Here is a 144,179-nt window from a genome sequence, read left to right as displayed (position 1 = left end):
AGCGGCTTGGGGAGAACCTTCACCTGGGCCGAGTCAACAGCAACCCGGGCCAACCAGGCATGTCGGTGTCTCTCGCCCAGTCCCTGCAGAACAACTTTGCGCTGCTATCCCTCTTCCAGGACCGCATGAGCTTCTGCCAACATCATGAGAACGAGGTAAACAAAAATCACGATTAATCGAGTAAATTGAATAATTTGCTTACAAAAAAGGTTGAAGCAAAATCTCTGCCACGGTGCTTCGAAGGGTTAATTTTTCCACTCTGACTTGGTCATGTATAGACACACCCGTCGATGCACTCTTAAGCACTTTAGTGAACAAGCGTGAGAAAACAAACGCGCAATAAGCACATTCATACATGAGCTGCCGATGGCCGCAAATCACGTTGAGTCATTCAACATGTAGACTGGCTAATGGGTTAACCAGTCTAAAGCCACCCAACTCTACAATCTCATTTGCTGACATCCATGTCACTTACCAAGCCAGGCATTGCCTTTTAAAGCGACACACCTGCATAGTCACAGATACTACAGTCAATGCAACTCGTGTGTTATTGTGTGTGATAATACAAAATCTATTTTTATTGTATTACTCAATCAGTGGGATAAATGGGAGACTGCCAGATTATAAAAATATGCAACATCTGCAGCATTGGTAGTAGCAGTGTTTCCCAACCTCAGTTCGAAGCACATCCTTTACATTACAAAAATCTACACTAACAAACAAATGTCATAAAAAGTGCCCACACAGGTCAATTATGTACCTTCTGACATTTAGTGGAAGAGCATTTGATTGTTTTACTGGTCACTCTGCTTCGCTGGCATAGATGAACATGTACACTATACATTATTTTGAGTAAAAGATTTGTGCACCAGTACAGGGAAATTGGATAATTTCCCGCGATACACCTGATGATCTCTCATGGCTCAGTGTTTGGAAATCACTGTAGTAAATAATACAATATGGCAGAGAACCATACTTGGGACCATATGGCAAGAAATTCAAAGGGAACTGAGTGGCTCTTTGCCTAGTTCCTCATGGACAAAATGGCTGCATTTACACATGCATGCATGCATAAATACATGCAGTGACTGCCTAATGTGTACCACACCAGGCATTCAGGGCAGAGGGCTGGCCCCCCGAAGTAACAACCCATGCTAAAGTTATTTGTTTGATCACGTGATCTGGATAAAGTTGGCTGCAAAGTAAACTATCTTGGTTGCGCCATATGGTCTGAATGAATAACGTATGACGGGAGAGGGTGTATTTTTGTCTAAGATCTGGTTTGTGTGGAGAAGAAATTTCTTCCTGAATGTAATCTGTGTGCTACAGATAGAAGGCAGCCATCTTGTTTTCTGACTAGCCATTAGTAGGGCTGCAAAATGTTGGGAATTTTTCAAATTGTTCAAAGTTTCAAACTTTCCCTGGGAATAAACCAGGAATTTACTAAATTGAAGGTTGACTCTTAATAGGGAACTTAAATCTAGTTGGAAAATATATTTTAGCATAAACTTGAGTAAAAGAACCAGATTTCATGCAAATACAATAGTACCTTGATTTATGAGTGCCCCGACTTACAGGTTTTTCCAGTTACGAGCCGTCGCCTGATCAGTCTTATTTGTTAATTTTTTGTTGTTGTTGCGAGCCAAAATTTGAGGTGCAGGTAAGCTTTGGATATGCCACCACCCGAATTAAGTGGTTAAAAAAAAGAGCAATTAAAGTACTGCAATGCGTTTGTACGTGGGCATAGAGTGTAGGGCTGCAACTAATGATCATTTAAATAATCGGATAATCTGTCGATTACTTCAGTCAATTGATAAATTGGATTATTTTTTTTTATATTTATCCCTTGATTCAAAAACATACAAATGTATGCTGTACAGTATCTGCCAAATATATATATTTTTTCAAAATTAAAATGCACAAAAACGGGCATTTTTTTTTGTTTAAAACGGACCTGGGCTATCATAACAATAAAATAATAATAAAAAATGTTCAGCATATACAGATATACTCAAAAACATACAATTTCCCTAAAAATGACAAAATTATCGAAATGCACATTAGCTTTCACTCACGCTAAAAATATATTTCCGGGTTTTAAGCGAGTGAGAGATACAGAATTGCCGTCGTGCCAACCCCAAGCCATATAAATACAGTATATAACGGATCAAACTGTGTTTTACAACAATACCATATTTATGATGTAACAGTGGATGAACTAGTGAAACTTGCAGTCATTGTTGATTGTCACGGCTGGTTCAATTCAAATGAATGGGAGTGGATGACGAGCATAAACTCAAGATTCTCCACCCCCCCCTTTTTAATGTTCACCCACGTCCCCTTTCAGATCACGTTCCCTATTAGTGGGCCAACAAACAACGCTTGGTGAATTGTGCTTCACCATAATAGATAGACATCGAATGACACAATGTTGCTATGTTGACTGCTTGGCCGCCCAAAACTTCGAGAAGCTAGCAGACGCCATGATATGGACCAATCGGAGCCAAGCTGTTTTCCATATTTAAATTGGGGAGGATTAGCTGTCCAATCATAGCAGTTTATTTTACGTGTCACGTGTCGTCTCAAATGCCAGAGGGAAAAGACCAATTAGAATAGTTTAAAAGGACATTTGGGGGTTTCCAATCCAAATTATCTTGCAAACATGATCAAAGGACATCAAAGATTATACAAATAAAATAAATTTGATGGAAGTGGACTTTTACCGCTAGCTTTATTTTTTTTCATGGTTTAATAAATGTGATAAAGCACTATATATTGTATGTGCAGCATGAAATGCCTATACAGGCTCGCTGTTCAGGGCTCTGTATAGCCAGTATCTCAATGTGTGGGTGTGATTCGCCAGCTGTCATTTTTTTGCGATGGTCCCGTCCAATCGGGTTAAAGTGCATCGTGCAGTGTATGGTGGGGATTAAGCAGTGCTATCTATTTTGCATGGATGGTTGCTCATGACAAAACAATGTTCATATTTATGATAGAATATGATGTCTCCCTATGAAATTACCCTCAATTCCCATACATTTCCATGAAAAGTTTCCTATTTGAAATATTTCCATTTCCCATGGAAATTTACTGGAAATTTTCCATACCTTTGCTAGCAATATGAACAGAATGCGTATATGTCCTTCATCTGACTTTCTTGACAATAGTGAGGAAACAACCAAGCTCAGTTTCATTATAATCGGTGAAGTCAATTAGCATAATCCGCAGTTTTCAGGGCATTACGGAGACCAATTTAAATCCGCAGCGACCCTCCCCCTGCATTGCCAGTAAATAGCTTGTCTCGGTTTTCCAGTAAGAGCTTCTTTTCCCAGTAAAGCCCCCCCTCACTCGCTGTGGTCCCTGGGGGAGGGAATGACACGAGAAGGTCGGGCTTTTCTCTACCTGTGAGCCGAGTAGCTTTGTGGGTGTGTCACATCAAGGGCTCCGCATCATCTAACACAGTTCACGCCATTCTGATAGTTGTTTTTCCTTTGGAACATGTGTACCTTGTCAAGTTTTCAACAAATCATTCCACCATATAGGGTCCATACATTTCACTATCCTCCTCCTGTTCACCCTGTATATGTTACCCTTGGGTCAAATTCTTGAGAACTTTCATAGCTATGCAGATGGCACACGGTCATATCTAGCAGTGTCTCCAGATGACTACAGTTCAATTGAGGTGTTGTCACTGTGTAAAACAGATAAATAACTGGATGAACCAAAAATGTCTTCAATTAAACCACAAAAAACTGAGATAATTGTTTTAGGCAATAAAGAAAAGAGGATTGCTGTTAGTAAATTACCTAGAGTCACTCTCTTTTAAAAACCAAAGACCACGTCCGAAACCTTGGTGTTTTGATAGATTCCGACCTGACTTTCAACAGTCATATCAAATCAATTACTAAAACTGCCTTCTACAATCTGAAGAACATATTTTCAGAGTGAAGGCTTGCATGTGTCAAGCAGACCAGGAGAAGCTCATCCATGCTTTTATCTCAAGTAGACTTGACTATTGTAATGGTCTTCTGCCTGGACTCCCCAAAATGAGCACTAAACAGCTGCAGCTCATTCAGAATGCTGCAGCTCGGGTTCTGACCAGAACAGAGGTCAGCGCATATAACTCCAATTCTAAAGTCTTTACACTGGTTTCCAGTCAGCTTTAGAATAGATTTTTAAGCTCTGCTACTGGTCTGTAAATCACTAAACGGTTTAGGTCCTGTATACATGAAAGAAATGCTAATGGAATACAAACCCAGTAGGGCTCTGAGATCGACAGACTCAGGTGAAATAGTGGAGCACAGAGTCCAAAGCAAACATGGTGAAGCAGCATTCAGCTATTATGCTGCACACAAATGGAATAAGTTGCCAACAGTAAAGTAAAGCATATTGAGTTACCTTGTGTATGAAATGTGGTATATAAATACATTTGCTTTGCTTTGCTTCGCAAGTTAGCCCACTACACATTTAAGTGGTGATGAACATGGGTCTCTTCGTGGGGAAAACTCCTTCTCTACGTTGTGTGCGTAGAAATACCGAAGCAGAATAATTTCTTGTTATGGCTGTTTTGGTTTTTTTATGGACTATAACAGACTAAAAAGCCTTTCCCTCTGCATGTCCACTGTGCAATTGGCTGCAGTACAGCTACTTATTCAAGGACCAGTCTTGGTTGACACAACATTTATGTGATTATTTGTCCGGTTGACCCCCGTACCAAGAGGAGTGTAAGCTTGGGAATATGTGCACCTTTTCAAGTTTTCAACAAATAATTCCACCATATAGGGTCCATATATTTCACTAGCCTCAAATGCTAAAGGTCTACAGGTCTGTCATTTTTGTTTGGGATACACCAATATCTGTATTGGTGGCGATACTGTACGTCTGTACTCTGACTCATAAAAGCATTCTGTAACTACGACACCCTTTACCAACCGTTCATATATTATACTGTTCTTTCCTGAGCATGCGAAGTGCAGTTTGGCAGATAGCGAACAGTTTTTCAAAGAATCATTGTGCTTCAAGTTGTTTATTGACACACGTTAGTACTTGTACTCGGTCTAAAAAAACTGGCATTTTTGTTATTCTACTTATTGATTAAAACCAATATAGAACTGAAAAGCTAACTAGGGTTATCTTGTCTAATCAAGTGTTACCGCGAGATTGAAATAAAGATGGGCCACGTCTCATCCAGTGCATCAACGGCACAAGCGAGTCCTTGCTTGTGTGTGGAAGATGAAATGGAAAATGGGATTACATCGAAGGAGCGCCCTGGGCTTGCTGCGATGTCGCCCTCCGACACCCAAATCCACGCGGCGTTGGGTCGTAGGAGCGGCTAATGATATGATAATCCTCTGTCAGTCTTTGCTATAGATTAAACGGTCCTCACTGTGACAAAGGGCCTGGCTGTGCTTGTGCATTACCTCCCACAAACTCACTAAATAGTCTTATTAGGTAGCTGTGACTGTATTCTATTGAGTAATAAGTCAGGTTAAATTAATCGGTTAAATGCTCCTGTGTAACTGAAATTGTTTCAGGAAACTTGAGCCTACAAATGCATTTGAGTCAAAGCAAACGGAAGGCCTTGTAGTTTCTATTTTGTCAGTGCTATCCCGCCTTTTGTGTTGCGAGACAATGGTAGTTATGGAGGCAGGCAAGCCCCCTTTAGTCAGCTGTCGCTATTTAGTTTCATCACTCCTAGAAGTGGCCATGCGGGTGTGTGGTGGTGACTCTTTCTTTTCCAATAACCTTTGCCATCTGCACATAGTTATCCTGTGAATAGGACTTTGGTGCGAGTGCACAAATAGTTAGCAGAGTTGGATTATGAAGTTCTGACTTCCAGGCTTCTAACAGGGAACATGTGCCCTGTAATAGACAGCATTGCCCTGTTTCCTGTGCGACGTGAGCGTGTGTGTCCTGGCTTTTGATGTCCACCTGAGCACTTTGGCCCTTATAAATTTAATAGACAGACAGGGCTTTATCACGATCCTGGTAGGTGAACGTCCAGTTCTCTCAGTTTGGACATACAACTGTAAATGACGGGCCCTCATTTGATTGAGATTGTGTTTAGGTGACATGACACATTCTTGTCCAAGTGTATTAAAAATAAGTTGGAGCACTTACAAAGGTGGAGGTAACTTTTGATTGAGATCCTAACAAAATTTGGATATCTTCATTTTCAGCCACACAAAAGGTAAACTAGAACCCCAATTCCAATGAAGTTGGGACGTTGTGTTAAACATAAATAAAAAAAAGAATACAATGATTTGCAAATCATGTTCAACCTATATTTAATTGAATACACTACAAAGACAAGATATTTAATGTTCAAACTGATAAACTTTATTGTTTTTAGCAAATAATCATTAACTTAGAATTTTATGGCTGCAACACATTCCAAAAAAGCTGGGACAGGGTCATGTGTACCACTGTGTTAGATCACCTTTCTTTTAACAACATTCAATAAACGTTTGGGAACTGAGGACACTAATTGTTGAAGCTTTGTAGATGGAATTATTTCCCATTCTTGCTTGATGTACAGCTTCAGCTGTTCAACAGTCCGGGGTCTCCGTTGTCGTATTCTACGTTTCATAATGCGCCACACATTTTCAATGGGAGACAGGTCTGGACTGCAGGCAGGCCAGTCTAGTACCCGCACTCTTTTACTAAAAAGCCACACTGTTGTAACACATGCAGAATGTGGTTTGGCATTGTCTTGCTGAAATAAGCAGGGGCGTCCATCAAAAAGACGTTGCTTGGATGGCAGCATATGTTTCTCCAAAACCTGTATGTACCTTTCAGCATTAATGGTGCCTTCACAGATGTGTAAGTTACCCATGCCATTGGCACTGACACAGCCCCATACCATCACAGATGCTGGCTTTTGAAAGTTGCGTCCATAACAGTCCGGATGGTTCTTTTCCTCTTTGGCCCGGAGGACACGACGTCCACAATTTCCAAAAACAATTTGAAATGTGGACACGTCGGACCAAAGAACACTTTGCATCAGTCCATCTTGGATGAGCTCTGGCCCAGAGAAGCCGGCGGCGTTTCTGGGTGTTGTTGATAAATTGCTGTTGTTTTGCATAGTAGAGTTTTAAGTTGCACTTACGAATGTAGCGCTGAACTGTATTTACTGACATTGGTTTTCTAAAGTGTTCCTGAGCCCATGTGGTGATATCCTTTACACATTGATGTCAGTTTTTGATGCAGTACCGCCTGAGGGATCGAAGTACAGACATGCAAATTTGGATTGCGCCCCTTCAGTGTAGTACCATGTTACGCCACAACATGCGGGGCAGCACTGAGGTCTAGTGGTAGAGATGCAGCGTAATTAAGAGCATAAAGAGTCACAGAAGGTTCCCTACTAAGCTCCGGTCACAGTTAGTTGCTGTTCCCACAGAGCAAACAGAATATATGCCTGTAAATATTGTTGCATGCTCTGATTGTATATGTTGCTGCTCTGTGTGTGTTTACAATAAAAGTTGTTTGAAGATTTATAATTGGGTAACATCTAGCTAATTTCAGTTAGCCCATCTATAGCATTTCACGTAATAGGTTTGAATTAAGCTAACACACTTTTGTTAGACAAAATTATATGCTTCTGTTGAAAATATGGTTGTGTGAACATTACATATTTATTTCATATTCCTTTTTTTTTTGTAAGACTTTTTTTTTTTTCCCCCACTTGCAGGCGGATCTGGAACGTATTCCCTATTATAAACGGGGGTTCACTGTAGTCACAGGAATTATATGACATCAGTCCACCTCAAAAATTGCTTAAAAACATTGGGTGCTACGTTACGTTCTTACAGTTGCTCTAAGTGCTAGAGGACTCTGCATCTTTTTGCACAATTGTCCAAAAAAAAATAATGTACCGGCATTACCAGATAACTAGCAACCCTTTATTACTCAGTGACTGTTTTTTTTTGTCAAGGTCTTTGTCTCAAAAGTGTTCTCTGTCAATTGACTGTCTGTTGTCGTACTAGAGCGGCTCCAATTACCGGAGACAAATTCTTTGTGTTTTTTGGACATACTTGGTAAATAAAGATGATTCTGATACATGACTGCTTGATGTAAAGGTATTTTCTGCTGCTGTCACTTGACCTTTTTAGTCTGACAAGCTGACATGCACCTGCTATGTCCATGTGTTCATAATGTAGCTGCTTTGACTGCATATCCTTTCACCTTTCCATCCCTTTTTCCCCGAATCCACAACACTCTCTTTTCCCTCCTCTATAGTCACAAAGCCAACACCATCGTCTCCCACGTCCCTGTCCATTTCCTATCACGTTTTTTCTCTCTCTCCACTGTACATACTGTAGTACATTGCGCTCAGTCGCGTGCTCACTCGATAAGGAGGCCAGCTGACGGCGGTTTGTTTTCCTTCTCTGCTCAGAGGCCCTTCCAATCGGATCGCCGAATCAGAACCACCGCCCACAACACCGCCATACTCACGCGTCTCGTATCTGGCAGAGTTTCAAAACATCGACAGGCGTGTCTGAATGTGCGTTGCGTTGATGGCAGACGGCCAACATGAGGTTGCCACGAGAGGGCGGCGGGCCCAGCCGGGGAGGGAAGGGGATAGGAAAGAGAAAGAAGGAAGGGAAAACTGTTGGGGGGGACTGAGTGGGGCCCAGCTCGTTTCAACTTTATTAGATAGTACATTGTATACTTCACTATGTTAGGTCATAGACTTCATATTGTACCCTCACAATGGACACAAACAAATTGATCCTACACACACAAAAAAAGACACTAAAGATTACAACCATTATAATTTGATAGCTGCTAATGGAAAATCGCCCTCACCAGAATGACCTTGGTAGGTCTAGTTTGAAGATTACATTTTTTTTTTTTTTCCTGTTCTCATTCTTGGCCTTCAGTGTTCTAAATAATGTACAAATATTGTGGCTGTCCCGATCACATTTACTTGCACCCAAATCCGAGTCACTTGATTTTGAGTGTCTGCCAAATTGCCAATACTGAGTCCAAATCCAATACCTTGGCAATACATTAAGAAAAAAGGGTACACAAACAGTATACACATTTAAAGTATTTATTCATCCACAAATTAAAACTTAATGTCTACCAATCAGGAAGTAGTTATCTGCCGTTACCCATTTTTTTCTTTTCTTGCTAAAGCCAGACATGGTGTCTGCAGGTTCAGTTTAGAACAGGAAGCTCTTAATTGCGTTTGTCTCGAGCTGCCAAATGCATTTGATGTGATGAGCCTGTAGGAATGTAACTTGTGTGCCCATACCTAAATTTTCTTGTCATGTCCCTTTTGACACATCGTTAAATCCCTCTGCCATGTGGAAAAAATAAAATGGTAAAACATTCCAGTTGAAAGATAAAATGGATATGCAAATACTTTTTAGTTCAAGAAGTGTTGGTTTAAATAATTCTGAATGACTTTTGACATTAAATGTTTAGTTTAATTTGATCTAAATAAATGTTTATCTTTGAATTAAATCTCCCAAATTTGTACCCAAAAAACTAAAACATTTTTCTTTGTGCTTTGGATTTTATTGACAAAATTTTTATATCCATTTATTGGACAGCGACAATAGGTCATTTATAATGAGTTTTTTGCAACTCTAAAGTAACAATTCGTTTTTTTTAGTACATTTTCAATTGTTTTCATTTTACATGCTACGAAAAAGAATCCCTCCAAACTTCCACAACACATTTCCAGCTTTGGAAAGGCATCAAATAACCTTTTGGTGCATTTTCTGTGCAGGTCTACAAGAGATTAATATGGAAAGAGTGGGGAAATACCTTTTACACACGGTAAAGCATCTTGCTGTCAGTCAAAAAAAAAATAACATGCTTTAGTTCTTTGTAAGTGGATTTCTTGTTGCGCAGGCCCATTTTTTTTCTGGCAGCGCAGTATGACATTACTAGGCCTGCGTCCCCTCCCCCATTTGTCTTGGAGGGATTTTACTGGCTGCTTGAATTCATGCCCTCTTCCCTAGTTCCCAGTGCCTGCAGGGAGGGAGGGAGCGAGGCGCCATGATTCAATATAGTACCATACATCACATTGGAAAAAATGTAGACTATACATTGTATACACTTGGACAATGGCTCTGGTTTTTCCAGCCTTACACCAGCAACCAAAAAAAGTACTATCTGGCTTTTAAGCAGCGTTATTTAGAATTAAAAGAATTGATTTGATGATTGCAACAAAAATATTTGCAAGACAAAAAATGTATTTGGTGTCACACATTTGCTAATTGAGAGGAAAATTGTTCATTCAAATGGTCCAATTTAGCTTATACTGTATTGATACTAAACTAATAACAGCTTTAAATTGGACAATCAGGAAAAAAAAATTATTAGTATTTTTTTTAATGGAGGCTTAGCCAGTATATATATAAAAAAAAAAAAAAAAGGTAATGCATTATTGAACTCTCGCCTACCCTTTTTCAGAGGTTTACGACAAACAGCGGTCAACAAGATGGGCGTTTCTTAGTGTAAATTGGTAACGTGAGAGATTAATGGGTAAAGAGGGAGAGAGCGTAACATCCGGACTAATGAAATCCTATAACTCACGACCGAGAACCCCCCCAACCCCGTGGCTGAGGCCTGGTGGTGCCGAGAGGGAAATAGCGTGTGGTGGTGGCATGTTGCGTCCAACAGATTCATCCTGTGATTATTAAATTAAACCTTAGGAGAAAATTTACCAGTTGTTATTAATGAATGTTCAAAAAGCAGCAGATAACGACAAAGACTCTCGTGACGACTTGCGGGAATAGGCACCATGTGTCAATAATATTGAGCGGACTTCCAAGAGGTCCGGAGTGTTATGTAATCTGAAAGCTGAAGAAACAAATCTCATTCGGCTTTTGCGTGCAACTCGTAGAGTATTTTTTCCCACCCAATATGCATATGTTAAGCGTTTCCAATCTACTGACATCCAAACAATAGCGTTCTGAGACCTCTGTCAACATTTAGCACCGCAAAATTGATTAGAGATCTACTTTGATGACAGAGGAATTTCATCCAGCTATATGTATTCCTCTGACTCGAAGGGACTAAAAATATAACGAGCCTTAAAAATAGATTTTCTTTTTAAAAAATGTATTAATTTATTTATTTTAGCATTTGTCGGACAAACGTCTGTAGGCTTCGAGAACAGTTCTGAGGTTTTATCTGTTTTTATATTTGAATAGTGGGCTTTATGTGCCCCCAAAGAGGCCTTAGGTTCGCCGCTTATATAAGCATGACATATTGCAACCAGGTTAAATTAGATATAACTAAGATGGACTAAGATATAAGCATTTGTCATGTTGGATTTTCCATGTTCCATCTAAATTGGCATTGTTCCCATTCCTTGTAACGGGGATTAGACATAATGGGACATAAGGAATTTTGTGTAACGCATATATTTTATGAAGTCATTAATGTGTGCATCGTCACCAAAATTACATGGAAACATCCTTGGAAGAATACATATAAAATAGTTTACAAGAGTAATCATGAAAAGCATGTTTTATATTTTCTCAAATTATTATTATTATATTTTTTTTTTAATGCCTAAAAAGCACTGCAACGTAAGCATTTCTATTTCTCCCCGTAAGAAGCGTACTGCCAAAAATGCGTGTGCCGTTGAAGCACCAATACTCAGCTCTCACAGTCCGCCATCATGCAGCCTCTGTTTTGAACCACATCCTGCATTCCTCTATGCATGTCCCCTTTGAATTGAGGAGATGTCAATGGCGTAGGGTGGAAAAGAGAGACTAGGGAAGAGGCGCTTCTTGTGTGATGGAGCAGGGCATAAACTAGGCTTCAGTAGAAAGAAACGACCAAGAAAGGAGAAGGAAGTCTGATAAAGGTGTGTGTGCGTATGAGCGAGCGTGCGTCTCATTAGATTATGCCGCCCCCTGGGGAGAATGGTTGTTATTGATGGATTGATTCTAGGCCCCTCCCCATCCACTCGGTGCTCCTGCTATTGGAGCCCATTGATCTTGCATCTCTTTGGGATATGATGGTCAGCGCATACTTAATTAGTCTTTCATTACAACCAATCAGCGCTCAGAGGTGACGTTTGAAACACAGCTTAGCTTTTGGCAACAAAGGTTAAACGTCCTTCTCTCATGGGACCTGGACACTTTTCTGTCAAACGTGACTTGTGCTACATTGGCTTCTACGCTGGAAAACAATATGAGCAACCTACATCTTAAGAATGGTTATTGATCAAGTTTTGATTGCCTTTAGTCCATCTGTTTTTGTGTTTTACGGAAGGATTTTTGAGCCTTGTAGGTCACTCATGCATATGGATGACTTTTTTTGTCATCTAATCTTTTCTCATTGATCAGGTGTTTTGGCAGGAGGGGGGATGTTAGACTCAAGCAGCTGTATTTGTGTGAATGAATTCTATGAGGAAATTAAGCACATTGTATTATATTGAGTATCTACAAGCTGTTATTTATTTACTGCCGCCAAAAGGAAATTGTTTTGAATCCTCCAATATCATTGAGTATAACATCCACTCTCCATCCGTGCATTTTCTGTAGTGCTTGCCCCCATTCAGGTTGTGGGTGAGCTGGAGCATATCCTATCTGACTTTGGGTTGAGAGACTGGGTACACCCTAAACTGGTTGTGTGGGGCACATGTAGTTAGACAACCATTCACACTCATGAAAAGCAAAAACTGGATTAAAGATGCAATGGAGTGCAAGCAATAAGCAATGCCTAAAAAAGATGTTTAAACAAACATGGCGTCCTTGGGATGTAGCTATTTTCATAACACCAATGTTGACTTGACTTTGTACATTTCCGGACACACAAAAAAATGTTACGATCCACACGTGCTTGTTTTCACAGGTTTTCCTTTTCTTCTGCGAGAGCTGCTCTGTGCCCATCTGCAGGGAGTGCAGCATGAGCCGTCATGTGGGCCACACTTTTGTTTACCTCCAAGATGCAGTGCAGGACTGCAGGTCCGTCACCATCCAGCTGCTGGCTGATGCACAGAAGGGACGACAGGCTGTACAGGTGAGATGGACACCGGTAAATAATGGTGCCCGCATGATGAACAGTATAGTGGAACCTCGTGTTCCGTGATTAAAGGCCTCTTTATACTCCCGCGGTCGCGTGGCCGAGAACGCCCTCATTGCGTCACGTGACCGACGAATTGCCCCGCGCAGGACGTCTGCGTAGCTTGCCGCGCACCCGACAAAATTAGTTGCTGCGCGTCGAACACCGCGGAGATCATCTCTCGTGATTGGTCCGTTTTAGTCACATGCTGTGATGACGTACCAGCATGCCCATTGATTCTACATACCATCTACGTCGCCACCTTCTCGATCGATTTTGCAGCATAATTAAACTTATCATCTGGTCATCTAGGTCCATTTGTTCTGTCGCGGTCGCCATTGTTGTTGCATTGTTCCTTGTTACTGAAAGGAAAGTAAAAACGGCTAGCGGAAATGGCAAAAAAAAAAAATGCAGAGGAAACTCCACCCCGTGGTGTCCTATACCATACCAGCCATAGCGACACCCCCGACTTGGAGGAGAACTGCAGCACACTTTCAAAACAGCGTAGGTGGGTTGCGCTCGAGTATAAAGGCAAACTACGCGTGGGACAGCCGCAGTGACATCAGTGCGGTCGCCGGCCGCGCGAGTATAAAGAAGCCTTAATTCGTTCAAAAATGTCTGACTAACAAAATAGAACAAAATTAACTTTAAAGGTCACTTACCTTTATTGAACACTCTTTAAAATCAGAATCAGCTTTATTGGCCAAGTATGTTATTTGATAGTGTCTGAAAGACGGCAAGTAGGGCAGAGAGAGGAGGAGAGGTTATTGTTTGGGAGGGTAATATACCATTTTCATACCTTGCTACGTTTGTTCTTGAATTCTATGGTGTTTCTCGTCGTCTTTATCAAAGAACTTTCTTTGGCTTACTGAGCAGTCACACTCAATGGATAAAAGCACAGAAAACTTGTGTTTTTAGTCTAAGCTAAAAATATGAAAATGAAATTTTTTTTTGTTAGATGAAAAAAAAAGTGTCACTTTTTTGTTTTTCAATTGCCATTTTAAAATGCAAAAGATCAAATGATACACGGATCAATATCGCCTAAACTATGAGCTTTCACACAGTGACACGATATCCTTCAATCAGATGATTATATGTTGACAATGTCTGCTCCACTTTCTGGTGTGATGTGGTCACTACTTGCCTGGATGCTTTCAACACAACAGAGAAGGAGAAGTGAGTGTTAAATTCAACACAGGTGTTGCAGAATCCTCTTACATGCTGTTACAGTTCTAATACTAGTTCAGAAGCCAGAAAATGGCCGGGTCAACTTTGGCCACCCCCCCCTATTCTGTGCCGGTGCTATTTACACACACCAGTAACACAGAAAAGGACGCTTTTACAGGCAGTTTAAAAGGGGCTTCCATAGTAAGGCATGCAGGTTCTATTTTGAATTTGAACACCTATCTTACCAAATATGGATCTCTGCCCAATAAGGAGATAACGGACAAGGCGTCAAGGGAGAATTGTCTTTTCAAACTAATTTAAGCCGCTGTGCTAACCTCTTCTGCCGGCACTAAATGAAACGACATAAATGACATTCGACAAAATTGTCAAACCACCCAAATCCAAACTCATTCATCTCTTGCAAAGAGCGTGTAGAACCCTTCTGTCAGGGCTGACGCAAGCATCCATTTGAACTATGATTCCCAACTGCTGTGCAGTTGGGACATTAGTGTGTCGTGAGAGATCGAGTATCCAATTTCAATTAACTGGGCCGAAAACCATTTGCTACAAATAATGTATCTTTGTTCATATATCTGTGCCAGTGATGTATAGTGACAAGCATAACAGTTAAATGCTATTCCACGTAATGGCAAGAAGGCACAATGAACCTGTGTATCCATCATTATTATAAGTATATTCTTAAGAACATTTTTATGCCTTGGCTCAAAGGTGGGGAAACCCTATAGTGACCAGTTCCCTGGATTTTTCCGCTCGGGTTCGAGCTGTCCAGCTGGTTCTGAAAGGGGGCGGTCACACAGGCTGAGGTCCGGCGGGGGCAGGGATGAAGGTCAAAAGGGGAGGGGGCGTAGAGAGGCGAATGGGGGAGGGGAGGTGAGGTATTTAAAGGATTTGAGAGAGAGGGAAAATCCTGTCCTCTTTGAAAGAAGTGCAGCACTTCGCCCACCTCTTGTTCACATGCCCCCTAGTGCACCCCTATACTTAACACTCACGCCTCACAGACACTTAGTGCCTCTCTTCATTTAGCTAATTATGGAATTGAGGGGGTAGGGCTGCCCTTTTTCCACATTACTCTTAGAGAAATATACTGGCGCAGAAACATATTCAAATGTTGCAAATGAGCTGGTTTATTTTGATGCCACGACTATTCTCAGTCAGTATATAAGGTGTGTCATGCATTATACATTCCAAATGAGAGAAGAATAATACTTCCCTGACAACAGACCTTTGTGAACACTTGACCAATCCTAATTTGGATCAGGCCCTCTTTGATACTCACCTCTTTAACGTCTTAATTGTGTCCTTAATGTGTATTCATTGCTACTGAGAAATTCAGGAAAGCTGTCATAAAATGTATCCACCATATAACAATGTCATGAAAAAAATCATTTTGTGAAATCCTAATAAATAAACAAGCGCCAGTGAGAGAACATAACCTCCTTGGCAGGGGTAATAAAAAGCATTATGAGGCTGTTACTATCTTACTTTATAAATGCTACCTTCTCGGTTTTGAAACCTCGATTAGGCAACTTTCTGTTGATTCAAGTTTTGGAAAGTCCTAAAATCATAAAATTCACATCCAGAGAGTAAGCACTAAATGATGTCATTCTTTCAATATTTATATTGTATACAGTTACATCTCAGTACATTTCAGTAGGTCATTTAAAAAAAGTGGATCTCGTATTATAGAGATTGATTAAACAGGAAAAGACTTTCCATGAGATCAATTCTTAACCAATTTCTGTTTTAAAAATCATTTTGATTGTCTTATAATTGCAATTTTCTGAGATGGTGAATTTTGGACTGTTGTTGGCTGTAGACTGCATATTTAAAAAAAAAAAAAAACTATTTCACACTGTCTAGTAAATCTATATAATGAGTTTGACTTTTTGAATTGAACTAGTACTGAAATAAGCTTACATTTATTGAAATGCACCCATAATAAATACTTTGTTTTCCAACTGACCTCTTTAGACAATGTTGTTCAGGTCATGGAGACATCTTTTAAACGAAAATATTTTTATTGTCTCTGTCTGTCATTTTAAAGGATGCAAAAGGTGATCCGTAAAAAATTTCAGCATTCCAACAGATAAAAGTGCTCTTTAAGTCAACTTCCTTATCAGTCGGTCCTCTTAGAACACATACTTATGACCTTGGTAGGACATGGTGGAAACATGAAATGCTATCTAAGGTCATGTTACAAGCAAGCACACACTATTTCCTCTGCAAACCCCGTGCCCCACCTCTCGCTATCTCAGTGTGACCTACATCTGTGTGACTTGCTCATGCATGCACGGCTACGGGTTCACCAAATCAATTCCAAAACCTCAGCACAACGCAGATCGTCTGTTCGTCAAACGTCAGAGTGCCCGCCACGTGGAGCAGTCTTTGAAAGTGAAACCAGGTCCCAGCGAGCCCACACTTGACCAGTGGGAGTTTTTTTTTTTCTTTCCCCTCTAAGAGTCCCAAGGTCTCAAGCTAGCAGCTGAGTTTCAAGAAAAGCTAGCCGACCATCTGGCAATATGTTGCTGTGTGGTTACTTAGTGTTTGCATGTCCATTCTGTCGAAGGTCACCACAGGAGTAAATGCTGACGCCAGATAATATGTAAACACACACACACACACACACACATACACACTTCTCCCCTGAGGTAGGAAATTTCCGCCCACTCCACCCCCATTATCTTCCCTGACCCCTGACCCTGGTCTTGTGACTCGCCCAGTTGGTCTAAGCTCTGTCCCTCTGCGTTCTGATTGGTCACGTTGACCCTCTTTGTATAGCAAGCTGTGCTCTGCTGGGGATACGTGGAAAGGAGTGAAAAAGAGCCCATAAAGATGGGAAGCCAGGGCACCTAAAAGTAGACAAAATAGAAAAAATATAGTTTTGCGTTTGTGGAGAATACTTAAGGCGTTGTACAGACATCCCACTTTTTAACATCTTAACCATTTAAAAAAAAAAAAATGTGATAGACTGCATACATGGCAGAAAAAGAATTGGCATGCGTCTGATCACTGCTTATAGTGTTTGGGTCAATATCACTATAAAGTGCCTTTGGCGTCCTCATCAGAATCAGTCACCATGAGAATATAGCAAAATAAACTGAGGTCTTATTATACGCGACCAAACATTTGCACACACAAAATAAGTCTCTAAAAATGTGTGTCCTTTATTTTATACCTTTTTTTCCCCCATAATATATATTCCATTTTCATAGTCTTACCAAACATTTTGCAGGTGTCCCTAAAAGCCGAAATGGTTTCTTAAAAAATTAGACATATAGCCTCTGACCGGACTTCAGCAAAAAAGTATTTAGTAGTCCATTCTATATTAAACACTCACTGTCGACTTTTCTGTGGCCCACTCATGGTTGAAGAAGGATTCAGAGCGACAGCAGAGTAAAAAAAAAAAAAGAACAGCCAAAGTCAATTCAATGTATCACTGTACCTACTGCGCTACTTAGTGGAACCACAGGGCATTACAGGACAACCTGGTGGAACTACTCGGCATTACAGGACAAGGTCAAATGAATGCAGTCATGATTTTGATATGATTTGGGCGATTCTGTACCAATCTTTGGCAGTCCGGATTGAAATGATCAACGGCCGGATGTGGCCCGCGGGCTGTCGTTTGCCCACCCCTGTGCTAGACTGAGTAAATATTGAACAGACCATTCGGGGAATATGATCAAATTTGGCCTGATTGTCAGTGTTTGTATTTACCCCGCCTGCATAACTGGAAAATGGGAATGTGGCACACATGACAATAGTGGCTATCGCTGGATTTCTCTCTTTCTGTTGCCCCTTCAGGAAGACTAATTTAGTTGTCCCTTTAGATGGCCACCTCAAATGGCCCAGCAAAGAAGACAAAAAGACCCCACTGCTGGTCTTTGTTCCAGCAGGGCTTGCAGTGTGAAGGGGAGTGTGGTATGTGTCCTAAGACGGGGTTTGTAGATGATGACCTGTAAGGTTTAGCTGACCTTTGAGCCCTGCGGCCGATATCACAAAGGCAGCCTTATCCTACCCCCCCTTTGTCCCTGTGAGGTCTGCCTCACCCTCTGACCTCCCACAAAACGCCAAAGGAGCAGGCATATAAATATTGGCCCAAATTGTGTGTTGTGAATTTGAAAGAAATATGAGCATTATCAAGTTTCTCCTTATTTGCTCCTAATAGTTGGACACTTTCTCCTTTACGCCTTCTCCGAAGCTGCAATAATGTCATTGCGGCTCTTATTTTTAACTGTAAAGTCATTTTAATTATTTTAAATGATTATCTTATTTAAGCGACGATCTTCATAGCAAGAGGGCGTTAATCTGTGTGGAAGGGCTAACAATTAATCGATTAATCATTTTCAGTTAATTCAACTTCATTTATCAGCCTGCATTTTTAAATCTTTTTTGAATCTTCTGTATTTCAAAGCGCTTCCTCACTGACATGCAATGCTTGCACTAACAACAAGGCTGTGAACAGAGCGGCGCTAGTTTTCAAAAGTGCTGTCAGTAGTGACAAACTGGTGACTTTGTCGCTATCTTAAGCACTTTTTTTTGACCCCTCGAACAACTACTTTTCAAAAAACCCGTCCAGCGACTTAAATTCCTGCCAAGAAATTTACCATGAGCAGAGTCATTTTCACGTTGTTTTTTTATGACCTGAAAGGAGCTTGGCGGAAGGCAAGCACAGTCAATCGCACCGAATGTTTCCAAAGACATGGTGCCCATTTATACATGGCAAAAAGCAGTGATTTATCAACGTTATAAACCTTTGATCTGAGGAATGTGCTTCCAAGCCGCAAATAGTTTGCCGAGTTGACCTGCCTCACCTTTACTCTCTACATGAGAAAAGATCCTGAGAGAGCTTGAGGAGGTGCGGTGTAACTCTTCATCTTGTACTCATTTTATTGTTAAAATGTTTGTTCCATTTATTAAATAAAATATTTGAGTAAGGATTGTGTTTAGATGGCTGTTTTGACAAGATATTTAATTTTATTTTTGCAAGAAATACCCATTTTCACATAATCTTTAAAGAAAAAAATATTCAGTTAGATTCGGTGGGAGTTGATGCAAGTTAATGCTTAGGAGCAACAAAATGTTTTCAAGCTTTTTGGAATCAGGAGAAATAAAGCGGATCCCAGAAGGGAAAAAAAACATAGCAAAAGCTGTTTTAAGTCATAATTGTATAAGAGAAGGGGAAAAAAGCAATTCAAATTGGAAATAAAAGGTTTTTTTGGTGGGGGCGGGGGTTAGCGATCATTTTCTATTCTTGGCCCGTGTTTTCCAATTGTGAAAAGTATTCGGGCAGATATTTGTACATTCATTCGCCAAGAGTCCTTTCTTTTAAAACTTCCTTATTCCATGCCTCCTGTTTGCAGGGGTCATCTTTAGCCAGTGTGAGCAATAACACGGACCAGGCAAACCTCCCGCTGTGGAGTCACAGCTTATCAATGCTACTTTTGTTTCAGCACATCCAGGGCATGCAGGTTTTATTCCTTATATAAGTTCGGTCACATCACTGTGTGTTGTTTTCCCCTCCAGCTGAGCATGGAGAAGGTCCAGGCCATGGCGGAGCAGGTGGAGATTAAGGCTAAGGTGGTGCAGACCGAAGTGAAGGCCCTGGTCCTCAGACACAAGAAAGCGCTGGAGGAGAGAGAGTGTGAACTACTGTGGAAGGTAAACCTCTTCCTGTTATTATTATTAGTATTATTTTCGAATTGCCGAATCAATGTTAGCTAATTTAATATAGGATACCACTGCTAGTAAGAACATGCCCCCGCAAGTGGTGAAGGAAAGACACAGCTGACGGTACAGTATCAATTGCTTTATTGAACAAACGGTAACAAAAGAAGTAACATTCAGACACGAGTTTTTGTGGCTGCAACTGATGCCCAGTCACTCAACACATAGTGGCTAACGGTTCGCCAGTTAACAGCTAGTCGCTAACCTAAGCTAAAAACAGCCAACTTTCCACTCTCGCTCGCCTTCTCCCTCGTCACTCACCAGGCCAGGCCCTGACACACTCTCAAAATCACAGATACTACTGTGTAGAATATGAATATGGCAACCCCAAATGGACAAAAACTCCAGCACCTCACATGTACATTTATTGTATTATGTTTTGGTATAGTTGTTCAATAAGGCTAAATGAATTTTTATCCCATTAATCAATGGGATAATTATTAGAATACTCAATTGTAAAAATATAGCTACAGCCATGTCAAGCTTCTTGTCTTTTTAAATTTTATTTTAATTTAATTTATTTATTTTTTAGGGAAGTGAGAAAAAAAGGTTAATGTAAAGAAGCGCCCACTCTCACTGTCATTATTTATCAGTCAATATTTTCTATGCACCCCCAGTACCCTAATAAATATGACTTTTCATCCCTGGCTCTACAAGGTAAAGTTATGGCCACCGTTCTGTCAGTTGTCCACGTCGTCATAAACACTGGTATTTTAAAAAATATATGTTTTTCTTTGCAAAACTTGTTAATGAGTTGCCATGTGTGTAAATGTACTGGGAGTATTTGCTTCATATGTGTTTGTGTGGTCTTAAGTAAATAAGAACATCCATCCATCCATTTTCTGAACCGCTTATCTTCACTAGGGTCACGGGTTATTCCCCCAATTTACTTTTGTTGTTGCCTTTTCTGGTATGTACTTCCTTTAGATTCGTGGTTGGCTTTAAAGTTGGGGTCTACAGTGACACCTTTGGATTTAGCTTGTTGTGGACAAAAACGTTGTGGAAAGACTATTGGTGCAGAGAGTTTTGGTTACTGTGGAAAACGGAGCCTTTGCTAGTGTAGTGGTTCACAAAGCTGACATGGGAATCTGTTCAACTCTCTTAACAATTGTTCTGGTCAGGTGGAAGAGGGTCCAGGCCTTGCAGTGACCAGGAATAAAATATATGAAATGCATATACGGAATGGGAATTCTTCTTTTACTCCAGTATACTTGTGGACATTGGCTCGATATTGCAAGTATTGTAAAAATGACCCGTGCCTCACCTGCTTACAGCCTCCTCCACAGCGTTTGTGGGTCAGTCCCTATTCAATCTTCCCTACACAATTTACAGCCTGCCAGACAAAGTCATTAGACACGAACAATAATAACCCTTGTAGCACCTTTTCTTTCACTCTTTTTCCTTCTCAACAATAGTGAATCTACAGTCTGACTGACTACACATCTTGAGATGCATCGTAGATTTCTATACCGTCTTGTAACCGTTGTGTTTATGAGAGCAGTTGTCAGTAAGATTTGCGATGCCCTGTCCTTTTTCTGTCTGCTTACGAAACATTGAGGAATGCCGGTGAGAGCGGCCGTAATACCAGTCGGGCCAGACGAAGGCTGCGTGGAAAGTAGGAGGGTATAGATGGGTGTCATACAACATATGATTTATGGTTTTGAGTTGCTTCATTTCATAATACAATTTAGTAATGTAAAACATACCATACTTACATGTATTGCCATTCTTAAATGTTTAATGCAATTACTAATTGATTTGGATTTCTCTTTATCTGTCCATCTATTGATGTGTGGTGGTGTCAAATTAGCCTGAAAATATTGTTCTAAGAAGACCAGCTCATAATAAAAATAATAATCCAATCCTTATTCTTATGCATTCTGTCAATTCAGACCGATTAAGGTTGTCTACCGCAGTGCTGGTGCAGATTTGAATCCCAGCTAGAGCACATGGATGTATTTATGGTTTTCAATGTGGCTGTAAATGTCACTTTAATTCAATTGAATCCTTTAGCCATGAGAAAGATGTCAGGCTGTGCTGTGCTGCGGTAAATTCTAAAATTTTCTACTAGGAGTGTCGACTCGGAGGAATGCCATAGAGCGTAGTATGCGCTTGAAACCTGAGAAGTCTGCAGGAGAACTCTGCTGATCTTTTCAAGATGAGAGCCTTTGCTTTTTTTTTTTTTTATTATTGAATGTCCATTCTAAGAAAGACCAAAATGGGATGTTTGATTTTGGACTTCAAACTGCAAATCAGAACAAGAGCCCTACACAACATAAGCTCCTTTTCCTCCTTTATTGGTCACATGCCATCAGAATCATTTTTTTTCTCCTGCTCCATGCATAACATAGGTCAACAATTGTCTGTGACCTGGTTTAAGTTTGACATCAATGTGAATCGGTGCAAGGCTGTTTTCTATATTTCAATTGGGGAAGATGAGCGATCCAGTCAGCGCAAAGCTTATTTACATCTCTCATATGAATGAGAAATCTGGCCATCTCAACTGCCAGGCATAAAAAGACTAGAATAGCTTGAAAAAGGACTTTGTGGGCATTTTCAACCCAAATTATCTTGCAACCCCAATAAAAGGACATTAAAGATCATCAAAAAAAAAAAATAATAATAAAAAAAAACATATATATATATATATATATATATATATATATATATATATATATATATATATATATATATCTGATGGCATAGGACCTTTAAGAATTGGCTGTGTTAATCAATGCCAGCTTGTTTTTATGGTCAATTTACCTATGAGTGATTCATTGATAAAAATGGCTAACCAAGTAATAGTGATTTTTGTCTGCTTCATCAGCATGCTTTCTGACCTCATAGTCTCCCTGCCAGTACAAAAGCTCACAAGATGAGCATGAATCACTCAAAATGAGCACGTTGGCTCAGCGGGGGCTTCCTGCTAGTATGATGATGGCCGGCATTGTCCGGGAAAATGGTATAGTTAATTGGCATTGTGTTTCCTCACTGCAGAACTGTAAGACTCATCACCAACGTGACTCGTGATGCATATTATGTGGGAGTGACAGCCGGGAGTTGTGCTTTCATGCAGGTTTTTTTTCCACTAAGAATCATCGTCAAGGTCCTTTTCTTATCTATGCATCTACTGGACTTGGCGGTGTGTGGATGCTGCTCTTCAGGGTATCCATCAGCAAGGCCAACAAGAGGCTTTGTCTTCATGGATTATAAAGTGTAAATCTACTCTCACATGTGTAAATTGCACTTTACTCAAGCCAAGATTCAACAAAGAACCTTCTTTTGCAGCTTGAGTAGGTAGGGACTGGAAAGACTCACTTACTATTCAAGGCGGTCATCCTATTGTGTTCAACTCTGTTTTTTGGGTGACGCTAAATCAGAGACCAATCCCTGCCTCACCACCTTCAACACTGGCCATTTCTTTTCTTGCTGACTACTAGAACTCGTATTGTTGTCTCCCTGTAAAATTGAATCTTTCATTTACAGCACGGTAGGAATGCTGTTTGCTAGCCAAGCAACCTTTTTGTTGCCATACAAGCTCACTGTGGCACCCCATCATGCAAAAAGTGCATCACAATTAATCACAAAAATGTTAATGTCTCAATTTCACTTGAAAGTTGTTGACATTTAATGAAAGTCCAATAGGCTTTTGGACCATTCATGCTGTTAAAACCAATTCTGCATATTGCTGCCATCCAGTGGATGCATGAAGCGGTGTTTCCCAACCTTTTTTTCCACCAAGGCACATATTGTAAATGAGAAAAATCTCATGGCACACGACCAAAGAAATGTCACCAAAATTTTATAATTTAATCCGTATGAATTTTTGGCCTCTTTAGTTGAACACACATTTTGCTGTTTTTTTTATCAAACATGAACATTTAATCTAAATATCCCTGCCAAGGGAAAAATGTTAACCCTTTATTAGACAAGAGACAGGGCAAGCACTTTGAGAATAATGACATACAATTTAAACACTTGCATGCAAGAAGACAGTTCAAATACAACCTGATGTCTGCTCTGTCTCTCTATTTCTCCTTGGGCGAGTCATGTATACACATGAACAGGCAGTTATGCAATTTGCACAGAAATCTTGATTTGTCTCACAACAAAGTGATAATACAATATCAGAGAGAGGAACAAGGTCTACTTTCTTATCCTTGCACTAAAACAAAGGATTACCGGTATACTGTATGAGGTTATGATTAACATAGAATACATTTTATAAATGCAAACTGCCCAAAGCATATATTTTAACTTTGAAACTCCTCTTGATACTACTTGATGACCAACCTTCTCTTCACAAAGTGTACTCTCTGTTCACTTAAACAATCCCCCTCCTCTTAACCCCTTGCAGTTGGAGAAGATCCGACAGGTGAAGGCCAAGTCGCTGTACCTGCAGGTAGAGAAACTGCACCAGAGTCTGACCAAGTTGGACAGCACCATCGCTGCCGTCAGCCAGGTGCTGGACGAAGGCCGCCACATTGATGTGCTGCTGGCGCGTGAGCGAATGTTCACCCAACTCCATGAACTCAAAGCACTCAGGAGCCTGATGCAACCACAGGAGGATGACCGTTTCATGTTCACTCCTCCAGACCAGGTACGATCGTATACAGTAAACCCCTGCTATTTGTGGGGATAGGGACTTGAGCCCTGTCCCAAAAAAAAACTGGAGTAACTGACCCACCCTCCAAAATTTTTTAGAATTGCCTTCATGAATTGTTTAAACTGTAAATATACCACCAACTATGATGCCAAAACCATTAAAATAATTAAAAATTCTTCTTACAACATTACACATAAAAATAGATGGCTTACAGATGATTTGAGTAGGGGAAACATGCAATGAAAGTGCAAGGACGCTGGCATGTATATCACCTTTGCAACCTGTAAAAATAGCAATTGTCAAGCAATAAGCTTTTTTAGCTTGCATTTTTTTTATTAGCCACTCAGCAGAGCAACAACATACATGTGGTGAAGACTTGTAACTTCTGCTCACAACCCAGGTTAAACCTTAGTAGCTCCTCCCTGACATACAAACATCTCATGCCAGGATAAGACTTTTCGGAGATTTTAGCCCCGATATTGACCCTCCATATTTTGTCGGGAACGAAGAAACTTCTTATAGTGTGACGTCATCCACGAAGATTGATTTGGCTCTATGACGCAAAAATGAAACATCTAGTAATTTTTTTTGGGGGGGGGGCGTGTATATAGTGTAGTGTGACATGAACGACAACCCAAACGACAAATTTTTTATTTATTTTTTTGGGGAGCGGGTTCAGGGCATTTCAAATCATTTTAATAAGGACAATTTATTTTATGAGTAAAATGAGTTACAAGCTTGGTCATGGCACGGATTAACTAAACAGTACCCCTTTGTCACCAATTGCTGCTTTCTCACTAACCGGTGCTTTGGCTCCTTCTTGTAACAGCTTACCATATTATTATACATACCTGACGGGTATGCAAATGCTTAGATTTACAATCTATTTTTGTTTGTTCTCACAGGCTCTATACATAGCCATCCAGTCCATGGGCCTGATCAGTAGTGGAGCTTTTGCCCCAGTCACCAAAGCGCATGGTGATGGTCTTAACAGTGCGCTTCGTGGCAAGCATGCAGCATTTACTGTGATTGGATACGACCATGACGGCGAGCCCCGTCTATCCGGCGGGGACTTGGTAACCGCAATTGTCATGTCTGTCGCTGACGCCAATCTGTCCGCCGCGGAAGTGACCGACCACCAGAATGGCTCGTACACAGTCGGCTATGTGGCCAAATGTGAGGGAGAGCACCTGGTGTCAGTGTTGGTGTGCAACCAGCACATCCAGGGCAGCCCCTTCAAGGTGTTTGTGAAATCAGGCCGCAGCTACGGCTCCCTGGGTTCCCAAGTGTCGTCGTTCGGCGGCGAAGGCGAAGGCGATGGTCAGCTGTGTCGCCCCTGGGGGATCAGCGTGGACAAGGAGGGATTTGTGGTGGTGGCGGACCGCAGCAACAACCGCATACAGGTAAAAAGCCTTTACTTGCTGCATTTGTGAACACATTATAGCCTACATGCACAGTTCCATCTTAACATTCTACATTTGATCAAAAAAACATCAGGAATGAAGTGATGATCCGAGAGAAAGAATCCTGCTTGAGTACAGAAATATTTTAAATCCTACATTCTTTATTTTAATCATTCTCTGTGGTCTTTCGAATAACCTGAACCTGAAAAAAGTGAAAATACGCACTTAGGGCAGCCGCACACAGAGCAATGCGGGCGAACAGGACTGAACTGTCGTGGAGCGTGCAGGGTTCTTCCACCAGTTTTCAAGTACATGAGTGGTTTCCTGTCAGAATCAATATTTTCTATGGCTTTCTGCAAAATACTCCCATTAATTTCAAATGCAAGTTGTCAGTACACACACAAAATCTATTTTTCTTGGTAAATTAAGTTGTTGCAAAAATGAGGCCACACCAGTGAAAATCTAGCAAAGCTAAATGTTAAATTGAATTTGAATTCCCAAGAACCAAATGTTAGTGTAATAATGAACATCTAATCAAAATCATTAAAATTGTTCTTGTGTTCACTGAGAGGGATAAAAATAGCTTCAAGCGAGTGTATGTAGCAGTTAGTCTCTCTTATAGATGTTTTGTTGGAGTGTGCCCTCCCACATAATACAGCCAACAATTATTGGACAGTCTCTTGATTATTGTGGTAAAACTGAACTTGATCATTTGAGCTTTCACCATGTAGAACAAGTGTATACTGTTGAAAATAGTTCCACTTGATGAAAAATATGTAATCAATCAATTTAATGACACGCTTTCCTTGATATCTCCAGATATTCAAGCCCTGTGGCGTATTCCACAGCAAGTTTGGCTCTTTGGGGTCTCGGCCCGGTCAGTTTGATCGCCCGGCCGGTGTTGCCTGCGACAGTCAGAGACGAATCATTGTGGCCGATAAGGACAATCACCGTGTGCAGGTACCAAATTCTGCTTGAAAGAACCTCTGCGACATTCCAAACACACACGCTGACGAATGTGCAAATATTAGTGGTCACAAGTTCAGAAGCATGTCGCTAAACTCACTCTGACACATGTAAAAACAAAGCTCCTCATGCTGTTCGCTCCTCTCCAAATAAACAGGTCGTGCCCTGACACATTTACTTTGCTTGACAGGTGTTTACTTTTGAGGGCCAGTTCCTACTGAAGTTTGGGGAAAAGGGCACCAAGAATGGGCAGTTTAACTATCCCTGGGATGTGGCTGTCAACTCTGAGGGTAAGATCTTGGTTTCTGACACCAGGAACCACCGTGTGCAGCTATTTTCCCCTGACGGCTCCTTCCTCAACAAGTACGGCTTTGAGGGGGCTCTGTGGAAACACTTTGACTCCCCCAGAGGTGTGGCCTTCAACCACGAGGACCACCTAGTGGTGACCGACTTCAACAACCACCGTCTCCTGGTCATCCGGCCCGACTGCCAGTCTGCCCGGTTCCTGGGCTCCGAGGGCATCGGTAACGGTCAGTTCCTGAGGCCCCAAGGTGTGGCCGTGGACCAGGAGAACCGCATTATCGTGGCAGACTCCCGCAACCACCGCGTGCAAGTGTTTGAGCCCAACGGAAACTTCTTATGCAAATTTGGAACCCAGGGGAGTGGCTTTGGACAGATGGATCGCCCCTCCGGGGTGGCCGTGACGCCGGACGGAGTCATTGTCGTCGTCGACTTCGGGAATAATCGTATCCTCAAATTCTAGAAACAGCATTCTCTCCTTCTATTTGGCATTTGATGTTTTTTTTGTTTGTTTGTTTTTTCCAACAAAGGAAATAGAGGCGAGAGAATGAATCAGAAAACTGACACAATGGGAGGAGAGCTCAGAGGATTGGGAGCACGTTGATGAGAAGGGAACTCAAACCTAAATATATTTTTTCCCACTTACACATTTTCAATCCAATAAATGCGGTATGTATTTCAAAAAGGACCTCTACAAATAGATAATCAGTAGCAAAAAAAAAGAGCAAATTTTCCCTTCCTCATAGTCAGCTGCTCTATTCTTTCTGGAAGCTCTTCTCGAGTATCCATCTCAGGGAATTTCTCACTTTTCTTGAAACCTCGTACTGTCTGCTCCACACCTACCTCATTTAGCTCTTTATGAATGTACTCATTGTCACTGAGCAGAGGTTTATTAGTCCGTGAAGTTTTACAAAGAAGAAAAGCGCCTACCTCTATACTTTTATTTAAGAGACAAAAAAAAGAGAGAATAGACTCTTCAGTCGATTTATTTGCACAGGAGTAATAGAATTTGTGCTGTGCATTTTAAAAAAATATGAGTTAAGTGAACCTCCTGAATGTTGTTGCTGAGACAATACTCAGACCGCTGTAGAGGCTGCATGATTCATTCTCACTAGAATGCAGTGCAAGGAAAGGAATTTTGAGTACAGTAGTGTCTTCATAATTTCCTTTATCTTATTTTTATTTTATTTGCTAAGGCATTGACCCCTCATAACTATGCTTGAATTTGTCTAATCATTATGGCCCAACTAGAATGTGGAGAGAAAATGCCACAATATAATACATAGCTCAGGTAATAGTTCGGCTGATTTGAAATGATCAGTACTTTTCAGGCTTCTTTTTAGCATCACTCTTACCCATGTTCAGTATAACAGATCGGGCCTGTAATTGATATTGTAAAATGTGTTTCGTCCTTTTCCGTGAGGCCCCAAAATACAATATCATGTTAGACTGGATTTGTGTATCCTATAAAGATCCAGTCAGCTGTATGACCAACTAGGATGAAAAGATTAGTATGGAAGGATCACTTGCTCTCCTCCAAAAGGGAGGACCCACAAAGATGTGTGGGTGGAGAAACTTTCCAAGATCAGGATCTATTAGTGATCTTAACGTGAGATTTAATCATAGTTGAATGATACCTTTTTCCCTGAGGCAGTGTGTGACAAAAGCCTCATAACTAGACACAGTCCAGACGATGAAAATATCAAGTAGACTCAAGACTTATTAATACAGTGAACCCCCACGAGTCACAGGGGCTCTGCTGCGAATAGCAAAAAATTGTCAAAAAGTGTGTGACATCCTCCTAAAAGGGTTTGTAATTGCCTATAAATGCCAAAAGATGGTGGCAAAGCACTAGTCTTGTCTAAAGCTCCTAAACTCACTTCAACATATTTTGCAGTCAGCATCCGCACTATTTGCATTCCTTGGCACCTTGCGAATGCCGACCGTGAATATGCGGGGGTTCACTGTACAATCCTTTGGATGCGAGCTATGGTCAAAAACCACCCTCTTCCAATCCAACAGAAGGGCGTGACCACAAAAGATTGCTCCGATTTGTTAACGCTCGGTCTGAGGAGGCTTCTCCAGACCTAAGAGCTAGTAGACCAATCCTCTAAAGATGGAGGTCTATAGACCAACTTATAGAGTCAACCAAAGTTAGAATATCTGTACAGTGGCCAATTAAAAAACTGGCATTTTAAAAAGATTTAAAAAGTTACGTTCTTCAATAATCATTGTTGCTGGCAAAAGTTACTGGCATAACTCGTGGAGTTTGGTAGCACTGCCCGCTGACACTGCACGAGTACTTTGACATCCCGTGTGAATCCTATATCTAGCCACATAGAAAACCAAAGAGAATCCTTCCTTCCCCTTTTTAACTCCAGTTATCCAATGTAGAACAAACCGTAGCACCCCAAATATACCCTTGTAAGCAAATCCATGAAATCTTTGCGGTGAAAACATCGTGGGGTGTTGGATCCTTACCCTTATTTCAATCTGTGCCCCACTTGAACGCACTCGACAATTCATGTTCTGTTTTAGTGGCTTCCTTGTTCTAGCGAAAGCCGTGGAAAGATTCACTGACAGGCTCTCTTCTCTGAGGAGAGGACCTGTCCGCACATGATCCGGACCCACATCCCCTATGGGATATTTTCTTTCAACCTCAGTGTTTGTTTACCTCGTGGACCGCAACACCTCAACTCAGTTTGTAGCTACTGCTCACGTTCATTTACCTCAAATGTATGGTTTCCATTTGAATACCTCATTTTTACGTTTAATGTTTTCATTTGTTAGCATACCTCATCAGATGCGTATACATCGCTAATATACCTCATTTTTTGACTGGTGTGTTGCAGTACAGTGCACGTCTCATAGCTCTAGGACCAAAGATCGTGGCACTGTTAAACTCGTGTTGTGGTCATGTGTCTCCATCTCGCAACTTCGAGCAGTTTTTTTTCGCTTGGTTGACTTTGCTGTAGGATTAGTTGCCTTTTTTTTTTTTTTCTTTTCTTTTTTTATATAAAGAATCACCAACCAAACCAAAAATTTCCGTCGATAGCATAGTGCCAAAAGGATCTCTGTTAAGTTCTGTGCCAAGGACCACGCAGTTGTTGATGACAAAACGTCACTGGACCACGATATCGGAGATATAAATGTTGACCCGGGGAAGCCGAGGCTAAATCCTGCGGCTCTCTGATGGGATGCACTTAAGAGGGCTGGGCCCTGATTCTCTTTTACCTCACGACGATGACGATGAACTCGCAGATTTCCACTTGTACTTTTGTTACCGCGTGCAAGGAAGGGGTGAGGGAGGGAGCAAGCGTTTAAAAACTTCACTCGTCGCACAAGAATTACCTCAACTTTCAGCACAACTTACCAATGTTTATGCACAGGTCAGGACTTGTCTTGATTTTGGTGCTAACGATTATTAACATCATTAAAGGAAAGGTTTCTTAATTAGCACATGGAGGAACAACACCAACAGTCAGTTTGTTTTTGCGTTTTCAGTATTAGTATGTTCATCCACCACGTCTGCATCCTTTTTTTTTTGGAAACAAAGATTGCCGACTTCTATCTTTAAGATCCTTTGGTCTTCACTCTTTAAGAGGGAAAAAAAAAATATTTTAAACCTTTTATTTAGTTTCTCATTTTGTTGCATGCTTTAAAAAAATCCTTACCATACTGAAGTCTTATTTTTTTTGGATGGGTGTTGGGGAAAAAACGGGCAGGGAGCTGACTTTTTGGGAGATGGATCGTATACCAAGAAATTTACCCAAAGACGTGCGAGTGCGCTAGAATAGGATTGACCTTTGCGATTGTATTTGGTGTTCTCTTGAGAGGCTCCGCAGAGCACAACCTGTTCAGTCAGCCATGCCTCAATTCCTAACCAACATTAGAGGCAAATAGCAACTTGAGGCCTCTCGAGGGCTTCTTTTGCGTGCCTCCATCGCTTTACTTGCGGAAGTTCTTAAAACTTTCCACACTGCATTGATTGATTCGCCCACACCTGGGCAGCCTTCCGGGGTCCCCTCTGTCACTGTCCAGCAGTCGACTTCCTCTTTTTGACAATCCAGGAAGTGATGTGATGGCTGCCGATCATGTGACTGGTTGACTGCACTCTTGCATGCGTGTCCCGCCGTCTAATTTATGGCCTCTCGTGGCTTTCAAGTGAGAGGAAAAAAAGTAAAGCTGCACCGGGTGATGTGTGCGAGGTCATAGACCTCCTTTTTAAGTGATTGTATGCTCGAACATAAAGACAAAAAATATGGTTGGTGAACATTTAGAAAGGAAAAAAATATATATCTCAGGTAGTTCTCAGCAGTCCTGTCCTGCTGATGTCTCATTGAAATGTGTCCCGTAGAAATAAAGTAGACAACCCATGCCCCTTCTTTTTCCCTTTTCCCCCGTTTTGGACCTTAGTGCTAGTCTGATTCTTTTGTGTGTCCATTTAAATATTAAAACAAAAATCTCAATCTAAAAAAAAATGGCTTTTGATTAACTTCCCCTGATTAATTTTTGTTTCTTTTACAACAACAAAAATACAAATACCACACACCACCCATGCCCATTGGCCCTTTTAGAATGTATTTTGTGAAGAAAAGGGTTCAATGGCGTCCGGTTGATGCTCGCTCCCTACAACCCGCTGCTGGACCCCCCGCACAAGTCCACATTTCTCGCCACCACGCACCCACATCAGCAATATTTCTAGCATCGTGTGGCGTAAGCCAGTGTCAACATCTGTGCGGATGGGGCTGGGGTGGCGTGCCCTTCTTTCATCCAATCGGTGTTGGTCCGGCAGCGTGGAAGGAGTGGCTGTTGTAGTTTGTGCATCTGTTGTCAAAGCAGACCTCCACTGAATGTAACCCTCACAGTCCAGGAGGCAGCGCGAGTAGACGTGGCCTGCTGAGTTTAGATGAGTGCTGCTGGCGCTTCCTCCTCAGGGCCTTTGTGTGTTTGTTTGTGTGTGTTTGCCTGTCCCTGTTGAACACACATTGTGCTGAGTGGAAGTGCAGATGTCAGGTCTTCAGTCTAAATAAGCCAAAGGAGACTATAATATTTTTGGGCACCTGCTGCTCGCGCTGTACTCTTTGGACTTTAAACGTTTCCTATGCAGTTCTTTGTTGTTGGTTTTTTGTTTACACTTAAATAAAGTTGTTTCTTTGACTTCAACATGCGTGATTGCTGTTATTTCACATCCTGGACCAGTGGAACCTCCAAAACAATCTGGGGCACTGATAGATTTACTGTAAGTTCTTGTCAATATCACCGTAAGGTGCCTTTGAAACTTTGAAACAAAAAAAGTAGATTTTCCATTGAAGTGCGTATTTATTTTATGAAGTCGAAGCAAAAATTAGTATGCAAAGAATAAGTTGCACTCCTCCAAAAGGGATGGGCCACAAATCGGTGTGTGTGGGGGAGGGGGGCAATTTTATTTGATCAGGTATTAGTGATCCTAACATAGAGATTGAAACATAAGAAAACTTTGATTAAACTCTAAATTGTATCAGCTTCCGTAAATTAACTTGTCTGCATGTTCTCAATACATGTGGAGAAGTGTAATGATGTAAATGGTGTTTGCCAGCAGAATTGACTCAGACTTACTGTAATAACTGACTTAAATTTTGGCCTTTTTCACTTTAATTACATAAACATCCATCTTTCCGTCCGGTTTTCTAGATTACTGACTTACATAGTACTGTTTTCCGGTCATTCGAAGAGCACATACACAAAACCATTTACACACATTTGCACTAAGGATGACTAGTCTTCATTGAACCAAACATTGCAGGTTTTTGGGGTGTGGAAGGAAGTCAGAGTACCCGGAAAAAAGCCACAAGAACGGGAAGAACATGATAACACTACAGAGTACATTCAATTGAAACTCACTGAGATTGTGTGTGTTGAAGACAGCTCTTGTATGTGCTGTACATGATTTCGTTTTATGGCGCAAATGGTGAATCTGCAACAGAACAGTGGCCTATCGTTATCCTATAATCGTAATAATCGTGCGAATTGATGCCATAATTAAATATAAATGAATGTTCCCAATTGGTTTAATCGATTGTGATTTTTTTTAATCACTTCAATAGATATAGATGGTGATGTATTAACTGCTTGCAGTTGTGGGAAGTAACCAAGTACTTCCCACAAAATACTTTGTTACTGTACTGAAGTAGATTTTTCAGGTATCAGTATTTTTCTGATGACATTTTACTTTTCCTTCCTACATTTGAAACCAGATATCTGTACTTCCCTAACTGTGGCCTTAAGAGAATTTTATGATGATGTCGTCTCCAAGAATGATTGTCTAATCTAAAAAAAAACAAGTGCGTTCATGTTAATTTCCCCATTTTTGCGCCTCATTTCACAACACAGTGTGGCATGATTTATTTATTTATTTTTTTAATTCTCAGTATAAGCACTATGTAGGTCCATCCCAGGTGATCAAAATGGGTAATAGAAACTACTTTTGTGTTTAGGTGCATTTCAGAGTGAGTACTTTTTTCTTTTAAGGACAGTGCTGTAAAAAAGCAGTAATTTTACCAGTCTTAGATTAGTATCTCTACTACTTAAGTTCAGAGTATGAGTATTTTTTGTCACCTCCGACTGCTTGTGTTCTTGACATCACTGCCTGTCAGTTATCACAATTAACCCCCCCCCCCCCCCAAAAAAGAAAGACAATTATACTGTACTTCCCCGCCACCACAGCTGGATGTCAGCATTACCACATTGACCAATGGAACTAAATGTCTTGACACGATCGTAGCAAAATGTGTGGTCCAACACTCCATCCAGCAGAGGTGGCAAGGAGATTGTGCGTGCGCGCGCGTGTGTGTGTGTACACTAAATGGATGTGTCTAAGTGTACACAGCTCTCAGAGGAACTAATTAGCAGGAGCACACTGGCTGCAAAAGGTGCTGAGGGGAGCGGGATTGCATTTTTGTACGCCTCCTCCACTTAATTGTTTTGCTCAGACCACAACAGGAAGTTCTGATCTCAGAGGTGAATGCCACCACGTAAAGATGCCTTCCTTATACCCGAATTCTCTGGTCTGGATTTATTTTGTTTTGTGTGTGGGTGTGATTTTGGCATATTGGCCTCTTAGTTGGGAGAACGTGATCGCTTCCCTGTTTCTGGCGGAGAGTCATTCCTCTGAGGTGAGGCAGATGGAGGAAATGGAGAGGCACATTGATTGCTTCCGTCATGAATTTCAAACTCTTTAAAGACTTTTCAAGTAGACATTGACTAATTTACAGTCGCATTTACCCTCCCAAGTTTTCATCCGTGACATCAATACTAGTATACTGTGTGCTTTTCTTTCCTCAACGCTTATTTGGTGGCTGAAAAAAAGCCTCTTGATTGGTTACTGTTGCGTCACTGGCCACCACAATGTTAGCTACACCTGCACAATTAAACAAAAAAGCTATACCCTACCAGCCTCCACCCCCCCTAATTCTTGTTTATTTATATAGCCCTTAATTACAAAAGAGTTTCGAAGAGAGGAGAAGTGGCAACAAAACAGGCCAAAATCCAGATGTTAGGTGGTGAAGCAGGGTGAGAGACTAGTTGCATACTAGGTGTAGCTTAACCAAATGCGAGTGGCAAAATACAACTAGTATCGAGATTCAGACATTGACAACTAACGATGTGTCTGTAGACTTGCTGGGTCATGCTTTTTTACACCGAGACAGGCGCTCCTCATCATGGCTATAAGTTGTGACGAGAGTTTGCACGATATAGCGGAAGTGTGTGGGGGGCCAAAGGGGTGGACGCGTGTCAAGATGCTATCACATTATAACTCCACAGATGAGTTGGATCCTCAGATGGCTCTTCTATTCAGGGGGTGTCATGGCAACCGCGCTGTGTAGGAGGGAGATGGCTTCACCAATAACATCTCTCGTATCTTCACAGTGGCCCGTTAACCTCCAGCGTCGTCTCGGCTGACCGGCAGCTCCACCTCGTCACGACGCATCAATCTGTTCGATGGGCATACGCGTACTGTAGTTCAACTCGCGAACCCGTGTAACCCGGCAGTGGATTGATTAAAAGCGACAGATGCATGATGGGTAGGATGGGACCTACGTAGGTGCTCGTTGACCTCTGCTCTGCTCTCGCAAATTGGCCGTCCGTGCGTTCTGAGCGTCCACCCGGCAGTGGAAGACGACCTACACAACATTCACTAAACGGATCTTTTGTGCATTCATGCGTGGCAAAGACACAAACAGGAAGTAGGGGATGAAAAAAAGTTTGGCGGTGAAATCGAAGAAATTTTTTTTGGTCACTTCCAATACAGTGAACCCCCGCATATTTGCGTTTAGGCATTAGCAAAAATCTCTTTGCTGTTTTTCGTTGAGGGGGAGGCTATTCTTCTCTTTTCGCACCTTCTGGTGGCATCTTGGTGCCAAGGAAACTATATAAAGTGAGTTGAGGAGCTTCATTGTAAGTAGTCATCTGCTGCCATCTTGTGGCATCGATAGGGAATTACAAGCCTTTTTAGGGGTTGTCAATTACTCAGTTTTTCACTATTCGCGACAGGGTACGGTCCCTATCCCCACGAATACTAGTAGTGTTCATTCGATTAGCTTTTCAGTCGCATCAAAATTCATACTTTTTTAATAACAAAAAAAGACTATGAAGACAACCTTTGAGGCCCAAACACAAGCACAATTTCAAACAACCCAAGGAAGCAAAACTATCCATCCATCCATCCATTTTCTGAGCCGCTTCTCCTCACTAGGGTCGCGGGCGTGCTCGAGCCTATCCCAGCTATCATCGGGCAGGAGGCTGGGTACACCCTGAAGTGGTTGCTAGCCAATCGCAGGGCACACATAAACAAACGGCCATTCGCACTCACATTCACACCTACGGGCAATTTTAGAGTTGTCAATTAACCTACCATGCATGTTTTTGGGATGTGGGAGGAAACCGTGTGTGTGCTCAGAGAAAACCCACGCAGGCACGGGGAGAACATGCAAACTCCACACAGGCGAGGCCGGGGATTGAACCCCGGTCCTCAGAACTGTGAGGCAGACGCTCTAACCAGTCGGTCACCGTGCCGCCGGAAGCAAAACTAAATTAATAAAATAATTTTAAAACAAAGGCACAATTTAATCACAACAATCAAACTAATCTAACCAAAAATTCCAACATTTTTACTTAAAAAAACAAAACAAAAAAAAACAAAGTCTCGAGGTTTTGTGTTTGAGTTTACGTGTTCTTCCCGTGCTTGCGTGGGTTTTCCCTGGCTTCCTCTAACATTCCAAAAACGTCCGTAGTAAGATAATTGGGGATTCTAAATTGTCCATAGCTGTGAGTGTTTTTTATGTCTACATCTGCACTGTGATTGGCTGGCGACTAGTCGAACGTGTGCCCCGCCTCCCGCCCACAGTCAGCTGGGGATAGTCTCAAGCTCACCGGTGACCCTAATGAGCACAAGCGCTATAAAACAAATTGATGACTAGATTTACATTTAGTGCTATTTGTTTTCTTACAACAATAGTTGCAAACCCGGAGATGTAATTTTTTTTCTGCATGTTGTCTTTTTTTCATAATTTATACAGCCAATTTGCCGTGTCGAAAAAGTCGCCACGCTGTCGAAATGATAATTTGCTCATGTCTGTTCGTCTCCAATGGAAACGGGCAGAGGGACTCGGACTCTTCTTAACATATTTCCCATATGGTTGCAGTGTGGAAAAAGGTCAGCGCACAAACAAATAAAAGATTACTTCTTGTGTTCCTAGCAGCTTTTACCGCCCACTCACGATATAATTTTGTGTTTGAACAAACGTGTGACGACAGCAGAGTACGCGCTGCTATTTTCTTATTATTTCTCAGGTGTCGCTCAATGAGACCCCAAAGATACATTCACTTGTTCCTACAGCTTCATTGAGTCACATCCATTAGTACAAGTTATCAAGACGCATACAGCACATTCCCCTTCAAAAGTATTGGGACAGTGAGGCCAATTCCTTCATTCCCCCCCCCCGGCAGACTGAAAATGGGTTAATATATGATTGGATACCTGTCAGCAAGAATTTTTTCTATTCTTAGTTTGAGAGGAAACTCCCACTGTGAGTGTCAGAACTTCTGTTGTATCTACCAAACTTCTGCTTGTTGTGAAATAAGTTGCGTTAGCTGTCATAGTAACTACATTTTTTTTTGCAAATTAAAGCAAAAAACAAACCATCAAAAAAAAAAAAAAAAAGATGGCTCCTATCTTGGAGGAGCTCCTCAAGGGCAAGAAGCAGAATTTTCTTGTCAAGCCAATCTCCAGTCTTAAAACCAATAGAGTATGCATTTTAGCTACCCAGGAGGAGACTAAGGGGAGTAACCACCCTAAAAAAAACCCAGGTCTGAACCACTTTAATCTACTTTGAATCTAAATCACCGAAACATTTGCTTTCGTTACAAATAATCCTATCTTGTTAATTTGTGAGCCATCATTATGTTTTGCTGGCATGGAGAGCCGCTGTCAATGATTGTCGAGCCGTGTGTGTGCACAACATTTCAAACGCGGTCTAATAATGAGATAAAGCCCGCTTGTCCCGCTGGGATAATGATTCCTTCAATATCAATTAAATACAGCAAACAGGCGCCGTCGGCCTTAAAGATCATTCATCGATTTAAGTGACAAGCGGCCACTTAGTCATTCGAAGTGAAACCCATGTCTTAGTCAGTCAGGTGCAGAAAACAGCAGTCATTTTAATGAATGGATGTCCATATGTGTTATGTATGCATTCAATGTCATCTGTCATCTGGTTAGGTGTATAGAACTTCAAATCTACAAAAATCAAGTATCAAACAAACTAATAAAATGTCAATAATGATGTGTTACTTATTTCCATGAGTCTGTCTATGGTGTTTCCTAATTGTATATATTGGCATTAAGGTCGCGAAATTACAGTTTCTTTCATAATTGAAAGGATTGGAAATGCCATTAATCCATTCCAGCCACTCATAAAATGCCAACAAAATTATTATTATTATTATTATTTTTTTTAAATAAAAAGCACTCTACAGTATTGTACCTTTTTATAAAAACATGCAGTAATTAAATAAAATGTCAAGATTTCAACAGCTTCTGCATCAAGTTTTCATTGTGCAGCTTCTTGTGGTGTGGGTGTCTTGATCACGAGGGAGCAGTGTATTACATGCATACATACGTATATACTCAAAGATGGCATTCACAACTGCTCAATAAGGTGCAGTACATTTTTTTTTAATTTTTTTTTTTTACAGAGGATAAAGAATATATGCCTGTGAGTATTATGTCTCTCTATGTGGTGCTGCATTGTTGTGTTCAAATATCTGTTGCTTAAGGTCTTATAACACTATGACTGATGTTAGTTTTCTTAGCACATCTATTGTGTTTTGTATTGTGTGTTAGCATTAAGCTGGCTGAGATTCCTAAGAAAAAAAAGTTGTTTTAAAATTTTGCCTGCGTCTCAACAAAAACAATTGTCAGTGCAACAGTTTGTATAGAAAAACTTGCAAGTCGAGGTACCACTCTTTAAAATGTTTTGATCCATTTTAGTGTGTTTTATTATGTTTAAAGCTTTTGGGAGTGGTAAAACTATATACATTATATGGTCTCTATATTGCGGGCAGGTCTGGATCGTATCCCCGCGATAAACGTGGGTTCACTGTATACGGATGCCTAGTGGCAACACCAATGAAAATGTTGAAAATGTCCACGACTGACTCCGTGATAGCCCCCTCCAAGTTCCGGTGTGAGGGGCCATCAAATATTGAGGCGGCCCGCATTCGAAACGCACAAAAGCCGACAGTGGTCCGCTGTCGTCTGATCCTTCTGGTAACTGACGGTCTCGAAGGAGGCTAGACGGAAGGCGCTTGACACTTAATGCCTGTTCGCTGTTGCTTCTCAACTCATTCGAACAGCTTTAATGTCTCCGGCGGCTACTTCGGCATCCCAAACGGAGGCGCGTTGATGCCCGTTCAAGACGTTTCACATCACTCCGTGTACCCGCCGTGCGTGTTTCCCGCATCCAATTTCTGCGCTCCGAAAACACCATCAGGCCTGCGCAGTGTGCAGAAGTAATAACATCTGCTCTCATTCCTGACGTGTCTCTCTGGTCTCCCTTCATTTCCTCTCCCTTTCTTCCCAGCGTCTTCATCTGCGCCTCTGTTGAAATACGTCGGGAATAAAATGCATAATGAAGACCAGAGAGACGTCCCGAGGCCGCCATAAATAGAGAGTGAGTGGCAGCAAGACCTCTGTTATCATGATGAATATTTTACTTGAAGAATTTTCAGACAAAGGCGACACGCTTGATGTTGGGTTCAGAAGTGAGTAACGTACTCGACAGTGTATTTTTCTACAGCGAGTTCTCAGCAATGCAAGTGTGGCGGAATGATTACTCGCAGCTTCAAATGGGCCCCGTGAAGTCCCTCACAGAACTAATCGTGAATTCATCACCTCTGTGCACAACATGATTGTGGTACTTGCATACTGATCATCGGGCCTAATTTGACCATTTTCCTCTCATCCGATACACATGCAATTAAGAATATAGCCCCAATAAATTGCATTATGACAGCAACACAACATAAACTTGGCATTTCAATATAGACTGCCCATGGTGTCAGCAGCAAAATGATAAACACATTCTACCCATTCTAAAGTACATTAAGTGTGAATACTAATTTAAACCCAGGCAGAAGTAATAGAACAGTTTTTTAAAAAAGTGCATGCTGGCAACTATAAAGATAATTTATTCAGTTTTCCCCCATTCTGAGGGACATTGTTTAAAAACAACATAAAAACCCAGATGGTAGTAATAATATAGAATAGACCAGTGATTTCTAACCTTTATGGAGCTAAGGCACATTTTTTTGCAATTGAAAAATCTCACGGCACACCAACAAACAAACATTTCACAAAAAGTGGATACATTAATGACCACCTGTCTACGCAGTTCTGTGGAGTATGTCTTTATATTTTGGGGTATAATCCTACAAACGGTATATTTCCTACTATGTCAAAATGGCTGCTGTGTGAAAAATCTCTTTAAAGCAACAAACGTAGTTGCGGTCTAATGCTGTACTGTATATTAAAAATACATCAATGCTAGTTGTGTCAGCAACTAACTAAGTAATAAATGATATAGTTTATCATTGATCAAGCTTTCACCATTCTTGCTGTACATAACATGCAATAGTAATAAATATTAACAAAAAAAAAAGGTAAAGTTGCCACTTTCTGGAAGTTAGAAAAGGAATAATTATAAATAATAATGTTTGTAAAAACAGAGCCTTTGATGCAACACTTGTATGTCATTAGATTGTGCATGTGTACATAATTGTGTTGTCTCCATGCATTCATGCCTATTTTTGGTTCTCCTCTTGACGTCATCTCCTGTGTTTTGATTCTCCTTCTCATACCACTTACCAGGTTGGAGTACCAAAAGCATGACTGGAGAAAATAGTAGCAATAATCATCATTTGCTCATCAAATAGCGGACAAAGTGCGTCATTCCTTTGAATCCTGTAGCATGAGTCTTATTTAGAAGATATAACCGTAGCGGGACGCCGTTGCACAGCTGATGTCACCGCGGACAAAACTAATCAGACTTGTGCATTCCGCATTTTGGAAGATTTAGAATTTCAGAGCGAGACAGACCAGACGTCCTTAAAGACTTTTAATATGGGAACAGGTGCTCGGGAGACACACACACTCCACAGGCTCCATCTGCTTAGCCAGACACAAATAAAACATTTTCATCAGAATTCTGACACACACACACAGGCAGAGTGCGCATACTGAATGTGTGTGTGGTTGTCACAGCAGCGTGGATAACCTTTCTGTCATCCCTGACAGGCTCGTTTACTTTTCCAACCAAGCTATTTGCTTGTTTGAAGGCGAGGGCCATTCGATCGGTTTCTGATTGTCCATTTATTCATGAGCATGATTGCGCCAAAACTAATTGGCACATTCGAAGAGGATGCACCCGTTGCATTTTGTTTTGCCAATCATAATAAATCCAAAGCCGTAATGGGTGGGGGAACGGTTCAATTATGACGGTAGAGTCCAATCCATTTTAGGTCAGTCTCTGTGAACCTGCTAGCTTAGCAATACATGGACAAAGAAACATACCATCCATCCATCCATCCAATAACTAACTTATTACTGCAGCTCACTGAGCAGTTGTGACCGTCTTCTTCGCCGGCATCGGGCGGATTCCTTGCATCTCCAAAACCGCTGCTTCAGGAAAACAAACCCCAAAAAAAGTAATTTGTTGAGCCGTTAACACGGCATCGTCAAAGAGAGAAAGACATTTTCAACATTTTAGATTCGTCAGTAATTTATAAAAATAAGAGCCACATTGTGACTGACCAACAGTATCGATTTGTGGACAAATATACATTTGGAGGTGGGAGGTTTTCATCAGATGCCAGTGATATGAATGTATTATAAATAAAGTATCTACGTTTTTATCCGGCTGCTGGTCTGTCTACACTGAACAAAAATATGAATGTTTCTTTTTGCTCCCACTTTTCAAAAGCTGAATCCAAAGATCTAAGACTACTACTACATACCTAAAATGTCTATTTGTGTCAAATATTGTTCCCAAATCTGTCTGAATCGGTGTTAGTGAACACTTCTGCTTTGCCGAGATAATTCAACCCACTCAAAGGCATTTCAAGATGCTGATTAGACGGCATGGCCACAATAAAAGGTCACTCTAAAATGTGCTGTTTAACTGTTTGAAGTGTTTGCTGGTCTGTCATTTGCCCCACGCAGTGCAACACATCTATCCGTCTTTCTGTCCATCCGCCTGTCCGCCCGTTTATCTGTCTAACCACTACACAAGAATGAATGATCGAAAACCTTTCCAAAGGCTGCTCTACTCATTTATGCTGAGCACTGTACTTATGTATTCATGACTGCCGTACCGCACTGAAAAGCATCCATCAACGGAGGCGGGTGGGATTTGGCAGGCTGTCATTGCAATTCAGCCAATCACACCCTAGATGGAGATTTTCCTCCCAAAAACAAATCTGTGCCACGTGATAGATGGGTGCCTCGATATGCTAATGAATTGATTTCACTTGGTGTAGCCCAGCAGAATATCAGGGCCATTGGTTGTTGGTGGAGACTTCTCGGCCACACACAAACACACACATTGCTCTCTTCTAACCGAGCCAAACGGCTGCCAAACCTCACTCAAGCCTAATGAATTATCCCGCGGCACACAGGGAGAGAGAGTGGCATTCAAAAATCATTAAACGGCCTGCTGTGGCTGAGCTTTCAACAAGTGTTTATGCAATGAGACGAGCAGATGACTGACGCTAATTCGCGTGGCCACGTAGGTGTGAGACGCTTTTAAAGCGCTTATTCAAATGAGGCTAAACAGACCAGCGGTGATGTTACATCACAGTCTCAGCCTGCCATCAGACCGTCACTTGGCTTTAATTATACAGTACCATACACGCACACGCACACACACACACACACACACACACACATGCACGCTATGCTTTGGTCGACAGGCGAGGTATACCCGCGACTGGACACCAATCAATTGCAGGGCTCATAGACAAACAACAATTCACACTCCCATTAATACAAATGGACAATTAAGAGTTCAATTAACTTTTTTGAACACGTACAATCCACAAACAAGCGTCCGTTGGGATTCGAACTGTGGGGCAGATGGGCTAACTTTTATTTCTCACCCCCCCAAAACAAAATGGTTTTTCTGTTGAATTGAACTACTTTGGGTTGCCTACTTTTTCAGTGGTTAGCACGTTCCGAAACCGTTCCGAAATTCGGGTTTTGGATCTCTGTTCGGGCCTTCCAGCTTCCAGTTTTCGTCTTGTCCCTCCTCCCAGGTTTCTTCCGACATCCATGTTAGCTTGATTGAAGACTGTAAATTGTCCATAGGTACAAATCCAATCTACTCATCTGTACCAAAATGTAATGTTTTTTTTCTTTCAACTGTCACACCACTGTTTCAAAGTCTAGTGTAAAAGTCTAAAGCGTCTTCGCGTAGAGTTGCTAAACTTTGTTGGTGGCCTGTTGCTGCTGTAACGGATTATTAAGTGCATATCCTCTTTTATTTCGTAAAAGTCGATCAGGAGTAACCGATGCTTAAAATAGATTAAAGGTTGTGTCTAGGCATCTTTCATAAGCATTTTCACGATACAAACAACCTTTCCTCCACGTACTTCAGGGTCAGCTCTGTTGGAAATGAAAGGAAAAGTTCCCGAGCAAAAAAACTGAATCCGAAGAGACCCGTGCTGTTTAATATTATATTCCTGCTGCAACACGATTGCTAGCGGTTTGCTCGTCTGCCTCACAACCCAAATGAGGACAAGCGCTATAGAAAATGGATGGATGGATGAATTCTTGCCTGTGTTTTCTCATTCACTTCTTGGAATTGAATCTCCATGTGTTGATTTAATGTCATTTCAGGCCTACTGTGACTTTAAAAAAAAAAAAAAAAAAGAAGCTGTGTCAACCTTTGCAGACAGAAAATGACCCAACAAAGTCGTCCCTCATATTGCGCTGGGAGAGGAGCACATGCACATTCTCACCACAGTTTCATTTATAATTTAGCGCTGAGACCACATACAGTATAGAAGCTACAGTGGGGTGGAACAATCACTATCTGAGCCTGTGAGTGCGTGCATCCAAAACCTACACACACATCCTAAGAAGAGTGGTGAAAGTCACTGCACTTCTCATAAGACCCAATACACATTTTTTTTGTTTTTGTATGTGCTTAGCAGACAACGATTTGGTGAATTGTCTTGACCGTTGTGTTTCCGCAAGTCCTTCTGGCCGTCCCCCTTCATCAAAAAGCCTTTTAATTGGGAGGCACAGCCATCTAATGAAGCCTCATCAGCCTAATTGGATGCAAAAGATATTCACACGCACACACTCACATGTCTGAGAGCTGCTGACTCCATTCGCAAAACACACACACACACACTCACCGGCCACAATATTAGGTACACAAACGTTTTTTGTGAATGTCCGCTTATCCTCACATGGGTCGCGGGACTTAAAGATAATAATGATATTAATTCCAGCCTCAGGGCATCTACGGTATTTACTTTCCATATTCCAAAGCCCCCACTTTTCCCAGAATTACACAATTCTTCCCCCCCCCCCCCAAAAAACATTATACATCCACTCATGTATTTTATCATGTTATTATATGTTTTTAATGATGTACAATGCTGTATGTACAGTGCTATTTATTTTTCTTATTAAAAAACAACTTTTTTATGGTGAGCTGGAATATTTCAATGGGGAATATTGGGAGAGCGGGGGAAAAATGGATGGATGGATATAATGTATACACACTTCTTTGTTCATCCCAACACCTCTCTGCTCCCATGTCCACTATATTTTCTTTATGTGTATTTAATCCCGTGAGACAATAATGTGGCTGCACAACATAGTAAATATTATATTGGGGCAATATGAAAGTGGGAAAAGGCAGAACAAGAACGGTGATAGTAAAAAGCCTTGAATAGCACACATATCTGGAGATATATTAGTATTATATGTAATAGTTTATACAGTATGATAGTTAATACTTGTAAATGTCAGGAGAAGTTTACTAGAACAGCTGAACTTTATTCGGGGTTCATCAGAGGCACTTTAAATGATGGCAGGTGTGTGCAGACTCACATTTAACGTGAGTTTGAATGTCAATACTTAATTCTGAACACAGCCATATCCCCAGAGTGTGCCCCCTTTTGCAACCACATTATTTTAGTTATTTTTACATCCCTCCGTAAAAATGTGTTTTTCTGAATTGAGTTGTAGAGGTCAGAGGTTACATTCATGATGAAAAGGTTTGGAAATGATTTACCTTGGTGTCATTTTTGTTTTGTATCACAAATACCTGACATTTGAACAGACTTAAGCATGACTCCCACGTTTTTCCATTTACTGTATAGTCATCCAGCAACCCAGGTAACATTCTTTGAAACACAAACAACAGAATTTGTACCAATTATATGTATGTTAATGACTAGTTGCTTTATTTTCTCCGGGGGTGCTCCTGATTGTGTCACCGATCAGGGAATCTCTCTCTGCCATCGGGAAACGAAAAACGATCTGATGTTGTAGGATATCTGTTCAAAGTGCAATCAGACGCCGGGAGGCCCCTTGTGGAGAGCTGACCCGCTGAAAGCTGCTGAGGCGATGACTTAATTAAGGCTAGTCGATAGTATTGACCCCCGGTAGGAGCTCCGGTTTCTAGTACGGCTAAGATTTTGGGCTTAATTACGAAAGTGATAGCTCGTCTCCTCAACAAAATAAACCCTTCACTCTAGAAGGAAGATGCAGGTATTCAGACCTCGGGACCTGGAGGCGCACATCCCAACCAAGCTTTTGCCGGGTACTATTTCCTGCCGGTTGCTTAACAGCTGAGGCTAGACGGCTGAAAATGATGGCGCATTACAGTCTAAAGTGGATACTCCACAATCTCCACTCTGCTGCAGCGGCCCTTAATGTCCTCTCTGATTAAATTTGCTCAAGGAGACCCTCGTTTTGCCCATTGTTGTTGTTTGTTAGTGTCGCTAGTTCCGAATGATGCATACAATGGCGGCGTGGGTTTCGCAGTTTCTTTGTGATTTGTGTGGACTTTTCCATTAAATGTCCCCCCACAGAGTTTCACAGTGTTTCTTTACCTGTACATTCCTATACCATTAAAAAAATAATAATAATTTCAATAATCCATAACCACCGAAGCTTTGCGACATCCTTGACGAAATCTTAAACAAGACCGTGACTAAATTGCACATGCGTAAATGACTGTGGTGGTATCCTCATAACATTTTCCGCTTCATCTTCACTCTAGTGCGGTGATGCCCGTGCTTACCGTCTTGGAGAAGATGAAGCAAAAAGGAAGGATTCATCTACGGGATTTCAATCTGTTTAAAGGACACTGTGTCATCCGTTTGTATTATTCCTATACATGCAGCAGTTTTGTCACACACATGAATGGAAATGACAAAGTTTTGTGTGTGTGTGTGTGTTAGGCCCCCGTCCTCCTCCTGTCTTTTAAAGGCACTTGTGAGTGTATTCAATAGACTGGAGACCTCACAGCGCCATCACTATGGCTGTACCTCTCCATCATGTTGGCGTTCATCATTTCAAGTGTGTCTGCGTGTGCACACTTTTTGTAAGTACAAAAGTATAGGTACTATTTGCCTGTGGGCGTGTTGGCTTGCCGTCCCGGGTTCATCACTTGAGGATGCTGCCACTCCTTTGATTGAGTGGGAGGAGTATACTTAAAATTTAATTATTCTCTAGACAAATACAGTAGAGACAAAAGTATGTTCAAATTTGCAGTTCATTCTTAACGTGTTCGATGGGGTTTGGGTCAGGGTTCTGTGCAAGTTCCTCCACACTAGGGGTTGAATGACATCGATGCTAGTTTTGTTAGCCTGTCTGGACATGTTTTGCATTGTGTTAGCATTAAGTTAGCAGACTTTCACAAAGTTAATGTGTTTTGCTAAATATGTTTAACTTCTATCTTCAACTGGGAGTGGCAATTAACAGTTTGAATTGTTCACTGCTGCTTGTTGTAAAGTTCGCTGCCACCGTAGCTTGCGCTCATGACATGTTTTGCCATATTCTCACAATATTGCATTTTCTCCTCATAATCTTTCATATTTTTTCTCATAATAAAATTTTTTTTTCTCTCATATTTCAACTTTATTCTCATTATATTGCATTATATTTCTCACCCTGTAGTTTTAGTGTCAAGAGCGAGTCATAGTGACCATACCGTGAAACATCAAAATAAATGATCTGCACTTTATCCAGATTCTCACCAAAACGATGCCCTCAAATTTTTGCAAAAATATTAGTTTTTATATTTCGCATGTCCTACTATATTTAAATGAAATGATTATTTTTTGCCGTGTGAAATCATTGAGATATAAACACAGTGTGCCTGTAGCCCCTTTATAATCCACTTATAGATATTCTTCATATAGCTCGCTAACAGATGGGCGTGCTGCATGCAATGTTCGAAGTGACGTTCACGCTGAGCCCGGCACACACGCACAAACACACACACCCGTCTTCCAATAGATTGAAACCTTATGCTCAAACGGTCCTGTGAGATGCCATTGCTGTGACAAATACTTTAATAGATGTTTGCATTATTTAGTATGTTTACTCACACTCTCTATTAAAGCTGTAGAAAATCGCCTTAGCCAGGGGTCTCTGGACGTTTCTCTTTATGAGTACGGTTTGTGTGAGGGTTTTCTCTCTCGAGCCAATTAGTTAAATGCTAAATAGAAAGAGAGGGCAACAGCTGTTTGATAGGTTGCTCCGAGGACACGCAAGCCAATATACTGTACACTCATTGGTCATAACATTAGGTACACCAAGATTCAGATTCTATACTGTGCATCTATCCATTTTCCATAACATATATTGCTTCCTCAATTAGGGTCGCAAGTGAGCTGGTGCCTATCCCAGCTGATTTGAGATTTAAAAAAAAAAAAAGTACGCATGATTTCTATTAATTAAAAAGATCTTATTTCACGTTATTTAAAAAAAAGTCCTACTATACATGATGCCATTTTTCAAACAAAATATTTCTTTGCATACATTATGTCCTGTTTTAAAAAAAAAAAAGTCTTACACATCATGCCTCTTTGTTAAAACGTTCTTATGGTACATCATGTTTTGTAAAAATGTATTACTACAGTAGTCATCAAAGGTCAAAGGTTTTTTCATTCGTCATTTTTTAGTACAAGTACAAAAGAAACGAAATAGTGTACTCTTAGGTTAAAAGCAGTGTAAAATCAGAGCATTAAGAATAAGAAATAAAGTACAATAATATTGATAAAAACAGCAGCATATACATCATCTAGGATGCACCATTATGTCAATGAAAAAGGGGGTCTTATGATATACTTGTCTTTTGAAAAATACATTTCTTGGAATACATTTTTTTTAAAAGTCCTGGTATACATCATGTCTATTAAAAAAGGGCTTAGTGTACATCATGTTGTATATTTAAAAAAAAGTCTTATTCATCATTTACATAATGCACCTCAACCAAGGATGCATTATCATGTCATTTGTAAAATTTAAAACATTTAAATTTCTGACGGAGAAAACAAAAACAAGCACGGCGAGAAAAAGCAAACTCAACACAGGAAGGCCAGAGCCGAGAATCAAACCCTGAACCTCAGAACTGTGAGGCAGACGTGCTACCCACTTTAGCAATGGGCACCGAAAGTGAGATCTAACTCAAAAGATAATGCTTAGTTTGGATTGGCATTATCAAAATTGAGATTGTGGCTGTATGTATCATTACGAGAGTTGTTTCTAATATTTTGACCCTTTAAGGTAACGCTAAAGAGCACATTATTGGAAAGTAAAGCCTCTCAATGCATCACATATGCATTGGATTGTGCAGGCGTACCTAATAAAGTGTCTGGCGAGTGCATAAACCCAATAAAAAGGGCAGACCTCCCACAGCACACGGTTAATGAATTCCATTCCCAACAAGCGTGGCCTCACCTCCCACACCGGATGCAACGTTACAGCCCGTTTACAAGCAGCCATGAATGTTCCGAATGTGGAAGTTGAGAAGGAAAACAACAAACAAAAAACGGATGAATGGAAGTTCTCGGGCACTTCCTGTGCAATCGTCGGAGTGCTGATGATGAAAAAGACTGTACAATTCCGGTTGGGCGACTCTAATAGCGACTTGCGCTGTGTAACAGTGGCTGATCACGACCTCATACGTGAATGCTCTCGCAGGCGTGAGTCATCTCGACAGCTCCCTGAACTTAACTGCAATCCTCTTGTTTGATTTTATAGTTGAACTCTCATGAGATGCACCAATTAGCGCAAGAACAAGATTTTGATGTAGATGTATGCATTGTTGGGGACAAGAGAGGCTTATAAGAACCAAAAGATTGGATTTTTTTTTCTCTCAATTTGTTGAAAAGTATCAACAAAAAAAACTCAATACATGCTTTTCATTAGACAGAAAAGTCAATTTTGTCAGTTAAAAACACAACATGGGGAACAGGGGTTTCATCATCAAAGAAAAGTCATTTTTGATAAAAAGAATAGTTAGCTTCGGGAACACAGTACATGCTTTTTATTAAACAAAAAGTAGTATATGTTTTGTCCATCCATCCGTCCATTTTTCCGTACCGCTTATCCTCACGCGGGTCGCGGGCGTGCTGGAGCCTATCCCAGCTGACTCCGGCCGAGAGGCGGGGTACGCCCTGAAATGGTCGCCATCCAAGTAATCGCAGGGCACATATAAACAAAGAACCGAAATAAATCCCAACATTTGGCGGTACAGTACATTCATTTTATTGGCCGGCGAGAAAAGCTCACAGACAGAAAAGCAATGACGCATCAATACAGTCATAACTTCCCATCAAAGCTTTTATTGAATCAGTCCAGTAGCTTTGTTGTGATGTCATGCTTTATACCGCTCACAACCGCTAATCTAGGGATTTCGATATCATATGCTGGAATAAATTAGCAAGTGTTAATTCGTTTATCAGCATCGGCTCTAATTTTTTGACTGAGGTCACGACATTTTTCTCACTGCGAGCGGCTTTCTGTGCGACCTTTGGGTCGTGGGGCTGATTGACGTTGAGGGCCTCGTGGCACCATTTTGAATGAAACCAGCGAGCAAACGTGAGAGACTTCCAATGAGAGAGCGCGCTATCTCGGCGAGAAACCGCCAGCTAATTCCCGTCAACAGGTTGTTTGCTTTGTTCATAAAAACATTAAGTGGCTACAGTTGATCAATAGCCATCGACTGGAGGCCCAAAGATTCGCAGCGTGATCGATGGGCCCGGTTAATCCCGCATGGCCGGCTAGAGACATTGCGGGGGGAGACATGGCCGGAACGTCTGCTGGAGCAGAGTCGCCTGTTAGGTCAATACAAATACTTTGTTGCTCTAGATTGAACAGGTATCTTTTTTTTGTCTTTTACATTTTACTCCCTACATTTAAAAACATGTCGGTACTTTCTGATCCTTACTTTGTCAAACTAGGCGAGAACATTTTTGTCGGCTCGTCACACGTTGGTTTGATAACACAAAAGTCGCGCCAACGCAAGCTAGCTAGCACTCGGGGTAAAAAAACAAAAAAACAAAAAACAAAAACAAAAAATTATATGTAATGTGATTTTTTTCCCTTCTTCTTCTCAGCAAGAGCATTATGTGCTTACTACACTTTTGTTGTTGGTGTGCCAAGTTATCAAAACGGTGTTGCACAAAAAGACGGTGCCTTGACTTAAGAATGGGTTTTTCAAAATACTTTAGCCATCACTTGACATACATTTGCCTTGATTTGCAACCAGTGACTTGCGCTTCAGACCCTTCACTGCTTCCAGTGAAGTGCAAAAATGGAGCAATTAAAGTGCAACCTCTTAGTGGAATCTCAGTCCACTAACAAATCAGTTCCCAAAGTTTTTTTTCGGGCAAATTATAGCCTGGGTCCACGAACTATGCTTCCTGGCATTCATGTGAAACGCTCACTCGTGCTTTCGCTCACACGCCGTAAACGTTATTCGTTTTTCACCTTGTGTATTTTGGGAATATTGAACGTTTTTATATTTATGTTTTACAATACACTGCTGTTTTCTTTATTAAACCCATGACAAAAAAATGGTGGTTTTTATGGGTGGTTTGAACAGATTAATGGCATTGCCATTCATTTCAATGGGGAGATTTGATTTGAGCTACAGTACTAGGGATTTGAGTTGTGAGTGTGGTCATGGAACAAAATAAATTTTGTAAGTCAAGACACCATGAATCAGTACTTTACACAAGTATCTATACTTTTACTGAATTACAGTGTGTCAGTACATTTGCCACTCCTGACATATTCACACTTGACATGAACACACATACGCACAACACAACAGCTAATTGGGGGAAGAAATAGAGAAAAGTTATGCATTTGATGCAGATGATTAATTTTACAGCACAATGACATGTTCTCTCTCTCAAATACAGCCATATTAGTCTTTGCGCAAACACACACATACACACGGTTCAGCCTGTGACCACACACACACACACACACACACACACACACACACACCGGCAGAGAGTATAAAAGGGGCATCCTTCCCACTCATCGGAGAAGTGCTCTCCTAACGCTCACACACTCCCTTGAACCAACCAAACCTCTTTTGTCAAGGTAGGAAAAACACGTTATTTTATTTAATAGTTTTATATATATATATTATTTCGAATATATGTACATTATTTTAAAAAATATTTCTTATTTTTATGTTGTTATTTTTTTAATGTTATTGTCTTTGCCAGCAGAGAGTGTATGTCTGGACGCGTGAAGGAAAGCAAAAATGTTCATACTCGATTAAATGAGATCATGTTTTAATTAGATTAATTTGCATTTGACTACTAAATGCATGCTCATCATGCTTGTCGTGTGTTCTGAACTTGCCCATTTGTGTGCGTGTGCGTGTGTTCCAGATGCCTGCAGGGCTGAGTGTGTGTGTGTTTCTGGTGGTCCTGTGTTCAAGCTCTACAGGGCTCGCCCTCTCCGCCCATCTCGGGGACGAGGACCAGCGTCCCCGCTCTGAAGAAGGTACTACACAACCCCCTCTTCGTCAATGTCGACCGCCGTGATGTGACATCTGCCTCCGTGTGTGTGTGCGTGCGTGTGTGTGTGTGTGTGTGTGCGCGTGTATGTGTGCGCGTGCGTACGTGTGCGCACACAGCCCACCTGCAAGCCGACACCCACACTTTGGGGGAGTCCCATCTCCGATACAGTCGGTCTGCACCCCAACTCAAAGCGCTCCCCGTGTCCCAGGAAGATGGCGATTCGCAGGCCAACCTCGGCGAGCTACTGGCCAGACTGCTTTCCTCCAGGAAAGGTGGGTGTCCTCCTTCGGGTGGGGGGCAACATGTGGCATGTGTCGTTCATTACTGGAGACAAGTGCTCTTCCCTTGATACCACCCCCCTCATCCCCACCCTGCACCACCACATCAGTCTCACTAATTACTGGCCCCATGAAGTCCAGAGCAGCTTTGTAAAACAAATTAGTGGCTCTGGAAAGCTTTTGTGGTTCCAAAGTGCGTTTATTAGTCTTCCGGCCTCTCCGCAACACACTAGTATATTTATATATATTTCCCACACTCATTCTTGATGAAAATTCATGTAGTTTTATTTTTTGATGCATCGCAACAAAAAAAGAACGAGCACTCGATGCCCTTGTATAGCCGCTGACGTTTGGTTTTGATGCTGTTCTGATGTCTTGGCAAAGGGTGTGGGGGAAATTGATGGGCTTTGACACGCTGTCAAGGCTGCCAGATAGCAAGAGAGAATGTGTCCTCATACATCAGGGCCAAATGAAGGCTTCTTACTGAAAAGACTGCGGGATGAAAGGTGTTATTACTGATTTATAACAATGTAACAACACCATTTAGTTTGTTATACTGTAGATGTGCAATAGTGAGGCCTTGTATGGAGAGCTATCTATTTTGCATGGATGTCTGCTTATGAAACAAACGAAAATGTATATATTCATGCTTGAATAAGATACCTAACCATTAAATTATCCTCAATTCCCAAGATTCCCATGGAAAGTTTCCAATTTGGAATATTTCCAAAATTCTCCATCTTAAACTCCCACGGATGGTTACAAGAAACTTTATGGAAATTTACAGAAAACCTTCCACACACACATTTTATATTATTTTACTGTACTATTGTGATCAACTCTGAGAAGAAAACTTCATTTTGACAAAGAAGAGCATAACATGTCAAAGGTGAAATTGTTATGCATCTCCTTAGGCTCTGTCGCAGTGTGTGTGTGTATATATATATATATATATATGTGCGTGTGTGTGTGTGCGCGCACGCGGGTATTTGCACGGAGTCCTGTTCCTTGCTGTTCGCTTTGCATGTTTTCGATGTGGGAGGTGTCGTTGTCGAGCCTTCTGCAGCCAATCTTCTCAGCACACCAGGGAACTTGAAAGGTTGTACTTTGTGTGTGTATGTGTGTGTTGCGTAGGAGGATGTGGGTGGGGTGAAAGCGGAGCATTTCCACATGCAGAAATGCTGCTTGACTTCAATCTGGATAAAAATAAATAAACTTTTTGTCGGTTGCTCACAGGCCGCAGTATTAAGTACACCTTGGTTATGATTTCCAAGACGACAGCCGTCGACAGGTTTCGAATTTGGGATTGTTGTTGTATAGAGCAGAGTTTTCCAACCTTTATCGAGCCAAGGCACGCATTTTAAAAATGTCACAAAAATTACGTAGCTTCTAGTGGAAGAGCATTTAATTGTTCTGCCTGTCAATATACATCACTGGCATAGATAGATGAACAAAGATACATTTCTTGTAGTTAATAAATAATGTTCTCACCAGTTTACTGAAATTAGATCACTTCCCAAAGCACACTCGTTGGGATTTACTTCTATGAAGTGCAGTGCAGCTATTGCAAGGTGTTCCTAATATTTTGGTTATGGGAGGGATGCAGTGCACGTCTAGAACCACAATAATAAATGTTTTTGCTTCCCAATCAAAAATAACCTCTACACCCCCTCCTCGGAACATTTCAACACACGATATGCATATATGTAATAATAATAAAAACTTTTATTGATCCAGGTAAGGCAAAAATAAACCAAAACAGGTGCAGCAATCATTTACAGTATCCCTCACTAACTTTAAATGAAAATATTGGGATGAATGAAGTAAGTTTTATTATTTGTTGCACAGACGTTCGGGGCTAGAAAACTGAAAGTAGTGCGGACTTTGGGAACAAAGAGGTTAACAAAACTGCTGGAATGGAGAGTGAGGGTGGTGGTATGCATGGTGAGCAGGGAGCAACGGTAGGGTGGGGGTCTGGACTATTTTTGTCTAAACAAAGCGAATCACCACACTTCGAAAGAGTGAATAGATGAGTTTTTCAGCGAAGAATACAGTAGAGGATACGTTCTTGAAAAAAAAAACCAATCTGCGAATATAGGTGAATTTGCATATGGAACGCTTGACTTGTTTGATCGTTGCGTCTGATTTGAATAACCCTGATAGGGAAAGGGGTGTAGCGAATGTCGTGGCTGGTTTGTGGACAGTCAGTTAACGATGACAGAGAGCAGCAAAAAGCATCAATCAGCGATAGGGATTCAAGTTTCACCAATGACATTACCATGATCGATGCCAAGGGCTTGCGGGTGCATTAGTGCACTGCGATGAACTTCACTATCGCATGATTAAAAACGACTTTAAAAGGAATGTTCTCACGATTTCCAACAATCTGAATTGTCGCTATAACACCCATTTATGACATCTAGCAGGTTCCGTGCGCCGGAACTCGTCAGCCGACAGCAGAGGCGCAGGCCCGAGCGGCGCCAACCACCGGATAGCGGACAGGGACTACATGGGCTGGATGGATTTCGGACGGCGCAGCGCCGAGGAGTACGAGTACCCCTCGTAGAACGGAACCGCTCCACCGTCGGCCGGCCCCTCCACACACACAATACGTCTATATGATGAGATTGTACATTTGTTTGTAATGTACTGTTAAATGCAATATACATATGCCAAACCTTTGCCTCTCTGTCATCGATTTGTTGGTTTATCGTATGGAAATGTGGTGTCAGGGTACATTGAGACATGCTAGACTGAATACATATTTAAAAAATATATATATATATATATATATATATATATATATATATATATATATATATATGATGGCTGGTTTCTCAGTCTTTCAAGCCAACTTTTTGAGGCAGACGGCGACATTTTTTTCCCCCCCTCATTTCTAATTGTCATGTGGGCTTCTGTTGGGACTTTTGAACAAGCATCGTCCTCAATTCTTGTACTGTACTGTAATTTGGTGTATTATAAGTAATAACTGCGAATCATCTATACAAAAATAAAACTAAATATTACCATATTACTTGACTGGTTGTATGTTTGTGTGTGTGTTAACCAATAAATAAAGTACAGTACTACATAACAATACAGGCGCAATACAGATTGTGTTTTTTTGTAAACTCTCCTTTACCACTTTGCTTCAATAGAGGAAAATAACAAACTACTGTAAATAATGACTCAAAATGCACTGCACATAAAAAGAGTAATAAAAATTGTACCTAAATGTTTAAACTTCATTGTATTGTACTTAAACGTTAAATACAACTGAACTGTACTTAATTGTACTTCACTAGATTTAAAAAAAAAAAAAAAAAAGTTGACTACTGTAACATTAGGCACAGTTTGAACATTTAATGCAGTGATTGTTACTGGTACAGCAAATGTGGGCCATTGATTGCAAAGGAGATTTGTCAAAGTACACACACAAAAATGTATTTAAAACATTTTTTTTTGAGGGGAGCAAATTCCTAATGTTGCAGAAATTTACCACACAGCAAGTCTGGCACAGCTAAAGTGAGTCATCAAAATACAGAAAATTGTTCTTGTGTTCGCTGTGTGTGTACTCGAGTCTCCAAATGTCATTTCTATTTCAGTGCAAAATATAAAAACACACAGTCTTCCTCCAAATCCACATCGGAGGAGTCCTTCATGAATCATCCTTCTCCACAACAAAATGTCGCCTCACAGGAAGAGGAAGTGAGGACCACTGAAGGTGTTTTCCTGCAGCAGTGTCACAAAATCAAGTATGCACAAAAAGATCTCTGTGGATCCCGAGTATAATCATGCCACGCACGAGCGCGGGCAGGGCAATAACGATGCCGACAGAAAGGTCAAGGAGGAAAGTCTGCGAACGCGTCGTTTTGGGGGCTGCAGCTTTCTTGGGAATATCTTCAAAGGGACAGCGGGATCATTAGGAGCAATCATGCCTGCGCTTCATTTTGAAAGTCGCTTTTTAAACTTGCATTATTTGGACATGTTCAATGCGCTAATGAAGATGAAACAAAGCACTCTGACAACCGCTGCAGTGCTGCGAAGGTCTGATTGGAGCTAAAAGTCAGCGTGGTGGTGAATTGTGATGAAGGTGCCTACTATGCTGCTTGTGTTCCCGTGTTAACAGACAGATCTGTCCGTGTCTGTGTGTGTGTATGTGTGTGTGTGTGTGTGTGTGTGGCGTGAGCATAGGGGGATCGATGAACAAAGCAGGCCCAGTGAATTATTCAGAGAAGTGGCTGGTGATGCCTTTGGGGAAGGAGAGGGTTTCCTTGTGTGTGTGTGTGAGTGTGTGCGTGCGCGTGCATGTGTGTGTGTGCATGCGTGTGTGTCAGTTTGGCATTCAAATGAGCAGAAGGCCGAGTTGTGACAATCTGAAGGGGCCGCGCAGGACTCAAGTCAAACTTTGTGTTTCAAAAGGTGATACAACTTCACACGAATGTGGAGTGCTTTCGTCGCTCAAGTATGTATGTGTTGCGCACGTGTGTGTGTGTGTGTGTGTGTGTGTGTGTGTGTGTGTGTGTGTGTGTGTGCCCGTGATGTAAAGAAGGTGATAGGGCGAGGGTCACGTGTGTTAATGCTCGATTTGACCATGTATCGCTGTTGCTATGTTTGCTAATGGTCGCGCCAGCACACTCATGAAAGAAACATGAGTGTCTATTGGCCTACTGTATAATGAATATTGTACTGTATATGGACTCATGTGTTTTATATCATACCCTGCATATTATTTCCATACATAACTTAAATCGCTCCAGTAATCTTCTTTTTTTTTTTCACAGAGCGGAGAGAATATATGCCCGTGAGTATCGGCAGATGCTCTGTTTGTATGTGTTGCTGCTCCACGTGTGTTAAAGTAGTGGTTATTTGAAGTTATTTAATCACTCTAATAGCTATGCTAATTTTTGTTAGCCCATTTATGGCACTTTGCATTCTATATGAGCATTAAGCTTTCGTTATACTATACAATGTTGATTGTTTTTGATTGAACTGTGAGTGCGAGAGTGAGAACAGGCACCAAGGGAGTATTTTTTAAAGAGTTTGTTTTAATGAGTTTTTAAGTGTTTATGTTTAATGTGCGAACATAGTTTTCTGGGGTTAAATGTTTTTTAATTTATGGTTAAATAAGCCAGTGGTTGCTTCACGCGAGTGCCTACCACACGGGGTGAAACGCGACATCCAAAAGGGAAGCAGAGCTACATTTTGTTGGATGCGCATATTAGCAGTAGCTAAGAGCGTTAGCTTATGATAAGTGGCAATTACTTGATCACTCTGTGAAATTGTGGCGATTGGGGGGATATTAGGGGGTATTAAGTCTCGATCCTTGGGGTATTTTGATGAAAGCGTGTCACGGACATGTTATTACTGTGGATAGGTACCCTTCAGTTGTCATGCAAAATGTACTTTGGCAGCGCCTTTTGCAAGTGCAAATCCACAGCTGATTTGTTGGCAGGCTGAGCAACACCGTTAGACTCTGGCTAAGAAAAAAGGAGACCTGGTTGAAATGATTATCTGACATGCACACTCAATATCGCTTCCCCCACGAGTTGGCCATTCACGTTCTAGAAAGTAATACAACTGACAAAGACACAAGCTGGAAGTGAAACAAGTCAATTAAGCGGGTGCGGAACACTAACATAACTGTGTTGTCCGAGCACGACACAATAAGTGTCCTGGCTGGCCCGCTAATATAATCAAACCCTTAAAGCAGATGATCGAGGGTTGCCGTGGCAATGCCAGAAATGTATTGTTTTGCAATGTGAATATAAAGCTTGTTATTTAGGGTTATTTTCTTACATATTGAGCTTAAACTGTTTTTTGTAAAATCATACCAAACCCCCCCCCCCCCCCCCCCCCCCCCCCCAATTAGGCACTGTGTTGTTTTTATTTGGTAACATTTGATAGTTTGACCCCACTACTTGTAATTAATCTCTTTGACCGATATTTTGGTTCTTGTAGATTATCAATTTGTCAAGCTGCCTCCATTATATGAGGGCAGGCAAGCACGAGAGACCTGTGATGGCGTATGATGGAAGACATGACGTAGACATGTCGCGTTACTCATGAGCGCCACCTGCTGGGAGAAGACGTGTAAATATTTACTTGGTATTGCAAGATGCCCAAAAAGTACAGCGAGCCATTGATACGCAGTCTAAGGTCCATGTACTAGTATGCATGCACTTTGTCTTCACTAGTAAGACAACTCAGGACACTAGTGGAATGACTGATGCGCAGTAGTAGAACGACTGAGACTTACTAGTATTGTTTTTTTTCCATTACTCTGACCATTCTGCACACTAGTGGGATAACTTTGGCATACTAGTCGGACAACTGCATGTTATTAGTGGGGCAAAATTACCGGTGGGCATTGTGGTGCTACTAGTAAGGTCCAGGAGGATATTAGTGCATGACACATGCCTACTATTTGGCCCTAATAGTGTTTTAGTGCAGCACAGTAGTTTAATTGCACACTAGTAGGCCAAAAGTGGCACTAGTAGTGGAAAAATATTCATGGTAAGACACAATCCTTCTGCTACGGTGTTGAATTGTCTTACTACGTAGAGAGGGCAAAGAGAATACTAGTACAAGTACAGTATATGTATGTATGATATCAAGGATATATAAACAAATTAAAAAAAATGCTCAAATAGCTATTGGGTAAAACAAGTGTTGAAAATCACAACATGAGTTAGACTTTTTATTGCAAAACCTCTGATTGCATAATACCCCCTAATGCCTAACCGTGTGAGGTTATCCACAATACAAAGGTGTTATGAGCGACATTTCAGTGATAATATAGAAAGGGCGACCAGCGCGACCGCCAATCCATCCATCACGCGAGAAACATCAATCATCAGATGTCAAATGGAAGACTTGGGCTTCCTTCCTGGCACCCGCAAGTTCCACTTTGCAGGCCTCGGCATCCATCCACCAGCACGGACGGAAGCGTCATCAACTTCCCGCTGTGACGGCCAATTAGGGAAGCATACAACCCCCCAACCCCCCCCCCCCCCCCCCAAAAATCAATTGTCAGAGAGGGGCCAGTGAGTCTGACCATTTGTACTCAAATATCAATGACCTCGTGGGAATGCCACACCATATGAAGCACTGAGAGATTATATACTGGATATATACGTTAGATTAGAAAATCACTTTTAATGACACATTAGCCTTGCTTGAAAAGGGCCAGGTCAACCAAATTAGCAAAAACAAATAATGTAAATACTGGTGCATCGCAAATGAATTAAAATATAATGGAAAAGTTCATTTATTACAGTTGCCCAATTAGAAAGGTGAAACTCATATAGATCCATTAAACGCATGCTTGTAGTCTAATTTCTTGAGATTTGAAATTTTAGGTTTTTGTTAGCTGTAAATTCTAAACATTTTTCAAGTTTGTAAAAAAAAAAAAAAAATTCTGAAATATTTCACTATACGTTTACACGTGTTTCAGTTTTTGAATTGAACTACGTAAATAAATATCCATCATGTTCAAATGTATAGCGCTGCACCGGTGTTTCCAGTGTATATGCCTTTAATATAAGGGATAAAGAGCGAATATTACCATTTAAGTAATTCCACTTATTCTTATTTTCGTTAGAGGGGTATAGTAAAAAAACTGTCAACATGGAACCATTAACCATTAAGTAAAAAAAAAAAAAATCAATCAATATATTACTATTTAAGTCAAAAGTAATTCCATTCACTCTTATTGTACTGAAACGGAGGCAGCAAACATAAAAAACAACAACAAGAACTGGTCAACATCGAACAAACCATTAGTGTGGGTGAGGTACTTCAGGGGCCACATCATTAGGTACACCTGCACAATCACTTTACAATAACAACATAATAATGCCTTTTTAAAGGTATTCATTGAACAATAGCTTTCATTGTATATATTACTTTATTCTATTTTAGCCCAAGCATATATTGCTGCAGAATTTTTGATCGAGTTGTTGTGCAGGTATTCCTAATGTTGTGGCCGATATACAGCATTTACGGTTGATGAACTCTTGCCATATTAGTTTGCTGATACAGTGTTTCCCGCATATTCGTCATTTGCAAATTCATATTTTTGCAGATTTTTGGGGGAACCTATCCTCCAATTTTTGCTGACAATGTCACCTATTGGATGAAGGCCAAAGCCATGTCAAATATTAAAAGTACTGCTTTGGCGCCTCCTTGTGGCATCTTATTGCCAAGGAACTATGTCGAAGTGAGTCGAGGAGTTTCATTAACAGTGAGTCTTGTGGCCTCTAGCAGCAATTCTAAACTTTTTTCAGGGGTTGTCAGTTACTGACGAATTTTAGCAATGTGCGGCAGGGCTTGGTCTCGATCCACCGCGAACACCAGAGAAACACTTCCGTCATGCTTATTTACTCCCTTGCTATATTAGTTTTCTTATTATCAGTCATTTCATAGAAGCGGCTATAAAATGGCTTTGACTTTGATGGCCACCGGCGACCATGTGACTGGCCAGCAGCCAGTCCTCGATCCTGATTGGCTCCTCGTACAAGACTACTCCGGAGGACCTGGAGCTTTCATGGCCATGCTGGCTGGATAACTCCTGTTCCGTCGTATCCCGTCCGGCCCGAAGGGGGAGCCCGATCTGCGCAGCCCACCCAGAGGCCCCCCCAGGATGGGGCCGGGGCTCGCCGCTCTGGCGCCGGCAACCCCGAGCCGCTTCACCTTGTCCAGCAGGTTGAGGTTGTGCACGGTCACGCTCACGTCAGTCTGGCTCTCGCAGTCGCGCCCCCTCTGGCGGCCCCTCACGCCCCCCGTCACTTCCTTCAGAATGGAACGTGCCGGCTTGGAGGCCAGGAAGTTGTCGTACGAGGGGCTCTTGAAGTCAAAGCCCGTGGAGGCTGCTATGGCCGAAGCCCCCTGTCCCGTGGGGGAGTTCGGAGGGGTGGAGGGCCGCAACGGGTCGGGGTCGGGGGGTCTGTTGGGAGTAATGGAGGTGCTGAATAAAAGCCCCTCGTTGGCCTGACTGGCATCCAGCCCCTGACTCTGGTGGTACATGGCTGCAGAGATCCCTCTCTCCTGAAGGAGGCGCACTAGGCCCAGGCAGGTGCTGGTGGTGCGTGTGGCATCTCTGCGGACCAACAGAACAAGCAAGTCATCTTAATACTGATAATCGGGCCCCCCCTTCTGGACAGAGTGAGCAAAGGACTGATTGTCTCTGAAAGTGTCCTGTGGTGTGGGGAGCGTTAAGCCGAGTCCACACAAACCGTTAATCGGGCCTAATTTGAGCAGTTTCCCTCTCTTCAGATCAAAGTCCGCAAAGGCCTAATGATCAGATGTCTCTAAAAGATTACACTGAATGATAATCCTGTGGTGTGGGGTGTGTTAAGTCAGACTGAATTTGAGAATTTCCTCCCCTTCCGATCAAAGTCAGCAAAGGCCAGATTGTCTCGGAAAGATTATCCTGACCGACTGTCCGATGGTGTGTTAATCGTTGTGCACACATACTGATACTGATAATCAGGCCAAATTTCAGCATTTTTTCACACTTGTTCTATCAAAGTCAGCGAAGGCCTGATTGTCTCGGAAAGATTACCCTGCACAATTGGTCTGTGGTTTGTTACGCAGGGTACGAGCATACCGATAATCGGTCCGAATTTAAGCCTTCTTCCTCTCTTGTGATCGAAGTCGGCAAAGGCCTGATGGCTCAGTAAGAATGTCTCTGCAAGATTAGAATGTAGTGTGTGATGTGTTAAGCGGAGTACACACAGATCAGATCACAAAAAAGACGCCCTTCTGATCAGGTCTTGCCTGAGATTTGTTGACGACTCGGAGGGCCTCAGACTGAGCCTGCGCGGCGTGCACGGTGTTGCAGCGGGCGTGCCCATCAGCGAGCTGGTCATCACGCAGGACGACGACGAGGGGATGGCGTTCAGACTGTCGAAGCAAGCGGCGGTCATGAAATTCCAGGATTGCAGCTTGAATGACGTCGTCTTATTTCAGAAAGGTGAGTTCTCTATGTTAGTGTTGTGGCTGACCTGGGCGTGACCCGCGTCTGCTCGTCGGTCGGATGCAGGATGCGGCAGGTGGTGAAGGTGTAGGTGGAGCTTGTATGGGCCATGCATTTACCTGGATAATATGCAGCTGCACACAAAATGAACTGTCATTAAAAAACAAAACAAAAAACAGCCACAATAGAATGTGTAGACGGTTCACGCATTTGTTTTTCTTTTTTGCCTTACCCAGTGCATCAGTATTGCTGAGATGCGGCGATGGGGACGGTGAGGACGGAGAAGGTGGAGCCAAGCGTGGCGAGGGCTGCGCCAGGCCGGAGGAGGCGCAGGGCACAGCTGGGCAGGGCGAAGATGAGGAGGTGGAAAGATTCTGGAAGTACTGCTCTCCTGTTTCGTCCTCCTCGAAGCTGCCCCACGAATACACCTGCGGGTGACACAAATTCAGGTACAATTCACACGAATGTGCCAAACCATTGTTCGATTTGACATGGGTCTGTGTAGAAATTAAAGTCAGCACCACAGGAAGAGCTGTAAATTACTCTTAATAACAGCTGTGACAAGCTCAACAACAAACGGGTCAGTTCACTTCAAAGTCCAGATAAAGAGAAGTTAACTTCAAGGTAGAGATAAAGCCTCTTTGAAGATCGAGAAGGGGGTCGGGGCCACGTCCTGCAATGTTTAGTTATCCATAGGTAGCAGGATGAAGAACTCACACTTTGTTGTCATTGTAATTCGTAACCCACAGATAGCAGGAGGCGGAAACTCAACCCTTTGTTAGGGCAAAACACCAAACCCCACGTCTGGTGGGCAGACGGCTGAGGGAGATCAGGGGCAGACACTTCATGTTTACAAAATACCATTTTAGGGTACACTTGTGTAGCGCCTTTCTACCTTCAAGGTACAGAACTCAAAATACGTTGACAATGTCCTCATTCAGCTGCTGCTGCATCAGGAGCAACTAACTGGGAGTTCAGTATCTTTCTCGAGGACACTTTGACATCGTCACAGCGGCTCAGGATTGAATCCACAAACTTCGCTTTGGGACACGTGTAAGAGATGGGCTACATCTAATTGCGTAGTTCCCTTTTTTTTTTTTTTTTACTGTATATTTTGCAGACACCTGTAAGTCAGCTAGCAGATCTAAAAAAATGACATACTTCAATTTAATCCTGTTAAAGTTTTCAATTGCACATGTGGCTTTTATCTCGGTTTGGAAAAGAGCTCTTTACATGTAAATTGCAGATAAGTGACATTGTGGATGTCCATAATACAAAGACAAAATGATGAATCTGTTTGTAATGCCAGCTCCCATTTAGAACGCATTAACGAGCATGCGTGTATTGAACTGCACACTTGGATATACAGACCTGTTCAAGCTCTAGTTCAAGGGGTCGGTATCCTTTGGAAACGACCCCCGGCCTGGCGTCCAGAATCACCCCGAGGTGCGGCTGGGCTAATTGCTGCCAGTGATGCAAGGTGGCCGAGCCTACGGCGGAAAGACACGTGGTATGATCGCTGCGTACTACACCCAACCGATGGTGCCCGTGACGAGTTGGGACGAGATGAACGTGAACAAAATACATTAAGATGACAAAAAGCAGAAGAAGAAATGAAATGTGAATGACAAAAAAAAGTGTTTTATTGGTCAGACACAGTGAAATAAAGGAAGGAACTTAGTACACAATGTGGACAGAATGAACAGAAAACAGGTGAGTAGAAACGAAAACAAAAGCAAAATGAATTATGAGCATGAAAACATGGGTACTCCCTGGCCACAACATTAGGCACACTGACAAAGTGTAATGAGATCCAATAACAGGGCTGTAATGCTTTTAAAAATGTTTGCGATTATGATTCCATCACAGTCTGGTTTCGTGCTGCTACAAAAAAGGACAAACTCCGACTGCAACGGACAATCAAAACTGCTGAAAGGATTGTCGGTACCCCCCTACCCACCATTGAGGACTTGCACGCTGCCAGAACTAAGACAAGGGCGTGCAAAATCCTCACCAGCTCTTCCAGCTCCTTCCCTCAGGTAGGCGCTACCGATCAATGCAAACTAGAACTAGTAGACATTCCAACAGCTTCTTCCCTCTTGCGATCAACTTCTTAAACACCTAACCTATAATTCCATTACAACAAGCTGGCAATTTTTTTGACTTGAGTTCGTTGTCACATTTCTGTGGGGCCAATTATGTATTAATCGTGCACTCACTGTAGTTGTCTCGCCATGCTGCACTATTTGCATATACTGGCCACTCATGCCAGAGTAGCATCTGCTCCATTTGCACACCGATTGAGGAGTATCTGTAACATTTGCACAACCAACATTGTCCCAGATTATCGCACTACTCGTCACTTTAAACCGCATACACTCCGTGAAGTCTCAGCGCCCCTTGCACAATGGTCATTGCACCGGACTATTGCAATATTAGTCATTCGAACTGCTCAAAGTGCTAGAGGACTCTGCATCTTTTTGCACAATTGTTTTTTGTCAATGTCTTTATGTCTCCAAAGTGTTCTGTAAATTGACTGTCTGTTGTACTAGAGCGGCTCCAACTACCGGAGACAAATTCCTTGTGTGTTTTGGACATACTTGGCAAATAAAGATGATTCTGATTCTGATTTAGTTTGGAGAGGTGCAGAGCTTGACAGCATCACACTGAGAACTGCTTTGGCCCTCCAAAAACCTTGTTTAAAAGTGTACAAATAAATAAATACTTGTCTAATAATTACACTATTATCCTGGCATCGCCAGGAAATTATTACTAAATAGTACCAAGAAAATGTAAAAATGTTAATTTATCTGTTTAAATTTTTTTTTTTAAATCAACCTCGCTCATTAGACACTCAAAATATTAGAAACACATCTCTGCATGATGGAGTTCATCTCTACAACCACAATGATAACAATATTATAAAATTAATACCTTTTCAAAAAAGCCACATTTTTACAGTAGTATTGGGACTTATTGGGGTCACGCAGGTCTATTTTATATTGTAGTCAGTTAGACTGTAGAAGGCATCTTAAAGGTAAAACAATACGAATCATTACTAATCATCAATAAATTAACAGTGAACTCTCATTACAATATTAATTTGATAGAACAAGTTCACAGCCAGTGGCGCTTTTCTGGTATGAAACCGCACATATTGCACCGTTTCTTTTTTGTTGTTGTTGATTTTTTTGGTCGTCGTCGGGTTAATTTACATGCTCAATCTCTGCACGTTTCATATCCAAATGAAAATGTATTTCTGTGCAAAATCTGGAGCACGCCTCGAATATTTTGAGATGGGGGGAGGGGCAAAGGGGTCTCGCGCACGGCCCCATTCAAGCTAGGACCGCCACTGTTTACAGCCATGCTCTAGGCTGAGTGTCCCTGCAGAAAGTGTGAGGGGAAGCGAAGGCGCCCGACTTGTGATGGTGCATGAGAGACCAGAAAGAGCTGAAGAGCATGAGCGAAGGAGGCGTGGCCTTTCCCTCGCTCGCCGCCTTCCTCTTCCTGCTCCCGGCCTTGTCCCTGGCCCACCTCCTCCCCCTCTCCCTCTCGAGCCCAGCCCCGGTCTTCCTCAGCCACCTCCCCCCCCCCCCCGCTCGCTCTATCGCCCTCAAGCGTCTGCCCGGGCCTCCCCTCCCTCCTCCTCCTGCTCTCTCGCTCCTTTCTTGCCCCGCCCTCACCTTCCAGCGGCTTGACAATCTGCAGTTTGTCGGGCAGGTAGGGCCCCCTAGAGGCCCACAGGTGGAGGTTGCCTAGCGACATGATGCTTTCCGAGGGGGTCAAGACGCTCCCCTGGCACGCGGCGTCGGGGAGGCCGCCTCCTCGTCGCCGCTCCCGCTGCTCCTCAAAGAAGCGCCGCTCGCTCAGGTTATTCTGCCGGCGCAGGGACAAGCGGCGGAGGGCCAGACGCAAATCTTCAGCTCCGCTCGCCTTCTCTCGGCACTCGGCGCTCCTAAAGAGTTACAGAATACATCCAGGAAAAGCCACGGGAACACTTTTTTGTGCTGACAAAAATGTAAATTTCAGACACGCATCGATCAACTTAAGCAAAAAAAAAAAGATATTCATACCGTAAAACAAAGAAAACAAATTTCCCTCTGCCGTGTAGAAATGACTGGTCGAAGCAGTCTGTTAAATTACCAATAGCGTTGGTTCTCAAAACCTTTAAGTACCACCTGTGTTCATAATATATGAGGCAGAGGTTGCCTAAAAAGGCATAAAAATAATATGCTAAATTAATATACTAAATTCACTGCATCATTATGCATAATTTTAAAATTAACACCTAAATATAGGAAAATAAAAATCTTTAAATAACGACTCAATTAAAATGTGTTGCACATAAAATGTAATGACAATGACCACAAATGTATTTAACAGTTAAATACAACTGAACAACACTTACTGTACCGGCTGAAAAAAAGTTTAAGCCACTGTAACATTAGGCCAAGTTTGAACATTTAACTTTCATGTACCAGTAGAGGGAGTGGCATTGTGCAAACAAACTGGAATTGAAAGGGTTCAAAAATTTACAATGAATGGATTTTTGTGATGTGTGATTCAAAAAAAAAAACATATAGTGAAAGAAGCAAAAAAACTGAAAGGATGAGTAAAATTGAACAAGGTCGTTGGTTTCTGATCTATCTCCTCTCCAAATCATCGAAAACGGGCTTACCCACAATAATCTCTCGAGAGTTAAACAAAAGTTTGAATTCATCAACTTCCCCTCAATATTCCATCCTCACCTCTCCTGATTGGACGCCGTCTCCATGAGGATGCTCTGGGCGCGGTTGTCGAGCGTGACGCCGTCCCCGCCCAGGTCGCCTCCGCACAGACTCGAGTGAGGGCTGGTGAGCCCGCTGGACATGGGCGACGTGCGGGAGGACAAGGACTGGTTGGAGCCCGGGATGTGGGCGCCGGTCGGGGTCAGAGAGCGCTGACGCACCGTCTGGTTCACGTTCTTGACTGTCTCGAAAACACGCTTGCGATGGACCCTATGACGACGAGTAAGCATGCAAAATTGTGATTTGAATATGAATGCAACTGGTGCAGATGGAAAACATTTATTGGAGAGCAGCTTTGTTATGAATGAATTATGTATGAGCAAGTACACAACAGGAACACCTGCACAGTCTAATAGAATTGTATAATATTGCATAATTTGGACTGGCTTATTATATTATTATACATCTCGCGAGATACCATCTTTCCTGAAATAATAGCCTCTGCTCTAGTAGGCTCCCTGCGTCAATGAATCACCCACTCGAATAAATATAAAACGCCTCACTTCAAATACAGCAGTCGGCTGTAATCACTTTAGTATGACATCTCTGAATATAAAATGAAATCATATTTCATCCCTACTTTTGTTGCTCGCACTCGGGCTCGTCCAGACTTAGCTCCTTCCGCATTGTTCCCTCAATCTCTGCAGCCAGGGAATCCTGTCAAAAACACCACAGAATGGGTAATTATTAATCATTGGAATACACACGTGCACATATTGTATATACACGCACGGTTCCGGAACCCTCACCATCGGGAACAAGCCGAGTGGATGGAAGCGTCTGGGTGTTCCCACGGCATAGTTTCTGTTCCTCAGGTTCTTTAGCTCCTCCTGGGCCTCGTGCAGCATTTCGATGCACTCCGAGTACTTCTCTTCCAGCTCTCGCAGCTGTTGGAAACGTTGCCTACTAAAGTCACGCTTGACTCTAAGGTGCCGTATAATAGGCCAAACCTTTCACACACCCCAAAAAAAAATCTCATGGGAAAAAAAAACTAAACAAACGAATAAAAAGGTTTTTTTTCCTGTGTGTGAGGGTTTTTATCTTTAGTAAGAGGGGTTTTGGTGAAGAAGAAAAAATGAGTGTGAGGAAGATTTTCTTTTTGAGTGTGAGAGATTTTTGGTGTGTGCTAAAAGAAATTTTGGTATGTGTGGAAGGTTTTATAGTGTGAGTGATACTTTTGTTGGTGTTATGTGAGAGTTTTTTGGGAGAGTTTTTGGTGAGTTGAAGAGTTTTTTGTTGTGTGAGTTTCTTTTTGGTCTGAGAGTGAATTTTTGGTAAGTGTGATTGTGCATGCGAGAATTTTCGAGTGTAATTTTTGTTGTTGTGTGTAATATGTTCTTGCTCTATGTGACTTTTTTAGTGATGGGAGATTTGTGTGGTTTTTTTTTTAGCTATACGTCACCTCATATTTGACAGTTCAAACCCAACACTCTGTTGTCACGACAACCCGAGACTCACCTCTGCAGTGAGCTGTCTTTGTGCATCTTTGGCCGCGATCAGATGCTGAGAGAGCTCCTCGTTCTCCACGGCAAACTGCACGCACACATACAGTTTGGGATGCGCATGGGAAGCAATGGCGGGTTCTACAATGGCGTGTTTTATTTGCACTACTCACAGACTTGGCTTTCTTTTGCAAGTCGACAATTTGGGAGAGGAGGTGCGTAATCTCCTCTTGCTGTCTGGAGGCATCGTCGGTCTTGCGAGCGAGTTCCTCCGCTATGGTCGAAATCTGCAGACTGGACAACCCTGCAATCGTATTCAAGTTTTTTTGGAGCAACGACAACAAAAACGTAAACGAGCGGGCCGCCAAGTGGAGGACACCTACTGAGTTCCTTCACACAGTCACTGACGAGCTGTTGCTCCTTCTCCTCGTACGTCTCCGTCTCAGACTTGAGGTGGCTCGCCTGCACATGGCCACAAAAGGTGCTGCGATGACGTCACCCTCTCAACAGTATTTACAAGGCTTCCCATCGTATTCATTTTAGTGCTCACATCCACTGTATTTAAATGTTAGCTGGGGATTTCTATTTGTTGTGATGTTGAGTGTTGCTGTTGAATCTGCCATCCATCCCATTTTCTATACCACTTATCCTGTTCAGGGTCTTTTATTTGGCACTTCCGCTCATATTCAAAGTTAGCTGATAGAAGTGTTTCTCCTTGTGTTTAAGGGCAGGCTAACCTCTGAGCGGAGCGACACGTTCTCGTCTTCCAGCTCCTTCAGCTTCCTCTGCAGGGTGTCGCTCAGGAAACCTCCCGCGGCAGCTTCCACTCGACTCTTTTTCCCCCTTTGAGCACAAAAGCAAAAGTTCAGCCCCACAACTCATGTCTGTACACACTACAAGTTTAACCTGTTTTGATTTAAAGTGTTCCCTCACATGTTAGCAGATTTTTTTAAGGGAACCTACCCTGGATTATTCGCTGAAAAAAAAAAATCTAATTTTTTTTGTCGTTAGACCAAGCCCTGTCTGATAGAACACTTTTGATTTGGCGCCCTCTGGTGGCAACTTGATTCCCACAAAGTGAGGGGAGGAACTTCATTTGCAGTAGTCATCTTAACCAGTTTAAACAATGATACGTCTTGTTTGCATATTTTCCCAATCCCACGAATATCACATTCCAGTCTATTCTTAGTTCATGAATTTGTCGATGAGCTCCATGTTACAGTGTTAACTGTTGACTTTTCAAATAGACACATGTCGGATCAATACTCAGATCTATTCTTCCCAAGCGCACAGCCCTTATGGCGTTATGGCGAGAACGCGCCGTATTGCCTACGACCCAAAGTCGCGATCGAACTGACCTTTGAAAAAGGCAGTTGGCAGTTTTTGTTTCACTCGTATTTGTATGTGTAATATGTGTGGCTTCTTTGTTTTTTCTTCACAGCAACAGCTTTACTTGTGCACTCAATAGACTGAATTTTACAGTTTTGTTATACACAAGCCAATTGTGAACATTAATGGATGATCAGAGGTAATGCGGAGGATTAAAAATGCTGACGTCGGGGATCCAGCGGACTCCTCCTCGCTCTCCTCGGCCGCGTTGGTGTAAAACTGCAACAGCTCGTCCTTCAGGTTCAACTCATGGTGCAGCTGCGCCACCTGCGAAACCACACCCCACACATTGACGTGAATCCCTCCCATGCCGCACACAAAAATAATAAGTCAGCGTGTGTGTGGACCTCTTCAGTGATTTGTCCCACTTGCTCCTCCAGATAGTCATTGTGCTCGGTCAGAACTCGATTCTTCTTCAGGAGAGACTGACCGATCCTGGCAGCCAACTCCAGATCTCTCTCTTTCTATCACACACACACAAGAAGCTAAAGTTAGAAACCTTTTTGATATTCTCATAGTATTCACAACACAAACAATTGGATATTAATAGCGCTTCTGCTTGAGGCCAAAAATAACATTTTCCTAGGCTATCACACAAAAAAAAAAACTTTTTTTGTCTAAGTGAGAATCAAAAACTGTGTGTGAGAGGTTTTTGGTGAGTGTGAGATTTTTTATTTTTTATTTTTTTGCATGTGAGAGTTCTTTGTCCCGTGTGAGAGGACCGTTTTATTTTCGGCCCACTCGGCACCTCATTCGTCTGAGCTCACCTCCTCCAGAAGACGTGTGATGGCGTCAATGTCACTGAAGGTCTTGGTCATCTGGCCCACTCTGTCTGCGCAGAGCACTGTGGGAAGAGAGAAGAGGAAGAGGAGCTTAGCGAGGAAGCACACGGCGTCAGTGACTTTATGCAATCTCGGCAGTTTTCCAGAATATTCCTCTCAGAGGTCGCGGCCAGGTCAAGTTTGTCCGAGGCTTCCATCACCGACGACGACGACAATGTTGTTGATGTTTTCCTTGGCGCACAAGCCGCGGGCACTAGCGTTTATTGACTTTGCCCAATCGATGATCAACTCTCCGCAACATTACAATCACTGCCACTCGCAACGCACTTAGTTCAATTGCCGTGTCGTTTTGGAGGATAGAGATGAGCAACGGCACTCAAGATATTTTGTTTCTCATTAATGCAGGGCAATCAGTTATGAGATATTGTATGTGCGGGTCAAACCAAAACCCAATTCACACGAGAAAGTTTTGTCCATGACTGCCTTTCATGACATGTATGACATTTATGCAGACGAGTAGGGCAACTTTGGCATATTAGTCGGCAACTACATTTTAAAGCAAAATTACAACTACTATGTAGTAACTTGCAGTGGGCAATCGCATTCTGGAAGGCCAAAAGTGGTACTAGAAGTGGAAAAACTTAGACTGTTTTTTTACTATTGTGCCCAATTCCACTAGTGCGTTGAACTGCCTTACTAGTGAGGACAAAGCGCGTACTAGTATGTAGATCTTAAGATGGGTCTCAAGGATTTCGAATAAATGCTCAAACTGCTTTCTTTCCATACTTAAAAAAATGAGGACAGTACATAAGTACATTAGTAATCTATATAAGTTTCAATATGTAGATGAAGCCGCGCTGACTTACAGAAGTATTTGAGCGTCTCTTCTATCTGCTCAGTGGTCAGGTCCAGCGGGGCGTCGGGCGCCAGCAGGGGCGTGTGCAGCCAGTCATCGTGGTCGTACCCGTAGACGGTGTCGGCCCGCAGGCGGTAAACCGGCAGCTGCTCCTCCAGGAGGCTGATGATCTCGAACTCCGGTAGATCGGTACTGTTGCACACATCTAAACACACACAATACATTTAAAAAATACAATATTTACAAGTGTGGTTAGCGTAAATGACGCCCCGCCAAAAAGGATTTGTAATTTCTTAGAAATGCCACGAAATGGCAGCAAATGACTACTTTTCTCTAAATGAAGCTTCTTGACTCACTTCAACACAGCCAAACTGTTATTGCGAATGCGTGATATTTTCAGCGAAAAACAGGGGGATAGGTTCCCCAAAAATCAAATTTGCGAATGGCGACCCGCGAATATGCTGTTCACTGTGTTAGAGTACAACATGCAGGCGTACCTGTGATGGTCTCTGCGTCCTTGTAGTCCGACAGCCCCTGGCACGCGTCAGGCTGACTGGACTCGCCCTCCCCTACATACTGCTCTTCATCACCGCGAGCCCCGTCAGGGTCAGGATCCGGGTCCGGGTCCGGGGCGGGTGTCTGCGAGGGGGCCGGGGAGGCCAGCTTGGCTTACCTGTCACTGGCGGAGGGAAGCGGCGGCCATGGACCTCAAGGGCTGACGAACAGAACAACAAAACACACACACCGGATTGAACGAGAACAACAATTTGAATCATTTCAATGTGTCGTAAAGCCAAAGTCTACAGCCATCAATGCACCTCCAGTTTTAACTTGAGTGCTGCTGACTCAACAGTGTGCTGCCTGCCAGATGCATGCTTTAAATCATGCAAAACATCAGCACTGCAGAGCTACAGAGAAGAAACACAATGAAACGAAACTATACAGTATATTATCCTGTTAATGGGAGATCGAAGCACTTTGCATTTAGCATGACCATAGTGTATAGAAAATAGCGTACAGAAAAAAGAGGCCACAGTAACAGCATGTTAGTGGGCTATCATTGTAAAGCGTGAAGGTGGGTAAAGTTTTGACTTTTAAAACGGACAATGGGTCAGGTGATTTGTAGACAAGGTTTAAAAAAAATAAAAATAAATAAAAAATTCCAAAAAAAGTCAAAATGTGTATGTACAATTGTATTTTGTTGGTTAATTTTTTAGTTCACTTTAATAATCACAATTTTATTATTATTTTTATAATTCTATTAATTAGTTATTTGGCCAATTATTTAAGTAAAAAATACAATGAATCAACTAACCACACTAACCACCAGTTATATATATATATATATATATATATATATCACATGTATATAACCACGTTACTACTGAGGTAGAACTGTTCACTAGGTGACAAATGCGTGCTACCTGAACGACCAGTGACACTCTAAAATTCCCCGAGTTAACATCTAGCACTTCACGAGTAGTACAAGTAGGGTGCAGATGTCTACTAGTGCAGTTTTGCCTCACTAGTAACATGCCAGTCAGTCGCAGGGCACATATAGACACGAGTTGTCCTACTAGTATGGAGTAATGTTAAACAGTAGTGGAAATACAGTATCATTACAGTTGTTGTAGTTGTTGTACTAGTATGCTGAATTGTCTTAGAGAAGATACTAGTACGTGGATGTTAAGATGGATATCGTGGATATCGAATAAACGGTTTTCCAAATTAGGCCAGGGGTTCATTCATGTGGTTGTGTTATTTGTGGGTGTGGCTTCATTCCCATCGCCTGGTGACGTCACGGATGCGGGTCTCACATATAATAGACAGTAGGGTCCTTAGTAGGAAAGACAATAAACCGCTGCATCACCTGAAAAATGCATTTGAAATGGGGAAAGCTACTTCGACTCACCGGTGGCGGAAAGGCTGTCACAATGGTCTGTGGCTGGCTGGATGATGCTCGCCGTCGCACAGTGTTCACAGGCCGGGGTGGAGCGCGGAGGTGATATCCGCCACCGTGGGGCCACTCCCGGGAACCGGACCGCTCTGTAAACGGTCAAGGTCGCGTTCGGGAGCTTTCCAAAGTCGCGACTGGCCCGGTCCACTCGTCTCCTCCCGGAGCCATCGCTCGTTTCTGTCAGTCGGACACTTCGGCGTCAAGGCAACGCAAGCGATGCAACGAAAACACTTCCGGTTAAGGCTTTCAAACTAAAAGAAATGCCAATGGGCAGATTGAACGTCAAGGCGGTGTATTTCAAAATAAAAACCACCTTCCTCACCAAAAACCAAGAAGGCCCCAGCAGCCTGCATCAACGACAGCACGACAATAGGAAGAGGATCAGTATATGTGCTCCCTTCGATGGAATGGATGGAGGAAAGTGAAAGATCCACTGTTAAATAACGAACGCATGTTAGTTCACAGGCACTTTTGGGTTATGATCAGGCATGTATACCCCTTTGGGTGTTCATTTTCAAGGCATTGTCTTCCTGTGGCAAAAGAAATGATACGAGGCACTGCATCTCATTAGATTGTGCAGGTTGGAACTTTGTACAAATACCATACTGCAGTGGTGGCTCTCAAACATTAGACACCAAGGACCATCTTTATAAAAAAAAAAAAAAAAAAAAAAAAAAAAAAAAGTGCTCATCAAAAACATGATTGAGGTTTTAGTCCTAAAAAGTGTATTCCATATTATTATAAGCCCCTCTAACATTACACAGTTTGAACAGGAACACTGTGTCACTACTCTGAGAATCATGCATTACTGGAAAGTTTTTCAATACAGTAAATTAGAGTTAAATTGATTTAAAAACATGTCTTGAAGCCTTAACCTCCGAAAAAAAAAAAAAGTCAGCACAGTTCAGATTTTTTATTTAAAACACAAAGTATAGAAGGACAGACAAAACCACAGCAAAAGAAACAAGGAATATCTTTGGTTCTTTTGCGTGTTCAATGAATCTGTTGTGTGAGACAAGGAAGGGAATTACATTACTTCCCAGTGCTAGAGCATCATTAGCATTTAAATTCATGTCTAAACAAGAAAAGAAAATCATAATTCCTACATTTTGAACTTTTCAACATGATGTAACAATCAAAGCCCGCCAGCGATGAATATCATTCTGGTGTGATGAAGGAACAGTACATTCTATAAGTGCTTTCCACTTCAGACTGCCACAGAACCAAAGCAAGGAAGCGTGTGTTGCATAGCGGTCCCCCAACACAAACGCACACGGCAAAATATACCGAGGACATTCATATTACTGGCTAATATTACATAACATCTTTTTAGAATTCCATCAAGTCGTGCTCACAATATTACATGTTATTGGCTCTTTATGCATTAATAAAGTGTGTGTCGAAGGGGGAATGTGAAACCGGTTAGTACAACATGAATTTAAATACACACTGAGGGTGAGGACGATGGTTACAAAATTCTGGACATTTTTCATGTTGGAAACTTTTCATGGGTATTAATAAAAAATAAACCAGGAATTTAAATTAAAGGTTGGGTTGTAAGAGGGACTACTAAAGGTAGGGAAAACATATTTTAGCATGATCCTGACTAGATTTCATGCAAGTATAGGTACATAGGAGTAATAATTAACTTTTTCCTTCTGCAACTAAAGGATTCCTCAATAAAATATTTTAAATTTGTTGTACTAACAAACGAATCTGTTGAAATATGCTTTTTAACAGCAATATTTAGCATGGAGGTCTGCTTATGACAAAAGGTCTATATTTATGCTTGAATATGATATTTTCCATTAAATTCAAATTAATTCCCATGGAAAGCTTCCAATTTGGAATACATCCCAAATACCCATTCTTAAATTAAAAAAAAGGAAATTTTACAGAAATTTCCCCACCCCTTAACAAACATAATGAGAACTGCTCATTTCAACTTGTCAGGTGTTTCCAAAATGCCGATTTGATGCGAGACTTAAAAAACAAATTGTAGTTTGATTTGTGACAGGTGAGAGATGGTCATGTTGTGGTTCTGAGTGATGATCATCATTCCTGCGTGGGGGTGGGCCGAGCCACCTCCACTCGGGTGTCCGTACTCAGTTCCACGTCACAGGCTGGGCTACGGGTGCTGGACTCGGTGAGGGCGTGGCCGATTTTGCCAGCGGCGGCGTTTGAGCCGGCTTCCGGCAAAGAGTCCGTGGGTGTCGGGGAGGGGCATTCGCAGTCGGATGTGGGCGGCGCGGGGGTGCCGCTGAGCTTTTGTACCTTCTTGTTGAGCTCGTTACGTTCCACTTTGAGGGCGCGCCGCAGCTTCTCCAGCCGCTGGACTTTACCTTGAAGGGCCTCAAAGTCGCGGTCTTGTACGGATTTCTGTACATAAAAACAAATGCACCTGGGTCATGTGATTGAAAGTCCCAACACACTAAAGTCCAGTTTCCATGTTATTTTTTGTCTTTCAACATTTAGTTAGGTAATTTTTCAAACTTTAATATGGAAACATTGGAATTGAATAATTAGTGCTACTATACTAGTGCATTTTAATTTTGGTCATGATGGTGGTACTTGGTATAAAAACACAAGGGCGTCCCAGTTTGAGTGTACAGTGTCCCCCCCTCATATTTATGACTTAAAAGATTCACATATTTGCAGAGGTAGGATAGGCAATTATAAATTATGTGCGGCTTTTCGCAGAAGGGCTCGCTCCTTCTCCTTTTATTATACAGTGGGACATTTGTGTCAGTGGCACTGTTTTACCTCCTCAGCCATCTCCAGAAGAGCCTTGTTGCTGCTCTCCCACCTGGAACGATACATGGCCGTCTCCTTCTCCAGCTTCTTGATCTTTTTAGTCATCTGATCAAATCAAAAGGAAACGGCGTCTGTCAGCGGCAAAGCTAAACACGACTTCGCCCTCGTGGTGACACCGCGGCTACCTCACCTTCTCCATCTCCTGTTTGAACGTAGCGAAGACCTCGTTGCTTTTGGACAAGGTGGTCTGGAACTCCTCGAACTTCTCTGTGTACAGTGAAAGCTACGAAAGCACAACACGGGTTTTAGAAGTCAAAATAAAGAGAGCGCTATGTCATAACGAAGCTGGAGGAGAGGATTATGGGAAACCTGCTGTTTGAGGTGGCCTTCCTGCTGCTTCATCAACTCGCACATCCGCTGAGACTCGAGCGCCTCTTGTAGGAGCTGATGAAGAGAAGAGAGTTGGGTGCTTTGGCTGACGCGACCGGTGGATGTTTGCGACAAAATGCGTGTGATTATTTACAAAATGTTTCTCTGTGTTGTGGCGTTCCTCCGACTCGTTGAGCAGTTCCTGCGCCTGGTGTAGTTTGGTGTTCACCAGCTGCTGCTGCAGGTCCTTGTGCTTCACCACTTTGTCTATATGCTGTTTGAGTAAGAACTAATTTAGCCAAGTGACACACCTTCTATTAATACTAAAAGGTGGCGACGCACCTCCTCTCGTAATTTGTACTGCTCGTGGAGCTTCTTGAGCTTCTCGGCCAGCTCCGTGTTTTCCTGGTGCAGGCTGGCGTTCATTTCGTTGTGCTGCTCCATTTGAACCTGGATGTCGTGGAGCGTCACCTGAAAATGCGAAGTCACCTCTTTTCTTTTCTCCTCCTCGAGACGGGTCCTCTGTATCCCTTCCTCCTGTGGAGAAAACAGGACATCCAAAATGGATGACACATGAAATCAAGCTTGAAGTTTATTAAAAAAAAAAAAAAAAAAAAAAAAAAAAAAAAAAAACAGACAAAAAAAAGCTACAGACAAAAAAAGTCACAAGAAAGTTCCCCCCCCCCCCCCCCCAAGTTGCACAACTGTATAAAACATACTTAGTATGGTGCTAAGTTACTAACTTATACTTGTTGTAGTATTAGTAAATATATTTATGCAAACAAAAAAAAATCTTACAACAAAAGTCACAATAATTATTTCGTATACATGTAAATATTCTGAGAATAATATATTTTCTTTATAATAAGATAATGGAATATTTAATTATAGAAGACGAAAATTGCAACGTTACAAGAATAAAATCCTAATATTCTGGGGGAATTTCATTTTTTAGGAAAAGTAATATTACAAGAAGAAAGCTGCAAAAAATGTTGTAATATCAATATTGTAAGCGCAAAATACAACAGACCGCAGACTGTTGAGCAACTGAATTTGTACATTGAGCAAGAAGAGGAAAGATTTCCACCTACAAAGCTTTAACAATTAGTGTCCACACTTCCCAAACGCTTATTGAGTGTTGTTAAAAGGAAAGGTGATGTAACACAGGGGTAAACATGCCCATCCAAGCTTTTTTGGAACATGTTGCAGGCATCAAATTCAAAGTGAAATTTGCAATGCATAAACTTTGTTTGTCAGTTTGAACATTAAATATTTTGTCTTTGTGGTGTATTCCATTGAATATACACTCCAAGGATTTGAAAATCATTGTGTTCTGTTTTAATTTACATTTTACATAACTTCATTGGAATTGGTAAATAAAGCCAGATTATTACAAAAATAATATTTACATTTTAAAGAATAAAATTAATGTTCTCCAAATAAAGCTGTGTTGTTTCTAAAAATATTTTACAAGAATAAAGTAAAACAAATTTAAAGTCATAATAACAGCTGAAAGTCAAAATTACATTGTTGGGGACCTTCAATTACAGTCTCTCTTATTAATCTAATGATTTTATTTTATACAAATGTCAATATGCAAATACATACTGGACTGAATATCAAGTGCATGCAAAAGCAGCAGGTGGTGCTATAACGCCTAACTGCCTTTTAAACCAATTGCAACCTAAGAGAAAGAAATTTGTTGATTAGGCTGTTCTCTGTGTGTCTTCAGTGCACCTTGAGTGTGCGGTTGTGCCGCTGCAGCTCCCTGCAGAGGCTCTCCAGCTTGCCGCGCGCCAAGATGGCCTTGCTGTGTTCGTTCCTCAGGTTGTCCTTCTCCTGCACCAGCTGAGTCTGCTTCTTCTGCAGCGCCCGCATCTGCTTCTGCCTGTTCCGATGCTCCTCCAGCTGTCAGACGCACACAGACGTCATTTCGGAAACCGAATCGTCGGCTCTTCGTGAACAAGACCAGCGAGAAGAAAGCTCTCACCAGTTCGGCGTACTTCTTGCAGAGGCCAGTTAGCTTCTCCTCGGGTGTGCTTAATGTGTTGAGAGTCTGCATGAGGAGGGTGATTTCTTTGCCTGCATGAAGCACAAAAAAAAGAGAACTGACACATTCATACATTTGCTCCTCACCAGTAGTGGGAAGTAATGAAGTACAAATAAGAGACCAACCGATTAATCGGCAAAAAAAATCATTTTTACCCAAGTACATTTCAAAAAATGTTTCTTGTTGTATTAGCAGCAAGAGAACGCCTCCTTACCCAGACCCTTTACTTTCTTCTTATCCTGCGTCTTCTTCTTTTCCTTGTCTACACCACTGGCGCCCCCCTTGACTTTGCCCGCCACGGCCCCTTCGTGCTCTTTGTCGTCAGCGAGCCCGTTGAGCTCGAGTCTTTGCGACTGGCCGTTGGCGAGGGTGCCGGAATCGTCCGAAAGGCTCTCTCTGCAGTAGATGCTGAGGATGTCCTCCAGCTGGCGACTCAGCTCGTTGGCCTTGTCGCACCGAGACTGAGCTGCTGCATCTGAAGAGGTAGAAATGCTGGTTAAAAAAAATGTATACATAATTTGGTTTAACATTTTGGATGATTAGATATATCAAAGTTTGTCTTTTGTTTCATGTCAGTTTTACACTAAACTTCAACTGCGAGTTACATAAACAGCTTGAGGCAAGCACACTTCTTATTTGAAGAACTATGTGAGTGAGTACTATTCTTTTCATTTTCTAAAACTGTCTGCCATTTCTAAAGGCACTAAGGAAAACTTTAAACTTTGTTTTAATAAGTTTAAGTGTTTTAATAAGTTGAAATGTGCTTAAAGTGTGTGCGAGAGGTAATACTCCATAAAAAACAAAAAAAAACATCTCATTCCCAGGGTTTCACTGCACATCAGAATGTTACCATCATTCGGCGCCTCATCATTTTGAGGTGGCGTGTCCGCCTGCGGCGTTTCGGACTCTTTGGGGCTGCTGCTGCTGTCCACGTCCTCCTTCGGAACCACAGGGGACTCCGTTCCGTCCGCTGTAGTGGGCACATCCTCGTTTTCCTGGGTGACCGACTCCTCTGTGTCTTGCTTCTTCATCTCAGATTTATTTTCTATTTTTGTTTTATTTAAAAAATGAATCGGATGATCTGTAAAGGCACAAACTTGTAATTTAAAAAAACAAAAAACTGTACAAGGTTGTTTACTGAGCAAACACTCTCATAGATACCCTGTTTACTTTCGACTCATGAGTTTGTCATTAGCTGTAAACTATCACTATCCCTCTGCTCCATTCACAATGAGAAACATTTAAACAGCTGTACGTTCTGTAGCTGCATACAAACATGCTGTTGGTTTCCACTAATAGCAGAACAAACATCCAATTTAATGAACGAATAGGCACTAATGGCTATGATACAAACTGGTAAAACAACACTGAAGCGATTGTGGTTTACATTCAAGGCTATTTACTTTGAAACTTTCACTGTTAAAATAATTAAAATAAAAAGGTAGCTCTCCCGCAGTGAGTGGACACACAAACCTCGATTGTCCCTTACGTTGCTTTTGAACTTAGTATATTACTCTGCAATGAATTACAAACATAAAATCAATTTACCTTCGCTTTTTCTTGTACTTCGCCACTCACAAGACAGTACAAGCTAACACTCGGTCAGCAAAATTAACTCGAGACGCAGTACGTTAGCTCATTAAAAAAAATAGACAGGACAAGTGAAAAATGTACATTCCAAAAGTAAGAGCATTGAAATGATATCCGACCTTTGAAGACAATAACACACTGCTTTCTGTAGACTCAATGAGAGCAATGCTAGCAGGCTGACTGATGCAGTGAGCCAAAAGATGTACACTTCCGGTTCGAACTTCGACTTCTTCTTCGTTTGTTTCAATGATGGTTGTTAATATGTTTGTCGCTATCTTCAGGGGACATGACGTATTACCGCTACATTGAGGTAGGCTATCGCTAGCGTAGATATAATAAAACATAGATGCCGCATTCTGCGCTGAAGAGTATGTAAACGCCGCTGCCATACTGGATGCGGCAAAGCGATCACTGAGGTCAAAGACAGATTTCGCTGAATAAAATAAACCCTGTCACTGTGGTAGGATTATCCTCTTTGATTGTTTTTAATGTTCATTGTTCAATCGGAAAAAAAGACCGATGTCGCGGGTCTGTACCAGTGGAAGTTACATTTTGCCACATCCAATAAGGCGGCGACGTAGACGTACGAGGCAGTGGTAAAGGTGGCATTCGACAGGATGCCCATGGATGTGCCTGACGGCATACATGCATCCAAAACTAACGCAAAAATACTTCTCAAACACGATTTATTTTGGAATTAAATGCACATGAATAATAATACTACTTAGTTTAATGTCAATAATCTCCGCTACACCGAAGTTAACTTGTTCTCGTTAGGTGACTTGCATGACTTGCCATTTCAGTTTAATAAAAATAAATAAATTAATTAATTAATTAAAAAGAAAAAGTAACATTATGTTCTGGCGTCCGTGTAGACATGCATAAAGCGTTTTACTGAAATAACATTTATGATATTTTAAAGGCATATTTGGTGGCTACTGGCTGGCTAAGAAGGGTCCTGAATCACATGGGTCAGGACGAAGCTCCACAAGCTTCAGGGATTCAACATAGCGTAAGCCTAGCATAGCGGATCAGCAGTTAAACGTGCGCTATTGTCGCATGCCACCTTGGTTTGTGTCCTCTGAGCACGCTGCTTCGTATACTTTCCTCTAGAGTTTCACCCTTCTCCAGAATGGGGAAAAGAAGCAGACAGAGGCAGAAAAACCAACCTGCTGGCAGAGACCACAGAGACAACGCAGTAAGAGTCACTCTTCTGCTTAGAACTCTTGCAAAAATGTGTGAAACTGGTCTTTGTAGTTCCGGACTCTTTATTTAACTAGCTGTTATGTTGTTTATACTGCAGCATACCAGTAACAATTGTGAAAGCAAAAACAGTTGTTAACTTGAGTCCGATAAGGGCTCATTTTATTTGCTTGTTGACTCCAGGCTAAACCTTTGTGGTTCATCAAAATGGCTCAACACGTCCGACAAACGGAAGCATAACACGGTCTGTGTTGCAGGGTTGGGGTGCTGGTTATGCTGACATTGTGAAAGAGAATAAGCTGTTTGAGCATTACTACAAGGAACAAGGCTTGGTTCCAGAGGGAGAGTTTGAACAGTTTATGGATGCAATGAGGGAACCGCTTCCAGCCACCATCCGCATCACTGGCTATAAAAGGTAAGACGGTTCCAACATACAGTGAACAATTTGCGGGGGCTCGGTACCGAGCCCTGCCTTTTGTTGCAACGAGATGTCGGCAAGGCAATGGCTAAATGAAGCCATTTCCCCTCACTTCATCATAAAAAATTGCTATAGCTGGGGTACGAATGATGAACAGCGGGGTAACATTGCACAGTGGTACATTGACTTGCTGTTTATTGACCGTTTCAAACAGTCAAACACACAAATACAAAATGAAAGCACTTGCAAGGAGCATGGCAAAGGCTCTAATGCTGAAATGACCTCGTAATTGGCCGACTGGAGCTGAGGTCAGACCTCCGGACGTCGTTCACCAAGCCATGCTCTTTAAAAACACATCAGCATACGAATATTACTCTGTGTGTGAATTTCAGGTTAATTATGCTCTATAAAACCAGTTTATTTCTTTATTTCTAATGTTCTCCATGGCAACACACACCTGCCCCTCTCTTACTGGTTGCAGCCACGCCAAGGAAATCCTCCACTGCCTGAAGGAAAAGTACTTTAAGGATATTCAGGAGTTGGAGATCGACGGTCAGAAGATTGAGGCGCCGCAGCCTCTCAGCTGGTAATCTTCGTCCTGAGATGAGTGCGAGCACATTTACGAGAAACACTCATTCCGCCTACTTTTCCCAGGTATCCCGACGAGCAAGCCTGGCACACCAACATGAGTCGTAAAATAATTCGGAAGTCTCCCCTGCTGGAGAAGTTCCACCAGTTCCTCGTCAGCGAGACAGAGTCGGTGAGTCAATGCAAACAGAAAATACACAATAAACTTTGAGCCATAAATGGTGGCTTGATGGGATGAAAGTGAGGAAGACTATACATCGGACTCTAAATTCTGTGGAATTTAATGATCTTGTTTCATGTGTTGACCTTTTTGTAGGGTAACATCAGCCGCCAGGAAGCCGTCAGTATGATCCCTCCTCTTCTCCTGAAGATTGAGCCCCATCACAAAGTAACGGAGAGCCAAATTTGTCACTCACTTGACTCATGTTGTAAAGTACAGGGGCATGTAAAAAATGTGAATATTGTGGAAAAAATAATTTTAGTGGTTTAATGAAAAAAAGTAATAGGGTTAGGGTCATATTTTCCGATTCACGACACGCAGTAAAATAGTTCAATTTAATTATGTATCATTCTGATGATTATAGTTTACAGCTAACAAAAAAACCTGAAAATTAGAAAATCACATAATGTTTAAGCTTGTAGAGAGAGTTAATTTCTTGAGATGCATCTGTATATTTGTGCCTTGGAATGCAACATGGCAGCAGACCTTTAACACAGATGTGTGTTTTGTGAAGATTTTGGACATGTGTGCAGCTCCTGGCTCCAAGACAGCGCAGCTGATTGAGATGCTTCATTCTGACATGGAAGTGCCGTTTCCAGGTAAGAAACAAAACATTTCCACTTTCCCCTCGCAAATAAACTTGTCTGAATAATTATATATACAGTGGTGCGTGGGAGCAGTTTTTTGAGCCGTCACTCGAGTGACTTAAATTATTTCCCCCCCCATTTATTTATTTTTGGTCTTGAGTGACGAGCATGAACGCCAGAAGGAGCAGCACAATGTCAATGGACATTGAAGCATCAAATCATAATGCACAAACTCGTCACATTGTATTTAATTATTACTACATGTTTTTACCATACTGTAGAGTGCTCTTTTTTCCTCCCAACAAACGCATGAAAACATTTTTTGACTCTTTTTTTGTTTTTTTGTTTTTGTTTTGTTTTTTTGGAAGCCAGAACGGATGAATTGCATTTCTATCATTTTAATGGGGGAAACAATGTGTTGATACGGGTGTTTTTAGTAGGCGCCGACTAATTAATCGGTCGGGCGATACTAGCCCTTTTCAAATCGACAAAAATCGTGTGATGTTTTTGCTGACTACCCCCCCCCCCTCAGATTAAAACATTATAACATAAAACAAAGATAATGACATAAAAACAAACAAAAACAATTTGCAAAAATAGGCCTAAAAAAAAAAGAGATTTTTTGTTAATTTCTCTCTATTGTAAAGGACAAAGTCTTGTAAAAGAGTCAAATTTCTTTGTTGTTGAAAGTGTTAAGTGACCAAAAAAGAAGTTTCTTATATATATATATATATATATATATATATATATATATTAGATGAATTGGGCGATTAATCAGGTATATGAATTTTACTCTGCCGAATATCGGCTCCATATCGGTCTGACCCTAGTTTTGGGTTACGAGCGTGGTCACGGAACAAATTCCACTGTGCTCCACGTTCCAGAGGGCTTCGTCATCGCCAACGACGTGGACAACAAACGCTGCTACCTGCTGGTTCACCAGGCCAAGCGTCTCAACAGCCCCTGCATCATGGTGGCCAACCACGACGCGTCCTGCATCCCTATGCTGCAGATCCAAGGTTCGGACGGCAAGAAGGACATCCTCTTCTACGACCGCATCTTGTGCGACGTGCCCTGCAGGTCAGAAGAAACTTGCCTTGTGCAGCTTCTTGTCCAAATATTGAAGGACATTGAGAATTTGGCTCGGCTGTGGTGCGGCGTGTCGACAGAATTTCTCCACATTTTAATGGAGTTTGCTTCATTGTTGTCTCATGTCTGTGTGTGTGTGTGTGTGTGTGACCTCTGCTCTGTGTTTACACAGCGGGGACGGCACCATGAGGAAGAACATAGACGTGTGGAAGAAGTGGACGACCAGCAACAGCCTGCATCTTCATGGGTGAGCGGAGGCAGCGATTATGTACTTAGGCAGCCTCTTGAGTAGTTGAGCACTTTTTTTTTTTTTTGCGGTAAATCAAGAAGCTTTTAATGGCAGGGCAATGGAGAGTGCTCTTGTGGTGCTAATTATAAAAGTTGGCAGTATTACAGCGTATGCGTGTGCGCTTCCACTCACCAGCCTCCAGATGCGTATTGCCGTGCGTGGTGTCGAACAGCTGGCCGTGGGCGGCACGATGGTCTACTCCACCTGTTCCCTCAACCCCATTGAGGACGAAGCTGTCATTGCGGCGCTGCTGGAGAAAAGCGAAGGTATCAAACACACGAAGACGACATTTGCTTTTTAGGAGACATATAATGCGCTTATTTTACAATTCAAAGCAATTCACAAGTGTCTTAATACTTTCATCAAAATACCCCCAAGGATCAAGCAAGTTTTTAAGCAAGTTACAATTTTCAGGTATATAAATAAAAAGCTTACAAAGTGAGACCTTACTTTATTGCTGGTCCCTTTCACATTATAAGGAGCACTGGAGCTGGTCGACTGCTCTGCTGACCTGCCGGGCTTGAAGTGGATGCCCGGGGTCACTTCCTGGAAGGTACTACAACAACAGCAGCAGTAAAAGACATCAATTTAATAACTTTGATTGGATGCCAAATGTTCGCATAAAGTGCTGAGAACAATTATCCTATCTGTCCAGCTGATGACTAAAGAGGGCAAGTGGTACGCTGACTGGTCAGAGGTTCCGAGCAGTCGCCACACGCAAATCAGACCCACCATGTTCGCGCCAGCAGATGTGGAGAGGCTGGCTGGCATGCATCTGGAGAGATGGTATGGACACACATTCACACAAATGTCAGCTGTCTTCTACAGAGCTTGTCCTCATTAGAGTCGCGGGTGAGCTGGAGCCTATTCTAGCTGGCTTTGGGGAAGAGACAGTTGTACGTGCGCCCTTGGACTGTGCCCTATGATGGGCTGGCAACCAGTCCAGGGTGTACAAAGTCAGGTCACCCACAACCCTAATGAGAATAAGCTGTATAGGAAACGGGTGGATGGCAAATTTCAAAGTCTCATATACAGCACATATCTGCACTATCATGCGATTGAGGGATGACGTCACAGTCAGGCTACAATGGAACGTTCTGGCCTGCAGATGGCGCTGTTTCCACATGGTTCAGTTTATAAAATGCTGGGGAATAGGCTTCACAAACCTACTGTTGTTGGCAAAAAACTAGGGGAGCTTTATGTGTGTATTAGATCACTGTTTGTCAACCTTTATTGAGCCAAAGCGCATATTTTACATTAGAGAAATGTCACAGCACATCACCTAAAAAAAAAAAAAAAAAAAAAAAAGTCACAAATAATTATATACACTGAAATAATTCACTCTCAATTCACTCATAAATTTACTTTTTCAGTGTGAAATCTGGTCATCTCTAGTTGAAGACTAAGCATTTATTTGTTCTGCCTGTCACTATACGTCACTGGCATAGGTGATGAATTATAATTTTCGGAGCAATAAAGTGAAGTTTGGTAGTTTCCCGCAGCACAGCTGATAGTCTAGCAGTTGCTGGGACTCACTGGACAAGATTCTGTAGGGTGTTTCTGATTTTAAGGTTGTCTTTTCTTGTCAGTATGAGGATTCTGCCACATCACCAGAACACAGGAGGTTTCTTTGTGGCTGTGCTAATGAAGAAAGCGCCGATGCCTTGGAACAGAAGATATCCCAAGGTACTTTCTCATGAACAATCACGGATGATGAGCCTGTCAGACTTGCTAGCAGAGAGAAAACTGAGGAGGACTCCCACAAGTCCCGCACACATTTCCCTCACCTGTTCAGTTGTCCTCATCGCAGCTGGTAACAAATCACATTTACTTGTCCCGCTCGCCTCCAGCTAAGGAAAGAGGCCTCGTCGGGCTCCGAAGCCCAAACACAAAGCTCTCATGTGGCCCCAGCGGAGACTCCCTCCCTTCCTGAGGGAGAGGAGATGGAGGAAGGAGACGCCGAGAGCAAAGTAGACGGGGAGGAGGCCCAGGCGGGAGCACCCAAAGGAGCTCCTCTGAGTGACAAACAAGATGGCGTGTGTGGGTGAGTCAGACTGCTGAAGAAAAATAAGAAAGAACAGGCTAACAAATCAGAATACATTTGACTTTTTTGTGCTTCAGCCCTCCACCATCAAAGAAGTTGAAGCTATTTGGATACAAGGAAGATCCCTTTGTGTTCCTCAGTGACGATGACCCCGTCTTCACCACCATACAGTGAGTCCTCCTACACGTTTATCATTTGATTCAGACAATTATCATGAGGATATTGTTGGCCCAAGTCAAAAATTGACATACTATGCATTCATGGAAAAATGAACATTATGTAAGGGTTAGCGATGTCATTTACTGTCCTCTAGATCCTTCTACGACTTGTCACCAAACTTCCCCAAGATGAACGTGCTGACCAGAACCCACGAGGGCAAGAAGAGACACTTGTACATGGTGTCCAAAGAGTTGCGCAACGTCATGCTCAACAACAGTGAGCGCATGAAGGTGCGGGACGTGCCTGTTCAGTCGCATTTCAAATCAAAAGTCATTTGTTTCTGGCTGTGCATCTCCATTTTGTTTCTCCAATCCCAAATCCCGCTGCGCCCTCCACCCTGTGGCGCCGCCATGTGTAGTGCTGCTACTCTTGAGTGTTTTTGACTCCTTTTCCCTTCTCGTCACTCTTAATATTTCCCCTCAGCATTATCATTTCAAAGTTGAGACTGCCTAAATTGGAAGTCTTGTACCCTTGTCTGTCATGTTGGCTGGCATTTATCTTAATATTAGATGACGATATGATGTTTTAATATACAGGGTACCCCACATTTTTTACATTTTGTTGTCTATTAACAGCCAATTCTCACTCGAATTTTAAGTTTTAAGATGTGTAAAAACTAACTTTAAACTGAAGTTTAAATGACACATGCATTTTTCCCAAGTGTCTTAACATGCTTTTGTCAAAATGCACCAAGGATAAAAATAAATAAAAAAAATTACAGTATCGTGAACTAATGCATATTTGTGGTTTGCCATTCCGCGTAGTTGCAGATTTCATATAAAGGCATTGCTCTGGCACCATCTTGTGGCCATTTTGGAGACAAGGAACTATGTTGAAGTGAGTTCTGGTGCTTAATTTAGACAAAAATAATGCTTTGCCACCATCTTTGACTAAATGTATTTTTTGTTTAATGTAGTTAGATGTCACAATTTCAAATGATTTTATTTTTATTTTTGAAATTTCCCCAACCTGTATTTGCCAGCTTGGTTTCTGGCATTTGCAAACCACAAACTGAGGCCTCCCACTCCTTCTGGGACACAAGAGAATCGGTTCCACTTTATATGCACAGCCTTGAGCGAGCGAGAGAGAAAAGAAGAACATGACACTAATTTTATCGTCCAAACCTGCCTAATATAGTCCTCATTTACTGTGGAATCCCTGATTATGATTCAGGAGAGGTACTACTGATGTTAAAACTAGTAGCTGACTACAAACACTGACTACTGTACTCTTTTTTCCCCTGCCTCCCTTCTAGGTCATAAATACAGGTGTGAAAGTGTGGTCTCGCAACAGTGACGGAGAAGAGTTTGGTTGTGCCTTTAGACTGGCTCAAGAGGTGATTAAAACAGTCATTAAATAGAAACAGTTTCCACTAGCTCCAAAGTGTTTCTTTTCATTGTGTCTTAGAAGATTCTCTGACTGTAATGAGCAATCGTATGCAAAAAAAACCAAAAAAACAACAAAAATAGGATTAAGAACTTAATTGCGTGAGCGTATAGTTGGGTAAGCATGTCCCCTCTCCACCTCGTCAGGGTATCTACACCCTGCAGCCGTATATTCGCTCCAGAATCATCACAGTGAGCGTGGAGGACATCAAGGTGCTGCTGACACAGGAAAACCCATTCCTCAGCAAACTGGAGGACGACGCCCACGCTCAAGCCAAAAAAATACGTACGTTATAAAGTAGAAATCATCATGCTTCATAAATGGATTTTGGGTTCACTTTGATCTAAATGTGACCTTTTTCCTTTTTAGTTATGGGAAGCATTGTGTTGAAGTACATTCCCAACCCCAAGTAAGTGTCTTTCACTTGGTAAAATTAATATATGACACTTTATCGCAGGGGTATATGTTCCACATCCACCCACAATATGTGAAAATCTGCAATATAGAGAGATTGTATAAAAGCATGTTTTAATACTTTTACCCCTCCCAAATGCTTTAAACACAGGGGTGCAAAGGATGAACCGCGATATAGCGGGGGTTCTCGGTATTGTTGCTTTAGAGCACTAGTGTCAGTTTCTGTGTGTTTTACCTTCCGTTTGCCAGTAAGCCAGCGGAGCCTCAGTGTTCCATCCAACTGTGCGGCTGGAGAGGAAAGACGTCCATCCGAGCCTTCGTCCCCCGCAACGAGAGGTACCACTACCTCCGCATGCTGGGCGTGGAAGTCTTCCGGGACAAGCAGGGCGCGGGCCGGAAGCCAACAGACGAGGAGGCCAAAGGGAAGCAAGAGGAGGGGGCGGAGGAGGAGGAGAGGGAGCTGGACTTGGAGAACGGGAGTGAAAACACATCATCAGAAGCGAAGATGGATGATGACAATAAAGGGACTAGTGGCTGAGAGTAGAAGAAGAGGACTTGGTTAAAGTGCATTGAAGCTGTAAGTGCAGGCCTCTGAAGACCACATTGTGTGTGTGAGAGGAAGAGGAGGAGCTTATTCTTCACCACACAGAAGGAAACCCTCTCAGAGAAAGACAGCTTGGATAGAATTATTTTTTTTGGGGGGGGGGATTCCCTCCAAGGAAGATGACTTTTTTTTTAAAAAATAGTTAATTTAATGGTCTGTCTTTCTCTTTATGCTTTAATAATGGTATTACACCTGCCTTTCTTTCTGTTTTGCATTTTTAAAGAGTTTTATATTAAGTCTTATCTCATTTTGTACACCTGTATGAGCAGAATTGAAGCTGAATAAAGGTGTGAAAGATTATTGGTCACATGTCAAATTATTACAAGATAATGGTCTTTTTTTTTTTTTACATACTGTTTTTGAGAATGTGTTTTCAAATTTAAGAATTTCTTTTATTTAAGAATTTCATATATAACGGGTAATTTTTTTTTACATACTGTGTTTTTACTGAGAATGTCCTTGTTTTAAAAATGTAAATATTTGTATTTATTGTACTTAACGTTAGATAAAATAGTGTACTGTATATGACAACGGGTCCTTATTTCATGGTAAACTTTTTTTTCCCCTTACTGCATTTTTAATATGAATAAGTCCTTGTCAGAGATGTTTTTTTTTTTTTTGTCACGTGTACAAATGGTAGCTAAAATAGTGTGAATGCCATTTTTTTTAATTCATACGTTATATTAATATGTACTTGTGTTAGAAAAGTGAAATGATTTAATTAATTTTTTATTTTACATTTTTTCAGGTTACTTACAGTATGTTAGACAAAAAAAAGCAAATATAAATAACACCAGTTCCTTGTGACAGATATTGCAATAAACTACAATAAAACTTTTAGATAACCTAACATTTAAAAACATTTCATGAATACAAATGATTGAACTTTACCCATACTCTTATTACAGTAATTTAGCTGACCCCTGTGACTGACTAGAAACCAGTCCAATGTGTACACCTGTCAGATGGTACAGGCTACAGCTCACTTGGACCATAAACAAAATATACAGTACAAGATAGATCGACGGTGGTAAAAAAATTAAAAGTATTTTAACAGAATGTGACCAATTCGAGGGTCATACATTCATGTAGAATGTTCAAAAGTCATGTATATCGAAGACAGCGGTACAATATGGCAACTAATGGATGGATGGACATGTTTATTGCCCAGTGGAGCTACCATGACAACAGCTGTTATGACAACAAGGACTCTCACCTCTCTGCTGCAGAAGGCAGGAAACTGGACACGAGCACCTCACAGCATCCTGCACATGATGAGGGGTGGAGGGGAAAAAAACCTGGAGATGGAACTCTAAAACATGACAAAGTGAAGACAAAGTCAGCAAGGATGAATGAGGACATTAAAAACATTTTTTCACCCCAAGTAGAGAAGAGCTTACTGAAAAATGATTAAAGTCTCAGGAGAATGAAGAGAGATGATTTGATGGAGGAACCTGTGTGGGATGAGAAAATGGAATTGGACAGGTAGAAAAAGGTTTGTACAAGCACTGATACAATTGAATGTGTGCGTGACTGAAGCTGCTTCTGAATACATACAGTAAACTACAGTATATCTTCATTCTGCCTTATTACATCACTGTTTGTCTACCCAAATCAGCTTTTACAGGGACACATAATGGGCAAAAGTATAGAGACACATCACTTAATCCATGACCTAATCAATTGGGTGTCGCACTACACCCCTTAAGTTCCCTCCTGAATCTTCAATTTCATGCTTCCAACTTTGTGGGAACAGTTTGGTGAAGGCCTCTCTCTGTTCCCCAATGCACAAAGCAATTAAGGCCACTAGAAGACGCTCATCAAACACTTTTGGAAAATTGGAAAAGAGCTCCAGTAATAGTTGTCGTTGCCACAGAGCACAGAGAATATTTTCCTGTGAGTACTGTTGTATGCACTGTTTGCATGTGTTGCTGCTCCATGTGTGTTAAAGTAGCAGTTGTTTAAAGGGCTTATAATGACCGTAACATCGATGGCAGGGGTCACCAACATAGTGCCCGTGGGCAACAGGTAGCCCCCATGGTCCGCATGAGTAGCCCCCGCGCCAGTTCTAGAAAAACAGCTTACCGGTGATGGGACATTAGTATTTCCTAGGAATGTTGTAGAAGTGATCATTTGAAAATGTAAATCATTAACATGATGAGTGTCTTTACATAGATTAATATACATCCATTTTTTTTGGTACCACTTATTGTCACTAGGGTCACGGCATTAATTATCATTACTAATAATAATCTATAATTAAAGCAAATTTTAGCAGATCCGTGTTATTTCATAAGTGTTTAACAAACTTGTAGGCCTACACATTAATCAGTCAGAAGTAGCACCCAGTTTCAAAAACGTTGGTGACCCCTTATGCCAATTTCCATTAGCCTGTTTATAGCCTTCCGCATTATATGTTAGTATTAAGCTAGTGGACTTTCTTTAGACCGACTTATATGGTTTGGTAGCACATTTCATTCATACAACACGGGCCATGTTAACCAATAGAATTGCAGTATTTGCACAATTGAGGCCTTCGATAGGGAAACGGTCGCAGCTCTCAGTCTTTTATACCCACTTGCTTCGAGAAGAGTTCACCCTGAGTGGAATAAAAGCGATGACATCATCAGAACCCGTTATGGAGTGCACTTGAAGCAGCAGCATGATACATGTTGTCCCTTTTTCAGCCATTTTATTCTTCGTCCTTCCCCTGGAGTGGTCGCCACTGATGTGAGACGCTTGCATGCGCTGTTCGCACTCGCTGCCTTTCTAAGCCTCGTCCACATGCATATATGTTTGGGCTTATATAATCGGCGGTTATGCAACGCTACACTGACGGAGCAAGGCAAATTCACACAAACACACATACACAGTGGCTGGAGAATCTTGTGTTTGGATTAAAGCAATCGCCGCACACACACTGCAAGGCCTGTACAATCTGTTGCTTAAATCTCTGGCTACGGCTGCTGGCTTTATCTGATAATTGCGCAAAGCCTGTTCTCATCCTTTGCAAAATAAAACAATGCCAAAGACGAAGTCCGTCAATACAAACGCACGCATCCCACTCCCACCCCCCAACCCCCCAACCCCCCCGCCCCGGCCTTTATCTCTGCGTTATATTCAGTGACGCTGCAGCTTTTACACCATCTAATCCTCATCCTCTTTCTGCGACTTAAGCTAAACGTGCGTTTGTGCAGACCGCCTCATAGCGTTGTCTTCTCGGACGACGACCGGGCTTTAGCGCCACATTCATCTCGAGCGTGTTACACAAAAGAGGAGATGAACGAACACCCACCCGGATCCGTTAGGCCTCGAGAGGCGCACTTCAGTGCTCTTCGCGCTTATTGAGCCGGCTGAACACAAAACTAAACACAATTATGGAACAATATCAGCAACCTACTGGCGTCTCCATGCTTTAATGTCAATGCTACTACACTATACGGTGTGTGTTTTTTTTTCTCTTACATTACTTACTGTAATGCCCTTGCATGTGGGAGAGGAGAGGGCTCCCATGTTGCTTAAAAAAAAAAAAAAACAGGCAACGGGCCACAAATGGCCCCCAGGCTGCAGTTTGAACACCCCTGGTTTGCTCTGGCAGATTTAAATAAGAATAAAAAGCAGCAAATGTTGCAGTATAAAGTGATGACAGATTTCAGGGTCATTGCTTCCAATGTGTACCAACTTGTTGCCCTGTCAGCTTGACTGATGGCTTACTTGCTCCAAAGATGTTATTTTGTTCAGCGGTACTCACAGAAAGAGGAAAAGAGCGAGGGAACAACGGGACAGCACTTGAGAATGACAGTTTGGGGTTACTGTGACCCCCTAACAGGAGTGCCACGTCATTAAGGACTCATCGTGATCTTTTTTGAGCAAATCACAAGAGTAAAATCTAGCTGTCCATTTCCTATAGCGTTTGTCCTCATTAGGGTCGCAGATGAGCTGGAGCCAGGATTTGAACCCAAATCCTCCAGACTGTATGTGAGGCAGACATGTTAACCACAACCTCACCGTGCTACCTTGGTATGTTATTTTGACTCATACTCGACTAGTCAGTAGACGGGTCTTGGTCACAACCCAATGTGAGAAAACGAAGGAAATGACAAACTGGCCGCATCAATAATCGGGTCAGAATCTCGATTTCACGGCTCATGCGAATGCCGTGACATGATAATGCATCACGTTGTTGACATGACAGCTGCCTTGGCTGCCATCTGCCACCGACTGTTCTGTTATCTATCATCGTTGCATCCCAGAATGGCACATGTGCTATTTTCCCATGAAGAGTTCAGAGCTTGTCTAATGTAAGCGTGGGCTGATGTGATGGCCGTTTGTAGCATAACCAAGCTGTGCAGTTTGATTTGATGACAGAATAAAGGGTTACGTGCTTGATTCCTCTAGCTTGCATGGAGATGCCACTCACAATCATTTAATATCACAAAATTACAACAAAAACATATTTTTGTCCAGGCCAGTTCCATTATTTTTTTTATTTTTATATTTCTGGTTGAACTACAAAAGCAATGGCTGATTTGCACAAGTTAATTTAAAGCACATTTTCAATTACTCAGTCACGTTGAAGTTACTTTAGTGACCATTGTGGGATTTTCTTTCTTTAAGGAAAGGATACTAATATTTTTTGTCCGTATGTGTTCATTTTGAAGCGTATCCTCGAAAAGGCAGGCATGGCAGGCTGAAGAACAGAAAATTCTAGACCTGTCAACATTCCACTAAATCGCACCGAGCTGAAATGTTTTGAAACTTGAAATTTCTGGGGCAAGTCAGCGCGCCCGAAGCAACATTCACTCCCTTTTTTGCTGCGCCTTGTGGCTCTTAGTGTTGGAGACAAGACCTAAAATGCAACAAATGGGTGGAAATGACATGCTGCAAATGGACTTGAAAGCCAGTGCTAGTCACGTCCAGATTCTATTATATTTAAATCACAGACAGTGATTTAAATCAGGGGTGGTCAAACCTTTGTGCTCAAGGGCCACATTTGAGTTTTCGTAGATGAGGTAAACATTTACATGTAAAATATGTAACATTGTTTATTTAAGGATGTCATCTGTGGTTTAGTGGAACAATCCCCTGACTTCGGTACAGGCCGTGCTAGTTTAGTCCCCACTCAGTGACGGTGTGAATGTGAGTGTGAATGGTTGTCGGGTTCTGCATACACAGCAGTCATTTGAAACAGTATTCCATGTCTTCATCACATCTCGGCTGGATGACTGTAATGCCCTTTACTTTGGAGTCAGCCAGTCCTCCCTCAAACATCTCCAGTTGGTTCAAAATGCTGCTGTTTGCCTCTTAATGGGAACACGTAAGAGGGAGCATAAAACTCCTATTCTGGCCTCCATCCACTGGCTGCCTGTGTACTTTGGAGTTCATTTTAAGATTCTGATTTTTGTTTTCAAAATGTCTAAATTTCCTTGCCCCGCATTAGCTCTCTTTGCTGTCACATCCCTACACTCCACTTCCTGGTCGGCGGAAACTCCTTTCCAAACAAATTTGGACATAAATTTGGTATTGGTCAGTCCCCTCGTGGGTCTGTTATCTTTATACTTTAGTAACCAATTTAAAGTGTTCAAATTAGCTTGAGACCAAATGTATTAATTCTCTTGAACGCTTGAACTTGAGATAAATGAATGAAAATGAATAAGTACATTTCAATTAATCAATTTTAGGGATATAAATGGCAAAATTAATGTAAGAAAATACAAAAGCAAAACAGACAGCAAACAACCTTCTGTGGGACAGCTGGCATAAAGGAGGCTTATGGGGGGAAAAGTTCACTCAAAAGTGATGGCTGTTGGGTTGCAGAGGCGGAACCTTTTGAGTATCCTGCAGAGGTGAGGGACAAGAGATGGATTAGCTTGATGAGCAGTGAGCGTTGGCAAGGAGGTAAGATGGTGGGTGTGGGCGGGGGTCTAGTGGCGGACACAAGGCTGTATTTAGTGCATGCCTGCAGGTGTTGCCTAGTAACAGACGCAGAGCGAGCAAAGAGAAGATGAAGAACATCCTTCGCTTTTGCTTGTTTTCCCTCTCTCTTATTTTTCCCTACCCCACCCCCAAAAATGCCAACTCACGCAAACCCCCCAACAAAGGGACTCTGCATGCCTCAACCTCCTACTCACACTTGGTACAAGCGGCGCTCCTCATTAGCAGTCAGCATGGACACTCTGCTCCGTGCAGTCAGGAAGGAGACGAGGAAAGGAGGGCAAAGACAGGAGGAGCCAGCGGTGGAGTCAAAGTCGACATCCGGCGATGTTGTTGCCATAGCATTTGTTACTCTGTAACACGTTCTCCCTATTGAATCTTTAAACGACGCTCTACATACTCGTGTGTGGGATGGCTCAATAAATCAGCTTAACATGATGTTGTAGCTCACATGCAATCACGACGATTGCCCGCAATTGATCAAGGTGAGATGGAGGGGACTCTGTGGGCTTGGAGTTATTGGTCTTCAACGCAGCCACTTGCAACCAGTGACCAAATGGACCAGAAAGAGGATGAATCATGATTGAATGCATACTGTTTGGGTTAAACTTGACATTTAACAGCAATGGAAAAAAATACCCTCAATCTCATTCTTTCACCCTGAAATTTGTTGACTTTTTCCCTTAAAGGGATCCAAAATATGCATGGTCACGCATGCATGCGGGTCTTGGCGGGCGTGGGGGCACGGCGACATAAAGGTCGTGCTTTGCATTTTAACGGCTCAACCTCTGCTTACAGACGTCTTCGGTGGGTTTCTCCTTCTCTGTTCCATTCCATACATAAATACGACATCATTTTGTAGTCCAATTACGTAGCTGAGCTGCGCATATTGAACATTTGTGAAGCTTTGTGAAATCCAGCCCATTCATTTATTCATTTTCTCCACCACTTCTTCCTTATTAGAGTTGCACTACTCTATACAACCCCTACCTGCAACTAGGGGTTGTATAGACTAGTCAACTACTACTCCACAATTACCATTTTGAGTTTGATGTTGACTAATCACTAATTACGTGTTTTTGAATTAAGCGGCGGAGCCACTTGTAACAACATGAGTATGCTTAGACTCAAATTGTCTTCTATTTCTGAATGTACGACTTTGGTTAACACATTCACTGCCATTGACGGCTTTAGAAGTCAAATATCCATGTTAACTGGGAAGGGCGGCAGTGATTAAGTGAATGCGAACCCGAGAAGGGGAAAAAAGCCAAGCTCCATCAGGATTTTCAACCATTTTTTCAGCCCCCACTATCAAGGTGGAAGGAGTGTTAGGATTTATTTCACTGCACACAAAGAGGTGTGTGGTTATTTGCAAACACCTCAAATTCTCACATTGCAACCCCCTGCTGTGGTGAGCCCAGAACGAGAACAGGTTTCCCCGTTTGGCCAAGTTGTGCAAATGCTACCTGGCTCATGTCAAATCTTTTGGAGCACCCTTTATTTCCACAGCCTCTCTACACACAGATCATTTCCAACTCATGTACCCCGTACAACAACTCATTGATCCTCAGATAAACAATACATTGATGTCAGCGCTTACATTGACAGATGCTCCATTCGTGAAGAGCTAGGCTGCCACAGGGGAACGCACCGGAGGTGGCTAAAAATAAATTTTCCCACATGCACTGCGCCATATAAAATATTTATAGTGAGCTTTAGTCTGCTAAGAGTGGCATCGATGCTGAAGCTCCAAGCAGGGGAGGGCGGAACGACTGCCAAAGCTGACTGTTGCCCCCATCCCGCCAGAGCTTACATAAGAGCTAACTGCCGCTTGACACACACTTGTGCGCTCGATCTGCTGTGAACACACAGTCACATGAATGGCACGAGGGCTCAGTGCTGTCCACTCATCTCATTTAGATAAATGCACCCTCCAAAAAACACCAGTGTGGGCAATTTAATAGGAGACTACTATCACAGCATTTACAGTACTGATTCAGTGGTGGAAATAATTAATAGTATGACCCACTGCTGAATTTGAAAGTTTGCTCACGTACAAAGAAATGAACTATTTCATATGGTCTATTGATGTATTCATTATAGTAATAGGCAGAATATCAGTCGAAAATTCATCAAAAACAGTGTAAAAATTGTAAAATGTGCATTTTATTAAGTGAAATAAGTCCAGTATTTGATCCCCTACAAGTCAACATTTTGACTCCCACAGGTTGGCTGGTGCCCATTGACCAGACGTGCCCCCAAAAAGATTTAATAGTGCCTGTAAATGCCACAAGATGGCGGCAAGCACTACTTTTGTCCGAATTAAACCCCCTCAACTCACTTTAACATAGTTTCCTGGTACTCAGGTGTCACAAGATGGCACAAAAGCACTACTTTTGTCTACGTGAAGCTCCTCAAGTCACTCCTACATTGTCCCTTGGCAAATAACAGATAGGATCCAAAAAATCTCAACTAGTCCTGTGTATAAAGCACACCTGTTCTCTGAATCAATTTCTTGCCTTCCCAACTCGATAGAATTGACCATGGGCGAGACTAAAAAGCTGTCAAAAGATGTCAGGGACAAGATTGTAGACCTGCACAAGGCTGGAATGGCTTACATAACCATCAGCAAAAGGAAGGTGACAGTTATTCCAATGTGGAAGACACGCAAAATGACCATCGAATGCCCTCGGTCTGGAGCTAGCACACATTTGTGGAACCAAATCAACGTATAATTGCTTCACTTTTTGCAAATGCATTCATTAGACCACACGTACACGCACACGATGTCTGTCTCGCGCCATACATGGTAATGTAAGGCAGGGAAAACACATTCATTATTGAACATTTCCAAGTAAACGGAGCCACAGCTGCATTATGCATGCTACCCTATAGAATCAAATCACATCTGCCTCACAGTGGAGCTGCTTCCAAGCCTACTCTGTGTTTGATATATGGCGCAGCTAATGCTTTAGGGTGAGGTGGGTTGTTATTGTATATCATACTTGAGCTGATCATAAAAGAAGATCTATGTAACGCAGGCTGTCAAAAATGTAACGTGTGCGCCTGTGACCGTCTCCTTAGCATGCTTCCAAATCTCCTCCCGTGTGTTTGACAGAGCAAATAGGACACGCACAAATCACATCTTATCTAATGACATCAATATGATTCCGATGGAGATGAGCCAATCCTATAATCTTTAAGCTTTGGGATTTATGTCAATGTCACTTCCTGCCCGTTTTAAATGCTGCCAGCTGACCGAAATGTTAACTGATGAATCCCACGAGCTGAGGCATAAAATAATAACCGATTATAGTGAGGTCAGAAGACTTTTTTTCCCCCCCACAACCCTCACATCACAACACACATCCGCGCACATTTAAATTGGCCTCTGCAATGAGCCCAACATGGAAACGTTACCCACATCAGGGGAGACCAACACCATATTTTCAGTGTCATCTTCTCCTTGCAGTAAAACCTTCACTGGTTTCATAGAATTGACCAACTAAATAAAAATAGATTGGTGCCTTGACATATGAGTTGAATTTGTTCCATGAGCACACCTGTAACTCAACACAAATCTCAAATCATCTTTCCCCATTGAAATGAACGGAAATAACATTAATTTGCTCCAGCCAAGAAAACTAGCACTGTATAATATTGACACAAATGTACAGTAGTGACACAATCAAACACAATGTACAGAATTAAACAGTTTTTGCCCCTTTTGTTTTGCTGCAGTTGAATGGACACTGTTATCCTTCTACTGTGCGTACCTTGGCCACCTGGGGGCAGTATAATACGGGCATACGGCTATACATGGAGACGGTCACAACTCCTCAATGAGCCACAGTAATATGAGACGTTTTTCACAGAGGATAAAGAATATATGTCTGAGAGAATTATATCATTTTCTACATGTGTTACTTTACCGATTGTGTTCAAATATCCATGGCTTGAAGTAATATAATGCGATGCTATTCGGTAGCCGGTGCATGGCATTTTGCATTAAGCTAAAGGGACTACAGTATATTAATGCAAAACTATATGGTTGTTTAAATACAATACACAACATATAACTCTCTTAGTTTTCTGTTTAGTTTGACGTAAACTTCAAATGGGAGTGGCAACGAACAACGGGACCGTTCTTTTTTGAAGAATTGTTCACTATCTGGCAAACTGCAGCTTGAGTTGCGTTCATATGAACATGAGCATAAAATCGGTATGACAGCTTATTGACTATACGGAAATAATTTCAACTGGTTTCTGAAATGGTGTGTATTGCTTTTACAAGAAAGATCCTCTGTGGTTGTATTTTTAGTCTGAAATCAAATCAAACACGTCTCATTTTGCCTGACCTTAACCTAACCCTTTATGGCCGGAATATTATCTCTGAATGTAATACAGAATGTTTGGCTATTCATCAAGACTCCTGTGCATGAGCGTACTGTATTGACTAATGAGAATATTATTCAGCTTTTCCACGCTCCGGTATCCACGCTGAGTTTTCAGCATGCCCTCATCAATATTTTGCTCGCTGAGTCGGATCCATAGTATGAATTCCTTATGCTGCTCAGGTTCTCCTGCACTAATGAGCAGTGGGAAGCATCAGCTACACAAAAACAAAAGCGCTCAGGGTGGGGATTAGTTGGGATTCATTTGTAACGATGGTGGTGTGTTAAGGTGTGTGCGTGTGTGTCGATTGCTTCTCGGTAATTTGTGCACCCCAGCAGAATTGCAGTGTAACTTGCTGAGCGCATGATGACGGGGACAAAATGTGTTTTATGGGCACTTTTGGAAACCTTTGCAAGAGAAAAACGATGGTGTATGCGCCTAATATGCAATACCTATAGTGGACATACATTATGACGACTGTATTTGCTTTACTCCGCACGGTCAAAATAGGTCATTTAAGATCATCTGAATGCAATGAAAGCTGAAAATGCTGAAAAGTCACACAAAGCAAACTTTAAAGAAAATATGATACATGGCATTTAGTAACACACTGGATCAATACGTCAGGTATAGCAGTTATGTTTGTATTTTTTACAGAACAAAAATATAAATTAAACTTTTGTTTTTACTCCCATTTTTCATGAGCTTTACTCAAAGATGTAAGAAGTTTTTTCCTATCGCCACAAAAGGCCCATTTTCTCTTAAATGTTGTTGACAAATATGTCGAAATGTGTGAGCACTTCTCCTTTGCCGAGATAATCCATCCACCTCACAGGTGTGGCTTATCAAGATGCTGATTAGACAGCATACTCATTGTGTCTTGGCTGCACACAATAAAAAGCCATCATAAAACATTCAGTTTTACTGTACTAAGAGCAGAAAAGCAGTCAGTATCAAGGCACACCTTGAGACAAGCACATGCCACACCTGTGAGGATGAATCATCTCGGGAAAGGAGAAGTGCTCACTGTCACAGATTTAGACACATTCGTGAATAATATTGAAACGAAATAGGCCTTTTGTGTAAATAGAAAAAAAAAATGAAAAATGGGAGTAAAGTGCTGCATTTATATTTTTGTTCACTCATATTTTATTTTGCTGGATGTCCTCCACTGTTGTGCTTTGGTATAACCTTCCTATTTTGTTCAATTTGTTTTCAGTTAGACTGTTACACTGCTACACTGAAAACTGCGAAAAGGCCAAAGACGCTGAATCCGCAGCTAAAAGTAACCTTTCAAATCTGCTTGAATGCTGTTTAAGTGTCTATTCTCAGTGTGTATGAATGTGCCAGCAGGTTATAAACAGAGCGCCGAAGCGGAGGACAAACAATTCAAAAGTTTTGTGTTGAAAGTAGGACAATACAGCAGCCAGACAGAGGACACTGCAGCCTGAAAATAGGATTTCACAACGTATGCCGGCTCAGTTTTACGCAGATTAAAAACAAAAGTCACAATGCAATCACTTTGAATATGCTGTGAATTTTATTGCACATTCTTGTTTGGTCTTGCAAACGAACCTTTTCCCACTTTTTCGACCAAACAATCAAGTCAGGAGAATGGAATTGTCCAGAGTAGCTGATCTCGGGTCAGATGTGCACATGCCCAAATGACAAATGAGATGTGAAGCACTGGGAGATCAAGACTGATCCTACAACTGTGATTTGAGGGAGGGAAAATTCTATCCACATTTTAGTTTTAACTGCATGAAGCCAAATGACTGCAGGACCGAACGGGAAGGTGTGACTTTATGGGAGGTGTTGCGACTTTGTTTTGGGTCGTGATGGGATTTTCTTCCAAGGGAAAAGTCCCTTTAAGGTGTTGAGGCTTTGCAACTTTGTCCTTCAGCCCTCCAAATGAACACAAATATCATTCTAGCTAAGATTCCCCCCCCCCCCCCCTTGTTTTCTTGTGACAATACCTGCACCATGCTTCAAATCTTCATTTTTGGCAAACAACAAATAAATTAAAACACATTCATAGAAGACAATATGACATTTGAGGACGTGTAAAAAGAAAAGCACATACAGTACAGAAACCCCTCTTCGCCCTCCAAAACCAAAAAACAAGAGAAGCATTTGCATTTTTGTTCATCTCTGCAGTTTTTCCTCACTTTTCTTAAAAAAACAAAGAAAATATACACTAGGTAGCTACCAATCACAGTTGACATGCAAATATAATACAAGATAACCAGCTGTTAGTGTCTGCTAACTACCTAAATCTATCACAAAATGATTGGCTTCAAAGCAGCAAACACTCAATTTGGAGAGATTTTGTGGTATAATATGAATTCAATTTACAGTATTTCTGTACTGGTGAGCCATGAGAGGACTATACAATCAACCCGGAAATGAAACTTTAGTCATGTTATGTCTTTTGTTATGCTAGAAACACACTTTTTCTCCCACACATGCGCACCCACACGCATCCTCCAACCTCACTTCTCCGTCTGCCCTTCCTCTCCTAAAACAAACACAGCGGGGGGTAACGCAACGGGAACCGAAATGCCAGCGGGTGGAGGAGGGGGGCCGAGCGGGAGGTTTGACATCCTCCATCCTTTCGCTCTCAACCGCCCGTCTCTCTTTAATGACGCTTGGCGGAAATGTCAGCCCAATTAGCAGCTTTGCCGATGACATTTAACTGGCACATAGCAGAATGTAACGCGCGCGCGGAAGCCGAGCTGACAGGACGGACACATTTCAAATGCCTGAGTGGCGTCATCACGTACGCGATGTGGACTGAAGTATTGGGACTGAAGCAACATTGTGGACGATTTTACACAGATTGATTTCTGTACATTCTTACATACGTATAGTTAGCGTAATAGCATAATTCTAAGTCATTTTTAGTACTAAGGACTGATTAGACTGTTGAGAGTTGGTGTTTAGGAGGGAATCGTTCCCAATTGATGACAGTCAGGCGAGTGTACCTTCACACTGCAGTGGAACCAACTCTAAACATCCTTCCGTTTGCACATCCTGTCCTTTCCTAATACTACAGTCCAAAAATGTCCGTCTTGCAGAAAATCTTTTCGGAAGCAATTCCATATTTGTAATTTTCCTCTCCAGGTGTTCCAACATTGCCTCCTAGTCGTCTATGTTTTTTTTTATTCCTGTGCGTCCATTAAGTTGCCAATGCAGGTTTCCCCCATCTTGCAGCTCGCTGACATTTCCAAGAAGCACCCCCGCCCTATGTCCCTTTCTCTCGGCCTGCCCCCTTCCTAATACCCGCCGATGTCTCTCTCTGCGCAATCATGTGGTGCTCTGGAGCGTACATTCATTGCAATGGCGAACTCCCGCCTGCTGCGGTCAAGCCACGCAGGTACAGTAGATGTGCGCCTGAGTGTGTTCATAGCACAGCGGATTTCCTGCTAGACTTTGGTTGTTTTGTATGGATCACACAGACACACATATTCCCTTAAAACAGTAACACTTTAGGCCTTAGTGTCATTCACAGTTCATATTTTCTGTTTTAAAGGGCTCTGTCCCTTTCACGCATACACACAAAATGAGGCCCAACCATCTTAAATCACAAGGACCGAAGTGGTCTCATCAACACACACCGAGAGAGATGATTATCATTCTATGTATCATACAAAGTCTCTGCATAATGCAACACGTGACTTTTTTTCCCGTCCATTAGAAATCAAAATCCATCTACACAACAGTGAGCTCTGAATTTAGCCACAAAAGACAAGAAAGACGGTGGGCGAGACAGCTTGGAGAGAGGAGATACAGGGAGAGCGAGAGAGAGAGAGAGAGCACAGCTCCATGTACATTACAATCTTCGCGTTGCTTCCAAGTGTGGGCAACCGAACAGTCGACAGAAAAAAAAGAGAGGAAATGAAGGAGTGAGCGAGCGTAGAAGCAGGCACGCTGCCCATCTATTAAACATTAACAGCTTCATTTATATGCAAATGAGCCCACAGCCGTACGCAGACGACGAAGACTAATGGCGAAAGGAAAAGGAGGGGGGGGGGGGGGGGGGGGGAGGGCTCGAGGAGAGAGCGACAGGAGCAGGGATGAGTCTGCTTCATTCAGCTTCACAAGTCCACACTTTGTCCAATTGCACGTGCATGAGAAGAAAAAAACAAAAACAAAAAACTATTAAGGAAACAAATGCATCCCCAAATGCACACACACTTCCCACTCAGGCTTTTGCCAAAATGGGGAAGGAATTTCCCTGGGCGAGAGTGACGGCAAGTCACGTCCTGTAGAAGTGATGATGATGATGGTGGTGGTGGTGATGATGGTGGTGATCACTTGTCTGCATATTAAAAACAAATCCCCCAATTAACACACACACACACACACACACAAAGAAAGCTACAGCAAAAGGTGAGTGTGACAGATTGTTGAGTTAGCGTGCTGTGTCATTTTGTGCGTGGAGGTCAGGGGTCGGCGCTCAGCCGTCCGACACGGGCGGAGACACCCAGCCGTACTTCTCGTGGGTCTTCACCAACGACTTGAAGGTGGCCTCGGCTTCTTTACGGCTGAAGGCCTTCTTGGACTTGCCTGCTTTCCGACATATGCGCCCCTGCAAGAGGAAATGAATCATAATTATTCAAAAATCTCTATCAGTTGAAAAAAGACAAATGATATGAATGATGAAAGTGGAGTGGTCATTTGAATCTGGAGGAAAATCAAGCATCACAATTAATCGTTCCCCACTGAAATGAATGGAAAAGCCATTACCGCGTTTCAGTCCCACATTGTGCTCCTTTTAGTTCATTATAATACAGACACAAACAAAGACGAGTTTCACAACTGTAAGACATTTTAGCAATATTAGACATTTTTCACAGAGGATAAAGAACATACTGCCTGTGAGTATTGTTATGTTGTCTTGTGTCTTATGTGTTGCTGCACCGCTGCTTAAAGTGTTATAACACACTAACATCAATGCCATGAGCCAGTTTATGGCGTTTTGCACTGCGTGTTAGCAGTTATGTTGTTGTTTTAAATACAAAATGTGCAATAGTTTTTATTTTGTTTAGTTTGAAACTTAAACTGGGAGTGGCAATCAACAGCTAGAAGGCTTTTTTTAAATTGTTCACTATTTGCCAAACTGCTGCTTGTTGACTTGAGTTCACTGCCACCATCTAGCATTCGTATCAATAAATACCATTAATCAGTTTAAGATGCGCCCCCAAAAACTCATTTTGTTGTCGCTGCTCATCCTCATTAGATCGCGGACGAGCTGGTGTCTTATCGCAGCTGACTTCAGGGCGAAAGGCGGGGTACACCCGGGACTGGTCGCCAGTCAATCGTAGGGCATATATGGACAAATAAGTAGTCACACTAACATATACAACTTAAGACAATTTAGAGACGCCAGTTATCCTATGAAACGTTTTTGGAATGTGTGTGGAAGTCACAGTACCTGCAGAAAATCCACGCAAGCATGGAGAGAACATGCAAACTCCAAACAGGCTGGCCCGAGTCGAGGTTCGAACCCCAAACCTCATGAGGAAGTTGGAGAATCATCAACTCGTTTAAAAAAAAGTCATTATTAAACAGGGTCCACGTTGATCCAAACCAATTTGCAATTTCCAAATGAAACCCGTATTCTGTACAGAATTCAATCAGCGGATTACTTGGACCCAGTGGTATAAAATAATTGTGCACTACGTCAAATTTTTCTTTTTTTTTTTCCCCCATTCAGTTTCAATCACTGCAGCTACTCACTGAAACTGAGTAACAGAAGAGGCGTATGCAAGTAGAGCGTAGACAACGTTTCAGTGCAATGATACACAAGACAATAGTGCTTCGGTAAATTGCGACAACTAATCTTTTTTGCTTGACCTTGTCAGGATGTTGTTGAGTCTTTGTCACCTCGGAAAACCATTATCAATGACACAATGTTCTTGAAAAGGTGATAAGGTAGGTTGAACAACAATTTGAAACATGTCAAATGGCGATAGCAGAGAAAAGCAGTGCAAAGAGTTCTTGTGTGGGAGCCAGGATGAATGTAAAATAGAAACAGTGTATGTCAGAGATGAAGCTAGTCACTTGAGTTCATGGATTATTTAATTAATAAAAAAGGCATCATCACACAGTGTTGGCTAAACTGCATGGGCATTGTAAATCTGCCCAATGGTCACCCGGCATGCGGACAGGATGATTTATGGCTGTGTTGTGGGTTTTCTACTGCACAGTTTGTTTTATAACACTGCACCACTTCCCTCAGCTGCTTTCTTGGCTGGCGGCTTTCTGCTCAAACTAATCAAACAATGTTTCTAGGACCAGCCTTTCTGCATGCTGCACTGCAGTTCAGATAAATACTTGGACAGTATTGCTCGCATTATTATTATTATTATTATGCAAATGCTGTCTGTGCCTTAATCCTTCTCTCATATTGTGAGTTACATTAGAAATACACAGCACGAATGAGGCATTATGGTGTCACTTTACAGCATGAATAGTTTCAACACGTCTGGTAGCAGTTCATCAAGAAATGCTGTGGTTAATGGGCTGTGTACAAATACATCTGTGTGTGCTCTATTGTCTACTAGGGTGTACGCCGATTAAACTGGGCTAAGGTCGAGGAGCACATTTATTGAGTTGATTAGAAAACGACGTATGCTTCATAAGGAATTAGGATTGCAAAATTCAATTCATGTTATGGGAATGAACAGGAAATTATGGGTTTTTGCACAAATGGATGCGGCTGAATTGCATGTTAGCCGTCACAGCAAACTGTTGTTGGAGATCAGAGCATCATCTCATTATTCTTATTGGAACAACCACTGAAAGTGTCCAACTCATCCTCGTGAATAGCTCAAGTTTTGGAATCATTGTCCATTATCATTAATGGGGGTCACCAACCCTTTTGAAATTGCAAGCTACTTCTTGGCGACTGATTGATGGCAATGGCGAACGGTTTGCTAGGTTCCAAAGCTGTTTGATAGTGCTGAGGTCAGGGCTCTCGAGTTCTTCCACTCCAAACCCATCCAACCATGCCTATATTGACGTTGCTTAATCCACTAGGGACACAGGAAAAAAAAGCCTTCTCAAATCTGCTCCCAGAATATTGAAATCAGAGACTGGTCCAAATGGTAAGATTACAAAAAAAGATTCAGTGAGCACTGAATACCATATGCGTAATATGATAGATTTACAGTTAGGGCTGGGCGAACATTCATATTATGGTATAAATTAATTCCGCTTACGGTAACTATATCCTGTCTGGAGCTGGGAAAACAGGGAGGACAGGTGACTGTTCGACATAGACGCACGTACGGCTGGAAACTCCTCCAGCTACAGTAAGTGGTCGGATGTGCTTGAAGCCATTTTCCCACTGAGGAAGATGCCATAACGTAATCAAAACGCGTTATCGCGATTGTTCAGTAGAATCCAAATCTATATCGTCAAGCAAATTTGTACTGTCTGCCGCATGTACGGTACATACAAAGCACCCCTAGTTACACTTTCCAATTCAATCCTTGTATAAAACACGGGCCTCATTTCAGCAGCAAACTTGACACACTTTCTCCCTTGCAATTGCTATCCTGCCATTTGTCCTCATTTTTCGCAAATTATTGTGAAATCAATCGCTTGCAACCAATGCCCATTGCTTTTTTTTGTTTTTTTTAAACTGTGCATTGTGAGAGGACAATGACACGCCTTAATAGGCCTGTTATGTCATAATGTCACAGACGTGTTGGCTTGCTCGGCTCCGGAGGCAGGGATCACATACGATCTAATTAGCGATGCATACCTTACACACCACATACGGTTGCTCTCGCCACCTCAAAATGGCGCCTGTTGACTTGCTGATGTGCCTCATTATTGCTGGCTATTGTTAAAGACTTTGCTGCCATGGCGATGCAGCGGCAAGGAACATTATTGAACGAGGCGGCTTTTTCTTTTTTTTTTTTCTTCCCTCTTCCCCCCGACACGAGGCCTCTGGTCTGTCGTTGGTGGGTTCTCTTATTTGCGAGCATGTGAGAGGGCTGGTGAATGTATCAACCTTACAAAAAAGTCTGTGACCTGAGGCTGAAACGCGGAAATTGCGCATTCATTTGTGGAATCACACTCTCGGACACAAAAAAATAAAATAAAAAATGTTCGCCAGTGTTGTTAGATGGACAGAAAGTAAGAAAGGGAGAGTTGGTTTAATGAGTGAGTGCCCGGGGCCTACGCAGTCCCATGTCAGTGTTTATCTATTTGAGCAAAGTGCTTGCTTGCGGAGGGGGACACGCTCGCGCAGAGTGGCTGTTGGCTAATTGTATGAATGGGAATCAGTCAATGGATGGAACAGGACAGGCAATGGCGAGGCCCCGTTGCAAGTTGGGAATCGGCGCTAGGGGACCGGAGGCGGTGTGTTGCATAATGTAGACATGTGCTTCAAGAGGTCAGGATGAACAAACAAGAGATCAATTGTGGTCTCATCAGATCACTGAGCCCCTCTGGGACTGATAGTTGGGGTTATCAGAGGATAAAATCATGCTTCAAAAAAAGTTACCACTCAACTTGCTGTTAGGAGTCATAACCAGAATGAAATTTTGTGACCATAGAGCGCTGAAAGCACTTACACCCCACAGTAAGCACTAATGGGACGGTTCATTAAACTAACATGTTACTGATGATGTCACCATGCTTGACTGGGATGTCTGGGAGAAAAACAAAAAACTGAAAAATGAGTAGACTGGAAAACAAAAGTGAAACAGTTGACTGGCCACTGGATATTGAACACGATAAGAATTAAAAGGCCAGCATACTGTATATGTAAAGGTCAGACAAACAGTGTTGCAATGTTTGCGGTGAAAATGAGATAATGACTGTTCTACAGGGCAGCGCATCGACTACGTGGTTAGCATGCCTGCCTCACAGTTCTGATGTTTGGGGTTCCAATCTCGGCGTTGGCCTTCCTGTGTGGCGTTTGCATGTTCTCCACGTGACTGCATGGGTTCTCTCCGGATAGCACGGCTTCTGCCGCCATTTGAAAAACATGCATGTAAAATCAATTGAAGAGTGCCCTTTAAACTGTCCAGAAGTGTGAATGTTTCCCCCCTGCTATTGGCTGGGATAGGCTCCAGCTCACCCATAGAAAATGGATGGAAGGGCTGTTGTGCACAAATTATGCACAGCTTTTTTTTCTTTTACACCATCTTTTGTTTTCCTTATTTAAATCGTGCGCTTTTAAAAAATGTGTTTACCAGCTCATGCATCAATTTCCTTCACATGACTAATAAAGTATGTCTCGCTATCATTTGAAGCTCAGTTTTACTGAAATAGTTTTTCCACTTTGTTTGGGGGCGAAGATTTAGAACCATAAACTGATCTGTCCGCGGTGCAAATAGACTACAGAGGAGACTATCTTACAACACCAACTAGACGACATATCAATTATCCCAGTTGTCTCATTAGATGAACCTAATTGTTTCATTTTCCATGAACCACAGTGAACCAGTCACAGAAGACAAATAACATGGTCAGGATGCATTTTATGTTTCTTTTAAATGTGCATTTGATATCTAATACAGCTCAAGCAGCTGAAAAGCAAAATTGATGAGTAGAAATACAAATGTCTCATAGTAACAAGTCATGTCCTTAGTGTGTGCCTGTCTGGCTTCCTACTCCTGTCAACTTTCTCTGTCCTTTCTCTGCTCGGTGAGGCAGTGGAGCCTCCTTCTGCGGGAAACACAAATGACCGTACCCACCCAATATTTGACTACTTATATACAGAGGTAAATAATTCATTTAGCTTTTTGTTGTTTTATAATAAACCGCAGAGAACATTTACGTGTCTCCTACTAATGGCATTGGAAGAGAAAGCAAAGAGAAAGAAAAGACTCAAACCTATGACCTACATACTATATACATTCAGTGTGTGTGTCTTGTGTGCGTGTCTCACTGTTGACTTTCATCGCACCACATAAAACCCCCTTCCCCTAAAAATAGAGCTTCTTCACAAGGAACATCAAGGTCATCCGCCAAGGATGCATACACACGTGTGTATTTAGGATTTACATGGCTTCGAGTGCGTGAGCGATGATCTGCTTGGGAAAATGCAGTGCATGCAAACTCTGGAGGTGGAAGACACACACGCACGCACGCACACACACACACACACACACACACACACACACACACACACACACACACACACACACACACACACGAAGACACGTCCTGCACATCCACGTTAATCAATACTGTTTCCATTAGACACAAGGAGACACTGCAGCACATTTAGTGAGCGGTGCAGTCTTCAATCTGCCAACCGGGAGGCCGCGCGCGCGCGCACACACACACACACACACACACACATGCGCACACACAGAAACGATTTGTCTCATCTCAAATAGGAGACGCTTCATAAACTAAACAAAAAAGCATGACAATATGGGGTTACATAGAGGATAATCTGGTGTTCTGGGGGCAATATCTATCACGCTGTTGAAATCAGGGTCTCGTTGAGCAAGAGAAAGCAGATTCCGCCATATTTTTAACGAAAGTTCTCCAGGTTATAACGTGGAGTGCATTTGAGGATGCAGCCATTTCCGTCGGAAGCGCGGAGATGCCGCACGACACCGAGGGGGGGCTGCGATTTGAGGGGATTACATAATCTAGTTGATCTAAATCACACAGGTCTGCAATCGTGGCATCCCGCCGCCTGCTTTTCTATCCAGTGGTGTTCTAATTATTATTATTACTTGGTAAATATGTGAAGGGGGGAAAAAGACACACATCACGCGCCTGCGTGACTTTCACTGGACGGCGATGCGGCTCTTTGTTACCAGAGGATGCTGACTGATGAAAGGCAATCAAACAGGGACTGCAGAGAGGCACTGAGGGAGGGAGCTTGCCGTAAAAAAAACTTCCCTCAATCTTCTATAGCGCTTGTCCTCATTAAGAGCTGCAGCCTATCGCCACCTGCATTTGGGCAAAGGACGGGGTACACCCTGAACTGGTCGCCAGCCAATCGCAGGGCACAGAACAACACATCCAATCACTCACATTCACATCTATGGACAACTTAAGAGTCTTCAATTAACAGAACATGGATGTTTTGGGAATGTGGGAGGAAGTCACAGAGAAAACCTACAACTTCATAACTGTGAGGAAGACTCGTCGGGCCCCCTGCTGACTCCTTTTCAAACCGTTTAATAGTTTTCAGTTTCATTCATTTGTGTCAGAAAATCAATATTGTGCTAGTGTCCATTAAAAAGCACATACCAGAGTCTTTGGATCCAAAAATTAACTAAAATGAAAGTGGTGCCTTGAGATACAAGTGGAATTTGTCAGATCGCAAATCATCTTTTTGAACGGAAATGCTATTAATCTATTCCAGAACCCCCCACCGAATAAAACCCCCACCAAAAATCATTTGCACTTGTTTTTTAAGAAAAATTACACTCTTGTCCGTCCTTGTTCTTCTGAGGGGTTAATTGGTAGTTTGCAAACCATCTCATTGGTGCATTACTGCCACCAACTGATGTTGTCCTTCCACTGCAAGGGCACCAGGACCCCAATCTGAATTGATGGTGGTAGTGTTATTATATTATAAAGCTACAACATATAAAAACACTATAGGAGTGTTATATAATAGTGTTGGTGGCCGGATTTCGTGAAGCTTGCTGCCGCCATCCAACAGCGGGTGCTTGGAGTGCACTTGTATCTCAAATATTTGCTCTCATCTCAAGACAAGAAAAAAACCCTCGTAAATCAAGGCACTCGTATCGCAAGGTTACCACTGTTATGCCGTTTATTGGACCATATTTGTCCACGCGGGAGGAACCCACGAAGAGAATCCACGCTAGCACAGGTGAACGTGAGATTTGTGCCGCCATAGAGAAACATAACTATTAATAAGATGAGAAGAGAGCATATGAGTGAGCTGGAATGCATCGAAATTGCTCCAATGTGTGTAAAAAGCCACCTCGGCAGCAACAGAGATATCATCTCACCTGTCCTTTTACGAGGCTGGCCGCAAACTGCCTCATGACGGCCTCCACCGTGTAGGCGCTGGACCACCCCCGGGGGGTCAGCAGCTCCATGCAAATGGCGCCGCCGTCCAACACGTAGCCGTTCTCCAAGCGGGGCGTCAGCACCCGCATGAAGGGCGGCGAGAAGGGGAAGTTGTCGGGGAAGGTGACGTTGAGCAGGATGAACTCGGTGCTGGTCTCCTTCATGTCCTGCCACAGCGCCGAGTCCTTGTCCACCTGGTGCAGCTTGACGTTCCAGTCGAACAGGTTGTCCTCCACCAGCTCCACCGTGATGAAGTTGTCCCCTAACCTCCGGATCTCCTGCAGCTCCTTCATCAGCCTGCGCGTCCGCACTTGGGTGCAGTGATGCCGGTGAGGGGCGAGCGCAGGTACGGAGGAGGCTCCGGTGCTTTTATTCCCGCCTCCTCCGGTTTGCTGTTGTTGCTGCTGCTGCTGCTGCTGTTGTTTTTCCTTGGCCTCCTTGCCCGGCTTCTCCTTGTCCTTGCCCTGCTGGTCCAGCTTCCTGGCCTTAATCTCCGGGGTGCTGAGGATGTTGGTGTCGTTGGCCGTCTGACAGTGTTTGTTGTTTTTCTGGTTTCCTTTGGTGCCCTTTAAAGAGCCTTGGTGGTGTTTGGGGTCCTCGGTGTCACGGTCGTGCAGGCGGATCAGACCGATTTTCCGCAGTAGAGTGGCCATAATTTAGTTTACGGATCTGGTTTTGATTTCTCCACCGATCCCCCCCTGCAGAGGGTCGAGATTGCACCCTTTCCCCCCACGCCGGTAAGGATGTGGACTACTGAGTTCACCTTGCTTGCACCACTCTCAGCTCTCTCTGCCTTCACTGCAGCCGTCGGGGGTGAACACAGCCCACGATCCTGCGCTTTTTTTCCTCTCAGTGCATCATCACCGCACGGCGTGACTACACATAGAAATCGGGAAACAATTAGCAGATGACAGCAATTCAACCCCCTCCCTCCCCCCCTCCACAATAACATTGTAAAAACGCAGTTGGGACGACGGGAAATTCAATGCGTTTAAAAAGATGCACGCTCGACGTCATTACATCGAAATGTATTGCATTCAATGAATAACAAAACGGTCACAAAAGCCGACAGTGACATACACGATAATGCAATAAAAGCAGATGAGGTCACAAATCTAACACCTGCATTATGAAGACGAGTGTCCCCCTTTTCACGTTCCCTTGCCAATAAACAATATCAAACCATGAACTCGCTTACCCAATGCGTAAAATCCAGAGTGTCTTCTGCTGACAGCGTACAAATAAAAATAAAAAGACAATCCGGCAGATCCGCGAGACTTTCACCGAGCCGAGCTGCAGGAAAGCGCTTCGTGCGTGCCTTCGTGCGTGTGCGCGCGCAGCCGCTGCAGCTCGAGTAATGTAGAGGAGGACGAGCGAGCACACTCACTTCAACGCTCAGCAGCCCACATGCCCCTCACCCTGCAAACGCACGCCTTTCAAAGTAAAGCTCGTGACGTGCGGTGTCGAGATGTGTGTGTGTGTGTGCAGCAACTCCAAACCAATCATTTAGAGAAAATGAATAAATAAATAAATAAAATAATACAACATAGCGAAAACCGAAACATCAAAATATGCATAACGTGGTAGGTGTCACTGCAAGTGTGGTGCTATGCAACAATGTTCGCTCGCGAGGTCATGTAATGACATCATCCACAAGAAAAGCATAACATTTTAACATTTCAAACAGCACAGGATGTCTTATTCGTGTGTTATAATGTTTATATTACGTATAATGCAACGACTCGTCATCAACGCTGTGACGACTTGTGTCGTTGCTCCGATGGACGCTTTTATGGCGAAGGCGGGGCTGGTGTCATTTCCTGTTCATTTGCGGGTTGAAGAATTGCGAGATTACTCTTATGTATCTAAATATCTGATGTAAACTGCTATTCATTTATTACACAAATGCGTATTTTCCCACACATAATACATTATTTTCATTTTTTAAATTCAGTGGTTAAGTGGTGGCTCTTTCCTGGTCAGGTCTTTAGTTTCTGTTAATTGAATACATTAAGAATTGAAGAAGATTTTTGGAAATTTTTAGGAATATATTAAATTAATATTTTGAGGGAACATTGCAACGTTTTGTTTCGCTATTTAGTGCTTACAAAAAACGGCCGTATTTCAGGCAACGCGACGTTATGAATCAGAAAACGACACCCAATTCATTGGTCATCACCATGGCAACTGGAAAAGACGAGCAGCCATTGGCTGGTTCGTTGCCGTAAAGCACTGCTGCGCTTGAGCGACGCTAGCCTCGGTGGCTAATGGTAGACCGCCGATTGTTTTGGCACACCACATCAGTTTTAAGCCATTTTCCGCTTTAGAGTAACATTGAAATGGCGGAGAAAAATGAAAACCTCGAAGAGCATCTGGAGAAGTTTGTCGAAAATATTCGGCAGCTCGGAATAATCGTCAGCGACTTCCAGTCGAGCAGTCAAGCGGGACTCAACCAAAAACTGTGAGTCATGTTAGATTTGACGCGTAAACATTGGAGGTCAGTGGGCAAAACTCGATGTGGCTTATTTGACAGAAATCTGATGATAACGGGACTGCAAGACATCGAGAAGTGCCGTCAACAGCTGCACGAGATCAACGTACCACTGGAAGTCTTTGAGTGAGTCTGCATGATGTTGTTGCCTCGTCTTTCTAACAATGTTCTACTTGTTTTAACCTTTACATGTTTACTGTTAGATGTAATTTCCCCCCCCCCCCCCGCCCCCAAGAAAAAATAAAAAATAATAAAAAATAAAAAATTCACATCACGTGTTTACCTTGTCATACATATGTATCTTTATCTGTTGTCGTGAACTTTTACCTCAGTTCTTTTCTGAATTATGCTTCCCATGAAAAAACACAATATGCAAAGTATGTGATGACTGACAGCATTGTATGTGATATTGTTGACATTATTGATGATCATTCCACAGCATGTTGAACTAGTGTTAAGTACGCCTGCCTCATAGTTCTATGTTTCGGGTCTGAATCCAGACCTGTGTGGTTTTTTTATGGGTAGTCAAGCTTCCTCACACATTTAATGCAGACAAGCGCTGTAGAAAATTGATGGATGGATGAAATGTTTTCATTATAAGTGACGTGACTTGTACAATGTGTGCTTTGTCTTTGATATATTATTATTCAGATATATCGACCAGGGTCGAAACCCACAGTTGTACACTAAGGAGTGTTTGGAGAGAGCCTTGGCCCGCAACGAGCAAGTTAAAGGAAAAATTGACACCCTGACGGTAAGAAATAATACAGCGAGTCTTAAACAATTGGACATACCTTAATTCAAGGCTAATTTGTTCTATTACAGAAATTCAAGAGTCTTCTCATCTCCGAGCTCGGCAAAGTCTTCCCGGAGGAGATGTCGAAATATAAGGCGATACACGGCGACGACGCCCCTTCTTAGTCACTCCTGCACTGTCATCCCTGACCTGTCAATCTGTGATCAGGACATTTTAAGCCTTGCAGCGGTCGGACCGCAACCACACTGAGCCAACATTCTTCTTTCTCCTAAAAGTTCATTTAAATGGAGTGTGTTGGCCGGACAAATGTGTGTGTCCTTGTCGCATGGACATTGTATTAACAGCAGGGTAAACTTAAAGTTCCGTACCGTACAGAAGCTCCTTCCTGACTCTCTGTGAAGCGGTGGTACTTACACTATTTATATCTTTTTGTAACAATAGATAACAGCATATAGTAACAACATTTGTACACAAGCTTTTTGCTCAGGCCATGGTAATTCACAATGCAGGTGCCATTTGTTTAGGCCTGCTCTTTATTTGTATCCTGTTTGTATTAAAGGTTTGGTAAGTAAATAATCATTGTTGGACTGACTGACTGTTCATTTTAAGAGATAAGGAGCATTAGTCCATTGTCTGTTTTTGCCGGCTCACTTTTATTAGTGAAGCGTCTCCAAAATAATTTTTATTAATTATAGGTACCCTCATGCAAACAAAATTAAAATACGGTATAAAAATCCTCTGTACAGTAAAATACACAAACAGAAAATAACTTACATTAACAATAAGTGAAGGCTGTTCATCATACTTTCTCCTAATTTGTACTCGTGTGTAATGAGAAAGCAAAAATACACTAAGCATTCTGAGTAGAAATACAGACGGGTCATGTAATACTTCTTTTCCCTGTTGTGGCAACATGCGGGTAGAGCGGTACTGCCATCAATTCCTGGGGCACTGATCCACAGTGTCTCCTGTCATGTCGAGACATGGGCGCTCTAGTCTCTTCACTAGCTACTGTTTGTGGGTTTGTACGGGAGCAAGTGGATAAAATGCAAACATGGAAGAGATTTGGGTCCAAATGCAGGACTAAACGTTTAAATGACACCACTTAGACTCACTGGTCAAAACATTACCAAATTTACTAGCTGTACAGCTAGTTTGCAACTGGTGTAAAATTCCAATGGCTTCCTTAAAATGTTATTTACACTAGAGGTACAAACTATTACAATCACCTCTCATTAGGATGCAGCGCATTCCTAAAGTCACAATTACTAATAAAAAAAAATGTGGAAATTGTGATTTAGGGCACATACAAACAAAACAACCACTCACATTCACACCTACGGGCAATTTTTGGGATGTGGGAGGAAACCGGAGTGCCCGGAGAAAACCCACGCAGGCACGGGGAGAACATGCAAACTCCACACAGGCGGGGCCGGGGATTGAACCCCGGTCCTCAGAACTGTGAGGTTGACGCTCTAACCAGTCGGCTACCGTGCCGCCCTGGCAACAATAAATCCACCAATTTTTCAAATATTTATTTATCGTGCTTATCCCTATATAAGCATTCTTGCAAACATGCAAACTTTGCTTCACACAGGAAGACTGAAGCAATGTTTCAAACCCTGAACCTCAGAACTAAATACTGTAAATCAGTATCATCGTGCTGACAACCTAAGTGAAAAATTCAATAGATTTGCGATCTTGTAATGTTAATGTGTGACTGTTCATTCATTCCATATTTCTGTTAATACCACAACACCATTAAACGATAACGCAGACCTGTTTTTCCTCACTTCCCATTAGGCAACATTAATCAGGCACACCATAAGCACTTCCCCGTCTGCCCTTTGACCCCGCGAGTCCCCCCGGAGTTGACGGGTAACCTGTCAAGGGCAGCTTCCTCAATCCAATAATGAGCCAAGTGTGAGAGAAGAAAAATTTAATTAGCGGCTGTTTCTATCCACTTTGCTTTGCACACACATGGTGGCATTTGTTTCCGTGTGTGTGTTCTCATGTGTGATGAATCTGTAAAGGGTGTAGTCACATTGCTTTCAATGACATACTGTATGCATCAAGTCTGTACTACGCATGTACAGACTTGATGCAAGAAGAGGGCAGAAAAACAAAGTTGTTGGCCCTTTGTAAAGAAAATAAGCAGAGTAATGCCAGTGGAGAGGGGGAATTATTATTATTTTTAAAAATCAAAACTACCAAACTTTTTTCACTTTGACAAATGTGCATAACTAGAACAGCAAGAGCCAGATGCTCTTCTTTAGTAGTAGTAGTAGTGCTGTCAGTGTCAGTTGTGGATGATGCAGCAGAAAGATGAAGTGGAGAGCGACACAAATTAGACTTTTCATCAAAGACATTAGTAAGAATAGTACTAAAAGAGTCAAAATGGTAAACTATATTAAATGTTTATTAATGTTCTTAAGAATGACAGTAAAAGCGTGAAAGCTGATTCACTTGTTAAATAATAACCCTCAAGAAGGAATTTAAGGACCATTTTGCTCACGAAGTAGGATAATTTTGTCAAATTGACACTTTTTAAATGATGAAAAATATAAAAATTCTAAATTTCCATGTTAAATTTCTAACGAGTAACCTAACCTGTCAGATAATTGTAATAGACTTCAAAAGCAGGGTAAATTCCAAATTGTACTTGAGGACGTATTTCGTTACATATGGCTGTGGACGACCCCGTGACCGGGGTTGCCTTGGCCTCCCGAATGACGGGTTATGCTATGAGAGGTCAGCAGAAAAACCAGTTCTCCCTTTGAGACTTTGGAAAAGAAGGGCTTCGGGACAGACCCATTTACACAACAAACATAAATAAGTCCCCAATCTTAAGTCAAACCAAAACAAAGCCCCAGAAAGAAGAAACAACTGAAGTCTTGAGATGAGCTCCCTAGGCAAGTGGAACAAGGTAAATTTCTTTGTGTTTATAAAGACACTTGCACGCTTCATTGTGTTTTGTCCTGATCTTAGAACAGATATTTTGTTCATTTGTTCTTAGATTTCACAGTGTTAGATGATACCAATCTGTAAATAAGAGACGCACCCGCCTGAAAACATCTCATCTGTTCACTGAGCCGCGGGACAGCGACAAGACCAAATCCACAAATTGTGGGGAAATAATGTGGAGGATGACATGCTTTCACAGGCTTGACGGGACAAAAGTTCACACACCACACGTCAGGTGCTTAGCTTTCATAACAGCGCTCCACTGTCTAATTCTACTACATGGGACACTTTTGGAAAATGGACGAATGGGTACACTGCCTCATTGAATTTGTCGTGCAGGTCTGAAGAGTTTGGTACAGTATCAGATGAGCTGTTGTTTTCTTTGCAGCCTGTCTTTTATAAAACACAAGTCACAGTTTTTTCACTAGTAAAACAATTCAACATACTAGTGAAATGACGAGGCAGCACCAGTGGAATGACTTTGTCTTACTAGTAACGTTATTTTCCACAGCTTGTCCCACTTTGGGCCTCCATCCCTCCATTTTCTGACCCGCTTCTCCTCACAAGGGTCGCGGGCGTGCTGGAGCCTATCGCAGCTATCATCGGGCAGGAGGCGGAGTACACCCTGAACCGGTTGCCAGCCAATCGCAGGGCACATACAAACAAACAACCATTCGCACTCACATTCACACCTACGGGCAATTTAGAGTCTTGAATTAACCTCGCATGCATGTTTTGGGGATGTGGGAGGAAAGCGGATACATTTTAATTGAATCCTTATTTAAGTATATATATATTTTTTATTTTCTTATATCAAAGCACAATGATATAGTGTTCAAACTGATGTTATAATGTTATAGTGGCTTACAATAATATTAAATAAACCATCTCGTTTTTTGATGAAGACTTAGGCGTACTGAATTTTAATGACGGCGGTACTTTGAGCGCTAAGAATATTTTAGGTGGTAGTTGATGTAAAATGTTTGAAAACTACTGTACTAAATTGTATTACCAGTTAGGACAAAGATTACATGGACCTTAAGTTGGACAGCAAGAATATCAAAAGCCCAAACAGCTTTCCAAACATCAGCGGAAGCTTCGTGCATTTGGGCTCACATGTAAAATAAATACCCCCTGTGCCCTAGGGTTGCTACTCAGACACAAAAGCAGGCCGAGCCGCCTTTGATGCTATTAGCATAATGTCTTTTTGATGGTAATGCTAAGTGGTGAGTAGCCGCTGAAGCCCGGGCAATTTGTTTGCACGGGTTGCGGGTCGCCCCTTTTCTCCTCTCTTCGCATTGTGACCAGCGCCTGTCTCGCCTCAGCTCCGTGACTGTCGTTCACCTTCTCTGTGAGGGTCAGGAGGCGGACCCCCATCTTCTGTTGCATTCGTCCCCATGACAACAAGCCCCCTTTTCCCCCTACATCACGCACTCTTTCTTTCCACTCTAGACAATGCTATCAGCTATGTAGGCCTAATTAGATGGGGAATATTCAAAGTACAGTGAACCCCTAGTATATATCCCAGAGTCGCCCGCGATAGGTGAAAATCTGCGATATAGAGAGGTCATATATATAAAACACACTTTTTAAAGTATTTCTTAAGGACCTGATCTTACACTCACTCGCAAAGTTCTCTAAAAAAAGAGGTAAAGTGTGCTTGCTTCAAGTTTATTTGCCACTCCTAGTTGAAGTTTACCGTAAAACTGAAATATACAACAAAAGAGAATCAAACATAGTATTTTTAAACACCGAAATATTTGGTGATTCTAAACAGCACAGATGGGCTAACAGAAATTAGACGTTAAAGTAATTCTAAACCTTCAAACAAGTACTACTTAACACACATAGGTAGGGCAGCAACACATACAAACAGAGCATAAAATATTTACAGGCCTGTGGGGACAACGACTATTACTGGAGCTCACTCGGGGATCTTGCAGCAGGCACAATTCTAAATTCCGACTTGCCTATGTACCGTAAAAACCCATAAAAAAAAAAAAGAATGCTTAAAATTCACTTATCACGGCCGATTGTAGCTGCGTGAAGGCACATCAGCTGGTATGCGTCACAAACTATGGATGTTTGAGTCGTGGTGGAACTGTTTATTTTGCCCCAATCAGAAATGTCATGGTCCTGTCATTTGTTGTCATCCGGCATGAATCAGGAAGGGTTTGTTAACAGTTGAATGTCAGCACTCAAGTGAGTGTTATTCTGGCTTTATACACGTCATCTCGATAAAAGACAATCACGCTGCATCTATAAAAAAACCATCTGTCTGCAATCAGGCCTCATGGCTAAAAATGCATTCGTGAGGGCTTCCTGGGTTACATTTTGAAGCAGCGAGCCAACGACCCAGCGTCATCAATCGGCGCACCGGGCAGGGAGAACAGATTGTGTGCGTCCGTGTGCGTGAGGGTGCCGATAATAGGATGATAAAGCCGCTAAATGAAAAACCATAAATCAGAGCGATGATGTCTGCCGCCTGATGTTACTCGCACCTGCCCCCGCTAAAGACCCGTCAACAGCGGCTATCGAATTACCAAACATAAAAAGCCCCACAGATGGGCCTTAATCGATAAAAAAATAATAGTTTGCCATGCTTTTGTCAGTCATGCATACAAGCACACTCATCGCTTATTAACTGCATCTGCAGCCAGCTTAATTTACAGAGAAAAACAAACAATGCAGAAAGCGAGGCAGACAGAAATAAATAAAGGATGGGCCAGAGGAGCGAGGGGAGTCCTCATCATTTCCCTTTGGTTTAATTAAGTCTGCATATCCTTTGCCTCATGTGGTGCGATGCTAAGGGGTGAAATTGTGAGCCCTGAGTGTGACATTTACAACAAAGCCCAGCCACTGATGTCATCTCACTGTCAAGTTTAAACCTCGTTGCATATTAGTCAATCCAAGGAAATCCAGCAAGGCAATTACCCACCATATTAATGGATGTAATACATTATGGTATTACTGCTGGCGGTTCTAAATGACTGCTTCGCTTTCAAACATGCCTGGGAAGATTGTCAGTGGATCTTCTCACAGTCAATGGTCATTGTAATATTGGTGCATGCCAGAGGCTGTGATAGCGCTGCAGGCGTTTTCGAGTGGGGTGCTGGGAAAATCGCATTACTCTGCTGGACTCGGGTGAAGGGAACATCATTAACTCATTCACTGCCAGCCGTTTTCAAAGCAGAGTTCCCCATATTGCCAGCCGTTTTACATTTTGCCTAATCTGTCAAGATCCACACAAGATTGTGTTCTGTGACAGTATAAGCACCGAACCTATCAAAAGAAAGAGTAGAGTCACTTCTTTCACCAGAAAAAAACATTTATTTTTAGATTTTTCCTTTCTTTAGTAATCAGCAGTAGAACATGGGTTGGTTACAATTTGATTTCAGCGCGGCGTCCGTGTTGTTAATGCCAAAACACGCAATCGCCGATGTATCGACTTCACGCTGTAATCATCATTGCACAGTGGCAAAGTCGACGTGTTGACAAGTTGGTTCAACGCCTAATATCTGTAAATTGTTTTAGAAAGGTGCAACAGAAATACAATGTTATTCTTACATTATTATCAAATTAAATAACATTAACACATTCACTGCCATCGATGGCTTGAGAAGTCAAATATCCATGTTACTGGGAAGGCTGGCAGTGAATGAGTTAATGTGACTTCTCATTTGGTGGATCTGTAGTTGGTAATGACAAAAGTGGTGAATTGTAAGCGGCTGAGTTAGTTTCATGTTTTATTTACAAATCACTCATATCCAATTGGGAGCTTTTGCACGATTCAGCTGACCGAATTTAATCAACTGTTGTACTTTTAGAACAGGATATGAATAATTTTGAACATACATGTGTAAAACATATTTTCTATATCCTACAGTCTTATGCCACTTGCGTGTGTCCTATCCAGTTAAAAGATAATTTATCACATAATAATTTTCTTTAATTAAAAATATAGCCACCATGTGTATAATTTGGGGTTAACTGTACTGAATATTTCATTGTCATCATTATTTTTTTTTTAAATCTATAAATGTAAATACTGTATGCAAGAGATAGATGTGAACTCAGTTAAAAATCCTATATTTTTGCTTGGGGGATGATAGAGGGTTGCATAGGTCCATATTATTCACTCATTACTCTCTCAAAATACAATATATAATACTGGATAGCTGCTAAATCACTACTAAAAAAAGGACGGAATTTTACGGACGATGTCCCACGTGGTCGAGTGAGACGTTAATTTGCTTTTTTAATATTTGAGCCTATAGTCAGCTGCTACCTATTGTCACCTAAGGTGTCCTATCCCAATGGACACACATACACATGCTCCATAAAACTCCAAATGCCAACCCACACTCCCCCCGCTGAGGTCAACCCATAAATGCCAAGCCAACCCTCCCCCTCCATGCTTTTTTTTTTTACCCCTCCATTCTCCTCCCTAACGTCCTGCTCACTCCCCATTTTATGGAGGGTGGCCAAAGAATTACCAGAGCGGTGCATGAAAGCATCCAAGTTGCTAAAAAAAAAAAAGGACAATATCTCCAGAGGGCTTGAAGAAATTGTACTCATAATTAGAATTCCAATGTGCATATTGGGGTGGAAGGAAAAATAATGGAACGGAAAAATCTAATTCCACAACTACTACAACTGTTATCACTGTGTTCTCTTAATGCTTAGAACAATGGTGGAAAGTAAGTGCAAATACTGCATTTGTGGATTAGTGATTTCGAGGAGCTGTGGCATGACAGTGAGTACTTTTGCCACCTCTGGGCCATTTTGGGGTTTCGCGTATGGAAGTAGGATGTGGTCATCATGGGGGATGATGGATGCTAAAGATAATGGGCTCATTTGTGTATTTGCAGGGGAGCACTTGGGGACAAAATGGGGTCGAAGCCAGTGTAATGAGAAGGTATGTTTGCTGAGATTGACCGGCCACTGTATAATGGACCACGTCGGCCATTTTGCACGTGGCTCGTGCTGATCTTCTCCATGCCGCCAGATGTGGCACTGCATGACAACAACAAAAGCTCATTAATCATGGTCGAGCGTTTGTACAGTATATATGTGCGATGCTGGTCTGCCAGGTGATTTTGCATGAATGCATTTCCTCTTCTGTCTGATTCCCCGGTGTGTTGTTCGCTTGCTTATGTTAAGCATGCACGAGTGACTTTTTTGTCATGTATAGCAAAGAGGCAGATCAATATGCGCATGCTTGAGGCATCGTTCATCACAGTTGAAAATCAATTATTTCCCAGGTAACTCTACAAGCTTATGCGTCAAAATGCCGAATATCCGCGACAATAATCGGCCCAGCAGATAATCGGTCTATCCCTGCCACACACGTACGTGCACGCACACGCATGCAAGCATGCACTCACCCAGTCACGTACTTTCACACACACTCTACAGTCTTGCGCACGCACGTGCACACTCACTCAAGGATGACTCAAGCCGACCTACACTTGACTCAAAAGCAGTGAATGGACAAATAATGTAACATTGAATCATCCTTTCGTTCCCGCTCCCACTCCCTCCCTCCCTTCGTGAATTCGGGTGTCTGAATACTTGAGTTTGTTGGATCCAAAGCGACGATGTGGGAGGATCACAACTGTGTTTGCCCACAGCTTACCTAATGACTTGGAGGAGGCGTTCGTGACTTCACCGCGGAACCGATGACATTTAGCTCTGTTGTGGATGTTGAATGTTTTTTTTCCACTGGGAGCGAAAACACAGAAGAATATTGTATTTGTATTAAAAATAGCAAAAACATTAGGATGAGAATATGGATAATCAAGCTAAATCTTGATTGATACTGTCAGAGAGGTATTGATTGAACAATGTTTATTATTGTGGTTGTAGAGTGCAGTGATGTAGTACAGCATCGCATCATACCAAGACGTGTTTCTAATATACTGGTTATAGGATTTACCGACTTAAGAAACTTGATAGAATCTTTTCGCATGGGGAACGCATGGTTGGTGTGGAAGAATGTCTGTCATCTCTTTGACCTCACAAAGGTTCTTTTGCATGAATGGGCTTAAAATGGGATTCAGAAAGTTCAAAATCTTGTAGAAAGCCTTTCTAGAAGAGTGACTGCTGTTACAGCTCCAAAGGAAGGACCAACTCTAAATTAAATATTCAAATCAGATGTCATATTTGCTCAAGTTAAGTGGCCCTCTGTCTGCTTCAGTGACACAATCATTTCAACTGTACAGTATATCATGCAAAAAGCACATTTTCCCCTCTAAACTCTTAGGTTTTATCATCCATCCATTTTCTGAGCCGCTTCTCCTCACTAGGGTCGCGGGCGTGCTGGAGCCTATCCCAGCTGTCATCGGGCAGGAGGCGGGGTACACCCTGAACTGGTTGCCAGCCAATCGCAGGGCACATAGAAACTAACAACCATTCGCACTCACAGTCATGCCTACGGGCAATTTAGAGTCTCCAATTAATGCATGTTTTTGGGATGTGGGAGGAAACCGGAGTGCCCGGAGAAAACCCACGCAGGCACGGGGAGAACATGCAAACTCCACACAGGCGGGGACGAGGATTGAACCCCGCACCTCAGAACTGTGAGGCTGACGCTCTAACCACTCGGCCACCGTGCCGCCAGGTTTTATCATATACATCCAATAACAGTACAACAACAAACATTGTTTCCTTTTCCCATCCTGGCTAAGGGTACTGAGAATAAATAAAGCCAGTGGTCATCCCTCGAATACTTCTTCCACATAGTCAGTGTATCCAAATGTAGACTGAATTCACAGAATGAGCCGCTTCACCGCCAGTGATCACCAGTGACAACACTGGCTTACAAGTTATGTAAGACTATGTCACGGAGCCGCAAGCGGACTTTTGAACCGAGTCACAGCTGGGAGGCTTCAACCCATGGAAGCGCATCTTTTGCACAGATAATTCTAATGTTCAGCCTGTTGACAAGTTAATCTGGATTTAAGAGCAGTGATGTCCTCAAGGAACCCCTTCTGTCCTGACTCACCACACACACAAGTCATTGGACGTGCAAAGTTACAAAGATGAGGTCATAGAATATTTAGATTTTTCTTCCATGTAAGTTAGACTATTTTCATCTTTCGAACCAAAGAATGCACTCAAGTCGGCTTCATAAATAAAACATTTTTTTTTTTTTGTAAGTTTGAAATCTTTAAATGGACAAACCGCAGCCTCCCCCTCGGTCTGAATGTATGGATGCACTCTAGCGCTTGGGGGATTTTAACAGGGCTCCAGGAGGCTTTGGGAAAGAAAAAAAGGATTAGTGAGAATGAGCAAAGCGTTGAAGAGTGACGCAAACACCTGCTCAAACTCAGAATATATCCCCAAAACAATCTCTCGATGCAGTTTGACCTAAAATGACTTGCTTAGACGCATTTAATAGGCAGAAAAAGGCATACAATAAATAATTTGTTTTCATAAGTCCCCTTTAAGATACGAGAAGGATGCATGTTATGATGGATATATAAAATAAGTGTTAATATAAATCAAAGCAAGCAGTGATGAAAAGACCCTCGCAGCCCCGTTTTTACAGCGGATCCTTAAAATCTCATCAAACTTTGACGTCATGCTCCGCCCACATTAGATGACGCAGACAACAAAGCTGAGCAATTTAGCGTGGCCCATATGTTTCAGATACATCATTTCAATTGGAGCTCACACTGGCAAATTCCTGTTTGGGGGAAAAAAACTGCAATTTTTCAATTTCAAGTTGTTCAGTAAAATGGGTCGTCTACGGAGTGAGTTTCACGCGTTGTGTTCAGGACCCCTTAACTACATACATTCCCACCAGGATACTGGCGTTTGAGGAATTGGTATGTCAAGGCCCACCAAAAGGCAATGTATTCATCCAAAGAATAATGGACGTCCAACAGAACACATCCTCCCATTTAACCATTCATCCCAAAGGCGGAATACTCCCTGCACTGGTTGCCAGTCAATCACAGGGCACGTAAAAGAGACGGACAACCATGTCAGGCGAGTGAACCACGACGTCATAAGTAACACTGAGCACATTTAGTAAAAGTCAAAGTCAGACAAAAAAAAAACAATGCACACTGTTGTAATTCTCTTGTGGGAGCGTGGACTTAAACAGCGTCTATGTAGACGCTACAGCTTAATCCCTTCTCAAAAAGATGGCGGCTTTGCATTTTTCCCCCCCTCACCCCCTCCTTGATTCTCCCATGAACCCATTTTCTCCCTTTGCATGCCTTCACACAATGAAATGCTAACAGCAGACGAGCAGGGAATTGTTTTTTTTTTTTTTTCCTCATAAGCTTGTTTTCCACCTAATCTGTTCGGCACTGATAAATGCAAAATGTGCAAGTTTGATATATTGTACATTCCTCATGTACCAATAGGGGTTGAACGACCGGAGACTTTTCAAAGTAGACGCTAATGTGGTCAAAGTCGAGTCAAAGTCGATTAATTGATGAAATAGTTGATATTTCATCGATGTCGTCGTTGATATTTGCTCATCTTGATATTGGTGTGTGTCGCAGCAAACAACTTCTCGTAATCACACGATTGTTGCCGGCGCATTACTGGACCTAATATTTTGGTTTTGAAAATGGAGCTTCACTTTGTTCCGCTGCCCTCTTTGCTCGCTGCCAGTCCCGAGGCACCTCTGCTATGAATATTTGAAGGCTAGCAGCGATCGGAATTGCTGAAACTAGTGAGGCTAATCCCTATTGTCATTCACAACCATGTTATTTTCATACAGTCGGACCCGCGCAGACTGTGCCGCCTTGTTGGTCGGACATTTCTCGCTGCTCCAGAGAACATTATAGTCCAGCGACAGCAGCGGACAGGCAAATTGGAAGTCAAGCCTTGATGCGTAGTAGTCAAGTCGACTAGTCAATTGCAGTAATTGGTTTTAACCCCATTGTGCCACTTACGGTGGGTCAATATCCCAATGTAAGTGCATGTATTTTATTCTAAGGTCCATGATCAGTTTTTCTCTTTTCTTGGAGATTCTCATGGGATGTGCAATCATTAGCCCCTTGAAAAGAGCTCAAGACAGGTGGAGAACATGTGCTGCTACGACAAATCGGTCCATTATAGTGTAGGAGTCTCTGTAAAGATTTCAAAGATTCAGCGTCTATATTTAGAAGCAGATGTCACTCTCACTCCTTCACACTGTTGCATTCACCTGATGGGAACAGGATGGGATGAAGATGGATTAGATAGGGATGTCACATGTCTACGCTGGGGGAAAATGCGCTCTGGGCAAACTGGAAGTTAGGAGGAATTACGCCGACTCTGCCGCAGATTCCTACTGGTGTGAAGAGAATTAGGCTAATCTAAATTTAATTAAACCAAACCCACATTACCTTATTTTTAGTATGAATTGCACCAGCTCTTTCGGAGCTGATACAAGCAGGGGGAGTTAAGCAAGCACTCCTGTGTAGTTTTCGTTGTTGATGTTCAGCCAAAAAACCGACAACTCTCCTGAGAGCAATACTGAACGTGCTCACGCTTTTCCAGCAGAGCATCTCGTATCTATTCCCAGGCACATTTGCAGCTCTGTAACTCTATTGCGTCATTTGACTATTCATTTTTTCCCCCCACTTTGTTTATCACAAAGTGCACCTGGGGAGTTTATCCAATGATTTCTTCCCTCATTTTCCTCCAGGCTACTGAAGCAACTTCCCATTTGTTTGACACTTTCATGCATAGAGAATGATCAGATTGGGATTTGTGTGGAAAGGATGCTCCAGCGTAAGAGAGACTTTCCAATCAATATCATATACATGTACAAGAATGTAATTGACTGTCGCATGTTATACATCCTGTACTAATGATTTCCTGTTGTGTGCATCTATAAGAATAGGACAACCAAATGAATAGGCCACTGAAATAAGCACGCACATGCTCATGGAGGCATATCTTACTCCTTTAGCAGAAAAAATAAAAAAATAAAGCTAGGGTATCACAAATAACGAGTAGTGATCTATGTTTGGAAAAAAAAAAAACTATCACATTTTGTGCTCCTATTGTCACAAAACAATCTGCTAACCTTTATACAATCTTTCCTTAACCTTTGTGGAAACGTCATCGGGTCAAGGAAAGATGAAAAGGGGAGTCCTTTTGAACATAGGAAAATACAGCAAAGTTTAAAATGAATCCAACCCCACTTTTACCAACCAACGCACGACAGCGAAAATTGCTGACGTAAGTCTCTATTTTCCTGTGTGCTTGTGGTATTTATGACAATCAGGTTGTCGCCAACAGGGGGAATCACTAAAGAGGCTAAACTTATGTTGATGTGAAAATTCACTACCCCTCTCTTAAATGTGAAATTGGCATTTTATTTTCTCATTGTGTTTAGGTGATTGTTTTCTTTTATCCCCTTCGCTATGCTTCTTACTCTCGAACGTCTTTGCATAGTCGGTAAACTTAATCAGTGGCTTGTTGCTTTAAATATTGCTGCCGTAAAGGATTACGGGTAACTTCCTTTCATCAAGGTTGTTCAGGAGTAACCTACGCTAAAGTCGAGTTAAAAGTTGCATAGAGGCACCTTTCTTAAGCATTTTTAGAATTTGAAGAAGTTGTCCTGTCCAAATATTTCCGCGCCATCTCGCTCTGATAGGAAAGGAAAGTTCCTAGGCAAAAAACAGAATCCATGAGGCCAAATGACAATATGCAAGCTTGCCAAAAAGGACAGTAGAAGATTTGCAGTCATTTTATTGCCTTAACAAAAGAAAAACAAATTACAAATCAAACTAATAATGCGTTGTTGTTTTTTTGTCCTGAACTGAACTGTGAATTGGGGTGCTGGTTGGATAACAACGGTATAAACTACCAAGCGTTGCGAGGGACAAAACCAAATAAAAGCACCACATGCGGACAGCTGGTTGCATCTGAGTGAACCTCTGATTCACTCTAGGCTATTGAATGCTACAAAAAAAAAATAGATAATAAAAATAATGGACCACCTGCTATGTTTCTCTTGGGGTGGTCATGACGGGACTCTCTGGGTTTGTGAGCCACTTCAGTGCTGGTGTGTTGATGTAAAAACCCAAATCCCATTTGCAATGACTCACACCCACAAGACTCCAATGGGATTTTGCTCCATAATGGAGGTAAAAAGTAGCTGCCGCTGGGGAAGAGATGGTATATATATATATATATATATTTTTTTTTTTTTTTTTGGTGTGGCTGTGCTGGTCCAATAAACTCACGACCCCCCAGGTAATGTGACATTGGGGAGCCATTTATGTGTTGATTGATGGGCGTGTGCACACATGACTGCTCTACGACTTGATAATTATCCCATGTTCTCTTCACACTACATCTGCACAATATAAGTCACTATAGTATAATGAGCACATAATGGGCATGTATGTGCTGTATGACGTGTGTGTGTGAGGTCATAATGTTACTTATGTCATCTGTTCTCTTTGAGTCACTGTGTGAGATCTCTCACACACACACGCATGCGCACGCACACACACACACACACGCGCACAGACACACACGCACACACACACACTTCCTTAAGCTTATGTAAGAACCTGCGCGCTACAGTAGGCAGAGACAGGAATAGGCCTAATAAGGGGCTTAAATACACTATAACACACACACACACACACACACACACACGCACGCACGCACTCGTACACACATTTTGAATGGAGGTAAGCTTCTTTTTCTCGTCACAGAATCTTCAATGGAGTGTTGAGGGTTTACCACCATCTTGTCTCGTCCACATAATCCAAATGAATTCACTTATCGAGAGGCATTAAAATAGCTTGATGGGTTTAAGCAGGTTTGCACACAATTGAATGGAATGTTCCTTTCTATACAAACTGCCTGTTGCCAGACAGCAAATTGTGGGATGACCTGTCTCCGCTAGCTGGGACAGCTCTTACATAAGGGACATTATGCATCCGTATGAGCTGTTTAGTGACTCGGCTATTTGGGGAAAAGGGCTGAGAGCGTGACTAAGCAGAAACACAGCAGACCGAGTTGTGCCACGGCATGGTTATTTTAAGATTACATCCTCACTGCTCTTCTCAGAAGTTCTTCTTGATTAGTCCAACCACATAATTACATGTTGAACTGGCCCCATCTTAACTACACACTATGTACTAATTATGGAGATCAATTAGGGGTTGGACTTGATCCCTTAATTTATTCGAATTTTCCCATTGCAAGACATTTTGGGCAATTCAATGTTATCAACTTTGTGGGAATAGTTTGGGGGAGACCCTTTTCTGTTACAGCATAGACTGAAGTACAGGTAAGGTCCTTGAAGGCATGCCTGGATGAGTTTGCTGTGGATGCACTTGAGAGCTCTGACCCAAACCCTATTAAACAGTTAGGATAAATGCAACGGAGGACCAATTACACATTTTCGCCCATTCACTTCTAATCGTTGCGCTCGAGTATCAGGCAAACTAGGCGCGGGATAGCCGCAGTGATGTCAGCGCGGTCGCCGTCCACGGGAGTATAAAGAAGCCTTTAAGAACTTGCCTAACACTATCAAATTACCATGCGACACTTATCTTAAACTAGCATAAATCAGATCAAACAGCCAGACTCCTGAGAGATTATGCAGCCAGATGCGTGTTCGCTTTCAACCCTGTTTCACCCCTAATTAGCATATCATTACCATAGCACTGCTTCTTGCTGCTATGTAGGCAATTCTGTCGACACTGCACTCAGGGGGGGTCTCGTATCTGAATGTCCGTCCATCCATCCATTCATCGAGCTCCCAAAAACTATTCAATTCAAACGCACTGTGATGCAGGCCATTTATTAGTATGAGGGAGCAAAGAGTGTGTGAAAGTGCACCCCTGGAGAAAAAGAAACGACTGGCTTAATAGAAGGATCAATGGATGAGGGAAAATGATAGTGTCATTCCTCTGAGATTATTAACATTTGATTGGCTGTCATGCTGACAGGCACCTTGGAAGAATTTGTAGAGTTCTTTATGAAGGGGAGCTAATGCTGGAGGAGTCTTGTGGCAAATAGCCGTCATCCGCCACACCACTATCATCCACATCCAACAGTGATGAACTTAAATGATGCAAGTGTTTGGCAAGAGAGAAGAAAGCCATCACATGAATGGAAAGAGACCGAACGGTAAGGTAATCATCAACCATTGTATGGATTAAATGAGTCATAAAGTGTACAGATTTATATGCTTATGCACATCTTCATTATGTACACCTGAACATGTGAAGAGAGCTGTATTCAAAATAACCTTTACAAAGATTGGAAGAGCATACATTTGCCACATAATGAGAAAGCTTAAAAAAAAAAAATGTCAAGCCTGGTTTACTTTTTGTACAACCCCTGGCAACAATTATGGAATCACCACTCCTGGAGGATGATCATTTAAATGTTGAATTTTGGAGAAAAAAGGCAAATCACAGATGTTCCACAAAATATTTTCTATTCCAAATACCACCCTTCTGGCTTTAAGAAACAATTAAAAAAAAGCTAAAAAGAAAATTGTTTTAGTCAGTCACAATTTTTTTTTTTGAGCAAGTCGAGGAAGAAACATGGAATTGCTCAATTCAAAAAAATTATAATTGTAAAAAAAAAAAATGTCATTTTTAGTTAAAAAACAGACACTTAAATCAGATTCAATTTGCTAATTATTCAGCAGTTACAGTAAATAAGAGTGCTCACACCTTGGAGAGCTGTTGCACCAAGTGGATTGACATGAATCATGGATCCAACACGAGAGGTGTCACTTGAAACAAAGGAGAGCATTATAAAACCTCTTCAAGAAGGTCAAACATCACAGAATGTTGCAAAAGAAGAAGAAGAAGAAGAAGAAGAATCATCTTTTATTGTCATGAACATGCATGCATGCACACGAAATTTGTTCTCTGCATTTAACCCATCACAGTGAACACATACACATGTTAGTGGAACACACTGGAGCAGGGGGCAGCTGAAGCGCCCGGGGATGATGGTTGTTTCCAGTCAACAGTGTCTACAATTTGGACCAAGTACAAACAAAATGGGAAGGTCGTATAAGGGAAGCATCCTGGTAGACCAAGGAAGACCTCAAAGCGTCAAGATAGAAAACGTGAAGCAATATGTCTTGAAAAAAGAAAATGCACAACAAAACAAATGCGGTACAAATCGGTGGAAACTGAACTCAACGTCTGTGACCGAACTGTAAGAAACCGCCTAAAGGAAATGGGATTTACATACACAAAAGCCAAACGAAGGACATCCTTAATACCTAAACAGAAAAAAAGAAGGCTGCAGTGGGCTAAAGAAAAGCAATCATGGACTGTGGATGAGGAGTGATATTCAGAGATGAATCGCAAATCTGCATTGGGCAAGGTGATAATGCTAGAACTTGTGTTTGGTGCTGTTCCAATGAGATTTATGAAGAGGACTGCCTGAAGAAAACATGCACATTTCCACAGCCATTGATGATATGGGGCTACATGTCAGGTAAAGGCAGTCATTACCGGTACATCTTCAAGAAACGCACAAGTTTACATAGACATTTTGGAAAGTTTTCTGATTCCATCAATTGAAAAACAATGTTTGGCGATGACATTTTTAAAGATGATAATGCATCTTGCTAAGAGCAAAAACCAAAAAAACCTTCCTTCAAGAAAGACAATGTCAAAGTCACATGTCCTCTCAATCAGTCTTCTGACCAACCCGCCAACCAACTCACCAACCCTTCTAAGGTTCTAAGGTAAAACAAAGTATGACAAAATGAAATTCAATACAACTGCCAACCAGAAAGACAAACATTTCTAATGGATACTTCTCAGATTTATTTTTAATACTTCTTCTTTTTTTTTTTTTTTTTAGGATCACATCAGACTGTGCAGCTGTACCGAATGTTGTTTTGTCCACTGATGGTAAAAGAAGATGAATAGTTTGTCTCCTTGCGCAGGACACAAACTTCGAAATTACTTCATCTTACATCTTGAAGAAGAGGAGACATTTAGATCAGTCATAGCCTTACGCATCTTTGTGAGGATAATGCTCTTCAAGGTGCAATCATACTGCAGTAAAGGTCACTGGAACAGAATATTTTGCAGCAATAATAAGCCTCTCAGTCTGACCATGGGGAAAAAATGCATGCTGTCCTCCATCAAATTAGAATGGCACGTGATCGCAAACAAAGCATGCAACGCACTCCTTAATGTTGAATTGGTGACGCAAAGTGAATACTGACTCATTCATTAGTCACATCTGCTGCACATGCACTTGGCATAAGCGAGTTAGAGAAGCCGATTAGTTCCATCTAAATGCTTCTTCAGTATTTATGAAGGACGTGGAATATCAAATCCTTGAATAAATTAGATTGAATCGGTCATTTCTGACATATATTAAGGAGGAACTCAATGACTCATATGTTTTGGTTTGGGTGGTTGGTGCATAAACCAAATCATCCATCCATCCACCCATCCATCCATTTTCTATACCACTTATTGCGTTTAGGGTCACAGGGAGTAGGAGCCTATCATAGCTGAGTTCTGGCAAAAGGCAGACTACACCCTGGACTGGTCGCAAGTCAATCACAGGGCACAAATAGAGAAAGACAACCATTCAGGCCGCCACTGACTGGAAACTAAACCCACTCTGCATGAACCAAATTTATAGCTACCAAAATTCATCAACTTATTTGCTACAGAACATTCACTACATGAACAAAAATATTTGTGCCCTGGACCATCATGACACCAACAGAAAGTGAAAATGGAAGAAAATTTCATCTTGGTAGCAATAAGTCTCTTTGTTCTTCCACCACGAAACTCTTTCCACCATGGACCCTTACGGACCAAAATGCCATGTCTGGGAAACTAAGGGGTGCAGCCCAACTCCATTAAAACAGTTTTTTCCAAAACATGAACAAGTGGCTAGTCCTAACCGAATGAATAAAACATGCAACTGCCCCACATTGTCACCGTTATATGCCTTTCTTGTCCTGCTGTGACAATAGACTGAGGCCTGCAAAGCACCCGGGCCACCATTCCAGCAAAAGTGAGTAATTCCAGTTATTTATAACTCATTTGATATGGGGTAAATAATTCACGACCTGCGACTGGAAACTGCCCCAAGTTTATTTTTGAGCGTGGGTCAAACAATCAAGTGAGAGTGTACCAACAAATCACATCTGCCAGTAGACTTCATTGTGCTGCAGTCACAATGTTGGATTCGTACAACCGAACACATTGAAACAACATATTGACAATTTCAGAATTTTGCTGCTTGTTTTGCTGCAGCATCCGCCACAGCCCATTTCACTTACTTTCCAATGACACTGACCTTGTAAATAAACGACAGGCACTTCCATCAGCAGTGCAGACATGAGTAGAGGAAAGATGAAATGCATCAATTTGTTGCACTCTGCAGGTTTTATAACGTATGTTTGCCCACTACACTGACCTCCAAGTCAAATAAAACCGAATATGCCTTTCTGAATAGACTCAAATCTCGTTTGTTTGCTCTCATTTTCCCACTGAAGTACACTGCAAAGAAAAGTTAATAAAAGATGTTTATCTCCGGAGGCTGTTGACCTCCCAGATGACCTTTGGGATAACCACGCCAAGATTTGGAAAGTCTGAAATTAAATTTTCAAAGGATATGTGCGTGGCTTTTGCATGCAGATGAGCGTAAGATGAGGCAAACTGTCCACGCTTAAAAGTCCTTGATCTTCTTTTTGAAGAAAGACAAAGATGTTACCTTGTAGCTTGGCCATGCAGACGGACTTAAAGTGAAACACAACTTTAGTACCCACTGGCTACATTTCAACAAGCTGCGCAACTTCTTCATGCAGGTCGCAAGCTCTCTTTTTGCAGATTACTACATACTGCAAAATATTCGGAACAATCCCAAGCTAATTGTGTTTCAAGGACAGCGGACATCTCATTGGGAGAAAATTGCATTGTGTTTGATTCAGCATGTTCTCCAAGAGAGGCAAAGAAATTCATGTCAGAAATGGTGAGTGAATGGTACAAATCTATAACAACGCAGTTAGTCAGCTCAAACATTGTTCTCTAATGGAGTTTTAATCACGTTACACTTATTGCGCTGGTGACTGAAAGTACCATCTTTGTCACGGTGAGCGATACCTTAGCACGATAAACACATTTACAAATAAGATTACCTAAACTCTTTCAACCGTACCTTCACTAGATTTATTCAAGAACTCTGAGAAGTACGATATATCAAACTTGGAGCGGACACCAAGAAAGTCATGCATAAATCTATGACTAACCCTTGAGCAATTCCTTTACCAAAATTACTTAATAATGCGCCTCATAATCTTCACACCACTTTTCAAGAAAAACATGTCCAGCATAATAATTACCCACCAAAAATATATTGACTGTAGTTTATGTAGTTATCTTTACGTTCATCCTGAAGGCAGATTATGTAGACTTTTCAATTTGTGACTGGTTTGAGAGTATGAAAATATGCTGCGTGGATAAGAAGAGTGGTTAGATGACAGTGAAGTGAAGCTCCATCTTCGGCATCAAATTGTTATGGCCAAAGAATGCACGGGCAACAACTTTGTGATAACGAGAACACACTGTGTCATAACATATGTACGGTACTATGTTTCCAGAGTGTGAAATATTTAACCAAAAAATGAGGCAGACTGCACGGTCACTTGCAAAAGATGCCAGTCCGTCCTCAAATACCAAAAAAAAAAAAAAAAAACAGTGAAAAGGAAACTTTTGCTGATGTCCCGCCACGCTATGGAACACCGGTCCACTCGTTGAAGAGAAAAACGTACAGGCTTCCAATTAATTACAAATTAATCACCACATTCAGCGTAATGGTGACTTGTATTTTTCATCATTTGTTTTTATTGTTTCTATGTGGTCTGTCGAAATATGTCTTAACGTGAGACTGGTCTGTGGTGCAAAAAAGGTTGGGGACCGCTGTATTGTGCTGGAAAATAAATGACATCGTCGATTAATCAATTGACACTTCATCAAATTATAGTCCACTAAAAAAAGAAACAAATATTTAGTTGTTCAACCCCTAATAAGAACTAACATAATATTAAAGATAACTATTGTTTTTTTTAATCTTTCCAGTCATGATATAAACCGTGCAAATGTATTTTCTGAGGTTTTGGGGCGGGGGGGTTTGACTAATACACAGGATGGAGGTAACTCGCCTCATGACTCTGCCAACACACTCCCTCCCCAAAGCCGGGGGCACCATATGTCACATACGCTCACATGCTTCACCCTGGGGTTCACTGCTTAGGTGCAATTTTCTCAGCATCCAGATAAGCATTCTGCTGTTGCCATGACGACCTAGTGTGGTGAGCAGCCAGCAAGGGAGAAGAATAATGAGGTGTCACCATAGCGCTACGACTTACCGCTAACTTCTGACCGTCAGGGCCAGTGAGAACATGGAGACTGAGCGTAATAATGCCTCTTTTACTAATCTCACGACTGGCTAGTTAAACCCACCGAGGAAGCCAACACTGCGGAAGGTGTGAGAATGACGAGCAGTACCGTGTAAACACTGCAGTTAGCTTTCCTGACAGACATGAGTGATCCCAAAAAGGCTCATCTAGTGTCTAACATTGAGCAAGGGAGGCTTTTTAAAAGCAAATGAGGATACTATTAAGGTAGTCTATTATGAAAATGAGCCAACCATCCTGGTTACCAAACTCTTGATTCTTTGTGCTTTTGTGTGGCCTCTTCCGTTACTTGAGTTTGTGTATCTGGGTCAGGCTGAGCGGCAGAGAGTGAGTGAGGAGCGCGACTCACAAGTGTTTTTGCTGTGGGAACATAGACACTACGGGATAGATAAAGTGTGCACAAATCAGTTTTAGCTGCAAGCCGTGTGACGTAAATGTCAAATTACAGAAAATGGGATATCTCTGAACTAACTGCCTGAAAACATCACATTAAACAAAACAATCATTTAGACTAATATGCAACGGGCTTTCAGTTTTGTCATTTCCTAGTTCTCTTGGCTCCTGATTTTCTGTCAAATCCGATTTTAGTTTTTACAGTATGTGCTGCCATATCAATCTAATCTGTCCAGGGCCTTTGGAATCAATTATTAGCAAATGGACTGCTTCTTTAACAATCAAGTTTCAAATTCATTTGCACAGAAAACTGCCCCTCAATGACAGACAACTGTGACGAGCAAAAAAAAAAAATCCATCTGTAGAAATCTGCACACATTAATACATTTACTAATCAGCATTTGGGTGAATGTGATGCATTTTATTTAAATTGCTTTTGTCATATTATTAGAGAAATATAGTGCAGTATTGTATTGTACAGTGTTGCTAAGAGGAGGTTAATTAAGTCGGGTAAGAGCCAGATGCACCGGCCGCCACTAAACTTCCCTAAAACCTATTGAATATAACAAATGAAATGTGGAGCTCCTTACAGGTACTGTATGTGCCATAAAATTTTAACTTGGACGTTGAATGTGTGACAGGGCTCTAGACACAATAAAAAGGAATTATGCAAAAATATTTGGTGCAACTGCAGTGCATCAACTTGAAAGGTGTTCAACTAATTTGGCGATCATATTTTGATTCACCAGAGGGAATTCCCTGCCTCTTGCCCAAAGTCAGGCTCCAGTTGACCTGTGACCCTAAAGAGGGCAAGTGCTGTAGAAAATGGATAGAGGGAGGCATTTCTGAATGACGCAGTTACTATAAGCCATTTGAGCTGGTACAAGATTTTACAATCTGATGTCGCTACAGAGTATGTCGTTTTTTAATCAAAATAACAACAACAAAAAAATCAATTAAGTGATATTTGGCGTGCCAAATCCAGTGGGTTCACATTATCATTCACATTATTATTTTTATTTCTTGGACTTTTCGGTATATGTGTCCCGTCTACTGGGCTCGCTTTCTCCTCTTCCGTTTGATCTCGCCCTCCGCGCTCTTTCGCTTCACTGTATCCCTGTGAGTCATCGGAATCAAAGACCATTCTCTGTGCACCCCCCTCGCTGCATTATTGATCAGAGCAGTCGAAGCAGACTCGACCTTGTGACGACAGAACACACACACACACACGCACGCACATACAATACACACACGCATAAAGAGGCTCCATCAACCCCCTCCTCCTCCCAGTGGTGATTTCTGTTAGATAAGACCATTAAGCGAGCTTCTGAAGAAGTGGAGCACCGCTAAAAAGGCTGCCATGCAATGTGAGGTCACCCCACCATTTCAGTTTCACATGTATGTAAGTGGATGAATTTGTATGGCCTTTAGATGAAGGCTGATACATCCAGTGTCTTCTTACAAGCGAAGGGGGAAAACTAATTTCTGGTCGTTTGCTGTGATAAAAATGATATCGAGGGACTTTTATAGTCATTGACATTGTGACATTGTCAAGTAGGAAGACGAGCAACCTTATGTATGCGCATTGACTACAATATGCATCTCTTTAGCCAAAGGTTGTGGCCAATGTGCATACACGATGCAGTATTATAGTGATGACCACGATTCACAACACACGTTTTAGCTGATTTGAGGCTTGCGATAACATAGCAGTGTGTGTGTGTGTGTGTGTGTGTGTGTGTATATATATATATATATATATATATATATATATATATATATATTTGTTTTGGGGTTTTTGTTTGTTTTGTTTGTTTTTGTTTGTTTGTTTAATATGACAACCGCTCCTCTGAAAATATCTCCTACAATCCACATTAAGGTTGCGGTCATGAAAATCCTGAAAAATTGTAGCACCTCTTCACAGGGCGGTGTCCTCAAAAGGCTCCAAATGCCTGCTTCTTTGCGTGATACTATATTTAATTGAAATCATAAATGATTCACATCTAAGTGAAAACAGCGCATAAACCTCACTAGAGTATGCACGGTCTCTTCAGATGGGAGTGGGGGGGTCTTCAATAGAACCTTCATTATTCCCTCCCATCCTCCATGTAAGATCTTCTCACATCACCCCATCCTATTGGCATTCTTTTTCATCTTCTCCTTCTCCTTCTTCTCCCACATTGCTGTTTCCTCCACTCCACACCTTTGTTATCAACAACCCCTCCCCCCTCATCATTCTCATCCCTCAGTGCATCACCAAGTGCTTCTAAAGTGAAGTGTAGCACAAAGGAAAGCCCCTCTGTCTCTCTTTTCCTTCTCTGTGGGCGGCTGAAGGCTGCCAGTCTGGAAAGCTACAGAACGCGTGCACGCACACGCACACGCACACACACACACACACACACAGACAGACACACACACACACACACTACATACTAGACCACTACACGTACACCCACACCCACACCCAAACACCTCCCCAGGGGACAGTAGGGCATCAGACTATCCCACTGTGGAAGCGATCTGCTCACCAAGGTGAGGGGGCTTCTGTCCATATCTCATCACAGCGCCCACTCATCTGAGAGGGGGAAATTGCCGTTTTCTTACTTCTTGTAGTGAAAACCACCTCTTTTGTCTTCATCAATATGCATTCTGAAATGAAATTGGGCCAAAAACAAGCCTGCTTGAGGATGTATTAAAGGCTTGAGCTTGTCTTCTAATCGCAGATGTGACACATTCTGATCCAAACATTGATGATTATGAGGTTCATATTAACCCCTCATTAAATAGGCATTGAAAGCAACTATACTCACATAACAGTCTTAGGCATCATTATTTGTTTTAGCACTGCTATGAGCCTCACAACACACACACAAAAAAAAATATATATATATGTATGTATGTATGTAGTGTCTCCTAAGATTTAAGAGCGATTGCTGTGAATAAATATTTTTTTTTTTTTTTAAAATACAAATAATTGAGGCAAGGAACTCACCTCTCTAAAACCTAAATGCAACCATACTGATAATGGCTGTATCATGCAAAAATATCAATACGAAAGCTACTGGCCAACTAATAGTTTTATACTGTGAATGAAAAAATATTTACCATCTGACCAGGTCCCAATTATTCCATCTTAATTCCATTTTATCTGCAGCAAAATCCCACAAAAGACTCATCCAGTTAACAATACACCAAACTAAGCTTGACCTGCAATTACTGTGCATCACGTATTATAGTCACAGTGCATTTGAAAGGTTTTGTTTTGGTGATAAAGGCAACAATATACCAAAAAAAAAAAAAAAAAAACAGCATCATTACTGATGAATGATTGCCACTTCTTTATTTTCTCCACGTTAATACTGCTTAAATGATAGGCAAACATAAATCACAGGGCTTAAACGATTGCATCGCTCCCCACGAACAATGCTTGAATAAATCTATTGTTTTTCTCCCTTCAGTCTCAGTCTTTCTGCCAAAGTCAACATTTTTCTTCCCACTAGCCTTCACTGTCATTACGCTGGTTTAGTTTGGGCACCACTTAGACTGTCGCTCGCTGATTACAGCCTCTCTGTTTCCATAGCAATGCTGAAATCTATTATGGTCATAAATGGAGCAAAAGATGGATGAAAGCGTGTTGAGCACTCCAGTGGAAGGCTCTTCTCCTAAATGCTCACTCCAGCCTCATCAGCGCAACACTTTGCAATCCTTTGCCAAATTAGCTCAACCTTTGCATGAGCTTACCAAACAATTACATTAACCTTCTAATGTCTTTTTTACACAGCAGGCTGCACCTTGTCATCCTATCGTTACAAATTATGTCTCCTTTGTGCTTCTGAAATACTTAATTTGTGATTTTATGCTGATTGCATTTAAGTATTTTATTGTTAGTTGCATCCCAATCTCTAATGCATTGTTGTTCGAGTGAATGTATGCATTTGCAGGATGTTTTTATATTAGCGATATTGCTAGATGAAGAGTAGATTGACAATAAAATTTGGGATTTTCTTCCACACATTTGTATTTCGTATATTCGTATCACCTCAGTATCATTATTTTGTATGTTATACTGTTTACTCTGGCACTCCTTGATCTGAATCATTTTAATTCCCATTAAAATTCTTGGGAGCTTTTATTACTCTGCAACAGTGATGTAATAAGATGCAATAAGCATTCTATTATGAGGGCTCTGTAGCAAAAAGTGGCACTGTTGTGAATAATTAAAAGCGGCTCCTTCATTAACTCTCATTTGCATGTACTGCATTAATAATGCTGGCGTTGTAGGGCAACATTCATACTGGTGTACATTTTTGCCTACAGTTAGTGGGGCCATGGGGTGAATGATTACAATTATGGTAGCTTTTATAAATTGTGAATTCTTAGGGTTGTTGAAACTGCTGGAAGTCGACCACCTACGTGCGAAGTCAACCCATATTCAATTTCACAATTGTAGCATCTTATGAATGATTATTAAAATATAATTAATTCTACATTATTGTGACAAATTATTCAAATTTTGTATCATTGTTTGTGAGAAATAATGAAAGAAAGAGCATATCATTTAATAAATGTATACTAGACCCTTGGTGCACCCTGCAAATAGTTGTCAGAATACAAAAGCCTCCACCCGACACTGAATGGGGACGTATGGTCTTTAGAAACCTTTCATCACAAGGCCTTTATCATAAATTAATACCAAATTATCCAATTAGTACGTAAGTCCATCTGAGCCAGATGGAGCTGTGATCAATAGTCATTAAAATCTTGTCATTTATCTTTTGTGGGATATGAATGCGCTTGATGACAATGCCAAAACAATGAGTCCGACTGTATACAGACTCGTGTTATTGTAAGCTTTATGTTGTCTTCTCCCCGAGTAAATTCTAAACGTGACTAAACGAGCCGCTGAGTCATCGAGTCTTCTTTTTGAAGGGGTGGAGGTGTCAGTGTTGCAGACAGGACAATCGGCCACATGGGTCACTTATGCATAATGAACTCATGTAGTGTCAGGTAGTAGGGAGGGGATGATGTCACCAGATTAGGGATTGGGATTTGTTGTACTAAACTCACGAGTGGTGACATGACTTGGGCCTTTAGTAGTGTGACAAGGAATTGGAAGGAAGGAAAGGAAGCGGATGAGGTACAGCGGTACCTTGACTTACAAGTTACAAGCGACATTGGCCAATGCAGCCGTTTTTACTGAATGGGACAAATAGTCAAACACACAGCTACGAAAGGAAAACACTTGCAAGGAGCGTGAAAAAGACGCTTCCACTGAGTTAACGGCATTGGTAAATGGCCAACCGGAGCTGGTGTCAGAGCTCCTGATGTCACTCACTAGACCGCGCCACCTTAAATGCACACATAAACGCATACTGCAGTTTGACTTAGTGCTTAATTACACTTTATAAAACCCGTTTTGTGGTTGTTTTAACTACACAACCCGTAATTCTCTTTGTTTTGTGTTTAAGTTTGACAGCAAACTGCAACTGGGACTGGCAATGAACAATAAGCCTATTTTACTACACCATACATCCATTTTGTCTTACACTTGGATGGTTTTGACTATTCAGGACGATTTGGGATGGGTGAGAGGTTGGTTGGTGGACATATGGTGGTGGGTCAATTTCTCAGCTGGACAATTTAAAGGGAGAGGAACCCCAGTGTGTGCACGTGTGCTGGGTTTGTGTGCTCATGCACCGTGATGAATACCTCCTCCATCTGCAATGCACGCTACCATTGAAGGGGCGAATAAAGGTCACTGTGTGTGTGTGTCTGCAGGTGGCTGAGCTAAGTCTTTCGCTTGCTTATCATCACAGACTAAATTAAAAAGTAAAACTCACACAGCAAGACCTACACCTCAGTTCGCCGTCAGCAATTTCCTTCCATTTTTCAGAAGAGTTGAGCGAAACAGAGGGGGAAAAAAAATCTCATAACGGTCTCTGCTTTGTGCTTTTAAGCTTGGCCACACTATGGGGAATAAAGGCAGCAAACAGAGACAACAATAGGAGGAGCAAAACAAAAGGGATAGAACGTGACTACCTTTTGCACTTGCCAAGAGGCACATCAAACCGACTTTGAAACAAAAACACCATCTTTATTTTCTCACCTGGGCGTTTGACTTTTGTTTTCGGCTGCAGGTTCCCATGAGCCGCCTTTCCCTCGGCGCCCGTGTCGTCCTCGTGTGATTAATTGTGACACGCAGCAGTCTGCGGCCCAGATGGATGAGCAGCGCTCCTTTTCCCCCCTACTGTGTTCTTTTTGCACGTCTATTGCCGCGTGTGTGGGCGGGCGAGCGTCTGTGCTTTTCATATTAACACTACGCAGACAAACGTATTTGGACACCTGGCCACAGTGGTTCCTTGAGATTCAAGCGCTGGGCTGTATGGTGGCAGTGACTTATTTCACGTCACAACAAGCGCCAGTTTGGCGGACACAATTAGTGAACAATTCTTCAAAAAAGAGGCTTTGAGAAGTTTATTGTCAAACTAAATGTAAAACAAAGAGAATTACACCTTGTATATGTAAAACAACCACATAGCTTAGCCTTTCAGTCAGCTAGCTTAATGGTAATACTAAATGGCATCTATGATGTGGTGATGTAACCCTTTAGGCAAGGAAATAAACACAAACGCTGCAGCAACATGTAGACAGACAATATAACTGTACTCACAGTCATATATTCTTTATCCTTTGTGTAAAATGACTAATATTAGTGCCATACTGATGAGCTGCGAGAAGAGTTAGATGTCTCAATGAACAGTGTAGCCATCTGTGTGTCTTGTGTTGTCCCTGGGCGGTGAAGGCAGGCACACCAAAAGGAGTGATGCAGTGTGACAAAAACGGTTTCAATCTATTTAATTATCTCATTACTGTATGTTTTTTAAAAGTACAATAATATGGAGTGCTGCTTTCCTTCATTAAAATACAAATTCAAACAATTTGTGGGGGTTTTTTGGGGAAGGCTGGAACAGATTAATGGCATTGCCATAAATTTCAATGGAAACAGATGATTTGAAATGATTTGTGTTTTGCGTCACCAGCGTGGTTATGGAACAACTTAAAGTCGCATCTCAAGGCACCGCTGTAATAAGGAGTTAGTTCCCCCCTTTTGCTGTAACAGCTTCAACACGCAATCTGATGGAGATTGTGTCCAAGGTGTTTGACGGGATTGAGGTCAAACTCTTCGACACCAAACTCATCCAACCATGCCTAAATCTTAATGGACCTCACCTTTTCGTCTTTTTCTTTTATTAACAAGTTCCAAAGTGCAGACACATCCGTTTCACTGGCAGATTGATTGCCTTCATGGACTTTTTTTATGTAGCAACCACTGACTTTTATGACAAGGTTACAACACTTTACAATTTTATTATTGGGAGGGATTGTACCAGTCATGTACACCAAATGGAGCGATACGGCAAATGCAGTTAGTTTCAAGGATGTGCTTGTATTCTCTGCGCCACTTGCTTTTTCTTTATATTTCAAACCGGAAAATGAATGCACATGCACTGGCGACAATAATTACACAAATCTAAAGACTGCAAAATTGCTGGAGGTCTTCATGCCGCCTGAATAACAATGTTCTCGTGACTCACAATATGCCAATTTTTCTAGCGAGCGGAGATCAGAGGGTGAGAAAATGGAACATGGAAAGTGAAGGCCAGCTATTTGATTTACGCCCCTCTGCAAT

At 42.0% G+C, this 144,179-nt stretch overlaps 7 protein-coding genes and 2 long non-coding RNA genes across 14 annotated transcripts in view; 4 read left to right on the top strand and 5 right to left on the bottom strand.

Moving 5' to 3' along the window:
* trim71 (tripartite motif containing 71, E3 ubiquitin protein ligase) overlaps positions 1–32,391 on the top strand; it is a 33,937-nt gene extending 1,546 nt beyond the window's left edge. For 2 of the 3 annotated variants that reach the window (XM_061760432.1, XM_061760431.1), the window contains 7 exons: positions 1–155; positions 12,826–12,993; positions 19,750–19,884; positions 24,308–24,550; positions 25,462–25,959; positions 26,779–26,919; positions 27,116–32,391. The exon at positions 1–155 is cut by the window's left edge. In XM_061760432.1, coding sequence (XP_061616416.1) covers positions 1–155; positions 12,826–12,993; positions 19,750–19,884; positions 24,308–24,550; positions 25,462–25,959; positions 26,779–26,919; positions 27,116–27,688 — 1,913 coding nt within the window. In that variant the 3' untranslated portion in view covers positions 27,689–32,391. The remainder of the gene's footprint in view (positions 156–12,825; positions 12,994–19,749; positions 19,885–24,307; positions 24,551–25,461; positions 25,960–26,778; positions 26,920–27,115) is intronic. The other variant, XM_061760433.1, reaches the window with a different exon arrangement.
* Positions 32,392–51,252: 18,861 nt separating this feature from the next.
* Positions 51,253–55,143, top strand: cckb (cholecystokinin b). Of its 2 annotated transcripts, none has more exons than XM_061761028.1 (4): positions 51,253–51,406; positions 51,703–51,817; positions 51,951–52,106; positions 54,539–55,143. In XM_061761028.1, exons 2-4 carry the CDS (start codon positions 51,703–51,705, stop codon positions 54,676–54,678), a joined length of 411 nt encoding a protein of 136 aa, XP_061617012.1. In that variant the 5' UTR covers positions 51,253–51,406; the 3' UTR covers positions 54,679–55,143. The 2 variants fall into 2 exon arrangements, with proteins under 2 accessions (XP_061617012.1, XP_061617011.1); XM_061761027.1 differs by having other exon boundaries at positions 54,536–55,143.
* Positions 55,144–58,799: 3,656 nt separating this feature from the next.
* Positions 58,800–72,008, bottom strand: LOC133471367 (trafficking kinesin-binding protein 1-like). The gene is made up of 18 exons (XM_061760831.1): positions 71,845–72,008; positions 71,358–71,552; positions 70,477–70,553; positions 70,057–70,173; positions 69,876–69,976; positions 69,058–69,163; positions 68,704–68,782; positions 68,494–68,624; positions 68,337–68,411; positions 67,628–67,765; positions 67,459–67,535; positions 66,840–67,088; positions 65,775–66,046; positions 63,463–63,581; positions 62,324–62,519; positions 62,120–62,225; positions 61,893–62,018; positions 58,800–61,212 (listed from the first exon to the last, which is right to left on the bottom strand). Exons 3-18 carry the CDS (start codon positions 70,525–70,527, stop codon positions 60,636–60,638), a joined length of 2,520 nt encoding a protein of 839 aa, XP_061616815.1. The 5' UTR covers positions 70,528–70,553; positions 71,358–71,552; positions 71,845–72,008; the 3' UTR covers positions 58,800–60,635.
* A 2,194-nt stretch (positions 72,009–74,202) lies between these two features.
* txlna (taxilin alpha) lies at positions 74,203–80,322 on the bottom strand. 2 transcript variants are annotated; one of them, XM_061760516.1, is made up of 11 exons: positions 80,187–80,322; positions 79,328–79,558; positions 78,692–78,952; positions 78,418–78,509; positions 78,165–78,335; positions 76,770–76,964; positions 76,582–76,701; positions 76,428–76,502; positions 76,249–76,341; positions 76,068–76,163; positions 74,203–75,683 (listed from the first exon to the last, which is right to left on the bottom strand). In XM_061760516.1, the coding sequence occupies exons 2-11, from the start codon at positions 79,506–79,508 to the stop codon at positions 75,360–75,362; spliced, it is 1,608 nt and encodes a 535-aa protein (XP_061616500.1). In that variant the 5' UTR covers positions 79,509–79,558; positions 80,187–80,322; the 3' UTR covers positions 74,203–75,359. The 2 variants fall into 2 exon arrangements, with proteins under 2 accessions (XP_061616500.1, XP_061616501.1); XM_061760517.1 differs by having other exon boundaries at positions 80,026–80,297.
* A 667-nt stretch (positions 80,323–80,989) lies between these two features.
* nsun2 (NOP2/Sun RNA methyltransferase 2) lies at positions 80,990–89,428 on the top strand. Of its 2 annotated transcripts, XM_061760528.1 has the most exons (20): positions 80,990–81,079; positions 81,181–81,265; positions 81,528–81,685; positions 82,170–82,274; positions 82,343–82,448; positions 82,593–82,664; positions 83,011–83,095; positions 83,968–84,163; positions 84,345–84,419; positions 84,597–84,727; positions 84,941–85,014; positions 85,117–85,247; positions 86,051–86,147; positions 86,312–86,505; positions 86,583–86,675; positions 86,819–86,954; positions 87,980–88,060; positions 88,257–88,395; positions 88,480–88,519; positions 88,774–89,428. In XM_061760528.1, the coding sequence occupies exons 2-20, from the start codon at positions 81,200–81,202 to the stop codon at positions 89,060–89,062; spliced, it is 2,268 nt and encodes a 755-aa protein (XP_061616512.1). In that variant the 5' UTR covers positions 80,990–81,079; positions 81,181–81,199; the 3' UTR covers positions 89,063–89,428. The 2 variants fall into 2 exon arrangements, with proteins under 2 accessions (XP_061616512.1, XP_061616511.1); XM_061760527.1 differs by having other exon boundaries at positions 81,022–81,265.
* Positions 81,696–84,705, bottom strand: LOC133471213 (uncharacterized). The gene is made up of 3 exons (XR_009786154.1): positions 84,594–84,705; positions 82,146–82,286; positions 81,696–82,031 (listed from the first exon to the last, which is right to left on the bottom strand). It is a non-coding gene; the product is annotated as an uncharacterized LOC133471213 (long non-coding RNA).
* Positions 89,429–89,554: 126 nt separating the features above from the next.
* LOC133471214 (uncharacterized) lies at positions 89,555–91,977 on the bottom strand. Its single transcript, XR_009786155.1, has 3 exons — positions 91,707–91,977; positions 90,529–90,582; positions 89,555–90,440 (listed from the first exon to the last, which is right to left on the bottom strand). It is a non-coding gene; the product is annotated as an uncharacterized LOC133471214 (long non-coding RNA).
* An 8,997-nt stretch (positions 91,978–100,974) lies between these two features.
* ube2ql1 (ubiquitin-conjugating enzyme E2Q family-like 1) lies at positions 100,975–112,893 on the bottom strand. The gene is made up of 3 exons (XM_061760545.1): positions 112,686–112,893; positions 111,427–112,363; positions 100,975–104,048 (listed from the first exon to the last, which is right to left on the bottom strand). The coding sequence occupies exons 2-3, from the start codon at positions 112,138–112,140 to the stop codon at positions 103,917–103,919; spliced, it is 846 nt and encodes a 281-aa protein (XP_061616529.1). The 5' UTR covers positions 112,141–112,363; positions 112,686–112,893; the 3' UTR covers positions 100,975–103,916.
* An 814-nt stretch (positions 112,894–113,707) lies between these two features.
* med10 (mediator complex subunit 10) lies at positions 113,708–115,314 on the top strand. The gene is made up of 4 exons (XM_061759744.1): positions 113,708–113,948; positions 114,021–114,104; positions 114,630–114,732; positions 114,804–115,314. Exons 1-4 carry the CDS (start codon positions 113,827–113,829, stop codon positions 114,897–114,899), a joined length of 405 nt encoding a protein of 134 aa, XP_061615728.1. The 5' UTR covers positions 113,708–113,826; the 3' UTR covers positions 114,900–115,314.
* The last annotated feature ends 28,865 nt before the right edge of the window (positions 115,315–144,179 follow it).

Source organism: Phyllopteryx taeniolatus, chromosome 21, assembly GCF_024500385.1.
Source record: "Phyllopteryx taeniolatus isolate TA_2022b chromosome 21, UOR_Ptae_1.2, whole genome shotgun sequence".
NCBI classification, from domain to species: domain Eukaryota; kingdom Metazoa; phylum Chordata; class Actinopteri; order Syngnathiformes; family Syngnathidae; genus Phyllopteryx; species Phyllopteryx taeniolatus.
This window is presented reverse-complemented; position numbering and strand designations above follow the sequence as displayed.

Coding starts and splice junctions, on each gene's coding strand:
- txlna (XM_061760516.1), bottom strand. CDS start 79,508: ATGAAGAAGCAAGACACAGAGGAGTCGGTCACCCAGGAAAACGAGGAT. Junction 78,336..78,417: donor GCAAGAAGTACGCCGAACTG/GTGAGAGCTTTC, acceptor TGCGTCTGACAG/CTGGAGGAGCATCGGAACAG. Junction 76,342..76,427: donor AAGGCCACCTCAAACAGCAG/GTTTCCCATAAT, acceptor GTGCTTTCGTAG/CTTTCACTGTACACAGAGAA.
- med10 (XM_061759744.1), top strand. CDS start 113,827: ATGGCGGAGAAAAATGAAAACCTCGAAGAGCATCTGGAGAAGTTTGTC. Junction 114,105..114,629: donor GTACCACTGGAAGTCTTTGA/GTGAGTCTGCAT, acceptor ATTATTATTCAG/ATATATCGACCAGGGTCGAA. Junction 114,733..114,803: donor GAAAAATTGACACCCTGACG/GTAAGAAATAAT, acceptor GTTCTATTACAG/AAATTCAAGAGTCTTCTCAT.
- nsun2 (XM_061760528.1), top strand. CDS start 81,200: ATGGGGAAAAGAAGCAGACAGAGGCAGAAAAACCAACCTGCTGGCAGA. Junction 81,266..81,527: donor GAGACCACAGAGACAACGCA/GTAAGAGTCACT, acceptor TCTGTGTTGCAG/GGTTGGGGTGCTGGTTATGC. Junction 81,686..82,169: donor CGCATCACTGGCTATAAAAG/GTAAGACGGTTC, acceptor TACTGGTTGCAG/CCACGCCAAGGAAATCCTCC.
- LOC133471367 (XM_061760831.1), bottom strand. CDS start 70,527: ATGACCAAGACCTTCAGTGACATTGACGCCATCACACGTCTTCTGGAG. Junction 68,783..69,057: donor ACGTGTCGCTCCGCTCAGAG/GTTAGCCTGCCC, acceptor GGCCATGTGCAG/GCGAGCCACCTCAAGTCTGA. Junction 62,019..62,119: donor CAGACGCGGGTCACGCCCAG/GTCAGCCACAAC, acceptor TTGCTTCGACAG/TCTGAACGCCATCCCCTCGT.
- ube2ql1 (XM_061760545.1), bottom strand. CDS start 112,140: ATGGCCACTCTACTGCGGAAAATCGGTCTGATCCGCCTGCACGACCGT. Junction 104,049..111,426: donor CCAGCCTCGTAAAAGGACAG/GTGAGATGATAT, acceptor TTCCTCTTGCAG/GGGCGCATATGTCGGAAAGC.
- cckb (XM_061761027.1), top strand. CDS start 51,703: ATGCCTGCAGGGCTGAGTGTGTGTGTGTTTCTGGTGGTCCTGTGTTCA. Junction 51,818..51,950: donor GCGTCCCCGCTCTGAAGAAG/GTACTACACAAC, acceptor GTGCGCACACAG/CCCACCTGCAAGCCGACACC. Junction 52,107..54,535: donor ACTGCTTTCCTCCAGGAAAG/GTGGGTGTCCTC, acceptor TATGACATCTAG/CAGGTTCCGTGCGCCGGAAC.